At 36.6% G+C, this 126,309-nt stretch overlaps 6 protein-coding genes across 30 annotated transcripts; 3 read left to right on the top strand and 3 right to left on the bottom strand.

Annotated features, from left to right (window-relative positions):
• Positions 1 to 2,589: 2,589 nt before the first annotated feature.
• Positions 2,590 to 18,089, top strand: LOC137243107 (transmembrane protein 164). 17 transcript variants are annotated; one of them, XM_067770340.1, is made up of 8 exons: positions 6,863 to 7,002; positions 8,668 to 8,911; positions 8,964 to 9,618; positions 11,711 to 11,831; positions 11,926 to 12,368; positions 12,435 to 12,627; positions 16,454 to 16,554; positions 16,668 to 18,089. In XM_067770340.1, the coding sequence occupies exons 5-8, from the start codon at positions 12,039 to 12,041 to the stop codon at positions 17,184 to 17,186; spliced, it is 1,143 nt and encodes a 380-aa protein (XP_067626441.1). In that variant the 5' UTR covers positions 6,863 to 7,002; positions 8,668 to 8,911; positions 8,964 to 9,618; positions 11,711 to 11,831; positions 11,926 to 12,038; the 3' UTR covers positions 17,187 to 18,089. The 17 variants fall into 17 exon arrangements, with proteins under 17 accessions (XP_067626450.1, XP_067626451.1, XP_067626441.1 ...); XM_067770339.1 differs by lacking the exon at positions 6,863 to 7,002 and adding an exon at positions 7,108 to 7,253; XM_067770337.1 differs by lacking the exon at positions 6,863 to 7,002 and having other exon boundaries at positions 8,972 to 9,618.
• A 5,987-nt stretch (positions 18,090 to 24,076) lies between these two features.
• Positions 24,077 to 82,470, top strand: SCAP (SREBP cleavage activating protein). Its single transcript, XM_067770328.1, is given in 12 exon segments — positions 24,077 to 24,096; positions 29,236 to 29,617; positions 29,620 to 29,854; positions 52,534 to 52,863; positions 57,543 to 57,872; positions 59,766 to 59,943; positions 72,196 to 73,645; positions 75,648 to 76,471; positions 76,628 to 76,796; positions 79,805 to 80,037; positions 80,887 to 81,241; positions 81,493 to 82,470. Coding segments are annotated over 11 exon segments (4,305 nt in total). The 5' UTR covers positions 24,077 to 24,096; positions 29,236 to 29,595; the 3' UTR covers positions 81,672 to 82,470.
• On the bottom strand, positions 35,983 to 36,903 carry LOC137246169 (uncharacterized). The gene is made up of 3 exons (XM_067777252.1): positions 36,661 to 36,903; positions 36,252 to 36,587; positions 35,983 to 36,126 (listed from the first exon to the last, which is right to left on the bottom strand). Exons 1-3 carry the CDS (start codon positions 36,667 to 36,669, stop codon positions 35,983 to 35,985), a joined length of 489 nt encoding a protein of 162 aa, XP_067633353.1. The 5' UTR covers positions 36,670 to 36,903.
• Positions 82,471 to 100,985: 18,515 nt separating the features above from the next.
• On the bottom strand, positions 100,986 to 101,970 carry LOC137243101 (UPF0587 protein CG4646). Its single transcript, XM_067770327.1, has 2 exons — positions 101,501 to 101,970; positions 100,986 to 101,383 (listed from the first exon to the last, which is right to left on the bottom strand). Exons 1-2 carry the CDS (start codon positions 101,757 to 101,759, stop codon positions 101,145 to 101,147), a joined length of 498 nt encoding a protein of 165 aa, XP_067626428.1. The 5' UTR covers positions 101,760 to 101,970; the 3' UTR covers positions 100,986 to 101,144.
• An 8,579-nt stretch (positions 101,971 to 110,549) lies between these two features.
• Positions 110,550 to 112,881, top strand: LOC137243100 (COP9 signalosome complex subunit 9 homolog). 8 transcript variants are annotated; one of them, XM_067770326.1, is made up of 3 exons: positions 110,550 to 110,668; positions 111,953 to 112,047; positions 112,107 to 112,881. In XM_067770326.1, the coding sequence occupies exons 2-3, from the start codon at positions 111,997 to 111,999 to the stop codon at positions 112,233 to 112,235; spliced, it is 180 nt and encodes a 59-aa protein (XP_067626427.1). In that variant the 5' UTR covers positions 110,550 to 110,668; positions 111,953 to 111,996; the 3' UTR covers positions 112,236 to 112,881. The 8 variants fall into 8 exon arrangements, with proteins under 8 accessions (XP_067626427.1, XP_067626424.1, XP_067626425.1 ...); XM_067770323.1 differs by having other exon boundaries at positions 110,561 to 110,605; positions 111,903 to 112,047; XM_067770324.1 differs by having other exon boundaries at positions 110,612 to 111,060.
• Fsn (F-box synaptic protein) lies at positions 112,545 to 125,069 on the bottom strand. Of its 2 annotated transcripts, none has more exons than XM_067770317.1 (5): positions 124,960 to 125,069; positions 124,198 to 124,604; positions 123,861 to 124,134; positions 122,473 to 122,563; positions 112,545 to 122,407 (listed from the first exon to the last, which is right to left on the bottom strand). In XM_067770317.1, the coding sequence occupies exons 2-5, from the start codon at positions 124,500 to 124,502 to the stop codon at positions 122,313 to 122,315; spliced, it is 765 nt and encodes a 254-aa protein (XP_067626418.1). In that variant the 5' UTR covers positions 124,503 to 124,604; positions 124,960 to 125,069; the 3' UTR covers positions 112,545 to 122,312. The 2 variants fall into 2 exon arrangements, with proteins under 2 accessions (XP_067626418.1, XP_067626417.1); XM_067770316.1 differs by lacking the exon at positions 124,960 to 125,069 and adding an exon at positions 124,737 to 124,938.
• Between the last annotated feature and the right edge of the window lie 1,240 nt (positions 125,070 to 126,309).

Raw genomic sequence — 126,309 nt, 5'->3', positions numbered from 1 at the left:
CCACAATTCATACAAACAATATGGTCCAATTAACGGTAATTCTATACGACAACATGACACTGCTAATACGCGTCCAAAGATATCGAAAGAGGTGTCAAACGACATGTCTTGACACCAGTATTAATAATCCGAAACCGGAAAAAAATTTAACTCGTTCAAAAGATATTAACGAAAAACCGAAAAATGACCCGCGGATCCCTCCGAAGCCGGGGGTGGTATCTATAGTATTTTTGCGCAGAACACCTTTCTGCGTTGGCGGCCTTCGGCCGCGCTTATAATAAATTACCCAGGGTGGGTCCAACACCGGTTTGGAGACCAAAACTATATCCGCGCAAAATACTTATGTTCACAATTTGTTTGTGGGTAGGACAACATTACAGCAACCACATGAAAATCGCCAACTTCAAATGCAAATATCTCGGGATATAGATAATTGTTGTCGAGATTAATACGCGTCTTTTGACACCTCTCTCGATATTTTTGGACGCGTATTAGCAGTGTCGTGCTGTCGTATAGAATTACCCAATTAACATTGCGATGTCCTAAGACTAGACCATATACTTCAGCTCCGCATTACATCAAAGTAATCCAGAGAGTACCCACAGTCCAATAAACATAGTGTACCCTGCAAAAATCGTTGGATCATGTGGTCCACTGGAGTACTTACCATTATACTCCACTGTAATGCAGCAATGGACCAACTGATGTTTCTACACGAACATATTGTAAGCCGATCATTGCTCGTTTTTAACGATTGTAATCACTACACGATGTTTATTGGACTGTGGGTACTCCATGGATTACTCTGATCTAATGCGGAGCTGGAGTATATGGTCCGGTCCTAGGACATCGCAATGTTAATTGGACCATATTTTTTGTATGACTGTGGTTGATTTTGGAGCACTCGCGAGTACTCCATAGCGAGTACTCCATACATGCATGCATGGGGTACTCGCGATGTTTGCAGGGTAGTGATTACAATCGTTAAAACGAGCAATGATCGGCGTACAACATGATCGTGTAGAAACATGAGTTGGTCCATTGCTGCATTACAGTGGAGTATAATGGTAAGTACTCCAGTGGACCACATGATCCAACGATTTTTGCAGGGAACTGTCCTCCATAGCAAATAGGCAGTTAAGTGTAAAAAGTGAGATCAGAGAAATATGTTGTACAAATTTTATGTCTGTTTTAACTAAAAAATTTGTTTTATTTGGTACACAACAAAAATTTATGAATATTGAACTAATGAATGACTTCATAGAGAGCCATCATGACGTGATTCTGGTACATCAATCCTTTCGGAGCATGAAATAAGACGTTATGCCTTGTGAATCTAAATACTGCTTTTATGGGATTTACTGCTTTTTTTCATAGAATAGCTTTTGCTTTGAAATTTTATTACAACGGTTTTTTAATGTTAAAATATAAAATTTCGATGTACAACCAAATTTCAGATGGTAAAAGCAGTAATATTTATTTTTTACTGCTTTCTAGCCTTGGAAAATTCATTTGCTGCCTTTTTGGTAGGAAGATTTTAAATATTCGGGGTATAAAACAAATTCTTAATCATGGTTTATTATTAAATTTGAATTTTTAACTATTAATTTTTAAGCTAATGAGAAAATTGAAGTCGCGGAAATGTATTGGCATCAAAATTCCTAAAAAGCAGAAAGTGAATTTTACTGCTGTAAAGACCGAACACCTTTAACTTTTGTGTCGTTTTTGTGCTAATGGTCGAGCCACAACGACCATATTAATATATAGATGCGTTCAACGCAATCTTATAGCTCCATCACATAAGCAGTTTTCATATAGATGAGTTTAACACAAGAAAAAAACGCTTATCCTTAATTAGATAATGTTTAGGGGACCCATCTAGCGGCAACTAGCTACAGAACATGTTGTACCGAAAAGCGGAGACACACACCTCTGGTGGTAATAGTGTATAACCTATATTTTAATCGGTTGGGGTGAATAGTAGACACACACCATTTGTAGAGGTAATACATAGTGGTGAAACATAGACACATATTTCAGTTGCATCTGGGTATAATACGTATTGAAATTTAGGAGTACTAATTTTCTGCGGAGCAATTTCAGAAGAGTAGATAAAGTTTAACGCTTAGCACTCCATATAAAGTTTAAGCGTAAACGTATATAGATGTAAAAAAAAACACAGGTATTCTCACTGTGCACGAAAAATACTTGCTAACATAGTTTTCCCCCTATTCATTTGTTGTTTTAGGTTTTCAATTGTGAAAAGTGTTAGAAAAGTACCAACGGGTGGAAAATTAGTTTCACTTGTGTTTAATGTGCTTTCCGACAGTTCTTTACAATACAAAATGTTGGTAATGAATACGATTTTTTTCTTTTCCTTAAAATTTGACGATAGTTATTTCTTTTGGTACTTTGCTTAACTCTCCGTTCAGAGAACAAAGTTTCTATTACTCAACTGCGCCCATCGCGTAGGTTGGGCAGGCTTTGATGGGTATTAATCCGTTGGGTTTGTTATTATTACACTACTTATTTATTCCAGTATGCAGTGAACATGAGGCAACGGGCAATCAACCATAAATATATGAAGTCGATGGTAATGGGAAGGTTGATGCCGTCGCTCAGCAGAAATAAAAAAGGCAATAACGAAGTAGGCATACAGTTAGTAGCAGTGAACGAAAGCATTCGAAACTTCTACTTAACCAGGGAGCAAAGTAAGTGAAAAACACTACTGCATTTACAAAGTGGAGGGAAACCTGGCCATAATATAAAGAAAATATAACTAGGGCCCATAATGGAAACTGTCGACATAACAACCAGTGAGATTAGGCATGCTAGTTCACTTGTGGAAAGTTTGGTGGGTTTATGGAAAAAATAGCAAGTGAATTTCTTTAAAATTATTAACAACTGTGACTGGTTGTATGCTTCAAGATTTATTTGCTCAATAAATACATTTCTCTGAAGCTAAGATATCAAAATCCAGACTTTTCTAAATGCCTACTTGTCTTATAACGAATGTAAAGAAGCCCTTCCCAAATATCTAGCGTGCAAAAATTCTGTAAAATTAAAAAAAAGTTTCACAACTTTTGTGAGGCAATGTTTCCGAAAAAGGTTTGTCTTTAATACTTCCAGAGTTCCCCTACAGAGGTCACATATACGGTCATCAAAAAGCGACTCGGAATCAAATAGCGCACTCGATAAAAATAGAACAGAAGAAATATAGTTTCAGTAATGTCTTGGGAATTAGTTTTACCAAATTTTACTCATACGCCATGGCGCCTGTGAAGAACAGTGAGGTATAAAGGTGCACTCGCTTAATGCATGTGCCAATAAGTAACACTCTTTGTTACGGATAATTACAGAGAAAATTTCACTTTACATATGTACGTAGAATATATTTTCAAAAGCAAAATATGAATGTACATAGATCAGTCTTTCATAATTATAACCCAATTATAAAAAAAAAAGAAATTCTTCGCGGCGGCCGAATGTTGCAATATACATATGTATACACGATTTTGATTTAACATACGTTACGTACATTTGTATGCATATACCTGTATGTACACACTTTGACAAATAAAACAAAACACAAGTAAGGAAGGTTAAGTTCGGGTGTAACCGAACATTACATACTCAGTTGAGAGCTATGGTGACAACATAAGGGAAAATAACCATGTAGAAAAATGAACCGAGGGAAACCCTGGAATGTGTTTGTATGACATGCGTATCAAATGAAAGGCATTAAAGAGTATTTTATGAGGGAGTGGGCCATAGTTCTATAGGTGGACGCCATTTAGGGATATAGCCATAAAGGTGGAGCAGGGTTGACTCTAGAATGCGTTTGTACGATATGGGTATCAAATGAAAGGTATTAATGAGTATTTTAAAAGGGCGTGGACCTAAGTTCTATAGATGGACGCCTTTTCGAGATATCGCCGTAAAGATGGACCAGGGGTGACTCTAGAATGCGTTTGTACGATATGGGTATCAAATGAAAGGTGTTAATGAGCATTTTAAAAGGGAGTAATCCTTAGTTCCATAGGTGGACGCCGTTTCGAGATATCGCCATAAAGGTGGACCAGGGGTGACCCTAGAATTTGTTTGCACAATATGGGCATCAAACGAAAGGTGTTAATGAGTATTTTAAAAGGGAGTGGGCCATAGTTCTATAGGTGGACGCCGTTTCGAGATATCGCCATAAAGGTGGGCCAGGGGTGACTCTAGAATTCGTTTGTGCAATATGGGTATCAAACTAAAGGAGTTAATGAGTATTTTAAGAGGGAGTGGGCCTTAGTTCTATAGGTGGACGCATTTTCGAGGTATCGCAATAAAGGTGGACCAGGGGTGACTCTAGACTTTGTTTGTACGATATGGGTATCAAATGAAAGGTGTTAATGAGTATTTTTAAAAGGGAGTGGGCCTTCGTTTTATAGGTGTTCGCCTTTTCGAGATATCGCCATAAAGGTGGACCAGGGGTGACTTTAGAATTTGTTTGTATGATATGGGTATCAAATGAAAGGTGTTAATGATTATTTTAAAAGGGCGTGGGGCTTAGTTCTATAGGTGGACCCCTTTTCGAGATATCGCCATAAAGGTGGACCAGGGGTGACTCTAGAATTCGTTTGTGCAATATGGGTATCAAACGAAAGGAGTTAATGAGTATTTTAAGAGGGAGTGGGCCTTAGTTCTATAGGTAAACTATAACATAAAGATGGGCCAGGTGTGACTCTAGAATGTGTTTGTACGATATGGGTATCAAATGAAAGGTGTTAATGAGTATTTTAAGAGGGAGTGGGCCTTTCTGGACCAGGGGTGACTCTAGACTTTGTTTGTACGATATGTGTATCAAATGAAAGGTGTTAATGAGTATTTTTAAAAGGGAGTGAGCCTTCGTTCTATAGGTGTTCGCCTTTTCGAAATATCGCCATAAAGGTGGACCAGGGGTGACTCTAGAATGAGTTTGTACGATATGGGTATCAAATTAAAGGTATTAATGAGAGTTTTAAAAGGGAGTGGTGGTAGTTGTATATGTGAAGGCGTTTTCCAGATATCGCCCAAAATGTGGACCAGGGTGACCCAGAACATCATCTGTTGGATACCGCTAATTTATTTATATATGTAATACCTGCCAAGATTTTAAGGATTTTTTATTTCGCCCTGCAGAACTTTTTCATTTTCTTCTACTTAATATGGTAGGTGTCACAACCATTTTATAAAGTTTTTTCTAAAGTTATATTTCGCGTCAATAAAACAATCCAATTACCTTACCATGTTTCATCCCTTTTCCGTATTTGGTATAGAATTATGACATTTTTTCATTTTTCGTAATTTTCGATATCGAAAAAGTGGGCGTGGTCATAGTCGGATTTCGTTCATTTTTCATGCCAAGATAAAGTGAGTTCAGATAAGTACGTGAACTGAGTTTAGTAAAGATACATCGATTTTTTCTCAAGTTATCGTGTTAACGGCCATGCGGAAGGACAGACGGACGACTGTGTATAAACACTGGGCGTGGCATCAACCGATTTCGCCCATTTTCACAGAAAACAGTTAGCGCCATAAAATCTATGCCCCTACCAAATTTCAAAAGGATTGGTTAATTTTTGTTCGATTTATGGCGTTAAAAGTATCCTAGACAAATTAAATGAAAAAGGGCGGAGCCACGCCCATTTTTAAATTTTCTTTTATTTTTGTATTTTGTTGCACTATATCATTACTGGAGTTGAATCTTGACATAATTTACTTATATACTGTAAAGATATCAAATTTTTTGTTAAAATTTTACTTTAAAAAAAAAATTTATTTAAAAGTGGGCGTGGTCCTTCTCCGATTTTGCTAATTTTTATTAAGCGTACATATAGTAATAAGAGTAACGTTCCTGCCAAATTTCATCATGATATCTTCAACGACTGCCAAATTACAGCTTGCAAAACTTTTAAATTACCTTCTTTTAAAAGTGGGCGGTGCCACGCCCATTGTCCAAAATTTTACTAATTTTCTATTGGGCGTCATAAGTTCAACTCATATACCAAGTTTCGTCGCTTTATCGGTCTTTTGTAATGAATTATCGCACTTTTTCGGTTTTTCGAAATTTTCGATATCGAAAAAGTGGGCGTGGTTATAGTCCGATATCGTTCATTTTAAATAGCGATCTGAGATGAGTGCTCAGGAACCTACATACCAAATTTCATCAAGATACCTCAAAATTTACTCAAGTTATCGTGTTAACGGACGGACGGACGGACGGACGGACGGACATGGCTCAATCAAATTTTTTTTCGATCCTGATTATTTTGATATATGGAAGTCTATATCTATCTCGATTCCTTTATATATGTACAACCAACCGTTATCCAATCAAACTTAATATACTCTGTGAGCTCTGCTCAACTGAGTATAAAAAAACTATTTAAGTTAAACAAAATAGTATTGGTAATAATGTAGCCTGTGGTGTTCATTGCATTTATCGTATTTTGTGTGTGTGTACACAACGATAATCGTCTACGTTGGGAGTCCAACAGATGTTTTTCGTATTTACACACAAGTTACCCTTTCTCCTCTTTTTTTAAGAGAGAATTCAAAACTTGTAAAAAATTATTTCAACAAAAACACGCAAAAACAGACAATTCACCAACTGTCAAGGAGGATGTGTTTGTATTCAGCTGGTGGGTGGGTGGGTATAACGGTGTTCTGCTTAACATGAATGACATCCAAGAACTAACAATGAGCAAATGTGCCGCTATTTTCATATTTTGTTTTCTATTTTAATCATACTACATTAGTATTTGGGTTGTTTTTTGTTTCATGGCCGTCGACCTAATTGAAAGATAGCGATTTTCATTGCATTCAGTCGGTGAGTGGCTTCGTTCGCGTTTATTTTACAAAATTTAGACGTTGGCCCCTGGCAGTGCGTTTAATTGCCGTAAACGGGACATACCGTTTATTTTGAATATGCCCAGAATGACTAGACTGGGCTGTGTGCTGTTTTTTTGTTTAAAATTGGTGCTAAATCCAGGATTTCAATGAGTATTGTAAACTTATTTGTGATATGTGTGCAATAAAACATTCACTAAAAAATTTACATACATTTGTATGTATGTATGTCTATGTATATATGTATGTATGGATGAAAAGAGTGGATTTAGAAGTGCATGAAAAATTGGCTGTGAGCTGTGAGACAAAAATGTTTTTAAAAAAATTATAAGCAAGCTATTCCTACGGAGAAACCAATAATCTAGTCCACATCTGGCTTGGTAATTCGTTTGTTTAAATAAGTTTTCTTTTTATTGTCGAATATCAAGTTATTAAAACAAAATGCAAGAAAAAATCTACCAGCATCAACCTAAAGAACTAGTGATCGAGGTTGTGAATCAGGCTGTTCCCGTCAATTTAATTAAATTAATACTCAAAAATTATCAAATTTCAAATAGCTTTCACAAGAATTTATATGACACTATCAGACCCAGCAAACGTGGTTCTTTCCTAACTTTGGTCGAGCTGCATAACTTTAAGATGTGTTTACCTCTTACTCTCCCTCCCCTTTTCTTTATTCTTTCATTCACTCCTCTCTCAGCGTTTCTTCCTCCCTCTCCGTCTTTTCTCTCTAGCTCCCTCTCCTCCTCCACTGCCCCATCTATCCCTATCTCTCTATCTTCCTCTAATACTATCTCCTTCTCCTTCACTCGTTTTTCTTCTTTCTAGTTCTTTTTATTCTTCTCCATCTCTTATTCCCAGTCCCAGTCTCAAGGGTATGAAAAATAGATGTTGGCCGATTTTCTGACCTACTTAATACGCTCACAAGAGAATCGATCGAGTCGTTTCGAAGGAGTACAACCACAAACACTGTGATACGAGAATTGTATATATAACATATGCGATATACATATACATATGTATGTATGTATATAAAAAATATTCAATATAATTTGCATGAAGACCTTAAAGTGCCATTTCGGCTTTGCACATTCAATGTGACTTATGATAAGAGCTTTAGATCGTAGTATTCCTGTATATACACACATATGCATTCCCATTTAACTTAAAATTTTTCTAATACTACGTGGCAAAGTTGCCAGCTCTTGATTAAGTTAGATCCCAGAAATCTTTTAATATCCGGCAAGGGAACGGAGTTATTTTATAAGATAAGTCATGGTACCTAGTTGGGGGTTTTCCGTTTGGTACCACATTCAGTCTATGTGAGGTCTTTACTGACCGGCCAGTTCAACCTAACCTAACGTTTCAACTAAACCCAAACTCCGTGGTTGCCTGTTTCGTATGACTGCTAAAGTATTTCTAAACAACGAAGTGATTTTTTAGCCACTTTCTTTCTCACGGCGACCGCCGTGGTGTGATGGTAGTGTGCTCCGCCTACTACATCGAAGATCCTGCATTCACGCCACGGGCAAAGCAACATCAAACTTTTAGAAATGAATTTTTTTAATTAAAAGAAAACTTTTCTAAGCGGGGTCGCCCCTTTGACAAGCACTCCGAGTGTATTTGTGCCATGAAAAGATCTCGTTCGGAGTCGTCAGAAAACAAGTAGGTCCGTCCCACCCATCTGTAGGGAAAATTAAAATGAGCACGGCACATACTGGAAGAGAAGCTCGGCCTAAAATCTCTTCGGGGGTTTTCGCGCCTTACATTTATTTTTTTATTCTTCTCTCTCAGTGCTGTCTAGAGTCCGGCACCTTCAATCTGGCATAACATACGTTTTTTGCTAAGGAAACACAAAAAATAAACTAAATTTATTATTGAATGGAGACAGGCATGGCCGCCTTGATGTGCGCACTTAACGAACCCGCAAGTATGTACCCGCCCAACGGGACTAAAAGAACAATGATAAGACGAAGAATGCAGCGGAAGATAGAAAACGTACGGCGCTACCTGAGGGGCAAGCTGCGCGAACACGGAGGTGAGGTGCTGGTTACTATTAGTCTGCTTAATCAATACAATCAACCTTCTAGATAATTAGAGAGAAGGACCAATAAACGAAGATGCGCCCAAACAAATCAATAGCCTTAAATTAAGCTGGGGATGGCAAGTATTCATGAGCGGTTGTTGTTTTATAAGCCCAGCTTTGCACAGTGGAAAGCAGAATGAGCCCAACGGCATTGGCCATGAAAGCACAAAAAATCGAAATTACAAATAACGGAAATAATACAAAAAGAAAAAAAAAACAAAACACTGACTCAACCTTCGTTGGCGTTTATTTTAAATAAGTATGGCGACTTCAACATAAATTCCTATTTTGTTTTGTCAGCCCCATGTTACAAGTATAGCACAAAAAAAAAAATATTTCGTACAATATTGGGCGACTTGTGGTTGAATGCAAAACAAGTATAGCACAAAAAAAAAAATATTTCGTACAATCTTGGGCGACTTGGGGTTGAATGCGAAACAATGGAGCTGAGTTGACAGGTCAAAAGAGATAAACCGGATCAAATATTTATAGCATACATTTAGGCAACATGTATGAACTTCGAGTTGTGATTTCTTCTTGTACTAAACGCAAGTATTACGTGTGAAAAAAATTAATAAATAAGAAAACTAAATAAGCAAATATCGATTATACACAAGAGCATGAATTTTCTGCAACGATTTGTGTTTGTGTAAAGGCCGGTAACAAAAATAAAAGCAAACGCAATACATAAGGTTTCAGTGTACATGAGACCCACTTGAAAAAATCGAAGTTATCACAAGCAATCATACATACATATCTATGTATATATACATATCGTTATGAATGATTAGTGGTGTGGTGTTTAGTTTCTAAAAATAAGAAATGAGGATGATTAAATTGTGAAAAAAAAAAAACAAATAATAAATTTTAATCCTTAAGAAAAAATGCATCAAAAACATTTTCAGTCATCTGCAAACAAAATAGACCGTGGCACCCATGGTTCAACTAAATGGTTGGTTCATCTCTACAGCATAAAAATACCTTTGTTCAGATTGTCAAAATCCGCGTGTTGGTCTTAGGCGAATGAAATGGAGAGAACACATTAAACTTTGCAATTGTGTTGTTGTGTTGTGTAAAAATTAGGCGCTAAGTTAGATGGATTTACTTGGAAAATAACTTAAAGTGACGTGAAACTATTTTTTAATAAAAAATTTACCACCCATCACGGCAGTAAATAATTGTCAATGTGTTGGTTCATTTGCATTTGCCATCTCCTTTTGACAATCCCTATGCCAGTGAAATGAAAAAAATTAAATCAGCTGATGAGATGAGCCAACCATATAATGAGCCATGGTGGCGCCATAGTGTTAAATAAAAATAAGACATACAATTTTTAAGTACTTCCTTTATATAAATGTACCAATTACTTGTTTCCTTCCAAGTGAACTCTCTAAATATATCGATCCTTTTCCCATCGAGAAAACTTTTTATCCTAAAAATTACAACGAAAAAAGCCCGAAGCTATGTTCAAAGATTCAGGTTTTGGGTTATCGGGAAGTTCCTCAAAACTCGAAAGCAAATCTCCATGTTCGGACATTTTTCAGAATTTTCACGATCCTTTTTTGTTTTTGTATCTTTTGTTCAATTGTTTTGTCAAAGTTAAATTAGGTGTGCGATTTCTTGCCTGAGTGTTTTTAAAATAAGGGGAAAAGCGTCAAAGCTAATATCGTAGCGAAACAAATAGTTTGGACACATGTATTTTAATTTCCGAATCAACAATTTCGTATAGGATTTCAACCCATTCGTCCCAACACGCAAAGTCGCTTTAACTTTTTTTTTAGTTTGGCATAAAATGCCAATTTATACGTAAATAACATTTTACATAAAAGCTTTGGCAGAGGTCTTGAGATGCTTACATAAATTACGAATGTCTGCCGAAGTACTCGGAATTCGGGATGTAGTTTTTATGGACTTCTATATAACGACGTTACCGAGCACGAGGAATACGTTTATCACTCGCAGCGTATAGTCTCTGATGACATTCAAAAGATTCCAGTGAACATGTGGTACGATGAAACCATCTATTTGTCAGCATACTTCCTGTCGTCTAAGATAGGAACATGTCATTCGCATCTTGGCAGCTGCGTCATTGTTGACAAAAGTAAATCCGAAACTTCGTCTTCTTGGGAGACAACGGTAACACCGGAATCAATGTCAGCCCTATACCCCCATTTACTGAGAAGGAAGCTTGGAAGTAAACTCCTCTTCCGACGAACAAAAATCAAAATCTATAAGCCATCACGGGGCAGATATTGCTCGGAATCATTAGCGGTGTCGAAAGGCCCTTGGTGCTTTCGAGAAAAAAGTTACCGGAAAGTTCTATTGTTCTTCCCTGGATACCAAAGGTGTGACTCGCTGACAAAATTCAATGGTGAGCTGTGCAAACGTGAGGCAGATATGGACATAAAACAGAAGAAGAGAAAATGGAAAGATCGACAGAAAAAAGGAGAGAAAAGCCCCGCCGGGTTTTTTAGTGTGACTTTCAACTACAGTTAAAGTTGACAGGAGTTTACCATTTTAACTTTTGTCCGTTTGCATACAATTTTACTGCTAAAAGTGGCAGGGTTAAACTGTACTCAACTTCAACTATAGTTTAAACTCACACTAAAAAACCGGGGCTCGTATCGCGTTATACGATCCCGTATCGAAAAGAAATTTCACTCAAATGATATATGTATATAAATCTGCCAAGCTTTTCATAAAAACAATAACATATTATGAATCTTATAAGCACCTACATCCTACCCGTAGATAAGCCACGGAGGTTGACGATTTTCTCGAATATACTCTTTCCACATAAAAAATTGGATACAATTGATGTATAATCACAAAAGCGACAGCAATACACATCATTTATCCGTAATGTAAACTGGTAATTTGAGTAGTTCTCATTCAAAGTTAATTTTTAATTTTCATGGAAAATGCATTATTCTAATATGTCCACAAATTTGTACATACATTTTCAGAAAATAGCTATAAATTAAATCTGAAATTCAACAACTACAACCTGAGAAGAAGAGCTCGTTTTCCAACATTAATTTCATCATTGTACTGCAGATCTCGTTTGAAATCAGTTAACATGGATTGGAGTTGGGCCATTGCAGGTGTTAACGATGGATTGCCTCGTACAACGGGTCCTGACTGCGTTAACTATATGACAAATCGTCGCCGGTGGATCGAATCAATATTATTAAGCTTAATATTCATCTATTTGATATACTGGGCAGCGAAACGTCTGGATCCGGTCATAGTTCCACCCCCCAAAGAAATCAATAAGCCACATTCTGCAATCAGACTTATATTAATGTTATCAATGACATTTATATTCGGTATTGAAATGGGTTTTAAATTTGCTAATCAAAATATGATATACGTCCTTAATCCATGTCATATTCAAACTTTAGTGCAGGTATGTACATTAACTTAGCTATATTTCTGAGGAAACTTTCTAAGAAAGCGCATTACTTGTTTACAGATTTATCTGTTGGCAGCGAAGCCTAGTAAATTTACTATAGCATTATTTAGAATACAAATGAACAATTTAAACGGACCCTTTTTGGCATTCCTCTTTCCGGAAGTAGAATGCCGTACACTTCATTTTGAGCAAGCAGCGTATTGGATTCAACATGCGCTATTATATATAATTCCGGTATATATACTGAATACTGGTTAGTATAAGACTACGTTATAAATATGTTTGCTCTTAAAAAGTAAGTTTAAAAATTAGAAATGCCTCATAATAGGAACTGTTTCCAGTTACTTTAAGGCCCTAACCTAACCAATTTAGAGGCTGAACTGATTGGGTCATACGACCTCTCACATAGACTGAAAGTGCCCATATTGTTCGTTTGACGACGATAATCCCATTTAAGTATGAAGACATTAGAAATAAAACGAAAAGTAACTCTTGCCAATAAGTGCTATTTTCGACTGAATAGGCAATTGAACGAACAAAATTGATGCTCTACAAGTCGCTCATAATACCTGTCCTCATGCATGCCTCGAAGTCAAGGATAGTGACGAGAGAAAATGAGATGGCTCTTATAGCTTTTAAGAGAAAGGTTCACCGGAAGATGTATGGTCCTGCCCGTGATGCCGACGGTGAGTTTCGGTGGAGGTCAGTTATGGGATGAAACTGCTCTTGAAGTTTTCAAGAGAAAGGCTCTTCGGAAGACTTGCGGTTCTATCCGTGATGACGACGATCAGTATCAAGGAAGATATAATGATGAGTTGCATGAGCTCTACGCATACATGAAGACATTCCAGCCAATAAAAGGTCAAAGGTTTCATTCATGTTATGTCAATGGACGAAGACGCTCCGGCCAAGAAAGTATTTCAAATGACACCGCAGTTTGGAAGCAGAGGAGGGGGTCAGTAGAAAGAAAAGCTCTTGGGTGCTTTTTATAATAATCAATCAAATTTTACGACTAATAACCTTTAAATAATTTAATAGGGATAAAGTGATCCTATCGAATGTGACCTTATCCAACACTCCCTGTCGACATTTACAATGGGAGGAAGCAAGCGAAACAACTTGACAAAACGTTCTATGCACACCTAGCTTTATGCATTACCTACTTAAATATTTTGAAAAATATATTTCCCCAACTAAAGCTCCTTGGTCACTTTTTTTTATTCGTTGGAAGTTTTGCAAATTCATCCTGTCTTTTAAGTGCTGCTGCATCGTGATTGACTAACCTTTGCCGATTCTTAAAATCGAAATTTTTACCGTAGTTATCAAGTAATTCGCTAACTTCGTTTTAACATCACTTGTTAAGTATCGCTTCATTTTGAGAAAAATTAGTGGTAGCGGCGGCCACCGTGGTGTGATGGTAGCGTGCTCCGCCTACCCCACCGAATGCCCTGGGTTCAAACCCCGGGCAAAGCAACATCAAACATTTTAGAAATAAGGTTTTTCAATTAGAAGAAAATTTTTCTAAGCGGGGTCGCCCCTCGGCAGTGTTTGGCAAGCGCTCCGGGTGTATTTCTGCCATGAAAAGCTCTCAGTGAAAACTCATCTGCCTTGCAGATGCCGTTCGGAGTCGGCATAAAATCATGTGGGTCCCGTCCGGCCAATTTGTAGGGAAAATCAAGAGGAGCACGACGCAAATTGGAAGAGAAGCTCGGCCTTAGATCTCTTCGGAGGTTATCGAGCCTTACATTTATTTTTTTTTTAGTGGTAATGAAATGTCAAAATTAAGGAAAACGTCAAAGAGGGTTTGAAAAAAAGAAGTAATCATTTTTTCGCGCCCAAAACTATATGTGCAGTATTTTTATATTATTTGAAAATTTATACTGCCTTTTTTATATATTATTACTATGGCGTCCACCATCAATGCAGCACTCCCGTAGTAGAACAGAAACACGTAACTCTTACCTTCGCGCTTTTGTCATGCTATAGATTTTCGGAGCCCCGAGGAAAAATCTATTAGGGGCTTTAACCCGTTTTTTTCTATCTCATTTCCAAGTACATTAAACTCAAACCAAAATAAAACAACATTGCATTATTTGCAGTTGTGTTCCGCGACAAATTCTATGCCACAAACTCAAATGCCATTTAAAAAAAAAAATCCAAATTAAACTTCAAAATAATAATAATAGTAAGTTTGCTTAAACTTTAGTCAAATTTAAACTCCAGTTAAACTACAGGGCAGTTTTTCAGTCCCAGTTTAAGAACGCCTTTGGGGTAAGCTTTTTTATATGGCAACAGTGTTTTTTAAACGTTTGACTTGGCAGGCTGGCTGGTTGGTTGGTTGGCTGGTTGGCTGGCTGGCACGAATTTTGTAATTGAAATTTAAGTAACTTCCCGATAAGCTACAAGCTTGAAACTTGGAATATAGTTCAGAACCCGATGATAATGCAATAAGAAGAAAAAAATAGCCGCTAAGTGGGTCAGGGATCGAGATATTCAAAAAAATCTTATTTGTGGTCCTATTTGGCTCATATTTGGAACACATAATACATATAAGAATGGAAAGCGACCTATGATGTCCGATTTGGCTCATATTTGGAAAAAATATTACATACAGTCCGGTAGAAGTGATATCAAAATATTTTGGAGTTGGAGGAGGGACAAGCATACGTGGCGCAAAGTCGAGTAAAGTCTTTGGAAGGATTATGTATTGAGGACTTAGATTGTAACAAATTGTCAGGCAAGAGTCCTTGTAATAATGAGTCACTAAATTTTAGTAGTTAGAATGAGAAATAATCGGCAATTAAATAAAGACTAAAAACTTGAAAATAAAATAATTGAAAAAATTTTTTAGTTAAACGGTTTTATTGAAAACAATACTTACATGAAGTAATAATAATAATAAAAGCTAAAAATAATTAGGTAGGTCCTAGGTACTAGTCATCACACTCCTCATCAATCTAGGGCGTTGATCAGACAATTAAATAAGAAATAAAAGCATTGGACGCGTAAAATTTCTATTGATAGTCATATATAAGACCAACTGAACCTTAATAAGGTTATGCTACTCCTCATATTTTAAGAAATTTGACGCGCCCAACGCTTTTATTTAATTGTCTGATCAACGCCCTAGATTGATGAGGAGTGTGATGACTAGTACCTAGGATCTACCTAATTATTTTCAGCTTTTATTATTATTATTACTTCATGTAAGTATTGTTTTCAATAAAACCGTTTAACTAAACAAATTTTTTAGTTATTTTTTTATTATATAGATAATTAGTAGATACGGCAACAGCTGGATTTTGTTTTCCCAGCTAACATGGAAAAAATATATATATGCCTAGACCTTGAGTTAATATCCAACATCATTATCTTATTATTAAACCTCCTGATAGTTCTCAAGTTTATCTCCAACATCATTCTCGAATCACTATCCAACCTATGAGAAGTTTTGCTCTAATGGTACTTAAGCCCAAATGCTTGTTGGGTATTTTCGACGTCATTGCGAAGGAATGCAAATAACTGATGGGTTAACTAGAGTTTAATCTGCCAGATCGGCGGATTAAGCTCAGCTTAAGCTTCGGTTTAAGTAGCCTGGAAAACTGCAGAATGAGTTTAAGCGTAGTTTAACTGACAAACTGTTTTTCTCGCCTTACCTATTCATATACAAAATTTCGCGAAAGAAATGTCTCACGGTTAAAAAAGTTAGTGAATCGCGATACTGGTAATGATCAAACCGAGCTTTATGTTGTTATTAAAGTCGTACCACACGAACTATTCCTTGTGCCTTCTAACTTGTTGCTGGATTTTATATTATGAAAGTTTTATTTTTAATTTAATATAATAATATATATATAATAAAATAAAATAAATAAAATTAAACAAAACGACATCAGCCGACATCCCGGGGGTGATATAGCAGTTTATACCATTTTTCTTAGATAGTCCTACCGTTATCTCAGTTTTCATTAGTACTGTGCGTGGGCCTGACAACTTGATACATGTTTCTTAAAACAATCTTGACATATACAGACATTAATGCAAGAGTTTCTTTAATTGTATTCTTCACTCCTTTACAGGGGCTTATCAAATCGAGGATATATCCGACTACAATTGGGTTACAATAGGCGTAGCAATAATGTTACTCTATCATTTTGCATTTTTGAGCCCTATATCTATGGTAAGTGCAAGGCAAAAGGTCGTCCCTAGTTTCAACAAAACTTCGTATTAATATAAATAAAAGCTAATCTCTACTTGTTTCCACTCACTCCTACAACAACAATTTGTTTTCAGTACGCTGGCGTTAATCTCAGTCATATGTTATGCGCTGCGGTTGCCGACCCATTTCAAGGACAAAATTATCGAATAGCAGCTACGATACATGAAACAATTTTGTGTCCCATACTCAACAAAGGGACGGCATTTTTATTTAGTCAAGCTTCAGCGAAAAACCGTAAATCAAACTTACAATTACCAATCAACAGTCGCAACAGTAGCGATAGGCGTGCCTCGGTGAACGATAATGCATTGTCTGCTCAACTTCAGTATGCCCGCGAACATTTAAGCAAATCAGTTCCAACGACACCCCCCAGCCTATCGCCAATATCTAAAAATTCACCGATAAGTGAAATTTCATCAGCTGCCGAAATGGCAGCAGCAGTGGCGGCTGGTAGTGGTCCCGTAACTGTAATGAGACAGTTAAAACGTAATTCCATTAGCATAATAACTTACGATAATACTAAAAATAAAATAATCGATAATTCAACTAGCAAAAATGCTGAATACAAAATGCCAGCAACAAAAATTGACTAGTATAGAAGAAAAATGTGTGATAATAACGGTTATTATTGTGGAGTCTTTTATTAGTTTCCGTTTAGATTTTTTCGTAATTCTCTGTTTACACAGAAATAGTTTTGTTGCTTATTATCAGCATTTTTTCTCTTTTGGAGTTGCATATTCTATTTTCCGTTTGGAAGAAATCAAAAGGAGACGGGAGTTGCATATGATCCATCAAGCAGGAAAGACGTGGACATAAGCGTCGAGCCTGCAAAGATCACCAAAAGAAATTCAAAAACAGGAATGCTCATTACACATGAAAAAGAGAATTACTTTAATTTTCACCATTTCCTACCAACTTTAGGGTAGAATTTGAAACTATTTTCAAGAGAGTGCAGTTTATGTTGTCTATTCTGATACATCTTTATAGTAAAACATAATTCCAATGGAATTTGAATTTGCATTTACTTCGAAGCATAATAATAATGACAATCTAAAACACTTAATGAAATATAAAGCGTTTAATGTTTCTAGAGGCTTTGAAGTAAAAATAAAAGGTTGTAACTTTCATTGCTTATATATTTTTGTCTATGAATATGTCTCCGCAAAAAGCTAGAAATATCAAGACGGTAGATACCTTCTTCAAGTACCGAGTATACACTCGGATACAATTTATATAGATAACTTTCAAATATATCTAGTTGTGTTAAGGCATGAGGACTTAAAAATTTTACCTTTTCAGCGATTATTACATTTTTGAAAAATTAAGAATAATTGTACATTGAAAGAAAAAAGTACCTACTTAAATTCAATTACAAACCATAAACTACTTGTACCAAATATACTCTATTCTGTCTCCAATTTTCTGTACATACAAAATGTTACTTGTTTACCTATTCGTATGAATAAAAATTGTAAAAATTTTACTTTAAAGAAGTATCGGTTTTGTTGTTATTTAAATATTACTTTCTTAATTACGTTGCTTTTATCCTATTTGGCGCAGGGCCGTTCTACACGATATAAACGGAAAGCACAAACTTTAAAATTAAAACAATGTAAGTGAAAGTACTTACATGCTTACATACATATATCAAAAAAAAATTATCTTGCGGCTTGAGATGTGTTAAGTTTACTGTATGATTTTTTAACAACATGCCAAATCCTTCAATTTACTGGAACCGCCGGGATTCCCCGGCCCCGGGGTTTCTCAGGGGGCCCGCGATTTAGAGGTACTAAGACATTTTTTTTTTTAATTCAGGAGAGTCTTTAGTTGTTCCATGTGCAAATTTTAAGCCGAATTTCAAAAGCAACGAATATTGATAATGATTTTTTGCCTGGGCCGGAGGAGACAATAAAAACATCAAACAAAAATGTGCTTCTCAGGGGGCCCGCGATTTAGAAGTACTAAGACATTTTTTTTAATTCAGGAGAGTATTTAGGTGTTCCATGTGCAAATTTTAAGCCGAAGTCAACGAAATAATTCGTCGAGGTCATCAAAATTGTCCTCATCCTCCGAAAGCAACAAATTTTACAATTCAAGAACGGTTTTTGGTTTTCGTGAATTATAGTCAAAAAACTGGTCAGAAATCGCTGATCTAATTTGCCATACTTGATTGAAGATTGTCGTGCCCAAGGGTACGATAACGGCGTCAATATGAAAGGAGCTTACAACGGAGCACTACGTCACATTCTCGACAAAAACTCGAATGCTGATTACTCGCCTTGTGCAACCCAGTCTCAATTTATGTGGTGTTGATGCTGCAGAATGTTGTACGGCTGCAATTACTTTCTTCGGAGTTGTACAAAAATGTTTTACTATTTTCAGCAGCACTCCACAACGATGGTACATCCCCAAAAAAATGTACCGAGCTCTCTTCATAGTCTTTCAGCCAAAAGCTAAATTTGACTGCGCAAGCATACGGCGATGTTACCGGCATTCTCAAGTACATCAATAAGTTCGAATGTATCTTGCTGTCCTCAATTTGATTCAAAATACTGACTACCATTAATGAAAAAAAGCGGTCCTCCAAGCTAGAGACGCGACCATAGATGTTGAGGTCCGACATCTAGATGCCTTATTACCTTATTTGAAGTTGATCAGGAACCAATGGGAAACAATTTTAAACGAATGCAAAACAGTTGCTATTCAATTGAACATCTCGCCAAAGTTTCCAGACATTCGAAAGAGAAAACCCAAAAGACGTTCTAAACATAATTTAAATAAGATGATTACGGATGATTCAGAGTCTGATTTTAAAAACAATACATTCCTGGTGATCGCGGATTCGGTAATCACTGGCATTACTGAACGATTTGCAGCTATGAGAAATTTGAGCGAGGCGTTTTCCTTTTTGTGGCAATTTGAAGGCATGGATGAAACTACGGTTCGGGCGAGCGCAGCAAAATTTGTCCAAAAAACAAATCGGACATTTCTCAAAGCTTAGAATGCGAATAATTCACTTGAAACACATTTACGAAGCAAATTTTGATAAAGGCCTGTCACCATTGGAATTGCTAAATGCCATCTACACATGTTCAAAATCTGTACACAACTCTCCCAAACATTTGTGTTGCTTTACGTATCTTTTACACTATACCCGTCACTGTAGTCCTTTTTACCAACTATATTTATTCAGTGTTGCGCCATCTGGTGCAAATCACTGATAATGTTGGATTTGGTAAAAAGGAATAGAAGTAGCAAATTTGCCAGTCAAACAAATCACCGCTGTATAGCTAAATGGTTAGCGCAGCATGCCTAAAGCGTACTGATGATGAAGGCTTAGCACCCTTCGAAATGGATCTATCTGCGCAGCTATGGCAGGTTGTCTGAAAATTTTCTACTTACTATTCCAAAAACAAAATACAATTTTTAAATTTAGAAAAATTAAAAAATAACAATGATTATCATTAGAAAAAAATTATTGTTCTGGCCTTGAGCTCGATTCGAACCTTGAATGATTTATCAATAGGCCGATAAAAACAGAAACAATTGTTAATAAACCATGAGCACTTGGGAATGTCAAACAAAGTAATTGACAATAAACAAAAATCCAGCATTATCAGTGATTTGCACCAGATGGCGCAACACTGAATAAATATAGTTGGTAAAAGGGAATAGAAGTAGCAAATTTTCCAGTCAAACAAACCACCGCTGTATAGCTAAATGGTTAGCGCAGTATGCCTAAAGCGTACTGATGATGAAGGCTTAGCACCCTTCGAAATGGATATATCTGCGCAGCTATGGCAGGTTGTCTGAAAAATTTTCTACTTACTATTCCAAAAACAAAATACAATTTTTCAAATTTAGAAAAATTAAAAAATTACAATAATAATCATTAGAAAAAAATTATTGTTCTGGCCTTGAGCTCGATTCGAACCTTGAATGGTTTATCAATAGGCCGATAAAAACAAAAACAATTGTTAATAAACCATGAGCACTTGGGAATGTCAAACAAAGTAATTGACAATAAACAAAAATCCAGCATTATTAGTGATTTGCACCAGATGGCGCAACACTGAATAAATATAGTTGGTAAAAGGGAATAGAAGTAGCAAATTTGCCAGTCAAACAAACCATCGCTGTATAGGTAAATGGTTAGCGCAGCATGCCTAAAGCGTACTGATGATGAAGGCTTAGCACCCTTCGAAATGGATCTATCTGCGCAGCTATGGCAGGTTGTTTGAAAAAGAGTCTACTTACTATTCCAAAAACAAAATACAATTTTTCAAATTTAGAAAAATTAAAAAATAACAATAATTATCATTAGAAAAAAATTATTGTTCTGGCCTTGAGCGCGATTCGAACCTTGAATAAATTAATATTTATTATCTTACATTAGGGCCCGGTTTTTCAGTACAAGTTCAACCCAGTTTGTCGATTAAACTACGCTTTAACTTATTCTGCAGTTTTTCAGTCTACTTTAAACGAAGTTTAGGCTAAGCTTAAACGGTCGATCTGGCAGGGGTAAGGGCTAATTAAACTTCCTTAACCCTAACGCCATAGTCGTAACCATACCCATATCCATAACCATCTCCAATGTGATCGATTAATGGTGCCTTAACCTAAAAATCGTGTAAATTTCATAAAAATGAAGAAAACGCAAAACAATACAAACATATTCCACAAAAAATAAATCTCTTAGTCACAACGTATCCAAAAAAATTAATAAAATCTACAAAAAGTTATTAAATTCACCAACTCAAATATTTTTAGGTTATGGATATGGCGAGAAACCAAAAACCAATTGGTTGGATATGGTATAGTTATGGCGTTAGCGTTATGGTATGGCACCATTAATCGATTACATTGATTTCCATAAGGTAGGTTCGATTATCTGTTTTATCTGGTTATGGTTTTATGCTTATAAGTCACCATTAATTGGCCCTTTAAGCCCTATATATTATACCCAACAAGCATTTGGGCTTGAGTACCATTAGAACTCATGTTGATAACTAGCATGCTTCTAAAATCTCAAAACTTCTTTCGAAACAGTGGCACAGTTTGAGAATCATAGTGTTTTCAGAAAAAAAGGGAATTTTCATAAAGCAAAAAATGAGGTTACTTAAGTTCAAAAAGATAGTTCCCAACTTGTAATTGTTGTTTTTGTTGTGGCGATAAAGAAACTCCCGGGAGTTTCTGGGGAGTGTCATCGATGTCAATGGTTTCTAGTTGATAAGGCTTCATTATTTCTACCATTATCAAATTGAAACTTCAGTTATCAGTGGCTTAGCATGCAGCGTTCCATGTATTTTTAGTATAACATAAACCAGTGTGCTCAAAATCTAGCTGCACAGCAATTATGTACTTAAGTTTTGGGCTTTAACGTTAAATCGTTCAAGTTTAATAATACAAACTTTGATCTTAAAACAGAAGATTTTAGTTTAATATTCAATCGTTTGTTCAGTTCATTTCAATATTGCAGGTATGGCAGCCAACAATTCATGTCTCATGTAATTTTTTTTTTTTTAGAGAATATTTCAAGGTAGGAGCAGTTTCCAAATTCATGCATGACTTTAAAAAAAGTTTCAAGTTAAGATTTTTACTGACAAACGTGAGTAAAAAAACGCGGAGACACAAACCTCTGTTGTGTCTGTGTATAAACTACAGCTGAATCGGTTACTGTGAATAGTGGATACACACCATTTGTAGAGGTAATACATAGAATTAGTGTATAGGTGAAACATAGGAACATATTTCAGTTGCATCTGAGTATAATGCGTATTAAAATTTAGGAGTACTAATTTTAAGCGCAGCAATAACAGAAGAGTAGATAAAGTTTAACGCTTAGCAGTCCATATAAAGTTTAAGCGTAAACGTATATAGATGAAAAAGAAAAAATTAAAAAGCTTTAATAAAACTTAATTTTCTATGAGCTATGTGTCAAAAAAGCTGCAACTAAATTTAAAACCTATTTTATTTTCACTATGACTATCCCTCAAGATCTTTATCTAGGTGGAGATACGTTAATGATTTCGGAAACTGCTTATGTGACAGGGCCTTAAGTCTCATAAAAAAAAAAAACATAAAGTGGCAACCCGAAACAAAACCATGTTTAACATTTGCCAGCCATGTTCCACATGCACGCACAAATCACTAACAAGATTGCGCATTGCGCATGTAAACAAAAGATCAGCTGTTTTTATGGGCAATTTGACGTCGTTTTCCTTTAGCTCTTTTTTTCTCTCTTTCTTTCATTCTCCCAAGCAGTCAAGTTTGACGTAATTGCGCAGAACGAAGCAATTTTTAACTCGTGAATGCGCAATCTTCTGTTGTGATTTGTGGTCCACATGGTACTATATTTGCAAAGCCAAGCACAGCTGATTATAACACTTTACTCTTTAATAGGGCTGCCACATTTGACCACTCAAAACAATTCTTGTAGCAAATTAATAATCAAATTATTAACCAAGTATTTTCTATCAAATAGATGTATAAAGTACCTTGACTAGCATTTAGCAACTATATTTGAACGTCAATCATATAAAACATGTATTTTGCGATTTGATTATACTGGCGCTTTCACAGTTCCCAACTACATCTGGCAGCACAACATATTAAGTTCTTTCCAATAATGTTGGCCGATTCCGTGATTTTTGAGGATTGTGTTTGTGACCTCTCAGTCACAGCGGCTTTTAACTGTGTCTGTGACTGAAAAAAAAAAAAACGCCAACAGGAATCAGTTTTGGTGATTCTATACGACAGCATGACACTGCTAATACGCGTCCAAAAATATCGACCGTTTTAGAAATAAGGGTTTTCAATTAGAAGAAAATTATTCTCAGCGGGGTCGCTACTCGGCAGTTTGGCAAGCGCTCCGGGTGTATTTCTGCCATGAAAAGCTCTCGGTGAAAACTCATCTGCGTTGCAGATGCCGTTCGGAGTCGGCATAAAATATGTAGGTCCCGTCCGGCCAATTTGTAGGGAAATTCAAGAGGAGCACGACGCAAATTGGAAGAGAAGCTCGGCCTTAGATCTCTTCGGAGGTGATCGCGCCTTACATTTATTTATTTTTATTAGCAGTGTCATGCTCTCATATAGAATTACCTCACTTTTATATTTTTCCCTGCGGATTGCCTTGCGAATAATAAAATCTGCGTAAGTTTTTGGGACATCTACTGTTATTTGGTCGCAGCTTAAGTAACTTGCTCATTGTATTGGTTCATAGCATAGAAGCGATTTGTTCCTGTTATGAGAGCTATGTTTGAGTCTGTGATTGGTAAAGGGAAATAAATGCTGTCACATGCAATCAGTCACGAATATTCTTTGTAAGCTGTCACTGAAGTGTACTGTGATATTTCAGTAGCTGTGACAAAATCACAGGTACACGGATATTTGCCAACTCTACTTTCCAATTGTCGGTGTTCTTTGCAAATATATATTTATGTTAGCGCATAAGAATTTGACAAATTTCGTGTAATTAAATCCCCTTTAATTCAATTTTTAATAGTGAGTTCTGTGGATAAATAATGGAAGAATATTTAAAGTGTAATATTAACCTAAAAAGTGATTCACACGTTCAAAAAATATAAATAATAGTGCACAGTACCAAAATTAGTTGATTAATCGCCGTAAAGTTATAACGCAAATGTTTTGTTGAAAAGGACGCTTGTGCTAACAGTTAGCTGAATGCCTTCATTGTTAATGTAAAAAATGGAGAAATTTGCAAACTAACAATTAAACAATTGTCATTAAACACACGTTACGCTGTATTCGTCTTTCATCGTATCTTCATTATCGCTACGCAACGATTTTGTTATATTTGCACTCATTATTTTTCTTCAGGACAGTACATGAACACTTCATCTATGCTCCCAACACCCTTCACACAATATTGCAAATGAAAATTGACATGTGCGCGATGCCGACGTGACGACATATGGAGCAAATCACATAAACTAGACAAATTATGTGCTGGTGGGAATGGCGGTAAGATGCAATGAATCTAAAATCAGATACCAGAACAACAAGGACGCATACGAATACTTCGAAAAGTACCAACTGATTGCAGAAGATTTTTAGCTTACGACGAAGGGGGTCGGTGAACTGTTAACTTTAAAATACATATCAAAGCGGATTGATTTTTGCGACAACGTGCTGTGGCTGTGATAATTTGATAACAATACCTAAATTGTAAATGTTGTTTAAGCTTTAAATGTAATACAATGAAGGGGTCGGCTATACATTAAGGGACCAATTGGTTTTATTCGTAAATCAAAGGGGTCTGACCTTTGAAATTTTGCACATAGGTTCTCAGGGAGTTCCCCAACAAGAATCAATTAGTTGTTGTTGTTGTTGTGGCAGTGCTTCGCCCCACCTAACAGCTGCGGCCGATCACAAATTGTCATCAATATCCTTTAACGGGAGTCCAAGGAAACTTGCTGTTGCAACAGGGGTGGACCATAATGAAAGGGGTGTTAGAGGCGTTGGTTCCACATTACAATTGAAGAGATGGTTAGTGTCATGTGGGACACATTGCAGGCGGGGCATACATTTTGTATATCGGGGTTGATACTGGATAGGTAAGAGTTTAACCTGTTACAGTATCCAGAACGAAGTTGAGCTAGAGTGACTCGCGTTTCCCTGGGGAGTGTGCGTTCCTCTTCCGTAAGTTTTGGGTACTGTTCCTTGAGTACTGGATTCACAGGGAAATTCCTGGCATAAAGGTCCGACGCCTGTTTGTGGAGTTCACCAAGGACCTGCTTGTGTTTTTTTGCTTCATACGGCTGAGTTCTCAGGTGCCGTATTTCCTCAAAATGCTTACGAAGATGACTCCTTAAGCCCTTGGCGGTGTTGGCTCATAAATGAGATGAATGTTGGGATGTCCAGGTTTCTGGGTATTTAACTGTTTGGTTAGCATCTCATTTCTCTCCCCGATGGGGAGTATTTTCGCATCATTATGTAGATGGTGTACTGGGGACATAAGAAGACAGCCCGTGGCTTTTTCCAGTGGGTAATTTTTAGGCGTGGCGACCATATAGGGGACGCGTAGCACGCAATCGGCTTGGCAATTGCTTTGTATGTGGTAATGAGCGTTTCTTTGTCTTTTCCCCAAGTACTGCCTGCAAGGGACTTGAGGATTTTTTTACGGCTCTGGATTTTCAGAACAATTGCAGCTGCATGCCCACCAAAATCTAGATCCTGATCAAACGTCACACCCAAGATTTTGGGGTGTAGGACAGTTGGTAGCATAGTGCCATGGACGTGGATGTTCAAAATGGTCGACATTAGGGACGTCCATGTTATAAATAAGGTCGCGGAGGATTTAGTCGGTGATAATGCCAGATTTCGCGAGGCGTAAAAACTGGAGAGATCAGGGAGGTAGCCGTTTATTCTGTTGCAAAGTTCATCGATCTGTGGGCCTGTGCCTGTGGCCATTATTGTGCAGTCTTCGGCGTAGGAAACGATAGTAACTGCTTCTGGTGGCGGAGGTAGCTTAGATATGTAGAAATTAAACAAAATTGGGGATAGGACACCACCCTGTGGCACCCCTTGCTTAATTCTTCTTGGTTTTGATGTTTCATTTCTAAATTGCACCGATGCCTGCCGACCACCCAGATAATTTGCGGTCCACCTTTTAAGACATGGGGGAAGGGTAGATTCTTCCAGGTCTTGCAGTAACGTGCCATGGTTGACCGTATCAAAAGCTTTTGATAGCTATAGCGCAACGAGCACTGTTATATGGTGGGGGTTTTGATTTAAACCGCAATTTATCTGGGTGCTGATGGCATTTAGCGCGGTGGTGGTGCTATGGAGTTTTCTGAAGCCATGCTGATGACAGGCTAGCTGCAAATTTGCTTGGAAGTAGGGGAGCAAAATGGCTTCAAGCGTCTTTGCTACTGGCGATAGGAGAGATATCGGACGATACGACTCTCCTATGTTAGCTGGTTTCCCAGGCTTTAGTAGCGGGACCACCTTGGTCATTTTCCATTTTTCGGGTATGACAAAGGTGGAAAGAGACAGGTTGAAGACATGTGCTAAGTATTTGAAACCCTCTTTCCCTAGGCTTTTAAGCATCGACATGGCTACGCCGTCTGGGCCCACTGCTTTGGATGGTTTAGCATGACCGATGGCATCCTCAACCTCTTTGGCGGTGATGTTAATTGGTGACGCGCTGAATTTATGTTTGTGTGCTTGTCTGTTGGCCCTCCGTCTATCTTTGTCGACCGTAGAATGCATTATATATTGTCGGCAGAAAGCGTTCGCGCATTTTTTCGCATCCGACAGCACTTTATCGCCAAAGGCGATGGAAACTTTGTCATTGTGCCTAAAGGGATTCGATAGGGACTTTACGGTGGACCAAAGTTTACCTACACCGTCAGAGAGGTTACAACCGCTTAGGTGCTACTCCCATTTCGCCCGCTTGTGTTCATCCACATGCAATCTGATGCGTTGGTTTATATCCCTTATTTGGGGTCGCCGGGATCTAGCTGTCTTGTAAGGTCACGTTCTCTCGCTAAACTTGAGTAATTTTTAATCGTTATTAACAATTTACTAGTATTTAGTTGTTAAAGCTACCATGGTATAACTATCACTTTTTATCTATATACGAACACTTTCGCAAGAATTTTATACATAAGTGCACTCTATAATGTTTATAGAACCACAAACAACTATTTGCTTTCGTTTAAATTTACGTTTTATTGTAAAATTTAATAATTTTTTGTTTACTTTCCGCGACACGAGCATACAGCAATTTTATCTAATTCACTACTTGCTTGGTGCTACCAGATGCTTTAAATTGTACCAACGAATGAAAAATGTTTTAAATAGTACCAACGAGGAAAACGGACCTCTTTCATTCAACTCCGTATATTTATTTCACGAAAAAATAGAAAATTTGTAATAAAAAATCGCGAAAATCCAAATTTTCGCCTGCGACGCTTTTTATTTTTTTTAAATAATTTACATATGTATATTTTATAAAAAATCAAAAATCGGGGGTCTTTTATTTCAAATTTTCCCCTGCGGCGCTTTTAATTTTTTTTAATAATTTACTTATATTTTATAAAATATTGAAAATTTGGAATCAAAAATCGCGCGATTTTTTATTCCAAATTTTCGCCGGCCTTTTTTTTTAATTAAATTAGTTTATTTCATAAAAAAGTAGAAAATTTGTAATTAAAATTCACGATTTTTTAAACTAAATTACGTTTACTTCGTAAAAAAAAAATAGAAAATGTGGAATAAAAAATGGCGCGATTAAAATAGATTTAGTCGTTTTTTATTTATACATATTTTGAAGTCTGGTATCACCATATTTGCTCAATTCACTGCGTTTTCTTGCATTTTTTTTGCTAACTTTAATATTAAATTGTGATTAAACTATAACCCTCCTGTGGGTGGTGTTTTTAGAAAGGGGAGCTACCCCCCACCCCCTCCCTCCCCCGCCTTGCAAAGCTACAATGTCTTTTTTTTTAAGTCTTGTTATACGCACACCAGTGTCGCTGTCGAAAATTAAAATTTGAAAGTTCGTAGTTGGTTCTATATTATTAAAATTTCTTTATTTTTAGTAAATAGGGTTATGCCTACTAATAGCATAGACATACCGCTGAATCATCATTAACCAAGCACTCAATGTGATACACATTGAAACTTGAAACACCACAGTATTTAGGATTGAACAGTACGACGGCTGATTGCCAATAACCAAGTAAAATAGAGAAAAATCTCAACCACTTTGTTCATATATTATATGAACCATTAATACACGCACAATTCTTACCGAAATTCCACCATCTTGAATATTGTATTCACAACAGTTCAAAAACGGTTACTTCATTAATGCTCCATATATTCCAAGTTTATTGCTCCAAGTTGCCCAAACTCTCATCATTTATTCATATCCTGGAGTTCTTTTCGAAAAAAGGTAATACATTTTGTAAATACGGACTAATTTTTTAAGACAATAACGAAAAATCAAAGAATCCTAAATTACAACATGCATATGTCATGCGTGCATACAACTTTCCACTCGTTGACCAATGAATTATTCATACTTATTCACTAATACAGCACTCATACTTTTTGTATGAATAAATATGTTCTCAATTTAAAAAATATGAATCTTACATACTTTTTCAAGCATTAAGCATACATACATCCTGTATTCATACAATTTATTTCAACTGGGAATAAACCTAACTTATTTTTTATGAACAAGGAGTAGATATATGTATATTAGGGTGGGTCGATTTGTATGGACGAAAGTTACCGATACCACATTCATATGTATACCCTGTCCGACCCAAAAATGTCCGTTAAAAACGTTGGCGATAACAGTTTTTCGAACAAAAAAAAATTAATATTTTAAAAAATCGACAACGTTTTTAGCGGACATTTTTGGGTCGGACAGGGTATACATGAAGATTTTACAATCAAACTAAATTTTTTAGTAGGTCATGAAAAACCCTTAAAAATCAAAGTCGAAAAAAAGTCAAAAAAATTAAATTTCACAGGCTCGAAAATTATTTTTTGGGTATGCGTAGTGGAGCTTTTTTCCTGAGCCCAAATCCTATCGAAAAATCGATGGCGCGATATCGGTTAATAAATCGACCCAGTCTAATGTATGTATATTCCAATAAGAAGGTTGAAATTAATGCTACAGTTAAAAACGTTCCCTCCGGTCGAATAGCAACAGCTAAATAAAAAAAGAAAAGTTCGGTGCGAAAACTATAGTATACCGAAAGCAAACTACCAAATATAATGAAAAGACCCGTTATAAAATAATAAGTACATACTTTATGCGAAAACCGAAAGCAAATTACAAAAGTCAACCACATGTCAACAAATGCATACATCTTTATATACAACAATCAAACAATAAGAAAGTACATACTATCATACATACATTCTACTACGCTGCCACGCCAACGTGTAGGTTCATGATGACGCATTGCCGGCTATCAAGCAAAAAGGTAAACAAATAAACAAAAAAAACGCGATAACATGCCAGCTGTTGATTCTTCAAAATATTTGGCGATTCGAGCTCATACGAATACAGAACAACAACAACAGCAATGACCTTGACATCTGGTAGTGGTAGTGGCAGTAGCATTGGCAGTGGTTCTATAAAAAAACGATCTTCAACAGACTCATCCGGTCTTCCTGATGCGGTGTCGCATTTCTATTATAAACACGGACTCTTCTTATCCAGCTATCCAACATGTGCCACTAGCATTGCTATAACGGCAATACTGCTGGCTTGGTGAGTAAATAATTAGATATGTAGTCAAGCGTCACTTTGTAAACAAACTTTTTCATGTTATTGAAGACGCATTTAAGGTGTCCTCCTGTTTTAATGTATGTTTTTTGGTAATAATTAACAACAGGGGTCGACTGCTAATACGCGTTCAAAAATGTCGGCATAGGTGTCAAACGATGCATCTCGATCTCAGTATTAATTTTCCAAATTTATTTAAAAAAAACCGAAAAATTACCCCGGAGCCCTCCGAAACCGGGGGTGTGATCCATCAAATTTGTGCTCAGAACACCTTTCTGCATTGTCGGCCTTCGGTCGCACTTATAAAAAATTACCCTGGCCCGTCCAACAATGGCGGGTGTTCAAAATTAAATCCATGCAAAATACCTTTGCTCACAAATTGTTTCCTGTGTACAACAAAATTACGAGAACTCTTCGATATCCGGAGCGAAATAAAATTTTTCTTTTCCGCCTTCGGATTATTAATACTGGAGTCAGACGCGTCGTTTCACACTTCTCGCGATATTTCTGGACGCGCATATTAGCAGCCGTCTCCTTTTCTAGACTTTTGCGGGTTTTATTTATCATCAAGTACAATATTTACCTTGATATAGGATTTATCGATAACTCTTAATGTACTTCCAAAGAAAATCGGAAGTCGTGCCAAAAGACTCGTTTACACACAAAAATTTTTCGTTTGTGTTGATTTTCCGACAGGGTGGTTAATTCACGTATATTGGAAAGATTTACGTTACGTACTTGTTCCGTAACTTGAACGTTGAACTAAAAATGTATCTTCGATGATAGTTTACCAATCTATATTTAAATGATGTTTTTAAATAGGTGATTATAAAGATGAGTCAACGCATTTAAAGTCAGATGGTGTCTTATAATAAGTCCCTTGCAATCCTGATTTAGTTTGTGCGATTAAACGTATAATTAGATTAAAATATGGCATACTAGTCCTTATCCTACTTGGTTCATAAACCTTATAATCAAGTTATTGTACTCGATGTAATATTTTATTACAACGCCTTATATAAGCCTGATATAAAAGGTCCTAATTCAGCATTAAGTATCTTATAATGAGGCTTTATGTAATCCTTATTTTGTTTTGTCCCTAAGCCTTATGATAAGTTTGCTATGCTCTACATAATGGCTTATAATAATTCCTTATGCAAACCTTATTCAGTATGGGCTATAAGCCGTATGCGTAACGTTATCCTTCAGCTAAATTTTAGACCTGATGACATAAGTACAGGAAAATAAAGAGTATTGTAACGAATTTACTTGCAAATCCTCTTATTTGCAATCCTCTGCTAAGTTCGAATCACTAAACTGTTGAATAAATAACTCCAATATTGAATAATGGAAAAATGGCCTTTATTAAAGTACTTCACAATAACACTTATACTTTGCTACTCGCTGACTTAATAACCAAACTGATTGATAACTCAAATTAAACTCTACTATTGGCCGCCAGATCGCGTGCTTAATCAATAACTGATTTATTGCTCAACTCAAACTGAATTACAGCGCTTCTACATCTGTCGCCTTTTATACTCTTTGGTTTCCTCGTTCGCATTTTTCTATAATCTACTAGCATTGTCCATGAGCTCTGAAACTTCTCAGCTATAACTAAAATTGCACAATTTTATACATCTTTTAGGCGCTTCCAGAATCTAATAGGCCAGTAGCTCTCAAACTTCTCAGATATATGCATGTGTTAGTGCATTGACTCTCCGCTGCTCGTATACGTACATGGTACATATATGTAGACGCAGTTATTGTTTCGTTTATGTAGATACTTAATGATTGAATTATTGATGTGAATGTTTGTAGTTTACAGTCTCTCGCGCACACATAGGCGTATAAGTAAATGCATATGTGTGTGACATCTCTCGGCTGCCTTATATATGTGTATACATGATTTGATTATTGACGTAAATATAGCTTAGCATGGCCTTAGTGATGGTATAGCTTAGTGATGCTAATATCCGTGACAGTATTATATACGCCATACAACTAATATTCCTTAGAGAACTATGGCCTGACGCCATAAGCCTTTGTCCAAATGAAATAAGCCTTATATAAACTTTTTTTGGGTGTTAACGAGTAGCGGTTTGACGTCTCTTATTTTAATCTATCCTCTTCGACTATTAGAGACATTTTAGGGTAAAAATGAGTTTTTAGACGTCTTGCTATTCTGTAAGCAGCCTTGCTTCTCCGGTCTCATAAAACCTGTTACCATTGTAAATTTTACCAAGTAGCGCAACTAACAGCTGATCGGTGAAAATTCGCACATTCACACGCACAGTTCTCGACTCACTTTCAAAAACAAACTTTAGATTATTTAACTCAAATTTTAACGTAAGACGATCCTTACGAATTTATGTATATAGAATATATAAGGCGTTTTTGTTGTTATTAAAACGATAGTTTTATTTTTATTAAAGCTTTTTATGATTTTTTTTTTAACTTTGAAAAGACTCCGAACACCATTATTTCATTATATGACATTCGACTGCCTAGTCCACTGCCTTCCACTCTATTCGCAACAAAACGTCTATTTAAGTTGCCAAACTATATAGTAAACAATGCCTGTTACGAGATCACAAATACATATAAACAAAAATTGAAGCACAGTATCATGGCTCAACTATATGGTTGGCTCATCTCTACAGCAACAACATACCTTTGTTCAGATTGTCAAAATCTGCGTGTTGGTGTTAGGCGCATGAAATGAAATGAAAACATAAAACTTAGCAGTGTTTGTGTGTTGTCAATGTGTTGGTTTCACTTTGAGTTTGCTATCTTCTTTTAACAATCCCTACTCCACTGAAATGAAAAAAATAAAATCAGTTCATGAGATGAGCCAACTCTATATGTGTATTTAGTTGAGCCATGCAAAGTATGAGAATTATTTGCCAAAGACGTTTTATAGATAACTATTTCATTCCTAAAATTTAAAATCAAGAAAGAAAAAATTTACAAAAGGATGCATTTTTTAATTAACACAGTCCATTAAAACAAACAAAAATACCTCATGAAAGAAGTAATTTAAAAAAAATTGGCGCTTAACCGTCTAAACGGTTATGGCCGTCCAACAAGGCGCGCCAGTCGCTCCTTCGCTCCGCCAACCAGCGCCAACTGGTTACACCAAGGGAGTTTAAATCGTTTTCCACCTGGTCCTTCCAACGGAATGGGGGCCGCCCTCCACCTCTGCTTCCATAGGCGGGTTCCGATAGAAACACTTTCTTGGCTGGAGCACTATCTTTCATTCGCATAACATGGCCTAGCCAGCGCAGCCGCTGCGTTTTAATTCGCTGGACTATGTGGATGTCTGCGTATAGCTCGTACAGCTCATCATTTAATCTTCTTCGGTACTCACCATCGCCAATGCGTAGAGGTCAATAAATCTTTCGAAGAACTTTTCTCTCGAACACTCCCAAAGCCGCTTCATCTGCGGTTGTCATGGTCCATGCTTCTGCCCCATATAGCAGGACGGGTACGATAAGTGACTTGTAGAGTATGATTTTCGTTCGCCGAGAGAGGACTTTTCTTTTCAATTGCCTACCTAGTCCAGTTTTGGCGGCCACCGTGGTGTGATGGTAGCGTGCTCCGCCTACCGCACCGTATGCCCTGGGTTCACACCCCGGGCAAAGCAACATCAAAATTTTAGAAATAAGGTTTTTCAATTAGAAGAAAATTTTTCTAAGCAGGGTCGCCCCTCGGCAGTGTTTGGCAAGCGCTCCGGGTGTATTTCTGCCATGAAAAGCTCTCAGTGAAAACTCATCTGCCTTGCAGATGCCGTTCGGAGTCGGCATAAAACATGTAGGTCCCGTCCGGCCAATTTGTAGGGAAAAGCAAGAGGAGCACGACGCAAATTGGAAGAGAAGCTCGGCCTTAGATCTCTTCGGAGGTTATTGCGCCTTACATTTATTTTATTTTTATTTACCTAGTCCAAAGTAGCATTTATTGGCAAGATTGATTCTGGATTTCAGTGCTGATGTTGTTGCTAGTGTTGATGCTGGTTCCCAAATAAACGAAGTCTTTTACTATTTCGAAATTATGGCTACCAACAGTAGCGTGGTTGCCAAGGCGCGTATGCGCGACTCTTTGCTCGATGACAGCAGGTACTTCGTTTTGTCCTCATTTACCATCAAACCCATCTTTACCGTTCTTTTTCCAGTTTGGAGTAAGCTACAGCTGACGTCTCTTATTTCTATCCTCTTTGCCACAACAACGCACAATAGCTACGGCGGGACCATGGCGGAACCATACAGCATGGTGACATACCTACAAACATAAATAAAAGTTCCATGTAACTCCTTTGTTTTTGTTTATTAGATGGGCTAGTGTAAAAATCGTACTGCGCCGGAAGTTGATGTATCAAATCAAATTAAAAAAAGTACAAATCAGATGTCCCATGCTGCCACCTTGTATAGTTCCACCATAGGGGGGTCACACCCAGTCCACGGACTTTACCACTTTATTGGTAGATCTACCAACTTTTTAGCCCATTTTCATTTTATACTACTTCTACCACCAAAGCTCAAAAATCTACCAACATTTGCCTTTGTAAGGAAATTAGGAAACGATTCAATTTCGAAGACGAAAAATTACACCTTTTGGAATATTTTGATGCAAAAAATATTCAATCTAGTCAAATGAGAACGATTTTTCCCTTACTTAAAGCTTTTCCATTTCACAAGACTTCCATGGAAATTCTTAACAACGAATGGCGATCATTGATGTTATATGATAAGGAAAAATAGAAAAGATATTTTCCGACGATATTCTTAAAGGATGGATAAAATTGGCAACTGAAAAGAGTCTTCTAAAAGAAAATTTGTTTGAAAATTTTAGTGAATAAATGTGCTCCTTAGCAATATTACCTCACAGTTATGCAGCCGCAGAAAGTTTGGTCTCTATATTGAACGACAAGAAAACCGCCAAGCGTAATGGATTAAAAATTTCAATCATTTCCAATCAAATATTAATAAGTATAAGAGTATTGTATCGGACAGACTTTATTTCAGCCTCCAATTGAATTAATAAGATTTTATAAAAAATTTTAATTTGTAGGTGATTTTGGTCCTTGTATTTAATAAGACCCATCTGGCACTAGATTTTTCTTTTGTTTTTTTTGACAATTTTTTTTTTTTTTTGTTGAAAATTTGGTTTTTATTTTGAAAAATTTGTGCACAAATTCAATACAAGAAATAAATTTGTTTATGAAAGAAAGTAGTAGTCATCTACTCGCAAATATTTTCCTGCGCTATTTCCATCAGTTATTAATGAATAATTTTGAACGAAAATAAAAACGTTTTGAAGTAAACGATAACATGCCAGTGTGGCAGAAAAATACTGATATTTCAAGCTCAAAATACAGAAAAAAAAGCAAGTATCATATAGGCATAAGCTATATATATACAAATTTACATTAATTTTTTTGTTTTATTTACATGTTTTTTTTAAGTGTTATTTCCGTGAAATGTGCTTTATTTGTTTTACAATAAAGTATGAATTGTTTAGTACAAATATAAAGTGTAGCTATTGTTTTCTTGGAAAAAAAATATACCAACTTCTACCACTATTTTAATTTTTCGTGCACTGAACACACCAGCATTAGCTGGCCAGCAGTTTATACATGTGTGCGTGTCGGGTAGCACACGTACTTGCTTCGTGTCCACGTACTTGTTGTCGAGTTTTGCATGATGTAAAATTTAGCACGCCTATAGTGAAGTACGAGAGTATTGTAATTGTGAAGTATACTAAAGTAGAGTTGTAAATAAAGAAGATATTGCTATACTGAATATTTCAGTTATTTATTCGACAGTTCGCCGATTCAAACGATAGCAGACGGTGCAAAATAATCACAATTTCCCAAAATTCGTTACAATATAGCCGAAAGGCTTATGGCATCAGTAGCGCGATTCACTAACTTTTTTTAACTATATTTGGAGATGTTAAATTAGCTGAACATAAATTTTAACACTTTTTCGATTCACTAACTTTTTGTCAACTCCAAATCCGATAATTTAACGTAGTCGATTTGGCATGTGGTAGTTTAATGCAGATTTTGTGTAAGCTGTTAAAACATTGTTTACTTTCGTTTGGTTTGTGCAAAATTACATTTTACTTAAAAAAATATTTAGTAACATTTTATTTAATAAAAAAGCTTCGGCACACACTTCCAACCCTTTTCCCATTATTTCAATTGCTTTGGCCATTGCAAACGTTGCCTCCGTCTGCTTTTCTTGATTTTCAGCCAACTTTATTTGGTTTAGAGGATGAGAAAATTTATATTTTAAATTTGTAAGGACACTGTTGGCATTTTTTAATTTAACTAAGGATTTTATATATTGTAAAATATATTGAACTTTCAATTATTTCTTACCCTCATAGTATCTGCCTGTTTTTCAGCAATCGCCAAAAACCTGTTTTGGCGCTCGGCCTCCCCGTCGTTGAATTTCGTTCTCGAGGACCTGCGAGGAGTTTGTGCAGAAGTTATTTGGGTGGTTGTGGGAGTTCTAGGGCGAATTGCAGGAGTTGTAGGGCGAATTGCAGGAGTTGTAGGGGTGGTTGCAGCACATCTTTTCGTTACTGCAATGGCAGCAAAAGATGTGGTTGGCTGCTCTTCACCCTCGCCTTGGGATTGCACCTCGCTACTGGCATCTAGCTCCTCGAGGTACTCCACTTCTCCTTCATCCTCATCCATCGCCAAATGCATTTCCTAAAAATTTAAAATAGAATGAATCAATAAGTTAATAATGATAATAGGTATAGCTGTATAACTATACACTAACCTCATCCATAGGCACACTGTCCCTACATATGCCTGCGCCTTCAACATATCGGTCCCCAATTAGGGTGAACCTTATTTTTTTTTTATTTGAACTCTGGGCATCACATTCACTAAAACATATAGTATATCCCACAGGAAATATATATTATAGGAAAACAAATTTTTTAGATGTCTCGGTTCCTGCATCACCTAACTCAATTTTGTTTTCTACAAGTTGTAGTATAACTACGCCCCAAACTATGTGGTGATTTTGGAGTCCCTAAGTCACCGGGAAGTAAGTTAAAAACGGATTTTCAGATCCCTAAAATTTACCCCCTTTTTTCCTCAGTACTTACCGTAAGCCATTGCTCTGCACTCTTTGAAGCTCCTCCAACGGCTTGTTCCACTGCTTGTGCTGCTCCAACTTGCCGTGCATCCGTTGGAATCTGCCGGACGATAACCCAGGGTCCTCTTCAAACAGGTCCACCATCATTCTTATCTGCTCTGCTGTTGCTCGGCTTCGTTTTGTGGATGATGCAGTTTTTGGTGCCATTCTGAAATATAAAATGAGAAATGAAAGCAGTAAATGATCTAAATATAAAATATATATTAAAAATACTTCCCTTTGCTAAAATAGCTGCATAAAATTAGTGGCGCGTACAAAAATTGATTGTTTTTTTTTGATTCCTCTTTGAACTTTTCGTAAATTTTGACATTTCACTACCAGCACTGCCACATCGAAATGATAGTTAACAAGTGTTGTTAAAACTAAGTTAGTGAATCGCATGTGTGATATTACAAACGAATGTGCTTATGTTAAAAATCTCGTAGATACGTTAAAAGTTAGTGAATAGCGCTACAGGTCTCAATATTAGTTGTGTGGCGTATTTATTTATTTATAAGTCTCCAAATTTAATAATTAATCACACTATATATAATTACGGATTTACTGTACAGAAGCATACAAAACAAAACAAAATTTATGTTATAGAATATGTACGTATATAATTAAATCAGTTGTCGGGATGGACTGTGTAGCCGAGCAACGGGAATTGATTATTAGTGCTATCGGAATGGACATCAATTCGAGCACTGAAATATATTTATCACCCACTAGTTAGGGCTGCGTTGTCTGAGAGGCTGGAAAGGGCGTGATTCCAAGCCACCCACCCGAGCAAACAGGAATTCCTTTCAACAAGCTTTTATTAACTTCAATTGTATGTTAGCATGTTTGTAACTCGCAAAGGAGAGTTAGACCCATCTAGCGGCAATCGTTGAAGACTCGCGGCAGTGGTTCAATAACTCGCTACAAAACGAGTTGTGTTTAATAGCGGAGACACGAACCTCTGTGCTACGGTGCTATCAACAACAAATATCTAAGTGGATTGTAGATACTAAAGCGGCACCATATTTGCGTGTTTTTTTAGTTTTTTTTTACTATAGCTGTATTTCGTTGCAAACTATTACAATTAAAACACTAGCTAGCTTAGCGAATTGCATGGAAAGCAACAATAAAAAGTAATCGAGTTGAGTTGATTCAACTGAAACCGCGTAGGTAATTGTCGACTTTATTGATAGTGTTGTATAGTGTTGCATATTCAAAAATAGGGCACTATTGTGAACGAGCGAATGAAATGAACATACGAATGTGCAGATAAACAAAAATAACAAAAGAACGGCGTGGCGGCAGGGTGACATACATACAAACAAACACACGAATTTCATGTATTTTGTTTTTGTAATTCTCTGGTTGAGTGTCAAAAACATACTGCGCTAGAAGTAGAAATGTCAAAGCAGCTAAAAAAGTAACCATCTGTATGGTTTTGCCATAATGAAACAGTTTAGCTAGTTGAAGCGTTTTCTTCAAGCTCGCTTGCAAAAAAACACCTTATATTTATTATATTCCTTATTTTTCTGTACTTATGTCATTACGCATAAGGTTTATCTAAGTATAACGTTATGCAAAAGGCCTATAGCCCATAATAAATAAGGCTTGCATAAAGAATTAGTATAATACACCATTAGAACTTTCCACCGTGGTGTGATTGTAGCGTGCTCCGCCTAGCACACCGATGATCCTGGGTTCAAATCCCGAGCAAAAGCAACATCAAAAATGTCTCTAAGCGGGGTCTCCCCTCGGCAGTGTTTGGCAAGCACTCCGAGTGTATTTCTGATATGAAAAGATCTCAGTGAAAACTCATCTGCTTTTCAGATGCCGTTCGAAGTCGTCATAAAACAAGTAGTCCAATCCCGCCAATTTGTAGAAAAAATAAGAGGAACACGCCGCAAATTGGAATAGAAGCTCGGCCTAAAATCTCTTCCGGAGTTAGCGCGCCTTACATTTGTTTATTTTTATTAAATATTTCTCAATTAAGTTTGTTTGTTTAGTTAATCGATGGACTCCTCTTTCCCTATTACTCTAAGATTTTCATTCCAAAACTCAATAATTTGTATCCCATTTTATTGTTCATACTTACACATATTTTCCGATTGTACTTACCTCTAAAAGCAGCCTACCCATTTATTTTAATTATATATTTTGCAAATTAACATTCAATGTCTCAGTAATAGTAGCAAAAAAAAGTGCGATAAGCTTGTGCAATCAATGATTACATTTTCACTTTATTGTTGATAGTCCAGTCAAATTAGACCAAAAAATAAGATAAGTACATAATGCAAAAAATTACAACAAGCTGAAAATCAGAAAAATTGTTTAAAATAGAATCATAAATAATATTTAGAAACTCCTAACTATTCCAGTGTTTGGAAAAGAATTATTATCTACAATTTTTGTATATATATGTTCATGATGAAGCATACCGTTTTGCTGAAAATCGCGAAAAACTCAATTTTTTGACCTACGACCTTGAATCAAATTTTTTCCACACACTGTAATGGCTAGGAGTTTCTAAACTTTATTTATAAGCACATTTTAAGCAATTTTACTGATTTTTAGCTTGTGACTTTTTGCACCACCGAATGTCTAGATTGACCTACCGGACTATGAACTTTATGCTTAATTACATAAGTTCACATCACGAGTTAATGATGAAGCACACGAATGCCTAATCAGGCAAAATATAGAAATATCTGTGTACAGTAGTAATTTTTAAACATATACTTACATCTAGCATTTCAAAACATGCTTCAATATTAACTTAGTAGACTAGCTGGTGCCAGCTTTAAGCCAAACATTCGCTTTGCTAATTATATTTACATATTTGAATACAGTTATGGGCACGTTTATACAACTGTGTTCGAAATAATAGCAGTGGCAAGCAAGCAGGATTTCAAACGAAGAAAAAAACGGTGTAGGTCCTTTTCATGTAGGTATAGTCTTCATTTAGTTTAATTTGCTCATTTTCAAGCTTGCAATGAGTGGTTATGCTTGTAAATTTAATTAATATTTTCTTAATATTAATAAAAATGTGTCGAATTAAGAGTTAAAAATGCCTTGGCAAAGTTGACTAACCATTCAATTGTAACTCCTGAATACGATCTTTTAAAGCATCTATCTCGGCCTCCATTTGATCTTGTCGACCACTGAACCCTTCCTGAAACTGCGTTAGTTTCTCTTCCATACGCGCTTCCAGTTGTGCGGAGATCTGCGATGATACCTGTGCTAAAATTTGTGTCGACACTTCTGATATACGTGCCTCTTTTGCTTCAATTTTAGATGTTATTTCTGACGACATTTCTGAGATACGTGTCTCATGTGATTCCAGTTGGGATGCCATATATGTCTTTTGCTCTTCCAATTGTGATGACATATTTGTGGATATTTGTGACGACATTTCTGAAATGCGTGTCTCTTGTGCTTCAATCTTTGACGTTATACGGTTCTCCTGGGATTCTAGTTGTGTTTCCATCTTGGATGTTATACGTGTCTCCTGTGATTCCAGTTGAGATGCCATTGTCGATGTTTGAGCAGATATTGCAGCCAATATCATGTTCAAGTCTGTGTTGGTAACTGTCTGCGATGTTTCGTTTTTCTCTTAAATTTTTGTTGTTGAATCTCCCACATCAGGATAAAAGACATACTCGTCAACATTAATTCCTTTCAACTCCAATACCTCTCGTAGCCGTGCTTGAAGTTCGATCTTATTGCCGGTTGTATTCAATCCACGGCTCTCCAACTCCTTCTTCAGTTGCTGGATCCCCAATTCACTCAACTTTGCCATGTCCAAGTAGTATTCGCAATCTTCGGAATTTATTCAACAATTCCTCTTCTGACACCAATTGTAACGAATTTAGTTCAATTCCTCTTATTTGCAACCTTCTGCTGACGTTCGAATCACTAAACTGTTGAATAAATAACTCCACTATTCAATAATGCAAAGGGGCTTTTTTTAGACTACTTTCAAAATAACACTTCTATTGCTCGCCAGATAGCGTGTTAAATCAAACTGATTGTCGTGCCTCTACTGTTGCTGCCTTTTATACTGTCTGGTTTCCTCGTTGCATATTTCAAGGCTTTTCTATTCTAGAATTTACTAGTTAGTTATCAGCTATAAAATTACCAGCTATAACTACGTTTATAGCTTCTCATATGCGCGTGTATATGTGAGTGATACTTGCACAAATTATTGCCTTCTTTTGTGAGCATCTCAGATAAGATATATGCATGTGTTTGTGTCTCTTCTCCGCTGCTCGTATGGACATATGGGTAGACATAATGATTGATTTAATGATGTGCATACAAGTCTCTGCTTAGCATCGGTTTAGAGATGATAGTACCCCTTAGTGTTGATAGTATTCGTCACAATATATAGCACAGATCGAAATGATTTTTACAGGAAATCTTCTTTGATATATTAGAATATATATCACCAAGTTTCACGTTTTTATATTGGAAACTAAGGGAGAAATGGCCAAAAATCTTTCTATCTGAACGATCGGTTGTATGGGATAGGTATATACTATATACATATAGCTCCGATCAAAGTGATTTGTTCAGGAAATCTTCTATGATATATTAGAATAAATATCACCAAGTTTAACGTTTTATATTGGAAATTAAGGGAGAAATGGCTAAAAATCTTTCTATCTGAACGATCGGTTGTATGGGATATATGTTATATATAGCTCCGATCGAAATAATTTTTTCATGAAATCTTCTATGATATATTAGAATAAATATCTCCAAGTTTAACGTTTTTATATTGGAAATTAAGGGAGAAATTGCAAAAAAACTTTCTATCTGAACGATCGGTTGTATGGGATATATAATATATATAGCTCCGTGATTTTTTTCAGAAAATCTTCTATGATATATTAAAATATATATCACCGAGTTTCACGATTATACTTTCTAAATTAAGGGAGAAATGGCCAAAAATCTTTCTATCTGAAGGATCGGTTGTATGGGATATAACTATATATATGTAGCTCCGATCAAAGTGATTTTTTCAGGATATCTTCTATGATATATTAGAATATATATGTTTCACGCTTATACTTTCTAAATTGCGGCAGGAATGACCAAAATCGTCTTATCTGAACGAGCGGTTGTATGGGAGATATATGTTATAGTGGTCCGATCCCACCGGATCCGACAAATGTCTTATATAATACAAAAATACATCCTTGTGCCAAATTTCATTGAGATATCTCAATATTTAAGGGACTAGTTTGCGTTCAAACAGACAGACGGACGGACGCACATGGCTATGTCAACTCAGTTCGTCGCCCTGATCAATTCGGTATACTTAATGGTGAGTCTATTTCTCAACGTTACAGACATCGGACCAAAGTTAATATACCATTTCATGTTCATAAAAGGTATAAATAGTATTTAAAAACAGAATACATACATACTTTCGAAAATGCTTTGAAATCGAAAGCTTACATTTTGGTATCTATTATTAAGCGCTGTACGCAGATCAAAAGAAAAATTTTGCTTTTTTCTTGGGCATGAAAATAGCAGTAGGCACAAAATTTTGGCATTTCACGATGCATGGCAACTTATACATGAATACCGCTTTTATAAAAATAAAACAAAATTTATGAAACTTTTTGAAACAATTTTTTTCAAAAAACTGTTATCGCCAAAGTTTTTAGCGAACAATTTTGAGTCGGACAGAGTATTCATGAAAATTTTAAAATCAAATGAAAATTTTTTAAGTAGGTCATGAAAAAAAACCTTAAAAATCAAAGAAAAAAAAGTAAAAAACTCAAATTTTGCAGGATATGCTTAGTGGAACTTTTTTTCCTGAGCCCAAGACCTATCGAAAAATCGATGGCGCGATATAGGTTAATAAATAGACCCAGCTTAATGCATATACTTATGCAAAATCGTTTACTTCAAGGGAAATACTTGGATTATTTCAATTAAATTGTGTTATTATTCATTTATTTCAATTAAATTTAAAAGCTTTATTTAAAACTTTAATTATGTTTGTTATAAAACGAAATTTAGTATTCGCTCCTAAACACTCAATCTCTTAATCTTTTTTTGCTAAAATCACGTGCAATTTTGATTTAAAATATTTGAAGATTGTTGAAGTGATTATATGGTTGCACTATAGGTTAAATGGCAGCTTTTGCTGTGCAAAAGTGATAAAATTACAGTGCCGTTATAAATAATTTTTTGTTGTTTTTTAGTTGGAATTACTTCAACAAAAAACCACGTGAATTTTGTTTATGCTAAATATAAAGAACCGTTACACAGCTGTGTGTGCACAGCTGTGCGTCAAAGTCAACCAGTACAATTTGCTTGCAAGTTCAGTAGTGTTCGGTAAAATTTAAGTTCGTGTTTCTTGAATTAAGTTAACAATAATTGATTTATTTAAAATGGAAAATAAATACACAAGTAAGTAGAAATAATTTTAATTAAAAGGTTTTTTATATATGTTGCTATACTTGTAAATAACTTAATAGTCTGCATAACCTTAAAACGGTGCAATTTATCTCTAACTTTGACTTTCTGTAAGCTCTATAAAATTTTGACCCCTTTTGACCTCTTTCAAATTTCATAAGTAGATTAATTAATAGATAATGTGTCATTTGCAATTTATTTTAAATTGCGATTTCTTGCGATTTACGTTTAATACCTCTTCTTTAGTTAACCTCGGTATAAAAAAATTAGAATTGTTTGAAATATGGCGAAAAGAATACACATTGTTGGCAAACTGAAAGACAATACAATTTCGGATGAAGTAGAAAAAAAAATTAAACAAACATTACATTTTTTTTGCGTAAAATTAGCTCAAAAGAGGAACGAATGTCACAGGAGGCTAGATATCTTCAAGAACGATGCGTGACTAAATTCAGAATTGAAGATTGTGATAGATGCGACTTCAAAAAAAGCAACTCCAATTATTGGTCGCCCACGTCTACCATTCAGCGAAAAATCAGAATTTGGAAAAAGAAAAGAAGCCGCAGACCTTTCAACTGAGAAAGCTGATACTAATCTTCTCGTTCGTGCAGCAGCAACATCAGCTCGGAAACAAGGTGATTCCGATTTAGCTGCAGTCCTTAAAGAGAGTATGAAAAGCCCAACAAGGCCAGCAAAAATGCGTAAAATGTGTACACAAAATTCCCAAAAGCCTATTCCACTTTCTGCGGATGACGCTTTAGCTTTTCTTCTCGAAAATAATTTTAATACATCCCAGAGCACGGGGAAAAAAGTGTCAATAAAATATGACACTATGGCAGCATTGCCAACAAACAAGTCCAATTTTCACAGCCATTCTGCAACAGATGTCGTAGTGTTGTGAATATCAATTGGCACGAAACAGAATAGAAGTAGGATTAATGAAGACAAACAAAAAACCGCTGTGATGGCTGAATGGTTATAGCAGCGGCGCCTAAACGTTGCCGATGAAGGAATTTAGCAGTTCCCGAAATGGATCTATACAACGAGCTTTGGCAGTTGTCTAAAATTTTTTCTTTCTTCTATTCTAATTTAAAAATTTTTTCAATTAAGAAAAAATTTATCATAACAATAATAATGATAAAAAATTATTGTTAGGCCTTGAGCTCGATTCGAACCCGCGATCTTAAAATCAGTAGGCCGATATAACAACAAAAATTGTTAATACATCCCAGACCACGGGGAAAAAAGTGTCAATAAAATATGACACTATGGCAGCATTGCCAACAAACAAGTCCAATTTTCACAGCCATTCTGCAACAGATGTCGCAGTGTTGTGAATATCAATTGGCACGAAACAGAATAGAAGTAGGATTAATGAAGACAAACAAAAAACCGCTGTGATGGCTGAATGGTTATAGCAGCGGCGCCTAAACGTTGCCGATGAAGGAATTTAGCAGTTCCCGAAATGGATCTATACAACGAGCTTTGGCAGTTGTCTAAAATTTTTTCTTTCTTCTATTCTAATTTAAAAATTTTTTCAATTAAGAAAAAATTTATCATAACAATAATAATGATAAAAAATTATTGTTAGGCCTTGAGCTCGATTCGAACCCGCGATCTTAAAATCAGTAGGCCGATATAACAACAAAAATTGTTAATACATCCCAGAGCACGGGGAAAAAAGTGTCAATAAAATATGACACTATGGCAGCATTGCCAACAAACAAGTCCAATTTTCACAGCCATTCTGCAACAGATGTCGCAGTGTTGTGAATATCAATTGGCACGAAACAGAATAGAAGTAGGATTAATGAAGACAAACAAAAAACCGCTGTGATGGCTGAATGATTATAGCAGCGGCGCCTAAACGTTGCCGATGAAGGAATTTAGCAGTTCCCGAAATGGATCTATACAACGAGCTTTGGCAGTTGTCTAAAATTTTTTATTTCTTCTATTCTAATTTAAAAAAAAAGAAAACAAATATTTTAAGCTCTGAATTAATATTGAGCTATGGATTTGATAGCAGCACTGTACAAGCTCAATTCAAGCAAAAATTTAATGACCCCAGTTCTTCAAATAGCTCCGATGCTTGTCTTTTAGCTACAACAGTTATTCCTTTAAGATTACTACTTTTATCGGGAACGCCAATTTGGGACAACCGTACACCACAATCTGTAAGATTTTGTAGGCCAATTAAGCTGGAATATACAAAGGAGACAAAATAAATTGTTTTAAAGGAAGACTCGGATTTAAAAAATGAGATCCAAGCTTTGAAAAACACAAATTTCAATTGCTGATGGAAAATCTGTTAAAGTGTCATTCAAATTATTTTTAACACTAATTGATGGAAAAGTTTGAAATATAACTGGAACTAAATCTAACCAAGCTTGTCCCATATGTGCTGCTACACCTAAGGATTTTATGAATACTTTTGATTATAAAAGTGAAAAGAAGAAAACTTAAAGCTTGGACTTAGTCCCCTTCATTGCTGGATACGATTTTTTGAATTTACATTACATTTAGGCTATAAATGCAAATTGAAAAAGTGGCAGATACGAGATGATAAGTCAATTATCTTAAAAAGAAAAACAGAAATACAAAACGATTTTTGGACAAAGCTAGGACTTCGCGTGGACATGCCCAGAGTAAGTGGCTGCGGTTCTACAAATGACGGAAACACTGCTCGTCGAGCATTTAGTGATCATGAGATTTTTTCTGAAATAACTGGTTTTGACAAAGAGCTTATTTTTAGATTTAAAATCATTTTGATTTGCTTATCCAGCCAGTTCGAAATAAACTCAAGCAAATTTGAAATATATTGCTTTGAGACAACAAAACATTTCCAGGAGCTATATTGCTGGTTGCCAATGACTTCTACGGTACATAAAGTCCTCATGCATTCAAAACAAATAATAGAAAATACGGTGCTCCCACTAGGTTTTATTGCAGAACAAGCTGCTGAATCGCGACATAAAATATACAAATCCGATAGACTGCATCACGCCCGCAGGAACAACCGCATCAATAACCTGTTAGACGTATTTAATAGAGCTATGGATACATCAGATCCATTAATTTCTACAACATTTTTAAAGAGACGCTTACAAAAGCGGAAGCGTTCTACACTTCCACCTGAAGTAATTGATCTATTACGTAGCTGCGAAAAGATAGATGAATTTCAACTTGGCAACGAACACGATGAAATTAATGAATGTGAAGAGTCTCGTTATGATTTAAATTTACAAAATGAATTAGAGGAATTTCAACTTGGCAACGAACACGATGAAATGAATGAATGTGAAGAGTCTCGTTATGATTTAAATTTACAAAATGAATTAGATTTAATCAAGTACTAAATGTTTTACTATAATTAAAATAAACGAATGAATTTCATGTTTGCATTAATGGTTGCAAAAGGGTTAATATTGATTTTTGGTCTTTAAAGGGTTAATTTCCATTTTTTTAACAGAATTACTTTTACTCTTGAAATGCTAACAAGTTTTGATTTGAGTACCATGATTTTGTTGGATTAATTAGTTTCGCACAGAAAAATTGGTCATTTGACCTATAGTTGGTTCCATGGAAGACTACATCAGATGAAATTGCGTCGAAGACTATCTCAGTTCGTTTTCTTTTTTAAAAAACTAACACCTTTCGCTTGTTTGCTAATTTTGTATTATTTAGTTTAATTTTATAAATAAAATAAGATAAACTAAACAAAAATAAAATAAAGTAAAATAATACAAAAATAAGTAAAATTAAACAAAAATAAAAAGATGATAAAAAAATTTTAAGGACTACCTTTATATAAATGGACCAAAAAATAGAAGGCAATTTTTCCTTTAATACAGACATAGTCTTGTTGAATTTTGACTAAAAAACAATAGCTCTTGTAAAAGAATTTTGTGATTTAAAATTATAAAGGAGGAGCGCAATCTTTCAATTTAAGGCAAACCATGTACTTGGGATTAACTAATTGATTATTTAAAATTTAAACCCGCACTCTACCTGAAATTCGCATACGCCTGAAAGTCTAAAAGAATTGTGGTGAAGGTCGCGTACGCCTAAAAGTATGCAAGAACGTGCATTGAGTTGGGCCTTCAACGAGGTGGAATTCTACAACGCCTGCAACACTTAGGAGGCTAGCCATGAAGGTAGGGCCTAATCTTCTAAATAGTTCGACTTGTGCGTTACGTAGCTCAAATTTTTTTGATCAAACATTGCACTGTCACCTAGTTTGAAACAATTTTTCAGGTTTCAAGTCTCTAGATATCCAGGAAGTTAGTTAAAAATCGATTGCAAGATTCCCAATTTAAAATTAGTTTTCTCAATATCTCCATCCATGCGCTACCTAGCGGAATTTTTTTGATAAAATATTGCATCGTCACCGGGTTCTGACTTACGGCCCAAGTTTCATGTCTCTAGCTCATCGGGAAGTTACTCGAAAATTGATCGCATGATTCCCCCCGTTTTTAAAGGATTTGCAGTTATCTTGACTAGCGCACCACCTAGCGGAACTTTGTTTTCTATAAGTTGTATTGCCACCAGGCCTCTAACTAAGTGCCAAGTTTCAAGTCTCTAGGTAACCGGGAAGTTAGTTAAAAATAGATTGAAAGATTCCCAAATTAAAATTTGTTTTCTTACTATCTCGATCCGCGTGCCACCTAGCGAATTTTTTTGGATCAAATGTTGCATTGTCACCGGGTTCTGACCCACCGCCCAAGTTTCAAGTCTCTAGCTCACCGGCAATTTACTCAAAAATCGATCGCAAGATTCCCCTCGTTTTTCGGGATTTGTAGTTATCTCAATTAGCACGCCACCTAGCGGAACTTTTTTTCTATAAATTTTATTGTCACCGGGTCTCGAACTATGTGCTAAGTTACAAGTATCCAGGTAACCGGGATGTTAGTTAAAAATGGATTGAAAGAATCCCAAATTAAAATTAATTTTCCTAATATCTCGATCCATGCGCCACCTAGCGGAATTTTTTTGATAAAATATTGCATTGTCACCGGATTGTGACTTACGGCTCAAATTTCATATATCCAGCTCACCGGCAATTTACTCAAAAATCGATCGCAAGATTCCCCTCGTTTTTCGGGATTTGTAGTTATCTCACTTAGCGCGCCACCTGGCGGAATTTTGTTATCTGCAAATTGTATTGTCACCGGGTCTCGAACTATGTGCTAAGTTACAAGTCTCTAGGTAACCGGGAAGTTAGTTAAAAATGGACTGAAAATTCCCAAATTAAAATTAATTTTCCTGATATCTCGATCCGTGCGCCACCTAGCGGATTTTTTTCACTTGCATTGTAATGTCTCTCAGATCTGAACTATGTTCTAGCTCAACGGGAAGTTACCGAAAAAGACTTCCGTGGGTCAAAAATTCGTATGGAAATGAGGGGACAAACATGAAAGCGACTTAATATAAAGGTAAAAAAGTACAAAATTAGCAAACAAGCCAAAGGTGTCAGTTTTCATAAATCAAAACGAACTGAGATATTCTTCGACGCAAATAACGAACTGAGATAGTCTTCGTTGGGACCGACGATATGGAATTTCATGAGTACTGTATACTCCATGACAAAATTAAAGATTAATATTACCTTCCCACGTACGTACTTATATAGAAATTTTTATTTTCTCTTGTATTTTCTTGCTAAATCAGAAGGAAAATTGGTAATTTTAATATAAATTACGAAGTAAAATAAGAAGTTGAGCGACGAAGGGTGGGAGGGGGTTATCCCCCAATCTCAACAGTTTCGCAAATCGCCCTCTATACTTCTACCTTAGAGACTCACATTAGAATACGATTAGCTTTCTAAATATTTGAGATGGGTCACAACACTTTTCCCATAAACTCTAACCTGCCTTATAACCCTCAGATATAACTGTCTTCTCATAAGTGGGTCTATATAACGCCAAACGGAGCGTCAAAAAATGAGTTGAAATATTTGACTGTGGCTTATTTATATGTACATACATATATACATAGTTATATATATACATAGGTAGATAAATACATTGGTAGAGATATTATTTTGGGTGCACCTTCCCTTTTGCAATGTTTACTAGTTTTCGTTTAAAGGTCGATAATATCAGTATAGGCATCGATATCAAATTACAGTGATATAAATGAAAATGTGTGAAACGTAAATTGGATTTTTATAGGATGTGCCAATCCCCCCTTTTTCCTAATACTACAATTTTTGTTAAACACTTGGCATTAAAAATATTGGCAGCTACGCCAGGTTCGAGTAATAATAGAAACTAGGATAAATATACAAATCAGCTCTTAGGAATAATTCAGAAGTGGAATAAGGCGTGTTGTTAAATTAATAACCTATAAGCAGCCCGTGAAAGAAAGATTTGGTTCACATTTACCATACCTCTGAGCAAAATTTTAATTTTAGCGATGCTAACTTTATTATTGGTTAGGTTTTTGGGGACACCATATTTAGTTCTGAACCTGAATATGCGGTAAGAAAGAAACAAGGAACCAAATAACTATATTCTTTCTATCTTTTCTATACGCTAGGTTCCATGTCTTTTTGTGTAGTATTATACGAAAGCAATATACATATGTATGAGTCATCAGTTTCCCAAATTTTGGCTACAAAACAACTCGACTTTCTTCCCAATAAAAACGGAACGAAAGCTCACAAATTTTATAGAAAATCTCTTAAAACTAGAGAAAATATTAATTCTCTATGTGATTTTAGGTTTTGTTCATCCTTTCTCAAACTTTATTTCAACTTCTTTACTATTTGAAAAACATTTACGTTGGTCTATTCCAAAATACACTCGCATTGATTGCCAAATCACTTTCGAAGGGCTACCCCGAAATTGTTTCTAATTGAGAAAACGTGTTCCTAAATTTTTGATGTTGGTATGCCTGGAAATCGAACGCAGGACCTTCGGTGTGGTAGCCGGAGCACGCTGCCACCACACCACAGCGGCCTCCATTAGCGTTGAAATATCAACGTACTGCGACAAATTGAACCTATGGAAGAGGAGAAAAACACATCTATCTAAGCTTAATGTAATGACATAACGATGCGAGATTGTAAATCTGAGATTTTATTTCATACATATATTACATATGTAGGTAGGTAAGTTTATACATGTACATGTGTACAAATTAAGCGAAGATCAAATGCGTCATCACATTAATTGCAATCAATAAATTGTACGGTAATGTGGTAGCAGTAAAATCGGAAAAAATTATGATTTAATTGTTTCTTTATAATGTTCTAGCGTATCCGGCAGACTTTGTCCTGCCTGAAAATTGGTTTGCCCCTTCACTTTCGATCCCATTCTCTTCTACTTTATCTTCAATGTTTCCCCTTATTCCATTCATCTATCTCCCCTCCTCATAAATAGAATCTCTAAGACAAGTATTTTGCACCGAACGCGCTGACCTTAGAAGCCATAAATAAATATTAACTAGGAACAAATACAAACTAGCATCGTCCACATAATTTGATTTATAGTAGTAAGTACTATTTGATTATATATAAATACTAGCAGACCCGGCAGACGTTGTTCTGCCCTAAATTTGGTCTATCTGCATACATTTTAATAAGCTTTTTCCGTCTAACTCTGCCCTCGCCCCTCTAATCTTTGTATTCACTCCCCCTCCGTATTTTTGCTTCATCTATCTCCATCTTCGTCTCATTCTATCTTTTTCTCAGTCTCCTACTTCTCTCTTTTCTCTTCTCTCAAGTTCTTTTTATGGTGCACCGCCAACTTCACGTGAAGTTGGCGTGCCACCCTATATTTTCTAAAATATGGCCACGGCAAATTTTTTGGTTTCACGGATAAATTACGGCAAATTCACGGCAATTTTCCCAATAGGTAATTTTTGTCCACGTAAAAGTTGTCTTGCCAACTTCAGCTTTCATTTGATATCCATATTGTATAAACACATTCTAGGGGTACCCGGGTCCACGTTTTGGGCTATATCTCGAGACCCTAGCCTCCCAGTTGTATGAAAATTATCCTGTACTATAGCACTCATCAACAGCTTTCATTTGATATCCATATTGTATAAACACATTCTAGTGATACCCGGGTCCACGTTTTGGGCTATATCTCGAGACCCTAGCCTCCCAGCGGTATTAAAAATAGATGTTGGCCGATTCTCAGCCCTACTCAATATACTCATAAAATTTCATGAGCCGTTTCGGAGGAGTACGGGAGCGAACATTGTGACACGAGAATTTTATATATAAGATGTAAATACCTAGACGAATTTGTAGACTTCTCGCAAGCAATATTTAATGGGGGTCGACTTTGCCGGCGACACGTCGTTGCTTTTGTATTTTCATTAGCTGGACTGTCGTATGCATAGCTAGAAACGTTCACTGTAATTTTTCTCAACAAGAACTTATGCTGGATTTCTTTCATAAGGTTAAAAAAACATAAGGTTACATAAAAAAATAAAAATAAAATAAACACTTTGCGCGATTTACCTCCGAGGAGGTTTAGGCCCAGCTTCTCTTCCAATTTGCGTTCTGCTCCTTTAAATTTTTCCTGCAAATTGGCGGAACTTGTAGGGCCCATGTTTTACGCCGGAAAATTCATATGCCACGATTTGGAAGATAAGCTCAGGCCTAAATCTCCTCGGAGGTACGTTGCGCCTTGTACTTATTTTAAATTTTTTGTTGACATAGTTGGAGTCTTTCGAATTGAAAAGCAACAAAATTCTGCCTTGAACAAATCGTCTCCGTCTATTTTATAAAATAGGCCCTGATAGTAGGTTTTTCATAAAATCTCCGGTGATACCGTTGATAAACTGGCAGCCAACGTGCCAAATAAAGCGAACTCACTTATGTATATGAGGCATAGAATATATAACTAATTCTCATTTATACATGTGTTTAAATTTTGACAGCGCGCTTACGCCTTCCATCAATACCTGTACGTGTTCGTTGCATTTTAAGAAAACTCCGAAAAGATCTGCCTGGAATTCATCACAGAAAAATTCCGAATTTTTCATTGTTTTAACTTAAAAAGTTTTTAATTTCAATCAATTATAAAACTTGCACCCATTTTTATTATCCGATTTATTTCACAGCTATCCCCTCATCAATATACCGTTACCCGGTACAATACCCACCAAGATAATGGTTCCATTTGATGGTCGATATTCACTCTACGCTAACTCACAACAAAATATGTCAGTGGTTAGGAATTTCTTTAATCCCCCAACAAATAACAACTTCAGCTACGAGCCACCATTTCCATGGGCAAAAAGTTCGCCTACATTCTATGTACAACAAATAATGTTACGCACTGGGGTGCTACCTTGGACTGAAGACTTGCAATTAATGGACGCATTCCGTGCGCCCCTGTACGAAGTTTTTAAGCTATTGGAAATTGTGCGTAATCACGAAAGCACGGAAAGGTGAGTAAGTAGGAGTAATTTTACCGTCGAAATACAATGAACGCGTATGCTCGTTATAATAGCAATAGCAGAAGACGTGCGCTGTCAAAAATTAAAACACATGCAAGCATATGGAAACGAGATGTGAGGATCTTACGTATATAAATAAAGAATGTATGATATAGTTTCCAAAAAGTATTGACAACTGTGATACTTTACTGAAATGAGCTTGCTGCTTTCATTGTATTAAGACTGGATATGAGCAAAGCATTACACGCGTGTTAAAGCTGTATCGAGCTTTCTCACATACAACCTCGAACAGGCATTATAAAATATCGTTTATACGAAAATAAATTTCATTACCGCGCACGTACTGTTTTATTTAATTAATTAATTAATACTACTTATCGTATATCTATAACTTGTAAAATACTTGTTTGAATGCTATTGTGTTCCCCCAAAGCTAAATATGGTATTAAGGATTCTAAAGTCCTTGGGTGAAGCGAGCCTTTTGGCACATTCGCGTTTTTAAATGTGTATGAGTGCTTATCACTGATTTAGACGGTTATTTGAAAATCAAAATATATAAATACATTGATATATACAAGCTAGTTTTCAGCGTGTATCCGCAGAAATCTAAATTCTGAAATCAGTATTTATTTGAAAATATAATTTTATTGATTAATATTCCCCTTCTCTTTTCCTTACTGTGTTCGTATCCATCTTTTCTTAGGCCCTCTTCTCTGCCCCGTACTTTCAAAGTCAACTTCCATCTGCCTTTCGCTGTCCCTCTTCCCGTCCCTAACACTGTCCTACTTCAGTCCATGTACATCTTCCTTTCCATTTTCCTCTCCATTTCTACTTATCCCGTCCCTCACCTCTCATATATTTGTCCCCGTCAAGGTCCCTTTAATTCTCCCCTCCCTCGCTCTCTTCCTATCCGTATCGCACCCGTGTTAACCTTTTCAAAAGGCTAGCTGAGCACAAAATTTCAAGCCAACTTCAAAGAATATGTTTGCCAATTTTAATTGCATTCCCATGAATAGTTTAAAAGTTTTTTAAATATACACTGGGTATTCGCTTAGTGAAAATCCATTTCAATGTACATCTTCGCCAACTTCTACCTCCGAAAGTTGAATGCATACAGGACTTCGCCATATTCGACCTTTGACTGAGTTCTTATCTCGTATGATTTATGGTCCTTCCAGTGATGCCAACTGTGTGTATGGATTTAAGTTTAATGATGACCTGTTTGAGATCAACCCAGGTATCAATATGTAAAAAAAATAAAAAATAAATGTAAGGCGCGATAACCTCCGAAGAGATCTAAGGCCGAGCTTCTCTTCCAATTTGCGTCGTGCTCCTCTTGATTTTCCCTACAAATTGGCTGGACGGGACCTACATGTTGTATGCCGACTCCGAACGGCATCTGCAAGGCAGATGAGTTTTCACTGAGAGCTTTCCATGGCAGAAATACACCCGGAGCGCTTGCCAAACACTGCCGAGGGGCGACCCCGCTTAGAAAAATTTTCTTCTAATTTAAAAACTTTATTTCTAAAATTTTGATGTTGCTTTGCCCGAGGTGCGAACCCATGGCATACGGTGTGGTAGGCGGAGCACGCTACCATCACACCACGGTGGCCGCCAGGTATCAATATAGTGTAGCGAATAAAATCACAAATGCTGTTCTACGAATGTGTGAAGTCGCTCCGGCCTAGAAAGTATTCCTGTAGACAAACGTATTTGGTAGCAGAAAATGAAAATGTGTGAAACGTAAATTGGATTTTTATAGGATGTGCCAATCCCCCCTTTTTCCTAATACTACAATTTTTGTTAAACACTTGGCATTAAAAATATTGGCAGCTACGCCAGGTTCGAGTAATAATAGAAACTAGGATAAATATACAAATCAGCTCTTAGGAATAATTCAGAAGTGGAATAAGGCGTGTTGTTAAATTAATAACCTATAAGCAGCCCGTGAAAGAAAGATTTGGTTCACATTTACCATACCTCTGAGCAAAATTTTAATTTTAGCGATGCTAACTTTATTATTGGTTAGGTTTTTGGGGACACCATATTTAGTTCTGAACCTGAATATGCGGTAAGAAAGAAACAAGGAACCAAATAACTATATTCTTTCTATCTTTTCTATACGCTAGGTTCCATGTCTTTTTGTGTAGTATTATACGAAAGCAATATACATATGTATGAGTCATCAGTTTCCCAAATTTTGGCTACAAAACAACTCGACTTTCTTCCCAATAAAAACGGAACGAAAGCTCACAAATTTTATAGAAAATCTCTTAAAACTAGAGAAAATATTAATTCTCTATGTGATTTTAGGTTTTGTTCATCCTTTCTCAAACTTTATTTCAACTTCTTTACTATTTGAAAAACATTTACGTTGGTCTATTCCAAAATACACTCGCATTGATTGCCAAATCACTTTCGAAGGGCTACCCCGAAATTGTTTCTAATTGAGAAAACGTGTTCCTAAATTTTTGATGTTGGTATGCCTGGAAATCGAACGCAGGACCTTCGGTGTGGTAGCCGGAGCACGCTGCCACCACACCACAGCGGCCTCCATTAGCGTTGAAATATCAACGTACTGCGACAAATTGAACCTATGGAAGAGGAGAAAAACACATCTATCTAAGCTTAATGTAATGACATAACGATGCGAGATTGTAAATCTGAGATTTTATTTCATACATATATTACATATGTAGGTAGGTAAGTTTATACATGTACATGTGTACAAATTAAGCGAAGATCAAATGCGTCATCACATTAATTGCAATCAATAAATTGTACGGTAATGTGGTAGCAGTAAAATCGGAAAAAATTATGATTTAATTGTTTCTTTATAATGTTCTAGCGTATCCGGCAGACTTTGTCCTGCCTGAAAATTGGTTTGCCCCTTCACTTTCGATCCCATTCTCTTCTACTTTATCTTCAATGTTTCCCCTTATTCCATTCATCTATCTCCCCTCCTCATAAATAGAATCTCTAAGACAAGTATTTTGCACCGAACGCGCTGACCTTAGAAGCCATAAATAAATATTAACTAGGAACAAATACAAACTAGCATCGTCCACATAATTTGATTTATAGTAGTAAGTACTATTTGATTATATATAAATACTAGCAGACCCGGCAGACGTTGTTCTGCCCTAAATTTGGTCTATCTGCATACATTTTAATAAGCTTTTTCCGTCTAACTCTGCCCTCGCCCCTCTAATCTTTGTATTCACTCCCCCTCCGTATTTTTGCTTCATCTATCTCCATCTTCGTCTCATTCTATCTTTTTCTCAGTCTCCTACTTCTCTCTTTTCTCTTCTCTCAAGTTCTTTTTATGGTGCACCGCCAACTTCACGTGAAGTTGGCGTGCCACCCTATATTTTCTAAAATATGGCCACGGCAAATTTTTTGGTTTCACGGATAAATTACGGCAAATTCACGGCAATTTTCCCAATAGGTAATTTTTGTCCACGTAAAAGTTGTCTTGCCAACTTCAGCTTTCATTTGATATCCATATTGTATAAACACATTCTAGGGGTACCCGGGTCCACGTTTTGGGCTATATCTCGAGACCCTAGCCTCCCAGTTGTATGAAAATTATCCTGTACTATAGCACTCATCAACAGCTTTCATTTGATATCCATATTGTATAAACACATTCTAGTGATACCCGGGTCCACGTTTTGGGCTATATCTCGAGACCCTAGCCTCCCAGCGGTATTAAAAATAGATGTTGGCCGATTCTCAGCCCTACTCAATATACTCATAAAATTTCATGAGCCGTTTCGGAGGAGTACGGGAGCGAACATTGTGACACGAGAATTTTATATATAAGATGTAAATACCTAGACGAATTTGTAGACTTCTCGCAAGCAATATTTAATGGGGGTCGACTTTGCCGGCGACACGTCGTTGCTTTTGTATTTTCATTAGCTGGACTGTCGTATGCATAGCTAGAAACGTTCACTGTAATTTTTCTCAACAAGAACTTATGCTGGATTTCTTTCATAAGGTTAAAAAAACATAAGGTTACATAAAAAAATAAAAATAAAATAAACACTTTGCGCGATTTACCTCCGAGGAGGTTTAGGCCCAGCTTCTCTTCCAATTTGCGTTCTGCTCCTTTAAATTTTTCCTGCAAATTGGCGGAACTTGTAGGGCCCATGTTTTACGCCGGAAAATTCATATGCCACGATTTGGAAGATAAGCTCAGGCCTAAATCTCCTCGGAGGTACGTTGCGCCTTGTACTTATTTTAAATTTTTTGTTGACATAGTTGGAGTCTTTCGAATTGAAAAGCAACAAAATTCTGCCTTGAACAAATCGTCTCCGTCTATTTTATAAAATAGGCCCTGATAGTAGGTTTTTCATAAAATCTCCGGTGATACCGTTGATAAACTGGCAGCCAACGTGCCAAATAAAGCGAACTCACTTATGTATATGAGGCATAGAATATATAACTAATTCTCATTTATACATGTGTTTAAATTTTGACAGCGCGCTTACGCCTTCCATCAATACCTGTACGTGTTCGTTGCATTTTAAGAAAACTCCGAAAAGATCTGCCTGGAATTCATCACAGAAAAATTCCGAATTTTTCATTGTTTTAACTTAAAAAGTTTTTAATTTCAATCAATTATAAAACTTGCACCCATTTTTATTATCCGATTTATTTCACAGCTATCCCCTCATCAATATACCGTTACCCGGTACAATACCCACCAAGATAATGGTTCCATTTGATGGTCGATATTCACTCTACGCTAACTCACAACAAAATATGTCAGTGGTTAGGAATTTCTTTAATCCCCCAACAAATAACAACTTCAGCTACGAGCCACCATTTCCATGGGCAAAAAGTTCGCCTACATTCTATGTACAACAAATAATGTTACGCACTGGGGTGCTACCTTGGACTGAAGACTTGCAATTAATGGACGCATTCCGTGCGCCCCTGTACGAAGTTTTTAAGCTATTGGAAATTGTGCGTAATCACGAAAGCACGGAAAGGTGAGTAAGTAGGAGTAATTTTACCGTCGAAATACAATGAACGCGTATGCTCGTTATAATAGCAATAGCAGAAGACGTGCGCTGTCAAAAATTAAAACACATGCAAGCATATGGAAACGAGATGTGAGGATCTTACGTATATAAATAAAGAATGTATGATATAGTTTCCAAAAAGTATTGACAACTGTGATACTTTACTGAAATGAGCTTGCTGCTTTCATTGTATTAAGACTGGATATGAGCAAAGCATTACACGCGTGTTAAAGCTGTATCGAGCTTTCTCACATACAACCTCGAACAGGCATTATAAAATATCGTTTATACGAAAATAAATTTCATTACCGCGCACGTACTGTTTTATTTAATTAATTAATTAATACTACTTATCGTATATCTATAACTTGTAAAATACTTGTTTGAATGCTATTGTGTTCCCCCAAAGCTAAATATGGTATTAAGGATTCTAAAGTCCTTGGGTGAAGCGAGCCTTTTGGCACATTCGCGTTTTTAAATGTGTATGAGTGCTTATCACTGATTTAGACGGTTATTTGAAAATCAAAATATATAAATACATTGATATATACAAGCTAGTTTTCAGCGTGTATCCGCAGAAATCTAAATTCTGAAATCAGTATTTATTTGAAAATATAATTTTATTGATTAATATTCCCCTTCTCTTTTCCTTACTGTGTTCGTATCCATCTTTTCTTAGGCCCTCTTCTCTGCCCCGTACTTTCAAAGTCAACTTCCATCTGCCTTTCGCTGTCCCTCTTCCCGTCCCTAACACTGTCCTACTTCAGTCCATGTACATCTTCCTTTCCATTTTCCTCTCCATTTCTACTTATCCCGTCCCTCACCTCTCATATATTTGTCCCCGTCAAGGTCCCTTTAATTCTCCCCTCCCTCGCTCTCTTCCTATCCGTATCGCACCCGTGTTAACCTTTTCAAAAGGCTAGCTGAGCACAAAATTTCAAGCCAACTTCAAAGAATATGTTTGCCAATTTTAATTGCATTCCCATGAATAGTTTAAAAGTTTTTTAAATATACACTGGGTATTCGCTTAGTGAAAATCCATTTCAATGTACATCTTCGCCAACTTCTACCTCCGAAAGTTGAATGCATACAGGACTTCGCCATATTCGACCTTTGACTGAGTTCTTATCTCGTATGATTTATGGTCCTTCCAGTGATGCCAACTGTGTGTATGGATTTAAGTTTAATGATGACCTGTTTGAGATCAACCCAGGTATCAATATGTAAAAAAAATAAAAAATAAATGTAAGGCGCGATAACCTCCGAAGAGATCTAAGGCCGAGCTTCTCTTCCAATTTGCGTCGTGCTCCTCTTGATTTTCCCTACAAATTGGCTGGACGGGACCTACATGTTGTATGCCGACTCCGAACGGCATCTGCAAGGCAGATGAGTTTTCACTGAGAGCTTTCCATGGCAGAAATACACCCGGAGCGCTTGCCAAACACTGCCGAGGGGCGACCCCGCTTAGAAAAATTTTCTTCTAATTTAAAAACTTTATTTCTAAAATTTTGATGTTGCTTTGCCCGAGGTGCGAACCCATGGCATACGGTGTGGTAGGCGGAGCACGCTACCATCACACCACGGTGGCCGCCAGGTATCAATATAGTGTAGCGAATAAAATCACAAATGCTGTTCTACGAATGTGTGAAGTCGCTCCGGCCTAGAAAGTATTCCTGTAGACAAACGTATTTGGTAGCAGAAAATGGCGAGGACCTCTATTGAGTTGGTAGGGACAGGTGAATAGTTAATTTTGTATTATGTTGTAATCTTGCTAGACTTGGCGAATCCCTATAATGCGAAGCAATTTAGATAGACAACTAAGTGTAAATTATTTTTATTTATTTGCAAATAATATTTCAGTAGACGCACATTGGATCATTCTTGTTGGCATGTGGATAATGTTAAACGCACACGCGATGAAAAAGTATTGTTTCCGGAGTACAATTGTTTGGTATTGTCGCCGGCTAATTTGTGGTCACAAGATATCCTAAATTTTACCAAAGATTCTAATTTATTAAGTACCATATTTCAGTATCATGTAAGTACGTTTTAAAAACTATACCAATTTTTAAAATTTTATTTTTCAGTTTAATCATGTTTCAAAACCTTTTTTTTTTAATAATAGCTAGACTACTCGGTGATTTTTGGCTCTGTATTCGCAAATGGTTTAAAAAGAGAATAATTTGTTTATTAAACAAGTAAGGAAGGTTAAGTTCGGGTGTAACCGAACATTACATACTCAGTTGAGAGCTATGGTGACAACATAAGGGAAAATAACCATGTAGGAAAATGAACCGATGGAAACCCTGGAATGTGTTTGTATGACATGCGTATCAAATGAAAAGCATTAAAGAGTATTTTATGAGGGAGTGGGCCATAGTTCTATAGGTGGACGCCATTTAGGGATATAGCCATAAAGGTGGATCAAGGTTGACTCTAGAATGCGTTTGTACGATATGGGTATCAAAAGAAAGGTGTTAATGAGTATTTTAAAAGGGAGTTAGTTCCATAGGTGGACGCCGTTTCGAGATATCGCCATAAAGGTGGACCAGAGGTGACCCTAGAATTTGTTTGTACAATATGGGTATCAAAAGAAAGGTGTTAATGAGTATTTTAAAAGGGAGTAATCCTTAGTTCCATAGGTGGACGCCGTTTCGAGATATCGCCATAAAGGTGGACCAGGGGTGACCCTAGGATGTGTTTGTACGATATGGGTATCAAATTAAAGGTATTAATGAGGGTTTTAAAAGGGAGTGGTGGTTGTTGTATAGGTGGTCGCCTTTTCGAGATATCGCCATAAAGGTGGACCAAGGGTGACTCTAGAGTGTGTTTGTACGATATGGGTATCAAATGAAAGGTGTTAATGAGTATTTTAAAAGGGAGTAATCCTTAGTTCCATAGGTGGACGCCGTTTCGAGATATCGCCATAAAGGTGGACCAGGGGTTACCCTAGAATTTGTTTGTACAATATGGGTATCAAAAGAAAGGTGTTAATGAGTATTTTAAAAGGGAGTAATCCTTAGTTCCATAGGTGGTCGCCTTTTCGAGATATCGCCATAAAGGTGGACCAGGGGTGACTCTAGAGTGCGTTTGTACGATATGGGTATCAAATGAAAGGTGTTAATGAGTATTTTAAAAGGGAGTAATCCATAGTTCCATAGGTGGACGCCGTTTCGAGATATCGCCATAAAGGTGGACCAGGGGTGACCCTAGAATTTGTTTGTACAATATGGGCATCAAACGCAAGGTGTTAATGAGTATTTTAAAAGGGAGTTAGTTCCATAGGTGGACGCCGTTTCGAGATATCGCCATAAAGGTGGACCAGGGGTGACCCTAGAATTTGTTTGTACAATATGGGTATCAAAAGAAAGGTGTTAATGAGTATTTTAAAAGGGAGTAATCCTTAGTTCCATAGGTGGACGCCGTTTCGAGATATCGCCATAAAGGTGGACCAGGATGTGTTTGTACGATATGGGTATCAAATTAAAGGTATTAATGAGGGTTTTAAAAGGGAGTGGTGGTTGTTGTATAGGTGGTCGCCTTTTCGAGATATCGCCATAAAGGTGGACCAAGGGTGACTCTAGAGTGTGTTTGTACGATATGGGTATCAAATGAAAGGTGTTAATGAGTATTTTAAAAGGGAGTAATCCTTAGTTCCATAGGTGGACGCCGTTTCGATATATCGCCATAAAGGTGGACCAGGGGTTACCCTAGAATTTGTTTGTACAATATGGGTATCAAAAGAAAGGTGTTAATGAGTATTTTAAAAGGGAGTAATCCTTAGTTCCATAGGTGGTCGCCTTTTCGAGATATCGCCATAAAGGTGGACCAGGGGTGACTCTAGAGTGCATTTGTACGATATGGGTATCAAATGAAAGGTGTTAATGAGTATTTTAAAAGGGAGTAATCCTTAGTTCCATAGGTGGACGCCGTTTCGAGATATCGCCATAAAGGTGGACCAGGGGTTACCCTAGAATTTGTTTGTACAATATGGGTACCAAAAGAAAGGTGTTAATGAGTATTTTAAAAGGGAGTAATCCTTAGTTCCATAGGTGGACGCCGTTTCGAGATATAGCTATTAATGAGGGTTTTAAAAGGGAGTGGTGGTTGTTGTATAGGTGGTCGCCTTTTCGAGATATCGCCATAAAGGTGGACCAAGGGTGACTCTAGAGTGTGTTTGTACGATATGGGTATCAAATGAAAGGTGTTAATGAGTATTTTAAAAGGGAGTAATCCTTAGTTCCATAGGTGGACGCCGTTTCGAGATATCGCCATAAAGGTGGACCAGGGGTTACCCTAGAATTTGTTTGTACAATATGGGTATCAAAAGAAAGGTGTTAATGAGTATTTTAAAAGGGAGTAATCCTTAGTTCCATAGGTGGTCGCCTTTTCGAGATATCGCCATAAAGGTGGACCAGGGGTGACTCTAGAGTGCGTTTGTACGATATGGGTATCAAATGAAAGGTGTTAATGAGTATTTTAAAAGGGAGTAATCCATAGTTCCATAGGTGGACGCCGTTTCGAGATATCGCCATAAAGGTGGACCAGGGGTGACCCTAGAATTTGTTTGTACAATATGGGCATCAAACGCAAGGTGTTAATGAGTATTTTAAAAGGGAGTTAGTTCCATAGGTGGACGCCGTTTCGAGATATCGCCATAAAGGTGGACCAGGGGTGACCCTAGAATTTGTTTGTACAATATGGGTATCAAAAGAAAGGTGTTAATGAGTATTTTAAAAGGGAGTAATCCTTAGTTCCATAGGTGGACGCCGTTTCGAGATATCGCCATAAAGGTGGACCAGGATGTGTTTGTACGATATGGGTATCAAATTAAAGGTATTAATGAGGGTTTTAAAAGGGAGTGGTGGTTGTTGTATAGGTGGTCGCCTTTTCGAGATATCGCCATAAAGGTGGACCAAGGGTGACTCTAGAGTGTGTTTGTACGATATGGGTATCAAATGAAAGGTGTTAATGAGTATTTTAAAAGGGAGTAATCCTTAGTTCCATAGGTGGACGCCGTTTCGATATATCGCCATAAAGGTGGACCAGGGGTTACCCTAGAATTTGTTTGTACAATATGGGTATCAAAAGAAAGGTGTTAATGAGTATTTTAAAAGGGAGTAATCCTTAGTTCCATAGGTGGTCGCCTTTTCGAGATATCGCCATAAAGGTGGACCAGGGGTGACTCTAGAGTGCATTTGTACGATATGGGTATCAAATGAAAGGTGTTAATGAGTATTTTAAAAGGGAGTAATCCTTAGTTCCATAGGTGGACGCCGTTTCGAGATATCGCCATAAAGGTGGACCAGGGGTTACCCTAGAATTTGTTTGTACAATATGGGTACCAAAAGAAAGGTGTTAATGAGTATTTTAAAAGGGAGTAATCCTTAGTTCCATAGGTGGACGCCGTTTCGAGATATCGCCATAAAGGTGGACCAGGGGTGACCCTAGAATTTGTTTGTACAATATGGGCATCAAACGCAAGGTGTTAATGAGTATTTTAAAAGGGAGTGGGCCTTAGTTCTATAGGTAGACGCCGTTTCGAAATATCGCCACAAAGGTGGACCAGGGGTGACTCTAGAATGTGTTTGTACGATATGGGTATCAAATTAAAGGTATTAATGAGGGTTTTAAAAGGGAGTGGTTGTTGTTGTATAGGTGGTCGCATTTTCGAGATATCGCCATAAAGGTGGACCAGGGGTGACTCTAGAGTGCGTTTGTACGATATAGGTATCAAATGAAAGGTGTTAATGAGTATTTTAAAAGGGAGTAATCCTTAGTTCCATAGGTGGACGCGGTTTCGAGATATCGCCATAAAGGTGGACCAGGGGTTACCCTAGAATTTGTTTGTACAATATGGTTATCAAAAGAAAGGTGTTAATGAGTATTTTAAAAGGGAGTAATCCTTAGTTCCATAGGTGGTCGCCTTTTCGAGATATCGCCATAAAGGTGGACCAGGGGTGACTCTAGAGTGCGTTTGTACGATATTGGTATCAAATGAAAGGTGTTAATGAGTATTTTTAAAAGGGAGTGGGCCTTCGTTCTATAGGTGTTCGCCTTTTCGAGATATCGCCATAAAGGTGGACCAGGGGTGACTTTAGAGTGCGTTTGTACGATATGGGTATCAAATGAAAGGTGTTAATGAGTATTTTTAAAAGGGAGTGGGCCTTCGTTCTATAGGTGTTCGCCTTTTCGAGATATCGCCATAAAGGTGGACCAGGGGTGACTCTAGAGTGCGTTTGTACGATATGGGTATCAAATGAAAGGTGTTAATGAGTATTTTAAAAGGGCGTGGGGCTTAGTTCTATAGGTGGACGCCTTTTCGAGATATCGCCATAAAGGTGGACAGGGGTGACTCTAGAATGAGTTTGTACGATATGGGTATCAAATTAAAGGCATTAATGAGAGTTTTAAAAGGGAGTGGTGGTAGTTGTATATGTGAAGGCGTTTTCCAGATATCGACCATGTGGACCAGGGTGACCCAGAACATTATCTGTTGGATACCGCTAATTTATTTATATATGTAATACCTGCCAAGGTTTTAAGGGTTTTTTATTTCGCCCTGCAGAACTTTTTCATTTTCTTCTACATAATATGATAGGTGTCACAACCACTTTATAAAGTTTTTTCTAAAGTTATATTTCGCGTCAATAAAACAATCCAATTACCTTACCATGTTTCATCCCTTTTTTCGTATTTGGTATAGAATTATGGCATTTTTTTCATTTTTCGTAATTTTCGATATCGAAAAAGTGGGCGTGGTCATAGTCGGATTTCGTTCATTTTTCATACCAAGATAAAGTGAGTTCAAGTAAGCACGTGAACTGAGTTCATTAAAGATATATCGATTTTTGCTCAAGTTATCGTGTTAACGGCCATGCGGAAGGACAGACGGACGACTGTGTATAAAAACTGGGCTAGACATCAACCGTTTCCGCCCATTTTCACAGAAAACATTTAACGTCATAAAATCTATGCCCGTACCAAATTTCAAAAGGATTGGTTAATTTTTGTTCGACTTATGGCGTTAAAAGTATCCTAGACAAATTAAATAAAAAAGGGCGGAGCCACGCCCATTTTGATATTTTCTTATATTTTTGTATTTTGTTGCACCACATCATTACTGGAGTTGAATGTTGACATAATTGACTTATATACTGTAAAGATATTAAATTTTTTGTTAAAATTTTACTTTAAAAAAAATTTTTTTTAAAAGTGGGCGTGGTCCTTCTCCGATTTTGCTAATTTTTATTAAGCGTACATATAGTAATAGGAGTAACGTTCCTGCCAAATTTCATCATGATATCTTCAACGACTGTCAAATTACAGCTTGCAAAACTTCTAAATTACCTTCTTTTAAAAGTGGGCGGTGCCACGCCCATTGTCCAAAATTTTACTAATTTTCTATTCTGCGTTATAAGTTCAACTCATATACCAAGTTTCGTCGCTTTATCTGTCTTTTGTAATGAATTATCCGACTTTCGGTTTTTCGAAATTTTCGATATCGAAAAAGTGGGCGTTGTTATAGTCCGATATAGTTCATTTTAAATAGCGATCTGAGATGAGTGCTCAGGAACCTACATACCAAATTTCATCAAGATACCTCAAAATTTACTCAAGTTATCGTGTTAACGGACGGACGGACGGACGGACGGACATGGCTCAATCAAATTTTTTTTCGATCCTGATTATTTTGATATATGGAAGTCTATATCTATCTCGATTCCTTTATATATGTACAACCAACCGTTATCCAATCAAACTTAATATACTCTGTGAGCTCTGCTCAACTGAGTATAAAAATGCGTAGCCCAGAAATCCCGTAGTTTTATCCGACTTATGTAGTTGATTTATTTTTTCTTTAAAAAGTTTAAAGAAATTTCCACCCGAATGGTGCTGAAGTTCAGTTACTATTAAATAATTCTACCCATCAGGACAGATATTCGAACGGAAGGAAAATCATCTAAAAAAATCTGCAGATAGCCCACCTACAGTTGCTCTACGCTTTTCAGTCCTGACATATCGAAATATAAAAAAATTTTCTCATTGTATCAGGGGTAAAATATTCCAAGTGTACCCGATTTCCGCTCCTCCGTTCCATAATCTCGAGAAAAATAAAAAACAAAATTATATAAATTTTTTTAAATTTTGTTTTATTTTATTTTTTCAATAGGGGAATTGGAATATACCCATAAGGTATGCCTGCCGTAAAATGCGACTAAATACCCAAATGATTCGCCTTCAAGGGGTTGTCAGCGCAATTTATAGCTTCTCCAACCCAATTGTCAACCTCATCTACCCGTGGCGAATCCTATTTCTTTAGCAGACTAACTTTTCTTTAGCTCTAACGACCTCAAGTTCCATGGAACTAGGGGTAGGGGCGGTAGGTTCAATGTGGTCATATGGAATGGAGATGATCGGGCTAGTACCTTAATGGTGCTTATTACCGGAACCTACCGGATCTATATCCGGCAAAGGAGCATTAACATCGATAACACTCCCCAAAACCTTCGGAAAGTGTCTATCGCTACAACAACAACATATTCAATGAAAAACATTTTTTTTCGACCATTGCTAACGTAAATTGAAAACTACGGAAAAATGCTACGGAAAGCTCTTAATAAGTATATTTATAAATACGATGAATATAACATAAATACCATATAGTTTAAAAAAACTAAAAAACACGCAAATATAGTGCAGTTTTAGTATCTACAATCCACTTAGACTTCCAAAGTTCCCCTACTACTATAAAAACTTCAGAATTATATATATACTGTATCGTCCGATATTATTTAGATATGAGAAGGAGCCTTTGTAGCTCATCAAAGCTACAGTGAATGATGTTAAAAATCAAATTACCAATTAGAGCAAACTATAATAGAAATCGAAGACAAGAATGTCGTTACATAAAGCATGATTTTCTTCTAAGGGTGGTCGATGGAAAGGGGTTGAACTTAATAACAAATACGTTATCTACATTGAAATGTTCAATTTGCAAGACGAGACAAAATAACTTTCACAATCTTGATGATTCAATAAGTGAGGAACTAAATCATGAGTATGGAATATCTCCTTTGCATGCGAGGATAAGGTGCAAGGAATTTGTTTTAAAGCTGGTTTATACACTACCATAACTAGGAGAAATTTTCGATGACAATGCAACATCTAAGGAAAAACAAAACATTAGAATAAAATAATTCAGGATGTATTCCATAAAGAGCTTGGCCTGAGAGTTCACTGTCCAAAGTATGGATACGAAAATTCAAATGATGGAAACTCCTGAAGAAGATTTTTTTTTAAACGATGAAGTGATAGTTTGCGTTTGATTGATAGTTTGGAATTGATAGAGATATTGTGAGAAGATTGTTTAAAATTCTAATGAAAAGGTTAATGGGCCCACACTGGCAAATATGCATCTGCACCTACAAGGCTTCTGCTTCAAAAGTATTCCGAAAAGAAAGTTACGCCAGCGGTACATAAAATGAATACCATTGCTTACCATTAGGGTAATTGTCTGAAGAAGCTCAAAACAAGGACTACATAAGCTATAGATGAAACGAAGACCTTTTCAGCATGTTAGCTGTCTCTTCTGATTCAGTCATATCATCCATGCAGGGCCGGTTCTACACTACGGCGACCGCCTAGGGCACCAAGTTCTAGGGGGCACCAAATTCGATAAACACTTTTGTACTAAAAATCCTTTTTGCAAAAAAAAAATTTATTTTCACCTTAGTTATATTTTACAACACAACTTGTCTGGTCTCATGCCCAATTTAGTATTTTGTTGACGATACCAATGTCGGTTGCGAGTGGCGAGCGTAGCTTTTCGAAACTGCTCAAGAAAGGCTTGTCGGTTTAGCAGGAAATTGCGCAAAAATTAGATTTAAGTAAAATTATATCATTTTTCTCTGAGTTGAAGGCGCGGAAAATGAAGTTTTAAGATAATTAAAAATACTTTTGTGTGTTATATTTTCTTTCTTTTGTTGAAAAAAAATATATTTAATATGCAAAAGAAATAATTTTTTGTTTTATTGACACTAAGTTTGAATTTAATATTTCTGATCTCTAATTTTCTGATCTCCAATTTCTTTCTATAAATACGGGAGAAAGGGGCCGCAAATAATAACTCGCCTAGGGCCCCAAATTCTCTTGAGCCGGCCCTGCATCCATGAGATACATATGTAAGATCACAAAAAGATCTTACAGACGCGTATAGCCCAGAAATGGTTTCTTTGTTAAGCATATTTTCAAGTGACGATGACTATGTTAAGACAAACTAAATTAGCCACATTTTTTATCACAATAGTAAATTTTGTTGCTTTATTTAAAAATGAAAAAAATTAAAGCTAATTTTTGTTTAAAATAAATAACATATTTTTCGGTTTTGCATTTTTCTAAAATATATCAAATTTTAAGATGAATTTCGAAGCACTTTGTATATTTATTTTAAAGCTTAGGCCATGGCGGAACTGTACAAGGTGGATATATTACTCTGTACTAAAGCACTCATCAACAGCTTTCATTTAATATCCATATTCTATAAACACACTGTAGGGGTACCCGGGTCCACGTTTTGGCCTATATCTCGAGACCCAAGTCACCCAGGGGTATGAAAATTACCCTCTGCTAAAGCACTCATCCACAGCTTTCATTTGATATCCATGTTCTATAAACACATTCTTGGGGTACCCGGGTCCACGTTTTGGCCTATATCTGGAGACCCTAGTCACCCAGAGGTATGAAAATTACCCTCTGCTAAATCACTCATCCACAGCTTTCATTTTATATCCATGTTCTATACACACATTCTAGGGGTACCCAGGTCCATGTTTTGGCCTATATCTCGAGACCCAAGTCACCCAGGGGTATGAAAATAACCCTCTACTAAAGCACTCATCGACAGCTTTCATTTGATATCCATATTCTATAAACACACTCTAGGGGTACTCGGGTCCACGTTTTGGCCTATATCTCGAGACCCTCTACTAAAGCACCCATCAACAGCTTTCATTTGATATCAATATTCTATAAACACATCCTAGGGGTACCCAGGTCCACGTTTTGGCCTATAGCTCGACACCCTACTCACCCAGGGGTATGAAAATTACCCTCTACTAAAGCACTCATCAACAGCTTTCATTTGATGTCCATATTCTATAAACACATTCTAGGGGTACCCGGGTCCACGTTTTTGCCTATATCTCGAGACCCTACTCACCCAGGGGTATGAAAATTACCCTCTACTAAAGCACTCATCAACAGCTTTCATTTGATATCCATATTCTATAAACACACTCTAGGGGTACCCGGGTCCACGTTTTGGCCTATATCTCGAGACCCAAGTCACCCAGGGGTATGAAAATTACCCTCTGCTAAAGCACTCATCCACAGCTTTCATTTGATATCCATGTTCTATAAACACATTCTTGGGGTACCCGGGTCCACGTTTTGGCCTATATCTGGAGACCCTAGTCACCCAGAGGTATGAAAATTACCCTCTACTAAAGCACTCATCAACAGCTTTCATTTGATATTCATATTCTATACACACATTCTAGGGGTACCCAGGTCCATGTTTTGGCCTATATCTCGAGACCCAAGTCACCCAGGGGTATGAAAATAACCCTCTACTAAAGCACTCATCGACAGCTTTCATTTGATATCCATATTCTATAAACACACTATAGGGGTACTCGGGTCCACGTTTTGGCCTATATCTCGAGACCCTAGTCACCCAGTCACATATCCTATATTTCAAGTTAGATCAAAATACACACGGGGTGCAAAACAAATTCAAAATCGGTTCAGTAGTTTAGGAGTCCATTGGCCTGAATTGTGTGACACGTGTTTTTTATATATTAAGATTAATAAAATATTTTGTTTTTAAATTTTTCAAAAATATGTTAATTTTACGATGAATTTTTAAGCACCCTGTATATACATATATTCATTCTGAAGCATGGACATTTGACTTTTATCAGAGATTTATATGTGACCCGGGCTATGAAAAGGTGGCTTATGACACAAAAAAAAAAATAAAACTACTAAGAAACTGAAGAAATGCATTGTTTATCTTTAACAGCTGTTTCTCGCAATTTCTTTTATGAGTCATAAGCCACCTTTTCATAGGCCGGTCACATATTTTAAAAGAAGCGATACGGCAATCGAGTTCGGTGGAGATTGTTAACGTAGCTACTGAGATACTATTTGTATCATGGGTGGGCCGTGCCACGCCCCTCCGTAAAAACCATAAGTTTAACTATGTTTATGATCCAAATTTCATTTGTTTCCTTCAGTTTTTATTAAAAAAAATTTGTTTTTTGCATTTTACTAAAATTTAACGACTTATTTTAAAGCACCCTGTTATTGTGACACCCTGTATTTTAAACAAGTAAGGAAGGCTAAGTTAGGGTGTAACCGAACATTACATACACAGCTGAGAGCTTTGGAGACAAAATAAGGGAAAATCACCATTTAGCAAAATTAACCTAGGGTAACCCTGGAATGTGTTTATACGATATGGGTATCAAATGAAAGGTGTTAATGATTATTTAAAACGTAGTGGGCCTTAGTTCTATAGGTGGACGGCTTTTTGAGACATCGCCATAAGGGTGGAGCAGGGGTGACTCTAGAATGTGTTTGTACGATATGGGTATCAAATTAAAGGTATTAATTAGGGTTTTAAAAGGGAGTGGCCCTTAGTTGTATATGTGAAGGCGTTTTTGAGATATCGACCAAAATGTGGATCATGGTGACCCAGAACATCATCTGTCGGTTACCGCTAATTTGGGCAAATTTTTCGAACTTTCTATGTACCATGGGGGCTCATTTCGCGGTCTTAAGGTCCTTTTGATTATGTATGGATAGAAAGAGAAAAAAAACGTTGCTTATCTAACCAAAAAATCTGCAGTGAGAGGGCATCATTACTGGACATTTTCCTTCACGAGGAAACTTCGCCGCAAGCATAAACAAATTATATCGAAAAAGTGTCCGACTATGACGGATTTCGGCCATATTTTATACCAAGATAAAGTGCCTTCAGATAAGTAAGTGAACTAAGTTTAGTTAAGATATATCGATTTTTTCTCAAGTTATCGTGTTAACGGCCGAGCGGAAGGACAGACGGTTGACTGTGTATAAAAACTGGGCGTGGCTTCAACCGATTTTCGCCCTTTTTCACAGAAAACAGTTATCGTCCTAGAATCTAAGCCTGTACCAAATTTCACAAGGATTGGTAAATATTTGTTCGACTTATGGCATTAAAAGTATTCTAGACGAATTAAATAAAAAAGGGCGGAGCCACGCCCATTTTGAAATTTTCTTTTAGTTTTGTATTTTGTTGCACCATATCATTACTGGAGTTGAATGTTGACATAATTTACTTATATACTGTAAAGATATTAAATTTTTTGTTAAATTTTGACTTAAAAAAATTTTTTTTAAAAGTGGGCGTGTTCATAATCCGATTTTGCAAATATTTCCTTAGCACACATATAGTAATAGGAGTAACGTTCCTGCCAAATTTCATCATGATATCTTCAACGGCTGCCAAATTACAGCTTGCAAAACTTTGAAATTACCTTCTTTTAAAAGTGGGCGGTGCCACGCCTATTGTCCAAAATTTTAATAATTTTCTATTCTGTGTCATAAGATCAACCCACCTACCAAGTTTCATCGCTTTAGCCGTCTGTGGTAGTGAATTATTGCACTTTTTCGGTTTTTCGAAATTTTTGATATCGAAAAAGTGGGCGTGGTTATGGTCCGGTTTCGTTCATTTTAAATAGCGGTCTGATATTGGTGCCCAGGAAGCTACATACCAAATTTTATCAAGATATCTCAAAATTTACTCAAGTTATCGTGTTTACGGACGGACGGACGGACATGGCTATTGAATTTCTTTTTTCGCCCAGATCATTTTGATATATAGAAGTCTATATCTATCTCGATTAGTTACGGATTACCGTTATACGAACAAAGTTAATATACTCTGAGAGCTTTGCTCATCTGAGTATAAAAACTCAAAGATCCAACAATTTGCTTTCAGGGTCAGTTTAAATCTTTAAACCTCCTATGTCTGGGAGTAGTGCGCGGTGGTTCACTGTTCAAACGTTTTTGACAAGTCTTTAAAAATATAGTGAAATTCTAATTGATTGCTCTGAAAACAGCGTTTACTAGCAGTTTTATGCATACGGCCCGGCTGACCGGCTTTAGAAAACTACTTAACATTTTTGATTCCAGTACCATGTGCTACTAAACAAACAATAATAATAAATTTTGTACTTTGCAGAACATTCAAAAGACCAAAGTCTCCATAGTCGAAATGTTATTTGGCGTACCAATGCACGATACTGGATTTAAACGTTATCCACTCCGTTCACGTTCACGTATCATACAATATGCCATCACACTGATACTCAAGCATAACGACCAAGAGTATTTAAGCACGCTAAAACATAAACTATTTCAATATTATCCACCGTTAGAACTGAAGCCATCAACCGTCACACAATCTTCCACAAACTCGCAAATGCCTCTGAGTAATGAAAAATCGGTTATTACTTACATTTTCTATCCGGATGAATTTAAATTATGGGAATTTCTACCATTGGCCACTGCTTTTATGTTACTCTTTATATATATGTATTTTTCAGTGCGTAAAATTGAAATAATACGTTCACGTTTGCTCTTGGCAATTTGTTCTGTTTTAACTGTATTGGGAAGTCTCACAATGTCACTTGGCGTTTGCTCATTTTTTGGCCTAACCATAAGTTTACAATCAAAAGATGTTTTTCCCTATTTGGTTATATTAGTTGGATTAGAAAATTGTTTAGTTATAACAAAGAGTGTTGTATTTACACAAGAAACATTTGATGTAAAGATACGCGTTGCCAAAGCACTCAGCAATGAAGGTTGGCATATAACTAAAACTTTATTAACAGAGATAACCATACTCACAATTGGTTGCATAACAATGGTACCGGTTATACAAAAATTTAGTATATTTGCCATTATCGGTTTATTGTCGGATTTTATGTTACAAATGTTATTCTTCTCCACAATACTTGCGATGAATATTAAGCTACCCGATCACACCATCGAAGCAAAACACTTGCCCAAAATGATGCTGAAATATACAGTGGCAAATACCAACCGAACATTGCATCCAGGTGATGTGCGTAGTGATTATCTTTTCATTGATAAAAATATTCCCTATAAATCCTTGATTGGTGTTAGTGGTGGCGGTACTGCTGGTGGTTTCGGCATGTTTCATCGCTCTCAATCACATCCGAAGTTAACATTTGCCGATCTCAATGCACACCCAGTAGATAGCGTACAAGCTAATAAAGATGGTCAAATCCCGAAGCGTTTGCGCGTTGTAAATTTATGGGCACGTACACGTTTCTTTCAACGTGCCTTCATGATTTGGATGAGTGTTTGGATTTGTTCGATCGTTTATAATTCGGGATATTTTGAAAATTTATTTGCCGTAGATGGCAATCGAACAACATTAACGGGTGACGACACACCAAATTTCGTTAAAACACATGAACAAAGCGCAGTATCGAATTTTTTCTCGAATATGCAAAATGCTTTAAACGGCGCAGCTACAACTGGCAAAGATATAGCTGGACTAAAGGGTAATCGTAATGGAATCGCGGCAGCGTCAATGGCAGCGGGAGTACATTCAACTCGCAAACCAAAAGGCGAAACCGCAGCCAGTCAAGCAAGTGTAGTAGGTAAGTAACGAATCACGGAGTTGATTATATAAATATGACGTTATGAACAAAAACGAAATATTCTCCATATTGCAATTTTAAATTCGTGTCCATTTGGGTTTAGAACAGGGACGGAAACTTTTATTCCTTTTATAATATAATTCCTTGCAAAACTATTAATTTTGGAATTTTAATATATTGGCGGCCACCGTGGTGTGATGGTAGCGTGCTCCGCCTACCACACCTTATGCCCTAGCTTTACACCCCGGACAACATCAAAATTTTAGAAATAAGGTTTTTCAATTAGAAGAAGATTTTTCTAAGCGGGGTTGCCCCTCGGCAGCGTTTGGCAAGCGCTCCGGGTGTTTTTCTGCATTGAAAAGCTCTCAATGAAAACTCATCTGCCTTGCAGATGCCGTTCGGAGTCGGCATAAAACATGTAGGTCCTTAACTAGTTCTCAAAAAATAAAAATACAGATTTCACTTTTATATGTGGACTTTTATAGAAAAATTTCGAAAAATAAAAAGGATGCATGATTCGACATGATATTGCTATAGGGATACCTGAGAACTCAAACATTTTCACCCTGGACAATTTTTTGACCCGGACTTTTTCGACTCCGAAAAAAAATAATTATTATTTTCCGTCCCTGGTTTAGAATTATCCTTTTTCTCAACTTGAGAAACTGCATTTTTTTCAGGGCTAAAAATCCCTTTTTTGTTGCTAATGCTTCTATTCGCAAATTGTGCAACTGTTCGATGTATTAGGCGAGTACGCCACCACGGTGCAGTGAAATAACTCCCAAATGAAATAAATGAAATAACTCCCAAAGAAAGAAATGAAATAACTCCCAATATTTTCCAGTTATTTCATAATGAAACCACAAGTCCCAAAAAAAAAAATGAAATAACTCCCAAATGAAATAAGTCCCAAAAAAATTAAATAAATCCCAAATCAAAATTGGTATCTTTATACTATATAATCAGTTACAGTGAGATTTGAATGGGAAACTCCCTGAGAACCTATGTGCAAAATTTCAAAGTTCAAACCCCTTTGGTTTACGAATAAAACCAATTGGACCCTTAATGTATAGCCGACCCATAGAAACTGTTAGAAGAACGTCAAAGTTTGATAAAATGGTATTTTTAGGAAAATGAAATAACTCCCAACAAAAGTGATATAACTCCCAATGCCTGAATTACAAACAATGAAGTAAGTCCCAATAAAAATGAAATAACTCCCAATCTCAAAAAATTATGAAATAACTCCCAAAGAAATTTTATTGGGGATTATTTCATTTGGGAGTTATTTAATTATGAAATAATTACCAGCAAAAATTATGAAATAAGTCCCAATGAATTGGGAGCTATTTCATTTTTTTGTTGGCAGTTATGGCATTTGGGAGTTATTTCACTGCACCAGCCACCACACCACTATGGACGCCCAATTAATGGCCATAACCAACAGATTTTTAGAATCTGTGTGCAAGGATAGTCATGCATTTTATTCATCCTTTTCTTAACATGTAACATTCGACTTAAAATTAACATCATTTAGATTGATATGTAAGAAAAAAAAGGTAAAGCATTCTTTAAAATATAATAGTGTGGAATGCTATACCTACATAGAATACAAAACTAGTGTGTGGGGTGAAAATAGCACTTAGATATGCGATTATAATATAAACAATATATGGGACGTTTAAATGCACAAGTAAACACTTATAATTCGAGCTGGTTAAGGGACCCAAAAGGTGCTAGTATCCGGAGCGCGTGCGATTCAATCCGGCAAAGGACTGGCACATCCGTAATTCTCTCAAAGCCTTTAGGGAGTGTTTTACGGATTTTATCAGTAAGTAAGGATATTCGACCCTCTAGACTATCCATACTAGAATATCCATACTATTCCAATATACATATATACAAAACGCGAATTTTCTTAAAAAATGTTACGCGGTCTATTTCGGTATATTCAATGCATAATAAACAGATGTGCTTAAACATTTTTTCTTTGTAATTTAAGGAAAATCTGATGAAGGAACTATCAATAATACAGAAGCCGAACTACGCCGCTTACTCTATCCCGACTTTGAGTTGAATTATTTTCTATCGAATTTTCACTGGAGTGCCATCATGAAACAATATAATATATCGCTTAGCGGGCGCTATGTTACTCTATTACCCACCATTAAGTTATCTCACGCCATAAGTCCCGAAACAGCAGTAATATTACGCAATCCTCGAGAGAAAATTACGCAAAACTTTCAGTGGAAAGCTTTAGCTGCTGCACTCGATCCCATCGATTTTAATGACGGTGAACGACGTGAATCGCCAATGGTATTTCCTGGTGGTACACCACTCTATCCAAAAAGTCCGATGGAATTCTTTTTCGTCATCTCTATGTGCTTAATTAGCATTTTTGTTCTTAGCTATACAATGGTGGTATTCTATCGTTGTATATGTACACGTAATTATGCCGAATGGCGTTCCAGTTGGTATGAAGAATCAGAAATACAACGAAAAACTGAGCATATACTCGAAGGAGTGCCAACAAAAATTGCCGGCCATCGGCATATGATAGAATGTCTTATATCAGACGGTTCACATATAATCACTTGTTGTCTAAGTGGCCAAATTAAGGTTTGGGATGCAAGAAATGGTGAGAATTTAACAACAATCAATCGTCAACATATGCAATTGCCAGTGAAGCGTGATAGTGGTCAGGTGGTATTCGAACGTTTGCTTTATTCGCCCATATGGTGCATGAATGCGTTTGATAATATTTTGGCAGTAGGTTGTGCGAACGGACGTATTGAATTGTGGGAAACGCCCGAAGGTGTATTGAAGGTGAGATTATGTTTATAAAGCCGTTATAAAAAAGGTGTAACAACGAAAGAAACTATGACTGTACATTGTGAAACTCTTAAGAATTTGCAATACACATTGTCGCCAGTTACGAATAGGCATCTAATCACTATTCCCTCTCTTTCTTCATCCACGCAGTGTATTTTTCCTGGAACTTCGAAACTTAATTTGGGCATAACTCACATTCATATAAATGGTGATCGCGTCATTATCGCACGACTATGCGGGCGGTTAGAATTCTATCGACTGGAAACCTATTGCAAAGGACAACAAATCGATTGGAATTTCACGTCAGCTTATCGAAGAAGTAAGTTTCAGACAGCGTAAATACATATAAAGACTGTTCCGAAAACAAAAGGTGTACTTTATATTGTGTGTATTGCTTGTAATTCGACGAGTTTGAAATTTTTTTCTTCAAATTTCTTCTAATGGAAACAAGCAAGTCGCTGATTTTTTATGAACAGAAGGAAACCAAAAATGTATCACTTAATTTTCGCAGACTTTTGTGAAGAATAACTTTGATTTTCTTATATTTTTTTGTTTAAGTTTTTCGATGGCCAAAATAAAACAGTTTTCCATAAAATTAGATTTTTACCAAACTTTGCTAGATAAACTGGTGATGCTTACAGGTGTATAGTCGGTTTAATGCAAGACTGAAACTAGATAACGTTTTTTATCCATTTAAGGTAGATTACCCGTTCTTATTCACTAACATTTTCTACCACCAAACTTTCGTAGATTTTTAATGCTCCTTTTTTTCTAATATCAACCGCCTTTCTCTTTGTTAAGATACTTCCTGCTTTCTAAGGGATTTCAATTGATGGTGTTGACTAGCAAATTGTGTAATAGTGCCAGTGGCTATCGACTTTTTCGCTTAACTTCTCTCTGGTATGCTTTTATCCTGGAAACACAATTTTTTTCTTCAAAAAAAACGTTCAGGTTCGGCCTCGAACTCAAGGACAGAACAAAAATTTGTATGATAATTATATTTTTTTTTAATTTTTCTATAATTGAAAATTTTGAATCCGAAATACTTTATCAATAGGCCGACAAAACAAATACAATTGTTAACAAACAAATTTATTAAAAATGTGCACTTTCTTTTCGAAATATTTCTTAGTTTCGGAATGAATGTGATTGATTTCTTTTGGATTCACACTGTGTAGGTCGTTATTGAAGCGAATTCTGAAATACGCAACTCTTCATAGTCTAAGATAGGATTTTATTTAATAAAATTCTGAGAAAGCATATATGAGCTGCTCAGTGCACACATCGATTAACTCCATAAAACGAAATAATATCAATGCAAATATATAATGCAGAATGCATAATTGCAGATATATCTTTCATCTAACGGTATATAAAACAAGTAAAGGTGTCTAAGTTCGGGTGTAACCGAACATTATATACTCAGCGTGAGCTTCAATTATACATTTCATTTCAGATAAATTACTTTTCTGCATAACACGTGGCACCGCCCGTTTAAAAGAAAAATGTCTCCCCATTTCATCTTACAGTAAAACTTGATAAGTGAAATATCATTGATTCAAAACTATCTTTTGCTAAGTTATAGCTTATTATTCTAGTCTACGACCCTTTTAAACTTGTTTTATATCTAAGTTGCCGTGGTCTTTAACCGAACCCGTCCATTTTCACTAAAAATATTTTCTGCTATAAGGAAAATATGTGTACACAATTTCATTACGATATGTTAATTTTTCTGCGAGTTATGGCTCCCGAAGCATAGAAAATTGCTTAGTCATAAAAGGGGCGGTGTCACACCCATTTTCAAAAATTTTAGTGTTTTCCAATTTAACTTAGAAAGTAAAATTCTATTGATACAAAGCCCTTTTTTGCTAAGATATAGCTTATTTTATTCGTCCAAGACCCTTTAAAAATCTTTTATATAAAAGTGGGCGTTGTCCTTAACCGATTTCGTTAATTTTTCTTCAAAGCATTCCTTATAGTAAAGGAAAATTTATATTAAATTTTGTTACGATAGGTTTAACGATTTTTAATTTATGATTAATAATATTTGTAAAATTGATTTTATCACAAGTGGGCGGTGCCACGCCCATTTTAAAAAAATTTTTCAAATTTTTATCAAGTCTCAATATCAGTCCACTCGTCAAATTTCAACATTCTAGGTGTATTATTTACTAAATAATCAGGTTTTTTGTGTTTTCCAAAATGTTATATATAAAAAGTTGGCGTGGTTATCATCCGACTTCGCTCATTTTCAATACCAACATATTCTGGGTCTAGATAAGCTCATGTACCAAATTTGGTGAAGATATCTCAATATTTACTCAAGTTATCGTGTTAACGGACAGACGGAGGGACGGACATAGCTCAATCAAATTTTTTTTCGACACTGATGATTTTGATATATGGAAGTCTATATCTATCTCGATTCCTTTATACCTGTATAGCGTGCAAAGCACGCTGAGTATAAAAATATAGTGTATTTAAATAAAGTAGATAACCCTATAACTGCTATACTATCTACCGTTTGCATTGTGCTTATTTTTATCTGTTTAGCGATGCGATTTTGTTACGAATATTATTGAGAGGGAGAGAGCATCGTCGGCTGTTTAAAAACAAATAAGCGTCGATGCACGGCCAGAACAGATACAGCGTTACTGAAATGATTTACATTAGAGCAAGGAGTTAACCGAAATGGCTTCTGAAATAAATTACCTATTATTCAATGGCCAAAAAAATTTGCCATTTAACAGTACTAATCTTTATTATTCAGGAAAGTTATTATAAATATAAAAAGTTATGACTATACCAAGGGCTTTGACACTTAAATTAAAGATTTTTCAAAAAGCGGAGTTCATCGATGTGTGCACTGAGCGGCTCATATGTATGTAATACTCCTATATTGCTACAAAAGACTAGGTACATTCCCAAACATCAGAGTGCCGATATATTGATGTTTAAACGTTTTTGTTTTTGTATTCAATAATCGAATGTGCCTAAATTTTAATTTTTTCTTGTCACATTTATGCTGCTACAATGCAAAAATTTTATAGGCTGTCTTGTTTTGATTTCGGATTCAAAAAACATTGCTAGCATTTTCTATTAGCAATATAGGAGTATTACATATATGTGAGAAACACTGTTTTTAAAATGATAACCGGGGTAGGGTGATCTTCCACAAAACCATTGAAATATCCAGCGCTCTTTATACAAATTCTTATGTAGAGCACTTTTCAAAAGTTTGTTGAGACATGGCGTTTTCGAAGCAGTACAAAAAAACAAACACGAGTCCTTGCTTATAATTTACTACATTTTTCTCATATCTTGCAGCACACACGCGTGCTAGTTCAGCTGGGAGTATTGGCCTAGCGCATCATTCGCAGCAATCGTTATATCAACAACAACAAAAACATAACGGGCGACCGCCCCCATATCCCAACAATAATAAGGAGGAAATGAAAATCACTTTAATAGCAGTGCGTAATGGGCATCAACAGCCTGTCACTTGCATGGAGGTCTCGAATGGTATGGTGTTTACCGGCAGTAAGGATCATACGCTCAAGGTAAGTCATTTAAATGAGTTTTTTTTTTTTTTCATTTAATAATTTATTTAAGGTTCGATTCGAGCTCAAGGCCAGAACAATAATTTTTTTTTAATGATAATTATTGTTATTTTTAAATTTTTCTAAATTTGAAAAATTGTAGTTTGTTTTTAGAATAGTAAGTATCAAATTTAGAAAAATTTAAAAATAACAATAATTATCATTAGAAGAAAATTATTGTTCTGGCCTTGAGCTCGAATCGAACCTTGAATCATTTATCAATAGGCCGATAAAAACAAAAACAATTCTTAATAAACCATGAGCACTTGGGAATGTCAAACAAAGTAATTGACAATAAACAAAAATCCAGCATTATCAGTGATATGAACCAGATGGCGCAACACTGAATAAATATAGTTGGTAAAAAGGAATAGAAGTAGCAAATTTGCCAGTCAAACAAACCACCGCTGCATAGCTAAATGGTTAGCGCAGCATGCCTAAAGCAAGGCTTAGGACCCTTCGAAATGGATCTATCTGCGCAGCTATGGCGGGGTTGTCTGAAAATTTTTCTACTTACTATTCCAAAAACAAAATACAATTTTTCAAATTTAGAAAAATTAAAAAATAACAATAATTATCATTAGAAAAAAAATTATTGTTCTGGCCTTGAGCTCGAATCGAACCTTGAATCATTTATCAATAGGCCGATAAAAACAAAAACAATTTAATAATTTATTTAAAAATCATAATAAAAAATCATAATAAAAAGTCATTTAAATTAGTTTTTCTTTTTCATTTAATAATTTATTTAAAAGTAACTCTAAATAAAATACTTAACATCTTAAAATGTTTGCTCTCTTCCTCTTCTAGGTATATAGCCTGTCAAATGCCAATATCGAATATACATTACACGGCCATTGTGGGCCGATAACGTGCCTTTTCGTAGACCGTTGGCAACCGGGCACAGGTGGCTCTGGTTCTCAGGATGGTATGTTATGTGTGTGGGATTTATTTACTGGCGCTTGCATGTATAATATACAAGCTCATGATGGTGCTGTTACATCTTTAGTATGTGCTCCAACATATGTTATATCGTTGGGCGTTGATGAGCGTATATGTGTATGGGAACGTTTCCAGGGTAATCTCTTAACCACTATTAATATATTGAATGCATATTCAAGTCTGTTGATGTTAACACCATCGTTGTTGGTCACATGCAAACAGGGTGAGTATTTTTGTTGCTGTGGGAGCCTATATCTCTGAGAGGGGGTGAAGAAATGCTTTACAAGCTTTGAAGAAATATTTTTGAAAAGCTCTTTATTATCTATTAGTTTATATTGGGTTTGATCGGTATCAAATACTATGCGATTGGCCTGTCAAACGTCTAAAATTTATTAAAGCTGTTTATTTAATAAAAAAAACTTTATTTTATACTTCTATACTTAAAGTTATAATCCATCTCTTCTCACATTCAAGGCTCCCTAATTGTTTGGGATGTACGCACTGGTGAACCTGCGCGTGAAGTTAAACTTGATCACGCCAATACATTAATCTGCCCAAAGATATTAATGCTCGCTGGCGATGCTGTTATCTGTGATTATGGCAATGAGCTGCGTGTTGTTCGTTTTCCAATAGTATCGGATAAATATAGTTGAGCACTGCTGTACAATTATCAAACAACTAAGTAAACAAAGAAATCAAAAAATATGTGCACATGCATATTAATGAAGATGGTAATGATAGGGAATGGCACACATCCTTTGAATACCTTTTGCTCTGTCTCTATAAATGAATTTTACGTCCATAATACAACACAAGAACATAACATATCAAACCTGCCTAAGTCCCTCATAATACTAGTTTGAAAAAATCAGGTTATTTATTTTCCGCCGTTCATTTGCTGAAGTTTGTGAAACTGTTAACAAAACAGATTTTTGGAGCAATATTTAATAGCCATTACCTTGATTTTGTCTATATTAACTTGGTCAGTTAAGATGCATTTTGTCCATTTTTTTTTTCTGATCGAATTTTTCATTTACATTGATTTTATGCTAATGCATCATCATCGATTGATTTAGGCAGTTTTGATATGCACCGACTAAATTCATCAGTTCGCCTGAAACTTTGAGGCTGTGCCTGTTAGATAGAAAGCTTTGTAAAAATCGTCTTAGACCATGAAAATTAAACACAATTTGTTAGGTGTATGAAAAATAATACAAGTTAGGTTAATATTTAAGAATTTAAATCGCTTCTACATGAGTTCTGGTAAAAGAACTTATACCCACATATGGCATTATTCTTTTATATAAATCATATATCTAAAAGTGAATTGCAAAGCAGTTTCCTATAAGAATAAGTATATATAAAATATACCTACATTTGTTTACAATAAAACGTGCGATATGTACATTCTTTATCACAAATTTCATTAAAAAAAAACCAAATATTTATAAAGTTCTTAGACCACGTTTTACACATGATTAATCTGCAATAAATTACAAGGAAAAGTTAATATAAAAGTGCAAATATGCCGCATCCCTAGAAGCTAGATTACTAGCCGCTAAGTAATTTGGTCGGCCAACTTGTTTACGCTTTTTTTGACGTTTCTCTTTTATTTCGTGTTTCCAACTAGAGATGGTGGCCGCCGTGGTGTGTTGGTAGCGTGCTCTGCTTACCACACCGAAGATCCTTGGTTTTTTTTTTAATTATGTATAGTACTTGAACGAACGAGCTTTGCTCGGCCTCTTCCGAGATTGCCGCATAATTGCCTCTGTACTAGATATTGATCATTATATCGTTGATGCCTTTGAAAAACCATCTATCGAAAAATTGCAAAACCACCCAAATACCACCATGTGGTACACTTGGGATCTATTAGCCCTGAGCTCAGTGCGTCCAGTTGCATCCAAAAAATCATAACTTTCATATTTCAATATCAATTTTGTAAAATAACGGTTAATTTGAATTTGGGTTCCAAAAGTGCTCTAAGCTCTTTAATTTATATACAGCTCCTAACATCCTTAGAGTATATACAAACTTAATGTCTAACATATTTGGAAAAAAAGATAACTTTATCATGGAGAAAATTTCTAGAGGAACAACTGAGTAAAATAAGTTTCTGATCTCCTGTAAAATTCAAATGCCGTCAGATAGACGGTTTTGCAGTTGGTCGATAAATGGTTTTGCAAAGACATCGACGATATATAATTAGTATAGTATTGTAACGAATTTTGGGAAATTTCGCTTATTTGAAACCTTCTACTAACGTTTGAATCGCTAAACTGTTGAATAAATCACTCCACTATTTAGAATTGCAAACTGGCCTTTATTTAGATTACTTCAAGAGTAGTACTTCACAATTATACTTCACAACCAATAGCGTGTTTAAATCAAAACTGATTACTGATTACTCAGCTTGCGCTGCTTTTATACTCTCCGTTGGTTCCTTCGCAAATTTCTCCTAAAGTCTAGACGTTTCGCCATCTAGAACTGCTGTATCTCCTGCTTGGTAATTCAACTACATATGTGCGTGTGTATGTGTGAGTAACACTTCGGCTGATGACTACATCTGTGTCTGAGTAATCTCTTCGTTGCCTTGTATGCATGTGTGTAAATGATGATTGATTTGATGTACACAAGAGTGACAGCTTGCTTTATGGTTGTTGTGCCTTTATTTAATAACCTTAGTGATGTGAGTATCACTTAGTGATGCTAATATTCGTCACAATACAGATGCGTTCAACGCAATCTTATGCATCGCCACAATCAACCAAGATGTTACGTTTGTAAATATAAAGAAACATCAGTTTTGTATATGTATATTTCCTCAGTTTATTTAATATGAGTGAATATGAACATTTCAATATAAAAAGTGTTGAGTTAATACTAAAGAATAAAAAAGAAGAAAAAAGAATAAGCAAAACAGAGTTGCCAAAATGATAGTAAATTAATTCAGTGTGTGGCGTTACCACTTCGTTTCATATATAACATTTTTCCTTCCTCTGCAGGAGTTAAGGTGAGAATGGAACTCTCGGTTTCCTTTGTCTGGTCGACCGCCGAGGGGCTGCCGGCGTCTCGCTTTGTTCCGGATGTCTTTCCGGTGTCGCCTGCCGTGCTGGTATTGAATGCGATGGCGGTGTATCGTCCTGTATTATTGTAGTGTTGGGAGTAGAGAACCCTTCCAAATCTTCTTCTGATCCCATTGATATATTTTGTGGTGATTCTATGGGTGCTTCGACTTCTTCGTGGTTTTCTACTATACCCGATGCAGCTGTGCCGTTCTCTTTAGCTGCAACCCTCGTTTCATGATGATTCACTTCCGGTGTTGCTTTATCGGGCCCCGCGTGTGACTTCCTTATTTTGTCAACATGTCTTTTTATCATTTTCCCATTGAATTGTATTTGATAGTGAAGATCCCCTAGACGGGCGTGTATTGTTCCTTTGAGCCACTTAGAAATTCGCGGGTTACCCGACAGGAAGTATACGTTTTGATTTACCTTGAACTCTCTTCCCTTTTTCTTGAGATGCATGTATTGTTTTTCCTCTACTTTCCTCGAGATTTCCTCTGGTCGAATCAAGTCCAATCGTGTTCGTAGCTGCCGCCCCATAAACAATAGTGCTGGCGAGTCCCCATTTGTTTGCCTGTTGTCGAATGCGGTGCATTTTTGTACTGTCTCAAAAATTCGTTTATGTTTTCCTGCAAAGAACTATTCGTGGTACCCATTGCTTTCAATGCGTTCTTTACCGTCTGTACGCTTCGCTCTGCTTGTCCATTAGTTGCCGGGTGATACGGTGCTGAGTATTTGTGATATTTAACAGCGACTGTAGTCAGGAAGTTGTTAAATTCCGCGGACGTGAAATTTGTTCCATTATCAGATACAACCGTTTGAGGAACGCCATAAGCCGCAAATACGTCGTCCAGCAAAGTAATTGTCGCGGCCGCCGTAATTGATTTAGTGATTTTCACCTCTAACCACTTGCTATACGCATCCGAGATTATCAGTAGCATTGCTCCTTCGAACGGCCCCGCATAGTCAATATGAATGCGTTCCCACGGTCCCTTGGGATACTCCCAATGATGATCGCCACTTTTCCCGGGTTTGTTTGCCTGTTTTGCACATGATTCGCATTTGTTCGCCATGTTCTCGATATCATTGTCAATGCCCGGCCAGTATATGAATGAGCGGGAGATTCCTTTCATCTTGACAATCCCTAGGTGTGATGTGTGTAAATTGTCAAGCAGTTTGGCTCTGTACTTTGGTGGAATGACGACGCGATGCTCGAACATCAAACATCCTGACGATAGCTTGTAACTCACTTCTGGGGACTTGTATCCTGTCCTCTTCAAGCATTGACCTGTTTCCAGCAGTTTAATTATTTTACCCAGTCGCTCGTCTTTTCTGGATTCGTTTGCAATTTTGTCGGATCTTAATGGTAATTGGTTGATTTGGCGAATCACAAAGTTGTCGAACTCGTCGTATTCGTCTGGATTATCCGTATATGCCTGCCGCACATGTCCCACCTTTAATGGTTGCTGTCGTAGAGGGTGGGCCCGTGAAAGATAGTCGGCGTTAGCGTTTGCCTTTGAATTTTTATACACCACTTCGAAATCAAATCTACTCAGAAAGCCTGCGTAATTAGCCATTCTGCTAATGCAAAGTACTGGTAGAGACTTGTCTGGTTGTAAAATTTGTGACAACGGTTTATGATCTGTGATTAGCGTGAAATGACGCGCGTACAAATAATTGAAAAATTTCTGAACTGCCATACTATTGCCAGTGCCTCTTTGTCCATCTGTGGGTATAGCTGTTCTGCAGTATTCAGTGTTCGACTTGCTTATGCCATGGGTCGTTCAGTTCCGTTCTCTAAGCGATGTGATAGCACCGCTCCCAACCCTGTTTGACTCGCGTCCGTCGCTAGTAGAACCGGTAGTGCCGGGTTGTAGGGTATCAAGACTTGTGGAGAAACCAGCGCCTGTTTTAGATACTCAAAGGCTGAATTTGCCTCTTTGGACCAGTGAAATTTTTCGCTTTTCAGCATATCGCGCAATGGTCGCGCTCTCGTCGCCAGGTCTGGGATAAATGCACTATAGTAAGTAGCTTTTCCTAAAAATAGCTGTAGCTCCTCCACATTCGTTGGTTTGGGGCTATTCAGTATAGCTTCAATGTGTTTGTCAGATTTATGCACCCCCTGTGCGTCGATGCGATGGCCTAAAAACTCCACCGATGGAGTAGCAAAAACACACTTTGACTTATTTAAGCGTAGACCATTGCATTTGATGCGATTTAGCGTTGTCGCCAAAACCCTCAGCAGCTCTTCAAAATTTTCCGCGAACACCAAGATGTCATCAAAGAAATTTAAAACGTTTGGCACCCCTTGCAGGAGCGTCTCCATTTTTCTTTGCCAAATAGCTGGAATATTTGCTGCCCCATATACCGCACGAGTCGGTCGTACTAGTCCGTGTGTAGCTGTGTTTAATGTCAAAACATGTGCGAAATCATCGTCGATCATAAGGTGTGTATATGCGTCGGTTATATCCAAGTGACAAAATATCGCCGCTTTTTTCATTTTATTGAACAAGTCTTCCGCTTTAGGAATCGGATGTTCGTCAATAATCATTCTTGGATTAACCGTTGGCTTGTAATTGCCAGTGATGCGAATATCTCCATTTTTTTTCGCGACTACATGTGTTGCTGAAGCCCATTCCGAATGCTCTACTCTCACGTAAAAGCCAGACTGGAATTTGCGATCTATTTCCTTGGCATACGCCTCTCTCAATGCCATTGGTATTTCGCGTGCTCGTGCGAACGCTGGTGTGGCTCCCGCCTTCAGCTTCACTTTTGCAGACGGCCCTCTCAACTTACCCGCTGTCGTGTCAAAGACTTCTTCGTAACTTGCAAGGAGATGTTGCAGCCGTTCTCGCTGGTTTTCTGAAAGTTTTGGCGCGGTTGAACTTGTAGAGTTGATTTGCCTGGCTGACGAAAATAGCTCCGAAAAGTTAATTTCACGTGCGAATTGTGAGATCCATTCTCTGCCGCAAAGTGTATCGAAATCTTCTTGGACAACATACATATTCAGGCGCCGCTTAGTCCTCCCCATTGATGCGGTTACTACAACCCTACCCATGCAGTTCACTATATGCCCCGTGTAGCTTGTAAATCGTCTATCTGTTTTTAATAATCTAAAATTCGGTTTTATAGTGCGAAGAGTTTTATAATTAATAATGGCGCATGGGGCACCCGTATCAAGCTCCATCCGTATTTGCTTTCCATCGATATTTACGTGAAGCATTTTTCTGTCTACTGCTTTACATACATTAATGCTGTTCAGCTGCTGAACTGGTTCGAGCTCATCCTCTGAAATCTGATCTAGTTTTGCCTTGCACACTTTTGCAATGTGGCCCAATTTTCCACACGAAAAACATTTGGAGCTACTGAATTTGCAGGCTTTTCTGCTGTGTTGGCCCCCACATCCGTAACAATTTGCGGATTTTTCTTTTGGCTTCTTGGTCAACTTTTCAGCATTTTCATTTCTTTTTGTTTTCACTGGTTCGTATCCCAGTTTATACGTTGGTTCACTTGGTTGTTCCCACTCTGTACACTTCAGATCTGTTGTTGCACTTTGTGTTAGTTCGATTGTGTGCGCAATTTCGTATGCCTCAGTAAAATTGTTTGGTTTTTTACTTATAACCTCATTGCAAATATAGCGTGACTCCACGCCATCAGTAACTGCTCTGTTAACATCCTATCCAAAAAGTCGCCATATTCACAATATGCAGCGCCCTTTTTTAAACGAAGAGCGTACTCGGCAATCGATTCGCCTTTTTCTTGCTTACTTTGTCTAAATTTGATACTTTCAGCATACTTGTTCCGTGAGCCATCAAAATGGCGAATTAACACGGTTTTTATTTCATTGTATTTCAGCGAGTCAGGTGTCTTTGGGCTAACAAGTATTTTTAGTGCGGCGTTCAGCTCTGCCCCCATATGCACGAGTACGAATTTATGTTGTTCCTCTTCTGGAACTTTGCTCAGCTGTAAGGCCCGATCTACGCGTGTGAAAAAATCCTGCACTGAGGATTTGTCTTCTGACTTGTATTCTGCAATACTAAACGGTGGCGGTTTGGTTGCTGCCCGCTGATTTGCATTTGCCCCAGCACTGTGGGACGCCCCCTCTACAGCCTCGCGAATCGCCCCTGCCAATGCATCCATCACCCTTTTCAAATCTTCCGGTGTGAGGCTCATCTTTTTAATCCCACTTCTGACACCACTTTTGTATATGTATATTTCCTCAGTTGATTTAATATGAGTGAATATGAACATTTCAATATAAAATGTGTTGAGTTAATACTAAAGAATAAAAAAGAACAAAAAAGAATAAGCAAAACAGAGTTGCCAAAATGATAGTAAATTAATTCAGTGTGTGGCGTTACCACTTCGTTTCGTACATAACAATCAGACTTGGCAATTGAAGTTTAATTCGCCTCGCCATTCATATACAAAATTTCGCGATGCACTGTTAAAAACATTCTCACTATTCAAAAGAGTTTAGTGATCCTTACGTTACAAAAACCCTATTTACAGCATTGGTGAGGCCGATATGAGAATATGGATCGATAATTTGGAATCCGCGTTATCAAGTTCATGTAGATAGGTTAGAATCAATTCAAAAACAGTTTTTACTTTTCGCCTTGAGAAATCTTCAATGGGACTCTTGGTATAATCTTCCTCCCTGCGCTAATCGGTTAGAGAAATGCTTGGAATAATATTTATGGCTAAACTATTAAATGGATCGATTTCAAGCCCATTTCTTTTGAACGAAGTAAACTTGAATGTTCCATGCCGAGTTTCAAGGCATTATAAACCTATAATTCTTAAACAATGCAGAACCAATTTCCAACTAAACGAACCTTCTCTGTATTTGTGTGAAGATTATAACTCTCAATCGAGAATAATTGATGTTTCTTTCGGGCTCGCTCTTTATCATGAAAAAAAACGGCATCTTCTCTTAATAATTAAAAATAAAAAATAATTTTTTAAAAATCATACGTATGTATACTCTTAATCTATTGTATTTTGTGTATCAATATTTCTCTGCTGATCAGTTTCTCTGTAGCTAAGCAATTTTAGATCTCAACGCTTAAGAAGCCACTGCCTCTCAAAGACTCGGTAACAATAAAAAATAAAAATTATGTATTAATGAAAAAAAATTAACAAGATTAGCCTGGTTTCATCGGGCCACGTATAAATACAATCGTTTTTATATTTGGTATAATATTCATATACTTATATGGAACCTTCGAACCTCGGGACGTAGTATCAAACGAACTTGTTCTGAGTATTCTAAATTAACGGTTTATACGGAATGATTACATAAACGGAGATGAACTTCTCGAAGTTACAGAATAAGTAGGTAAATAATTATAAATAACTAGCGTTGTTCTGCCCTAAATTTGTATATCTGCATACATTTTAATAAGCTTTTTCCGTCTAACTCTCCCTCGCCCCTCTACACTTTTTCCTAATCTTTGTATTCACTCCACCCTCCGTATTTTTCGCTTCATCTATCTCCATCTTCGTCTCATTCTATCTCTTTCTCAGTCTCCTTCTCTCTTTTCTCTTCTCTCAAGTTTTTCTCATTATTCTTCATATCTTATTGCCAGTCCCAGAGGGTGGTATGTATTTTGTTCCAGTCCCACTCCGAGTCTCAGTCTCAGTCCCAGTCCTAATCCCAGTCCCAGTCCGTCTCTGGTCTACTTCCCGGAAAAAAAGCATCGGAAATACTAATATAGGCAAATTTATATACCAAATTTAGGCAAATCGAATAGGACGTATGTAAATAGGTATGTAGGTATTATTAATTCATGTCTTTATTTCGGCTTCGCATGCATATTGTATCAGTTTTGCCAGGATGATGCGACTAAATCGAATATCACAATGAAAATTACTTAAAAGCTCTCAGCAACAGCTTTCATTTGATATCCAAAATACACACAAATTCTAGGGGTGCCCGGGTCCACATTTTGGCCTATATCTCGAGACCCTAGTCACCAATAGGTATGAAAACTACCCTGTACTAAAGCACTCATCAACAGCTTTCATTTGATATCCAAAATACACACACATTTTAGGGGTGCCCGGGTCCACGTTTTGGCCTATATCTCGAGACCCCAGTCACCAATAGGTATGAAAACTACCGTGAACTAAAGCACTCATCAACAGCTTTCATTTGATATCCATATTGTAAAAACACATTCTAGGGGTGCCCGGGTCCACGTTCTGGCCTATATCTCGAGACCCTAGTCACCGATAGGTATGCAAACTACCCTGTACTAAAGCACTCATCAACAGCTTTCATTTGATATCCATATTGTATAAACACATTCTAGGGGTTCCCGGGTCCACGTTTTGGCCTATATCTCGGAACCCTAGTCACCAATAGGTACGAAAACTACCCTGTACTAAAGCACTCATCAGCAGCTTTCATTTGATATCCATATTGTATAAACACATTCTAGGGGCGCCCGGGTCCACTTTTTGTCCTATTTCTCGAGACCCTAGTCACCAATATGTATCCTGGTCCACTACCCGGAAGAAAACTTATCCGACATTTTATTCTAGATATAACGCTACCTACATACCAAATTTCAGGCTAAACGAGCCATATATACGACAGTTTAGAATAAATCGGTCACTGCTCCACTTCCCGAAAAAAAAAACTTTTCACAAACACTCTCCGGGTTCCTATTAAGTTATCCTAAAAATTTCATGGCAATCTTTCTATCCGTTCTCGGGTTATGGAGTGACAATCAAAATGTAAACTTCTTTTTATATATATAGATTACTGTGTAGCAATACAGCATATAAGTTAAGGCCACAATGTAAAGTTCTAAGACAGTCAGCACCCTTTTTTTTTTTTTGTGAGTTCATTGCTTGCGAATGCTGAGTGAAGTATCCTATGTCGGCTGTCGGTTGGAAATCGCTCTATCTCAAAATATATATATTTTTTTAACATTTCCCACTTCAGGATTTGTTTCAAAAGCGCCCTATATCATATTGTGACGAATATTAGCATCACTAAGCTGATACTAAATAAATAAAGGCACAACAACAATAAAGCAAGCTGCCACTCTTGTGTACGTAAACTCAACATTTACACACATACATACAAGGCAATGAAGTGATACTCAAACACATGTAATCATCAGCCGAAGTAGTACTCACGCATACATCCGTATATGGCTATCAGATAGCATGAACTACAAATATGCATGTATATAGAAATTACCAAGCAGGATATACAGCAGTTCTAGAAGGCGAAGCGTCTAGTCTTTAGTAGAAATATGCGAATGAAGCAACGGAGAGTATAAAAGCAGCGCAAGCTGAGTAATCAGTAATCTGTTTGATTTAAACACGCTTTTAGTTGCGAAGTATAATTGTGAAGTATAATTGTACTACTCCCAAAGTTGTCTAATAAAGACCATTTGCAATACAGAATATTGGAGTGATTTATTCAACAGTTTAGCGATTCGAACGTTAGCAGAAGGCTTCAAATAAGCGGAATTTCCCTAAATTCATTACAATATTTTAATAAGTATTCGAAAGATACATATTTCAACTTCATATGGGTTTAGTCCATTCGCATGGTTTAGCTTCTCTTAATAAGTGATCCGCCGATTTCTATATAATGCATCACCAGGGAAAATTTTAACGAAATATTAAAAACGTCTGGTTAGTGGAATGTGATTTAGAGTTTCTCCACATAAACACCGTATAGGACAGAGTAGTAGAAACTATGCGAAACAAATACAGAGTAATTTGTACATCACATGTCTAGACATCTCCCATATCTAAAAAAATTGGATTGGTCGAATTTTCGACCACGGGTGATACTAGTATAATACAAAAAATCATGTTGGTCAGCATATTTTGCTTTGGCTTTCTTGAAAAACTATACTATTCATTAACTAAATTTAATTAACAAACTTTTTTTATATATACAATTTTTTTTAAATATGTACTTAAGTATCAATTATCTTCTATTATGAATATGCCGCCTTCGCTAGAACTTGGAAAAAATTTGCTTTTTCTTTACTTTTAAAGCACTTTAAAATCAATTATATATGAATAAATATGTAGTATACATATGTATCGTACTGTACCTCGATGATCTTTTGTAGATATAAACAAATGTTTACATACATACGTATGTGCGTTGCCACGTGTTATGTAGAAAAGTAATTTATCTGAAGTGAAATGTAAAATTGAAGCTCACGCTGAGTATATAAAGTTCGGTTACACCCGAACTTAGACACCATTACTTGTTATTTTTGAAATTATGTATGGTACCTGAACGAACGAGCTTTGCTCCGCCTCTTCCGAGATTGCCGGATAATTGACTTTGTACTAGATATTGATCATTATATCGTTGATCCCTGTGCAAAACCATCTATCGCCAAATTGCAAAACTACCCAAATACCACCATGTGGTACACTTGAGATCTCTTAGCCCTGAGCTCAGTGCGCCCAGTTGCATCCAAAAAAATCATAACTTTCATATTTCAATATCAATTTGTAAAATAACGGTTAATTTGAATTAGGGCTCCAAAAGTGCTCTGTACTATCTCTTCATTGCCTTGTAAGTATGTGTGTAAATGGTGTTTGATTTGATGTACACAAGAGTGGCAGCTTACTTTATTGTTGTTGTGCCTTTATTTACTTAGTATCAGCTTAGTGATGCTAATATTCGTCACAGTATAATTAGTATACATATCTTTTTACTTACAAACGGAGGTCTTCAAAAATGGATTTAAAAAAATATCGTGCCTAGCCTCAAAAAGAGATTGGAAATATTTTTTTAAAGAGTAATTGCAATCTAGTGGTTAGAGGTTTGTTATGCTAAAATAAAATCGACTCGATAAAATGGAATAAATCGTTCAGATCTATTTCCTTGAATTAAACCATTATTTTCTACACCTTCTATACTCATGCCTATGGACACCAAACTTCACAACACAAACATTGAGATATAAATATTTATTCACAATTTAAAAAAAAAAAGCTGATTGAATTCACTTGTATATAATTTCACCATGAAGGCTACCAAGGTCAAATGACGAGCTGCCTTTACGAAACAAGTGTTGAATAATTCAATCCCCTTCAGTGAAAATTGTAGTAGAAAAGTACCTTAAGTAGTATATTAGTAACGATAGCAGTTTTATAAATGCCATGAATTTATCTTAGAATTTGTTTCAAAACCGCACTATCTGAGCATAAATTCAATACATATTGACATGAGATAGGAGGTTAATGAAAACAAATCTGAGATGGATGCTCTTCAAAGTTATTCGGAGATAAGACGTTTTTGACACAAACCCTGAGATGGGGAATTTTTGAAAAATACTTTGAGAAGGGGCGAGTTCGAACTGGCAGCCGAAACAAAATAGAAAAATAGCTGACTTCCTTAGAACTTTTAATTAAGGCTTTGACATTTTACTATTTGCTATACAGGGAGTGTATTTACCTAGTTAGGGAGTCGTTCCGTACCGTTGATTTGGAATATTCGGAGCAAGTTCGTTTGATACTACACGCGTTCCTAGTTTTCGAATGTTTCGAGCATCGAAATGATTAAGTTTTCACCTATTTCTACTACTAGTATTTTTCATAAATGTGCAAAGAAACAACACAGCTAGCTAATGTCAATTCGATTTTTGAGCAAGATGGCTGCAATTTTCAAAAACCTGAGCAAACCTCCTGGGATTGAATCATGGACAGCAGGAACTTTGTTTTATCCTCATTCACTATCAAACTCATCTTTTCCGCTTTTTTTCACTTTAGATTAAGCAGAACTTACGGCGCTGGTATTCAGGTGGATGATATCAATGTCATCAGCACACGCCAGCAATTGCAGGCTATTATAGTTTCGTTCCATAGCAGTTAAGTTCTGCAGCTAGTATAATTATCTCCAGCATAGAATTAAAGAAATTGCACGATAGGGGGTCAGCCCTGTCTGAAACCTCGTTTAGTTTCGAACGGCTCGAAGAGGTCCAACCCAATTCTGACTGAGCTAGGGTGTTGCTCAACATCGTTTTGCACAGCCTTATAAGTTTTGCGGGGAAACCAAATTCAGTCATGCTGTCGAAGGCCGCTTAAAAATCGACTAAGGGTGATGTGTATTAATTCCTTCTTGGCGGTTTTTTTTTTCAAGATTTGGGGCGTTGTGAAAATCCGGTCGATGGTAGATTTACCAGGTCTGAAGCCGCACTGATAAGGTACAATCAGCCGAGTCACGATGGCTTAAATTTTTTGCACAATACAACAACCACATGAAATTTTGCAGCGATTATTTGGGTATATATTTTGAAAAAAATGAAATTTTTAATTTTCGCTATCGGATTCTAAAGTCGGAGTTCGAAACGCGTATTTTGGTACCTCTAATCGAAAACTAGAGAACTAGGTTAAAATTCGATTAAGGAGCGATTTGAGAAACACTGCGATGTTGTCACAGTTATCGGTTATTTGTACGATATGATCACTTAAGGCCTGGTTTTTCAGTAGTTGGTTAAGCTAAGCTTAAACTAAGTTTGCTTAAACTCTATTCAAATTTAAACTCCAGTTAAACTACTCAGCAGTTTTTCAGTCACAGTTTAAGACCGCCTTTGGGGTATGCTTTTTTGTGCTGCAACATTGGTTTTTTCATTATCTAGTTTGTAGATGTGGCAACAGCTGGATTTCGTTTCTCCAGCGAAATATATATCTAGTTCCGGAAGTGATATCCAACATCAGTATTTAATTATTCTTAAACCAAATAGTTCTCGAGTTGATATCCAACTTCATTCTCCAATCACTATTCAACCTTTGAGAAATTTTGTAAAATTAAAAGTTTTCGATTTGACCTCCAACGTCATTAATATTTTCCAATTATTATCCTAATTTCGAGAGATTTTGAGAAATGTACAGTTCTCAAATGAATATTCAACACATTTCTCCAGTTGATATCCAACATTGCATATCGAGTTGAGATGGAGTTGAAAAAAAACTCCAAGGTGGTACCACCAAAACCAACAGCTGTTTATTGTGAGAAATATACACGAGGTTGATAGCAGTAATGAAGCGTAATTTAACAAAAATAAATTTCCACCGTGGTGTGATGGTAGCGTGCTCTGCCTACTACACCGAATATCCTGGGTTTTTCAATTAATAGAAAATTTGTTTAAGTTAGATCGCCCCTCGGCAGTGTTTGACAAGCACTCCGAGTGTATATCTGCCATGAAAAGCTATCAGTGAAAACTCATCTGCCTTGCAGATGCCGTTCGGAGTCGGAATAAAGCAAGTAGGTCCCGTCCCGCCAAATTGTAGGAAAAATTAAAAGGAGCACGACGCAATTTGGAAGAGAAGCTCGGCCTAAAATCTCTTCGGAGGTTATCGGGCCTAACATTTATTTATTTTTTAAATTATAGAAATTGATTTTATTTTCGTGAAAATACTGTAGTATGGAATCTTACATTTGAGTCCAGTTAGAGAACCACAAGTTGTTAATTAAATTTTTTCAACTTTAGTAATAGCATTTTTTACTTTACAAAAATTCCCCTAGTATGCTGTGATTCTCGAGTTGAGCCACTGCTTCGAAACAACTCTTATGATTTTAAAAGTATGCCTAGTTTTGAACATGAGCTTTAATGGTACTCAATCCCAAATGCTTGTTGGGTATATTCGACGCCATTTCGCACGAACGCAAATAAATGCTAGGTTAACTAGAGTTTAACCCTGCTAGATCGGCCGCTTAAGCTCAGCTTAAACTTCAGTTAAAGTACTCTAAAAAACTGCAGAATAAGTTTACGCGTAGTTTAACTGACAAACTGAGTTGAACTTGTACTGAAAAACCGGGCCTTAGTTTTATAAAAAAATTGTAATTGGGAAATGTTGTGCGAAAATATTGGTAGTTGCAAAATCGGTTTATCATTTGTTATAATTAAAATTAGTAAGCGAAAATTAATATATAAAGAAGAGCGAAAGTGAGCAAGCTTTTACCATGCTATTTGACTGGCAATTGAAGAAAATGTGTCCTTTCGTGTTTAAGTTAGGTTTTGGAATGTTATGAGAAGCCTTTGAATTATGTACATATATTGATATTAAGTATGTAAGCTTACAGGCCATTAAAAATATCTTTAATAATAAAACAATGAAAACTTAATTGACTCTAAATAATTGAATTTAATTGCTCTTATATTTAAGATTCACATTAGAAACCGATTAGAACTCGACTTTTGAATTCATTAGAATTCTAAAAATTTTCTCGATACCGAGAGCAAAGCTCCCTTTTTGTCGAGAATGCTATAATTCTCGGCAGTTTCGCAAATCGTCCTCTACCTTACAGAATCGCAGAAGTATGTACGTGAATGTAAGCTTTATTATTAAATGTAACTTTTTGTATTTTAAGCACTAGAATTCTGGAAACTTCAAAATTTTAGGTTATTTATAGTTAACACAGAATTAATTTACTTTGTTACATTCATTAAGGAAATGGCAAAAAAATATGTATGTACATTAATTTTGATTAAAAGCTCAATGTGTTTTTTTACTTTTGTAGCTTATTTAAATTCAAATTGAATAGTTAAATAATGATTACTATTATAATGTATTATTTTTCTAAGAATCCATTTAATGATTGATTAGATTAAATTTTTTATTATTAATGATAAGTAAAAGACTTAGTTTGTCTAGGAACCAGCATTAACACAAACAACATCAGTTCTGAAATACAACGAAGAATCATTCTTGCCAATAAATACTTCTTTGGACTAGGTAGGCAATTGAAAAGTCAAGTCCTCCCGGCAAACGAAAATACTTGCTCTACAAGTCACTTATCGTATGCGTACTGCTATATAGTGCAGAAGCATGGACCATAACAAAATCAATTTAGGCGGCTCAGGGAGTGTTCGAGAGAAAAGTTCTTCGAAAGATTTATAGACATCTACGCATTGGCGATGCCGAGTACCAAAAAGATTAAATAATGAGCTGTACGAGCTTTACGCAGAAAACAACATAGTCCTGCGAAATAAAACGCAGCAGTATTTTTATCGGAACCCGTTTTTGGAAGCAGAGGAAGAGGGCGGTCCCACTCCGCTAGAAGGACCAGGTGAAAAACGATTTAACCAGTTGGCGCCAGTTAACCCAGAGAAGAAGACTGGCACGCCTTGTTAGACGGGCATAGCCGTTTAAACGGTTAAGCGCATTAAGTAAGTAAGATTAGGTTGAACTGGCCGTCAATAAAGGCCTCACTTAAACTGAATGTGTTCATAGCGTGATTATTAACTTATTTATAAAAATCACCAAAAATTCTGATATGCACATTTTATTGTAAACTGATGTTAATCAAAATTTTCTTTTTTCGAGATTTTATGATATCCTAAAACGGACGCTGGTGAGATTATGTTCACATACATAAAATACTCCTAGGGGCGAAAATGGCGGGAACAAGAGTCTTTGAATTTCATTTTTATAAAATAAAACTTTGCGTTTTCCCAACAAATTTAAATTTTGAATTACATCTGCTTACAATAAAACGTCCCATGATTCAATTACTAGAGGTTTGTTCTCCAATGATGACAGATCTTTGACACTCCCAAATTGAAAAATCTGGACGTGTTGCTTTTACGAAGTAAGGAAAACGGGGAATAATTCAATCCCCTTCAGTGAAAATTGTAGTAGAAAAGCATCTTTGGTAGTATATTAGTAGTGATAATAAATTTGTAAATGCCAAAAGTTTTTGGGGAAATAATTAATTTTCTACTAAATATTTCGAGAATTGATAAAGTTATGTTGGTTTGGTCATTCTTTCAGAAATTGTTTTAAGAATGCCCTACGTTAGGATTTTATTCAAAAATGCACTATCTCAAAATTTGTTTCAAAAACTCCATATATGAGCATAAGTTCAATGCATTTTGTCATAAGAGGGAGTTAATGAAAATCATTCTGAGATGAAACGTTCTTCAATCTAACTCTAATATAGGGCGGTTTTATGACAAATCCTGAATTGGGAAATTTTTGAAAAATATTTTGAGATAGCACGATTTTGAACAGGCAGCCGACATGGGGTGATACTCTACTCAGAAGCCGCAATGAACTGACAACAAAATTAAAAGAAAATGGCTTATTGTCTTAGAACTTTATATTCCTACCTTGACTTTGACAGAAGAGTTAAGCTTTTGGGCGGCCCTGCTACACAGGTCGTATTCACCTTTTTATTCTGAAATTTCGGAAAGCTCTTTTCCGTTAAGTATTAAGTGGAAGTGTTTCAGATAAACCGTTAATTTAGAATATTCGGAATACGTTCATTTGCCACTACCTCACGAGATCCGAATATTCCAAATAAATATATACATAATATTCCAAATAAGTAAATACTTAATATTCCAAATGTAAAACGTTCCACAAATTCTTAAATGGAGACGTATGTTCCGAGGGGGTCATTACCCCCGGGCCCGGGCTTTGGAGGGGTCCGGGAATCTCAAAATGCTATCCAAGCTTTTTGCTTACAGAAAATAAAAAAAACCACACCTTTAATCACCTTTCGTAGATTGCAATCGGTTTAAACTTCAAAAATGTTTATAAATCTGTGAAATTATCTATTAATGTGTATATTAATAATTTATGAAGAATGTATATTTCTATGTAAACATATTTACTCATATCGCACCCCCGCTTCAGAAGTGACCCAACTCAAAAAAATCAATTTTTGGTATTAAGGCATTTTTGAATGGTATAAGTGTAGTCCCATACGTTAGAAAACCGACACAACCTAAATGTTCAAAGCTTTCCGCTAGATGGCCCCAAGTTACATTTTTGAACTTTGGTATTTAGCTCCAACAAAACGTCCTAAAGCGACACATTTATTATTGTGTCATTTTTAAAATTTTTTTAAGCCAATTAATTCGAGTTGGGTCATTTCTGATAAAATTATTTAGTGGAATAATTTTGGATCACTTTCGAAAAAGCCTTAAACCACAGCCAAAGGTAAGTTTCATTTTCTGTTTCCACTATTGATTAAAATATATATGATAATAGTCTTTTTACAGTTTAACTTCGTGCTAATAACTGGCAACATTTATATCGTTTAATCAATTGTGAAAAATACTATACTATTATTATACTTAATTTGTTTACTTTGTAACAATGTCTGCAAGTCACGCAAAAAAGGTGCTGGATATTTTGTCCAAGCAATGTAAGGAGATTGAGCAGAACAGTAAACAAATTGTGAAGGTTCTTTTAGCGGAGAAAACTACTAATGGTGTAGATGTATCTGCTATACTAGATTTTCTGGAAATAAGTAAGTAAAGTTAATTATTTATTTTTTTATAGCTCATCCTAATTCAGTAAGTTTTGTAGATGCAGTGCCTTCATCCGAAGCAAGTACTTTGCCTAGTTTTGCTGCACCTCTAAGTCTTCATCTTAAAAATAGCAAAAAAGAAGATCTTCTATCACTCCTACATGCTAATCGCATTAACAAGTTTTATGCTGACTTTTATGAATACCTATAGTGGCTCTAATATATAAAATATTATTTATTAAATATCACAGCTAATAATCTAAAATAAGATACCAGTTTGTTCTTAGTATTATACTTGTATTATACCAGTTTGTTCTTAGTATTATACATGTTTAAAACCTATGTATTTATTCAATGTATATTCAATGCACTAAAATGTATACCATACACTATGAGTTATGTACTTCTAGAACAATGGTCACCATTTAGTTGAATAATTATTGGCGCCACTTCACACGTATTATTATTCTCTTTCGTTTTTAGTTGTCGCGAAAAGATACTTCGCAAACAAACGCTCATGCGCAGAATGTTTTCATTGTTTAATATTAACAATTTATTATAGGAGCACAATGGAAGAAGCGCGCAAATTGGAAGAGAAGCTCGGCCTAAAATCTGTTTGGAGGTTGTCGCGCCTTATATTAATTTTTTTTTTTTACTAAAAAAATTTTCATTTGATTGTAAAATTTTCATGTATACCCAAAATGTCCGCTAAAAACGTTGTCGATAACAGTTTTTGAAAACAAAAAAAAAATACTTTTTTTAAACATAAAAATATACAGCAAGCTACTTGTATGTGCCCTGAGCGAAATATGCTCAATCAGATAGACGTTGCAAGGAACGGCAGTGTTGGGCGTTGATCAATTTGTTTATCAATTAATTGATCGAAAAATTAATTGCAATCAATAAATTGCTGTTAAGTACATTTAAAATTGCTTGTTGCAATAAATTTTTTTAGAACTAAATAATTTAAAATTTAAAAAATTTCAACTAATTTTTCAATCGTTCTATGAAAATAACAGTTAATTTATTTACAAAAATCGGCGAAAGACAAAAGGTTTTAAGCTCAAGCAAACACTTGTTGGCACGAAAACGGCGACCTGGGAATTGATGTCCAGAGAGTATTTAAATACTACTCTGCCCTCTTAAATGAATATATTATATCCCAGTCCGATATCGATGTTGATGAAATTAATATTCCCTCACCCGACTACGACGATGTCAGTATAAAAATAATCAGATTAATAAACAAGGACGTAGGCAGTGATTTATTGCCTGCGTAGCTTTTTAAATGCGTTGTGCGGCACATTGATTAACTACTTGGCAAAATATGATCGGACGAGAGACCTGGGAAAAAATTAAAACACATCACCTCTTCGCCGATTTGAAGTCGCCTTTGAGATGCTTATATGCTGAAATGTCTGAATTTAGTTTCAACGTTAATGAAGTTGAGCAATATCACAAGCTCAGTCAGAATTGTGAAGAATCTCTCCCAGCCATTGGAAATAAAACGAGCTTTCAGTCAGGTTGATAGTAAAAAGATGACTGCCCCACTCCACTGGTGTTTCTGTTACCGATTGGCGCTATTTAACCCAGCAAAGAAGCGGCTGGACAGAAAAAACCTTTCAAAGTGTTAAAAGCCATTTCAGTAAGTTTTAAAATTTTTTAATTACAGGATAAGCTTTTTAAACATTAAATAAATATAATATATATGTCAAAGTAAAAGTTTAGATCTATTATCGATACAGTTTACAATAAAGTAACAAAATTCTTGGTAGCTGTAAATGCTCTTGCTAAGTTGAATCTGATTACTTCTTCAACTTTACAAACTGTGATGCAAATTCATATACGCCCACGGAATTTTTATTCTTCTGGTCGTATTCCACCCAGTCATCTTCTGATAGATCAACATCTTCGAATTTTTGGCCATTTTCAGCCGAGTGGACAATCCATCCAGCGCGCGGTGAAAACTCAACCGGCTCCACACCTCGGCAATCGAAAACAACAATAGCTTTGAATTTTCCAGCATCGTCTTGAGTGTAGGGTTCTATGAGAAATTAGATAAACCATATAAAATATTCTTTATACACACCTAAATATGAAGTGAATCTGTATTCTGAATATATTCAAAAATACCGATTTCTCAACGAGTTACTACTCTTACCATTTGTCTTCTCTACAATGTCAATGCTATTTTCGCGACTACACATTTTACATTTCATATAAAAATTAAAACCATCAGGATTACGGCTATCACTCGCACCTTGCAAGCGCTCTGACTCGGTTATGTCGTGCCATTTCTCGGAAGTCTCTCCGCAATTTGTACATTTTACTTTTACGAAAAATGAGTAATTTGGATGACAGGTTTCAATTCTTTCGATATTTTCGAGCGTAGCCGAAATTTGTAAACCAACGCGTACCATTCTGAAGTTATTCCTTTTTGCCGGTAGAAGAGAGTCAAGGCGAGAAATAAGTATTTCAAAGGATTTTCGACCAATGATGGGAATTCGTCACAGTTTACCAGCTGTGAATTTGTCCGGTGTTGCTAAACTAAACATCATTGTTAATAGAAAGCCGGGGCCATTGGCATTGTGAATGATAACTAAGTGTGATATCTTATCTATCAAATGCCTGACAGGAGGTTTAATATGGCTGCTTTTTAGCGTTTTGACAGCGTGTTCAATATGGGGCGTCTATCTTCAGCGGGTGATAGAAAGAGATACAGAATGAGACAGCGATAGTCAAATGCAAATCAGGTGATCCAATCACTTTGGAATTTTGACGTCTATGCAGAAGACATCACACTTAGTTATCATTCACAATGCCGTTGGCGTATCGCTGTAGTATCCCTAACGTAATCAGCTGTACATTGTTACGGCGGAAAACCAAAAACCAATTGAGCTGCAGACATTGGTGCTTTATCGGTAACCGTATCGTTAACCTTATAACAGCTGATTCGACCAACCTTATGACGCTTCCTAGGGCCGTCGGTTCTATGTACCGGAGCGACTCGGGATTTTTCCCGACCAAGGACTGCCATTTCAGTGTAACCCCATTTAATTTGTTGCGTCCCTCCCAGCAGCTCCTTGCAGCGGGGCTGCTCCATATTCTCTTGCTCCTGGAAGGTATCGAACCCAATCCGGGTCCGTCTCCTGACCCCGGTCCGAGAAATGGTTTTGCGGCATCTGCCGGAAAAGAATATTTTTAGGACGGTCATACTATTGTCAGTGTGTCTCGTTTAAGGGATGGTTGCATCGGACAGGTTGTTCTGGGCTAGACCACAAAACCAGACGTCCACGTAGCTTCTATAAATCTTTTGTGGCTCCTTGCTGTTCACGTCCTAGGACGTCCCGTAGTCTGCGTCTTAGCGCACCCCGCTACCTTCAGCAGCCCCGCTGCTCTGCAAGCCACAACAAGTACCTGCTATTGCTCGCGCCCCACGGCGCCACCAACTCACACGGCTCCTCCCACTCATACCTACAATCTCCGTAGTAGAGTCGGGAGCAATGCCGAGCATCAGCCCCTGTCCCGTCTTCTTCCCCCCTCTTTCGCGGCAGCAATTGTGTTGGTCAGGGAAACAGACTCTTAGTCCCTACCTCCCTTTGCACCGTTTGCCAGCACAGAATATATACGTTTGCGACATCCGCCCAATGCAGCTCCTACCATGGGCGGTGCCACTTTCCTAGATGTTCTGGTCTCCGCGACGGCAACCCCCCGACGGGTTTCATTGCGCCATGTTGCCAGGCCGCATACCCAAATACATCGGGTACCCCGATGCCTACCCAAGGACGTCTAGTCCCAGGGCCTCAACAGCAATCGCGTTCTGGCCTTCCACAACCCAGGCGTAGTCACCCGTCACTTACTCCCAGAGTGACGACGTCCCCCCCTATGCACTTCAGAATTCTGCAGTTAAACTGTAATGGATTAACTGGGAAGATCACGGAGATAGTCGACTTCATGAAGCGGCACAACATCCGCATTGCTGGGATTCAAGAGACTAAACTCACAGCAAGATCTGCATTGCAGACCTGCTCTGGGTACAATGTCCACAGAAAATATCGCGAGAGAGGGAAATGGAGGCGGCCTCTCGTTTATCATACACCACATTGTGCAATATCATATATTTGATCCGGACATCGACCGCAGGGACAATGTCTTAGAACGTCAATGATTATCTGTCCGGTCGGGCGATGAAAATCTAGAAATCATCAACATCTACATCCCTCCCGTCACCTGTTGCCCCAGTGGATACCACCCTGATATCAGCGGCGTACTCACTGGAAACAATCGCATTATCTTAGGCGATTTCAATGCCCATCACTATATATGTCATTCAAACTTGCGGGTGGACAGTAGGGGTGAGATGTTAGCGGATAAAATAGAAGAAACGACGTTCTGCACTATAAACGGAGACGCCCCCACACGTATGGTAGGAAGCTGTCACAGTTCGCCGGATATCTCAATCATGAGCGCAGAACTCGTAAGAAACTCGCAGAAAAATGCACTTTCATTAACTTTAAAAAAGGAAAGTGGGACGAATACAAATCCTATACAAGCAACCGCTTTGCTGCCCTCCCTATCCCAACTGATGCCCGCCAAGAGGAGCGTGCTTTCCGCAAGGTCATTGAATCCGCCTCGGCTCGTTTCATTTCCGCCGTTGGAATTCCCGAAATTCGGCCCCACTTCCCGGCAGAGGCCGCAAGTTTAGCGAGAGAACGTGACCTTATAAGACAGCTCTATCCCGGCGACCCCCAAATAAGGGACATAAACCAACGCATCAGATTGCTTGTGGATGAACACAAGCGGGCGAAATCGGAGGAGCACCTAAGCGGTTGTAACCTCTCTGCCGGTGTAGGTAAACTTTGGTCCACTGTAAAGTCCCTATCGAATCCAATACATAATGCATTCTACGGTCGACAAAAATAGACGAAGGGCCAACAGACGCTCACGTAAACATAAGCTCAACGCGTCACCAATTACCAACACCGCCAAGGAGGTTGAGGATGCCATCGGTCATGCTAAACCATCCAAAGCAGTGGGCCCAGACGGAATAGCCATGCCGATGCTTAAAAGCCTAGGGAAAGAGGGTTTCAAATATTTAGCACATGCCTTCAACCTGTCTCTTTCCACCTTTGTCATACCCGAAAAATGGAAAATGGCCAAGGTGGTCCCGCTACTAAAGCCTGGGAAACCAGCTACCATAGGAGAGTCATATCACCCGATATCTCTCCTATCGCCAGTAGCCAAGACGCTTGAAGCCATTTTGCTCCCCCACTTCAAAGCAAATTTGCAACTAGCCTGTCATCAGCATGGCTTTAGAAAACTCCATAGCACCACCACCGATTGACGAGCACGCAGCCGCAATTGTTCCGAAAATCCATAGCCGTAATAAAATCCTCAAATCCCTTGCTGGCAGTATTGGGGAAAAGACAAAAAACGCACTGGAAGAAGCTACAGGCCTGCCAAAATACTGCGCTCAGAACCGCCACGGGCTGTCTTCTTATGTCCCCAGAACACCATCTACATAATGAGGCGAGAATGCTCCCCATCAGGGAGAGAAATGAGATGTTAACCAAACAGTTCCTGTTGAATACCCAGAAACCCTGGCATCCCAACAGACATCTGATTGGTGAGCCAGCACCGCCTAGGGACTTAAGGAGTAATCTCCGTAAGCATTTTGAGGAAATACGGCACCTGAGAACTCAGCCGTATGAAGCAAAAAAACACAAGCAAGTCCTTGGTAAACTCCACAAACAAGCGTCGAACCTTTATGCCGGGAATTGCCCGGTGAATCCAGTACTCGGGGAACAGTACCCAAAAATTGCGGAAGAGGAACGCATACTCCCCAGGGAAAGGCGAGTCACTCTGGCTCAACTTCGTTCTGGATACTGTAACAGGTTAAACTCTTACACATCCAGAATCAACCCCGACATACAAAATGTATGCCCCGCTTGCAATGTGTCCCCACATGACACCAACCATCTCTTTAATTGTAATGTGGAACCTACGCCTCTAACACCATTGTAAATTTTACCAAGTAGCGCAACTAACAGCTGATCGGTGAAAATTCGCACATTCACACGCACAGTTCTCGACTCAGTTTCAAAACAAAACTTTAGATTATTTAATTCAAATTTTAAAGTGAGATAATCCTAACAAATTTATGTATACAGAATATATATGGCGTTTTTGTTGTTATTAAAACAATAGTTTTATTTATATTAAAGCTTTTATCATTTTTTTTTTTAACTTTGAAAAATCTCCGAACACCATTCCTTCATTATATGACATTCGACTGCCTAGTCCACTGCCTTCCACTCCATTCGCAACATAACCTCTACTTAAGCTGCCAAACTATATAGTAAACAATGTCTAACACCCCTTTCTTATGGTCCACCCCTGTAGAAACAGCAAGTTTCCTTGGACTCCCGTTAGAGGATATTGATGACAATTTGTGATCGGTCGCAGCTATTAGGTGGGGCGAAACATTGCTACAACAACAACAACCAACCTTAAGCGCCAATTACACGACACGAACATTTCCGCGAACATTCCCGTTATGTCATGTTTCTGCGAGCTTTTCTGTCGTGTATGGTGGTGTTTGCCAGTTCGCGCAAATGTTCGCCAAAAATCAAAATATTTGAATTTTTAGCGAACATTTGCGCGAACTGTTCGTGCGTGTATGGCGAAATAGCTCATAATCGTAGTAATTTCTGAACGGAACAGACGTGCGCGGAAAAGTAAAATGGACAATAAAAAATATATGAGTGAATTTATTGAAATGTATAAATCTTTGCCATCATTGTGGCAAGTAAAAAGCAAAGATTATTGTAATAGAATTAAAAAGAATAATGATTATGCGACTTTAATCGAAAAATTAAAAGAAGTAGATCCTGATGCCACAAAGGATACAGTTATAAAAAAAATAAATAGTTTGCGGGCGCAATACCTCTCTTTTTTTTACGCTTAATTGCCACAGCGAGCAATATTGCTGCAGCACAATTGTTGTCCGTATTCATGGCTGTCTGAAAGAGAACTAATGTTCGGCCAAAAGTTCGTATGGTGTATGGCCAAAGCTGCGAACAAGATTGCGGAATGTTCGTGGAAATGTTCGTGTCGTGTATTTAGCGCTTTAGAGGCACCAATAATCGATTCCATTGATTCCCATACGGTTGGTCGAATCAGCTGTTATAAATTTACCGATAAAGCACCAATGTCTGTATCTGAAGACCTCTTCAGTAATTAGGGCTGTCAGGCATGACTTCCGAGTGTTTCAGGGTGTTGTACATTGCGGATAAAACAAGTGTGATATCTTATCCGTCCACCGCCTGATATAAATTTTGTTTTTTTTTCGCCTTCGGATTATTGTTGTCGACGTAAATACGCGTCTTTTGACACCTCTCGATATTTTTGGTAGCGTATTAGCAGTCGACCCCTCAACTAGACTTTTACCAAATTTAAACATGGGACAGTTTTCGCCGTCCAGTTGAGTTAGATATACATATATGTTTTAGTAAAATTCAGCGAAAAATATTTCAGCTAAGCTATGGCAATTCTTTTATGTTTTAAAGTGTTGGTTATAAATATAATGGTCCCTCTTAATATTATGGCGAAGTGTAAAAAATAATTTAAGAAGTTCCTTTCCTTAAAATTAAAGGTCCATCACCCCGTATCACGATCAATTCTCACGGAATGCTCTCGATCATTGGGATGCTTGAGAAGCAGAGGTCTTGATAGTTTTGTACACAGTTGTGATAGGGAGATGTCGCCGTTGTGTTTCAATTACCATTTGTTCTTGAATTTACACACAAAATTATTTATCTGGCTCAGAATCTTTGCAACGGGATGATGGCTTTTGTGTCCTATTCATTTGTTAAGCTGCAGCTTTAACTTGTGAAAAATGTTAGAACAGTACCAACGAGTGGGAAAAAAAATTTCACTTGCAAATTTTGAAAGCACCCTTAGCCAAAGCAAATATCGCTCTCTTCTTCTTATTCTTTGCCTGCAACAAAAGTTGGAAGTTCGCTACTTTTCCATGTCAGACGCACAGTGTCGCTCGATCTGCCGTTCTTCATGAAAAATACGTGCGGTATACTTATCATTAATAAGAATGCGTCAAATGCATCTATATGAAAAACTGCTCAAGGCCCGAACACATAAGAATAACCTTTTTTACGATCCCTATACAAACACATGCAGTCAACTTATCTTTCCGCGCAAGATGCTGCAGTTGACTGCATGTGTTTGTATGGTGATCGTCAAATAGGTTATTCTTTTGTGTTCGGGCGCTTATGTGAAGGTGCTTTTAAAGTAAAGGTTCATACACATTATATGACGCGACATGTAGCGACAGGTCTACCACGTTATCCCCAAAGTCAAAATCCCCAAAACAAAATCCCCAAAATCAAAACCCCCAAAATCAAAATCCCCAAACCCATAATCCCCAACACAAAATCCCCATTTTATGCGTGAAATAAATTCAAATTAGGTTTAAAACTGCCGCGACCAAAAAAGGCTAATTATCCATACCAACTTCCTGCATAGGCGGCCTTCGGCAGCTCTTAAAAAATAACCCTGTGCTACGCCATGCCAAGTCCGGGTGTGTGGTATAACCGGTGATGTCCTTCTGCGTAGTACACGCTTCTGTTAGCTTGTTCGAAGTAGAGCGACCAGTAGTCCTATATATATGGATAAGTAAAAATATGTATTGCCAAAACGTGAATATATTGTTATACATAAGTAAATATGAATGAAAGAGATATTGATATTTTTTACACGATCATGATGTTTATCATAACACTGGGATTTTGTGTTTGGGGATTTTGATTTTGGGGATTATGTGTTTGGATATATTTTTTCTTTGGGGATTTTGTGTTTGAGTATTTTCTTTTGGGGATTTCGTGCACTCCCGCAGCGACACGTTCCGACAAAATATTCACAGCATTTGTGCCTACCCTGCATAAATTGTTGGATTACGTGTTCCATTTTTTTCATGTTGGAGTACTCTAACAATACTCCTTTGCATTAGCTGTGTTTTTCTATTCTTCTATATACGTTTACACTTAAACTTTATATGGACTGCTAAGCGACAAACTTAAATACACCTCTGAAATTGCTGCGCATAAAATTTGTCCTACTAAATTTCAATACGCATTATACTCAGATGTAACTGAAATATGTGTCTTTGTTTCACCCCCTAATTCGATGTATCCTATGTGTGTCCACAATTCATCGCAACTGATTCAGCTATATGTTTTACCCTATGGCCATCAGAGGGTTATGTCTCCGCTTTTCGGTACACCCTGTGCTGTAGCTGTAGTTATTTAACCACTGCCGATAGATGGGTCTCCTTAGCATTATACAAGCGCGGATAAGCGTTTTTTACGCACAAACGTAAACGTATACGTGTGTAAAAAAAAAAACACGGCTAATAAGTGATGATAAAATTTTACGTATGTTTGGTTATTGGTGTGTTCAGTTTATACTTATATTTTCTAAGAATTCATGAGCTTAACACCGGCTTATAATAATTGAATTTCAATTATTATGTTTTTTCTAAGAGAAACTGAAAAGAAAGAAACATTTACTGGCATATTGCGATGGACCATTTCGAAAACCGCCAACGTAATCATTATCAGGCAATTTTGTAATGTTATCAAAGGTTTCACCGGGATTCGAAACGTGAATCACATGGTGAAACTGCAGTAGCCTTTAACCACTAGGCCATCCTGCTGGTATTTGTTTTCATGCTTAATTAAGGTTTTCTCATTTCTACACTAACAACACAATTGAGACATTCTGTGTCTATATTGATTTGTGTGCCATGTAGATTTGTTTTTGTAAAGTTCTTCTTCGTTGCGAATGAGAAGCTTTGTCAACTCGGGCTCAGTTGTACATATTTGTGTATGTTTGTTTATTGGTGTGTTCAGTTTATACTTATATTTTCTAAGAATTCATGAGCTTAACACCGGCTTATAATAATTGAATTTAAATTATTATGTTTTTTCTAAGAGAAACTGAAAAGAAAGAAACATTTACTGGCATATTGCGATGGACCATTTCGAAAACGGCCAACGTAATCATCATCAGGCAATTTTGTAATGTTATCAAAGGTTTCACCGGGATTCGAACTGTGAATCACATGGTGAAACTGCAGTAGCCTTTAACCACTAGGCCATCCTGCTGGTATTTGTTTTCATGCTTAATTCAGGTTTTCTCATTTCTACACTAACAACACAATTGAGACAATCTGTCTCTATATTGATTTGTGTGCCATGTAGATTTGTTTTTGTAAAGTTCTTCTTCGTTGCGAATAAGAAGCTTTGTCAACTCGGGCTCAGTTGTACATATTTATGTATGTTTGTTTATTGGTGTGTTCAGTTTATACTTATATTTTCTAAGAATTCATGACCTTAACACCGGCTTATAATAATTGAATTTCAATTATTATGTTTTTTTAAGAGAAACTGAAAATAAAGAATCCCGGTGAAACCTTTGATAACATTACAAAATTGCCTGATGATGATTACGTTGGCGGTTTTCGAAATGGTCCATCGCAATATGCCAGTAAATGTTTCTTTCTTTTCAGTTTCTCTTAGAAAAAACATAATAATTCAAATTCAATTATTATAAGCCGGTGTTAAGCTGGAGACATTGGTGCTTTATCGGTAACCGTATCGGTAACCTTTTAACAGCTGATTCGTCCAACCTTATGAGAATCAAAGCAATCGATTATTGGTGCCGCTAAGGTCGTAACCGTATCGTAGCCAACCAATTGGGTTTTGGTTAACCGTCGTAACGATAAACAGCTGATTACGTTAGGGATACGGATACAGCGATACGACATACGGCACCAATGACTCCGGCTTTAAGCTGGAGACATTGGTGCTTTATCGGTAACCGTATCGGTAACCTTTTAACAGCTGATTCGACCAAACTTATGTAAATCAATGCAATCGATTATTGGTGCCGCGAAGGTCGTAACCGTATCGTAGCCAACCAATTGGGTTTTGGTTTACCGTCGTAACGATAAACAGCTGATTACGTTAGGGATACGGATACAGCGATACGACATACGGCACCAATGACTCCGGCTTTAAGCTCATGTATTCTTAGAAAATATAAGTATAAAATTTTACTATGGCAACTCTGATAAAATGCAACAGTGCACTGGTTTTATGTATACATACTATAGTATAGAGAAATATTAGTTTCTTTATTCACGCAAATGCTAAATAACATAAGAATATTCGTAGTATAAAATATAAAAGTAAAGTTGGGATTAAGTCAAATTCGTACTGCGCCGGACGAAGTGTCAAAGCATATTAAAAATGTACCAATCAGATGATTTCTGGCGGTCAACGTGTCTTGGTTCCGCCATTCCTTTCACGTTATTCGTATCCATTGTTTACTATATAGTTTGGCAGCTTAAATAGAAGTTATGTTGCGAATAGAGTGGAAGGCAGTGGACTAGGCAGTCGAATGTCATATAATGAAGGAATGGTGTTCGAAGTTTTTTCAAAGTTAAAAACAAAAAATGATAAAAGCTTTAATATAAATAAAACTATTGTTGTAATAACAACAAAAACGCCTTCTAAATTCTATATACATAAATTCGTAAGGATTATCTCACTTTAAAATTTGAGTTAGATAATCTAAAGTTTTTTTTTTTGAAACTGAGTCGAGAACTGTGCGTGTGAATGTGCGAATTTTCACCGATCAGCTGTTAGTTGCGCTACTTGGTAAAATTTACAATAGGGGGACTCATGTAACCGTATAAATGCCTTATAAAGTGTGTAAACGTATAAATTTATCTAGTGCGTAAACGAGCTGTCAAATTTTGTATGAAAAATCATTTACACAATTTGTATAAATTTACGCCCACATTTCATTGTGTAAACGTGGTAAACTCAAAGGAATGCAACCTTGCAGACATTACAACAGGCATTTTCATCAGAAATCTCCAACATCAGCAAGTAAAGGCGTTTTAGTTTATATTATTAACTTAATCTTGTCATTTTTTAATTTGTATAACAATCAAAAAAATTTTGTTTGGCAATAATACAGCTGTAAACAATCAAGTTTATCAAGAGTATTACTAGGTGCGTTCATATAACCGCGTGTGTAAATGGATATAATTTTACACCTTATAAGTTTATATGCTTTCATGAGTCCCCCTAATGTTCGTATCATTGTGATTGATAACTAAGTGTGATATCTTCTGCATGGATCAAAATTTCAAAGTGATTGGATCACCTTTTGTATTTAACTTTCACTGTCTCATTCTGTATCTCTTTCTATCACCCGCTGAAAATAGGCGCCGCCATATTGAACACCCTGTCAAAACGCTAAAAATTAGCCATGTTGAACATCCTGTCAGGCATTTGACAGATAAGATATCACACTTAGTTATAATTCACAATGATTCGTATGATTTAACTTTATTTTCAAAAGTTGAAATCGTCCAAAAAGTTGTATCTGACACTGACTTTATGGAACGCACCGTACTGACATCATATTGAACATACTCCATAATCAAAACACATTTGACATTTGCTATCTTTTAGAAGATATATTAAATATATCTTTAGAAGATATATTAAAATTTTGCTTACAGCGAGATAATTATTTACCTCTACAACGGATCCCATATTGCGTGAGATGAAGCCAACACCGGCTGCTGATGAAATGTTTAGCACAGATATGGAGGAGGTATGTTACCGTGGAGTACGAGCATAATAGCACCATTGATCTTATTCTATGCATTACAGTCTGGCAGCTCCTCTGGATTACTAATCGATTTGCCATCCACTGAAAAGCAAGTACACGCCGACTTCTACAATGATTTTGATGACTTATTTGATGATGATGAGGATTTGCCAGTAATAAGTAGTGAATAACTCATTTATATTTAGATTAATAAAAGTCTAGAACAGCAGTCGACTGTTAATACGCGACCCAATATGTTGCGAGAGGTGTCAGTGGACGCGTTTTGTACTAAGTGTTAATAATTTGCTGGCGGCAAAAAATGGTACTTCTGCCAGGAGATGTTTGCATAGAAATCAAGAATTTGAATGTGGTTGGTATAATTTCCGTGATTTTTTTTGTACACACATACTTATGCTGAAAGCTGTTCTGTGCGGATATAATTTTGATTCCAATGCAAAAATACACCGGTCACACAATTGACTTCGGAACGGTCCGAGGTCGTTTTTCGATTTTTGTTAATAGCTTTGATAAAAGAAAAAAAATTTACCCCTCGGAATTCTGATCCCCTTCAGACTTTTTAAGCGCATATCAGCAAATTGCTTTTCTAGACTATTACCTTTAGTTTAAACACGTCCGCGAAACAAAAGGGAAACACATTTTATATTGAAATTACAATTTTTTATATATTACTTTCTCTTATATAATATTTACATGTAGTACTCACAATTTGCTTTAGAACCGTATTCTCAAGTTAACATTAAAAACATTTAAGGGAACCAAAATTTGTTTTCATATAACAAATAAATTTTAAATTTCACACGAAAAAACGATACTAAATTTGTAACACCATTTATCTTAGTCTTTTATTATTAATATGGAAAGGACGATTTTTTACTACATAAAATATAATATTTTTCTTAAATTTGGAGAACTTACTCAAATAAAATTAAACAAATTATATAGATATGCACTACTTAACCAAATATATAAGTCGAACACATGGACTAGCATTACTTACAAAATTAATTAACAGATTTATTCGACCTTTTTCGATCGAGTATTTTATATTTATTTTTGTTATTGGGTAAATAAATCCCCAAACTGTTAGACCTATGTAAATCGTCAACTCAATCAAAATCAGTTTCTACACTTTTTTTTCAAATTATTAAACTTTTCAATTATAAAAATAGTCGATTATTGCTCAGCGGTCGACTATCAACTGATGTCGGAGCTCGCAATAAGAGAGTATGAATTACAAGTTGAATAACACATTATTTGCTACATAAAAAATAGTATAATTATTTAAAAGCAACAACGCTGCTTTAGAAATACTAAAAATTCGAGAGCAAGACAGTAGAATGTGAACTCTAAATTACTGTCCATATGTATGTATGTATTCATCTGTTGTTCGGAATAGGCACAAAACATGCTGGTCCCGTCCCGCCAATTAGTAAGAAAAATTAAAAAAGAGCACGAAGCAAATTGGAAAAGAACCTCGGCATAAATCTCCTAGGTGGTAAATCGCGTAAAGTATTTTTTTGTTTAGGTACATATCGTCACTATTCACCTAGTTAATTAGCCTTTCAATTCTTACTTTTTAATAATCAAAGGAATATTATTTATCACTAAATTTTTTAATTAATATACAAACAAATGATATGAATATACCCTTCTTTGATAAATTATTTATCATATTGTGTCTTCAAAACTTTACATTTTCACAGTCAGCTGTCACTGCACCATTTTACATGCTTTCCCCTTGGAATGTTTATTTGAACTTTTTTATATTAGTTTGTTAATCTATCAAGTTGAACTTTAGCAAATCGCATCTCAGGAAGTATTACTAAATTACTAGTTATTTCTTAAAAGCCGTTACTTTTGCAACAACAAAGCAACCAATCCTTGGCTTCTCGTAATTACGATTTTTGGAAAGATAATTATTTAGTTAATTAAATGCAATCATTAAAGTAAACACAAATACGCCACGAAAACGCATAGATGGCATTTTTATAAATATATCTAACAAAAAAAAACCAGCGACTACCTTGAGAAAACATTGCCAAAATATCGAGTGACGGATCTTAACAAATAAAAACTCTTTAACAAAATCGCGTAGCTCACGAAAATATCATACGAAATTTGCTTAAAACGGTACCATAAGCATTTACTAATGTAATCGCAATAAATCTATAAGCTGAATTGGAAGAATACACCATTAAACATATAATATTTCCAGGTCAAATGAAACTCTTTCAAATCGAATGAACTATTTTCAAGTCAAATGCAACTTTTTTCCAAACCAAATAAGCCCTTTCATTTAAAAGGAAACAATTTTTGTCTTTTAAGATCTAAAGGTTTTGGGCCTTCCTTTTTGTACTCTATATACAAATATGTATATCTTAATACATATATTTCTTCTGTACGTTGTTTGTGACTGAACTCAACTGATTTTGGTAGAGTTGTGTGTGTGTTTTCAAGGAGATGCTTTAGATTCACAATTTAGCTCTTTTTCTTTCCGGGAAGTGGACCAGGGATCGACCTACTCTAAAAATCGTATTTATGGCGCCATTTAGCTTGTTTATTATTTTATAAACTTTTTTTCCGGAAAGTGCACCAAAGACCGATGTATTGTAAAAAATTGAATTTATGGTGCGGTTTGCTTGAAATTAGATACATAGGTACCTCTTTGACCAAGTTAATATTTCCGGAAAGAGGACCAGGGACGGACCTATTCCAAAAAATGTAAAACGTGGTGCGATTTGCTTGAGATTTCGTACCTTTTTATGAAGCTTTAATATTTGGGAAACTTTTCTATCCGGGAAGTGAACCAATGGCCGACTTATTGGAAAAAATCCTGCTAATGGAGCGAAAATTAGTAAAGGGGTCCTTTTTTAACAAGTTTAATATTTAGTAACATTTTCTCCGGAAAGTGGACCTTGATCGTGGCTTTTAGATGGTAAAATTATCTCTAACTCACCTTTTATATATGAAATTAATGCCATATTTGAAACTTAGCTCAAATGGTATTAATTCACATTTTGAAAATTTCTCTATCAGGAATGAACGTGTTTCTTCAAAAGAAAATCCCTCTATCAGCATACATTTTTACACCCAGCTATACTAATTCATAGCGACCCCAAGTTCCTCATGTACCTAAGGGGTGGGGAGGGCGGGATGGCCTAGAAGGTTTAATGTGGTCATATAAATCGTTCGCAAGATGGTCGGACTAGCACCTTAATGGTGCTTTGTTACCGGAACGTACCGGATCTATATCCGGCAAAGGACCATCAACATCGGTAACATTCCGCAAAGCCTTCGGGGAGCGTCTTTATCGTTAATACAACAACAACAACGGTTATGGCCATCCAACAAGGCGCGTCAGTCGCTTCTTCGCTCTGTCTACTGGCGCCAATTGGTCACACCAAGGGAGTTTAAATCGTATTCCACCTGGTCCTTTCAGCGGCCGCCCTCTTCCTCTGCTTCCATAGGCGGGTTCCGAAAAAATACTTTCGTAGCCGGAGCATCATCTTTCATTCGCATAACAAGGCCTAGCCAGCGTAGCCGCTACATTTTAATTCGCAGGACTTTGCTGATGTCTGCGTAAAGCTTGTACAGCTCATCATTAAATCTTCTTCGGTACTAGCCATCGCCAACGCGTAGGGGTCGGTAAATCTCTCGAAGATCTCTTCTCATGGCCTTCGATATGGAACTCTAGCACTTTACCCACTATTACAAGGCGTTAACACTGTTAACACAACAACAATAAGGCGTTATGTTCAAAACATTTTTCAACATATACTCTACACCCAAAAAACTGTTATTTTTTTGTTCTGCAAAAAACTATCAACATTATGTTTTATAAAAACCATTTTCACTTTTTATCACTCTTTGAGGTACATCTTATTATTAGCAATTTGCAATTTATAGGGTATAAGCCGACGTTGTATAACGAACGGCTTAGTGTGGGTACAGTGGGTGTGGGAGTGAGTTGGATTGGGAGTGGAGTGGAAGTGAGAATTGGAGTTGGTATGGGAGTCGGAGTGAGGGTAGGAGCGAGAGTTTGAAAGTTAGTGGAAGAGATGAAGTGGGAGTGGGACTTGGTGTGGGTGTGGGAGGAAGATAAATGGAATAAGGGATGGACGAGAATGGTATAGAGAGAAAAAGGTGGAGCGAGGCTCACTTTTTGTAGGTAGGCAAACCAATTTTTGGGCAGTACAAAGTATGCCGGATACACTAGTATGTTTATACAGATTTTGTCCCGCCGAATAAACTAGTGTACCCGGCAGACTTTGTCCAACTTAACCGCAGTTTAAACTAACACTGTACAACTGGGCATTAGGTAACGACCCGACTTCAGTAGGGTAAATTTAAATAAGTGGTCGCTTTAAGGACAAAAGTCGATATGCATATATTGGCAATTACTTTTGTGAAACTCTTCGCGAAGCCAAAAATGGTTTTATTTGATTCGAAAAAATTTTTTTGGCTTGAAAAACTTTGCTAGCTAAATACCGGTGTAGTGCCCTTAAGACATGCTGCAAAAACTTGATATAAGGCTTAACACTTTCACACGAATATTTTATAAACAATTTGGCATAAAAAAGTATCCATGTTGCAAAACAAAAAAAATTTGAGGGGCGTACGAATCGGATGGTACCAAAACAGTTGCGAATTTGAGTATAAAAATTAGAATATGTACGGATGTGTGTTTCGAATGTGCCTGGTAGATATTTGTTTAAATGAGTTCTATAAGTTTTTTTGATTGAGTCCCAAAAAATTATGTTTGCCCTCGACCTCAAAGATATTATATTCGTTAACTACGTATTACTACATAGTGCAAATGTCAAAGGTCAATTGTTACTAAATTTTGCTTCTATAATTTCTTCGATTCGTTATCAGAATTAAATAGCAAATATTAATATGATAGGAAGGTGCATTTTGCTTTTTTTTTTTATTAATTAATAACGATAATTCGGCTATGCTAATGAGTATTTCAGACATTTCATTTTGAAAAAGGGGTAAAGTGTAAAACTTAATGTTACTGTCCTTAAATAAAAGGTGAATATCCTGTTGTATCCTCATGTAAAACTCTTACATAGAAATACTTATCCCCGATTAACACACTGAATAAACATTACAAAAATTACACGGAAAAAATGCGTCCTCTTAATCATTAGAGCTCATAATGTTCGATATTTCGAATATTCGAATACTCTAATATTCGATTCAAGGAGTGAAACCGAAACCGTAACCTTTAAAAACCATTTCACTTTGTATAACCAAACCGAAACCGGTTTTTTAAATCGTAAAGTAGCGAAACCGAAACCGTTTCTGAACCGGTTTTGCCTAAAATTTTGGCAGTCATAACTTCGACGCTGTTAATGGACCTAAAAACTTAGATGTCATTCGATCACTTTTAGTAGAATTTTCGAGTTAAAATTGGAAAGAGCAATGTGTTGTAGTTCTCGAATATTGGGACAAAGAGTTCTTGCGAAAACCTCAAATAACTGAACTTGCTAATGCAGTTTTAGATGTCCTGCAACACAGGTTTGTTATAAGAACAAACCAATTTTATGGACTTCACATTTTCAAATAGGTTTCTAAAGTTTCATGAGCGTATATAGTACATATGTGAGACTCCGCAAGAAAAGACCCCTAACTCGAAAAAAATTTATTTTTTTTTTACCAATAATTTCAAGTTCGTTCTAGAAATTGTTAAAGCCCGGAGATCGACATTTGTATTACTTTTTGAGTAATGAGCAGTCAGGGTCGACACTAATTGTGCCTTATACGAGCCATCATGTTAAAAGTAGCGCACACGACCCCACTATGCCTGCTCGCCGTGTAAAATGAACGTCATTCAAGTTAAGGGAATTTTCGCTTCACATTTGTGTATATTATCTACCAAATCACGATTTTACTACAAACTATTGAGTCTGAATAGATTGGGCCAAACTAGTTAATATAATTTTCAATTTATTATTACAGCACATATGAGTAGGACATGTTTTAATGGTTTATATCATTAAGTCTAGTTCCAAAGACTGCTTACATACACTGTTGCGCATATTCAGCAAACGTACTAAAGGGCTCAAAGTCATCCATCTCAATGCGCAAAGCCTATATAAAACACTGGATGAATTGAGATTCATATCTGAAGGTTCTGATATAGATGTTATATGTATTTCCGAAACCTAGTTTTCTTCATATCACAAAAATGATTTGGTGCAACTAAATGGATATCAACTTTTCAGGGCTGATAGACGTGGTCATGGTGGTGGTGTTTCTATATATGTTAAAAGTAGTTTATCCTGTAAACTTTGCTGTAGTTCTAGTCCAAGTGATTCTGTCGAATATGTGTTCGTAGACGTGTTCTCTGTAAATAACGAGGGGCTTCTTATCGCCTGTGCATACAGACCTAATCGTGGAGTTGACTTCCCTGGCTTTATTGAATTTCTCGAACCTCTACTTATAAGCTATGATAATATAATCATCGCTGGGGATTTCAACTCCAACCTTCTCGTCGACTCAACTCTAAAGCTAAGTATGGAGTCTCTTGGACTTTTTCCCACCAATTTAACTTCACCTACACACTTTACTGACTCAAATTCTTCTTTGTTGGATTCATTTTTTGTGAATAATCCCCTGAAATTGCTCCACTACGACCAATTGTTCTGCTTTGAGTTCGAAGGAAACTTGGAAGTCGATTAAAGATATTGGTATAGGAAAATCCAAATGTGATATTTCTGTCCTCCCTGATGTAGACATTAATGAGATAAATATAAATTTTGTAAATCTGCCAATCTCAACTGACAATATATGTGCTGACAATTATTGTATTCGTGCTAATGTCGATTTTGGTCCTCTTTGCCAATGATTGTGATGTTGTTCAAGCCATTCTTTCAGTAAAGTCTAATGCTATGGGGTTTGATGGTATATGTCCGAAATGTTTAAAAATAATTCTTCCTAAAATCCTTCCTCACGTAACCTACTTGGTTAACTCTGTGCTGACGTCCTGTGTATTTCCCAAATGTTAGAAAGTTGCTAAGGTAATCCCAATCCCCAAGCAAAACAAGGAGTATAGACCTATAGCTATTCTGCCTTTGTTGTTGTTGTTATAGCAGTGCTTCGCCCCACCTAACAGCCGCGACCGATCACAAATTGTCATCAATATCCTCGAACGGGAGTCCAAGGAAAATTGCTGTTTCAACAGGGGTGGACCATAATGAAAGGGATGTTAGAGGCGTTGGTTCCACATTACAATTAAAGAGATGGTTGGTGTCCTGCCTTTCCTTTCCAAGGTCGTCGAACGAATTTTGCACTACCAGATAAATACTTATGTGCAGGATAATAAACTTCTCACAGATTCCCAGTCTGGATTCAGGTCAAATCGTAGCTGTAAAACGGCGCTCCTATCGGTGATAGAGATTATGCGAGAACAAGTTGACAAAAATTTTACTGCTTTCCTAACTCTTCAAAAGCGTTTGACTCAGTCGACCACACCGTTCTCTGCAAGAAGCTGGACAACCTATTTAATTTCTCGAACTGTGCAACAGCCCTCATCAGATCGTATTTGGCCGACCAAACTCAGGCAGTAAGGGTTGGTAGCAGAAAGTCTGACTTCGTCAGTGTTTTAAGAGGCGTTCCACAAGTGTCAATCCTTGGTCCCTTGCTATTTGTTTAGTACATACACGAAATGCCTGGTGTTCTCAAGTATTGTAATATTCACATTTATGCTGACGACGTACAATTGTATATGTGCTGTCCTAGTGATCGTACCAGTTCGTGTATTAATAAATTAAATTACGATTTATGTCTTAACCCTAAGAAGTCGAAATGTATAGTCATTCATAGAGTCACTAGATAAAGGTGGAATGGAAAATTTAATTTTAGACAACACTATTATAGAATACATTGACACGGCTAAAAATCTAGGTGTAGTTTTTAACAAAACCTTGACATGGAAATACACATCTTCCGCACAGTGCGAAAAGTGTATGGGATGCTTCGTACACTCTGGCTTACACAACATTTTACTCCGTTACATATTCGTATAGTAATAGCAAAAGCGTACCTACGCTTCTTTATGCTTGTGAGATTTACTCTAATTGTGATTATGTATTCAATAGGAAACTTAATGTTGTTTATAACAACATTGCTAGATACGTCTATGGGTTGAAAAGACTTGACCACGTCTCTCATCATGCTGACAGGTTGCTAAACATTTCTCTCGATAACCTTATTAAACTTAAAACGCTCACTATGCTACATAAATTAATATATATGAAGGAACCTGACTATCTGTATCGGAGGTTAAATTTTCTCCAGGCGTCTAGATCTGTTCTCCTTACCCACTTCAGACATCGTATGCTAATATCTGATCGCCAGTTCTTCATTACTTCCATACGTATTTCGAACTCGCTCCCTTCTAGACTTAGGCTTATAAGCAATGCTCTGCTCTTCAATAAAGAATTAACAAGTTTCTATAATAACCTATACAATTAAAATACTGATTTCTGACCAAGAAACTGTACTCTATCATTCGTTTATTTATTTATTATTTATTAAATATATTATTTTTTGTAACCTTTTCTTAGTCATAGTCATTAGCTTTAAGTTTCAAGTTTGAATTGTTCCTATTTTATGCCTTTTGCCGACTAGCACTATAAAATAATTTTTGCCAAATTGTTGTGCTGGGATGAATTGCCTAATAAATACAAATACAAATACAAGTTCATTAAGAAAACCTAAACTTAACGTCGTATAAATCTACATTCTAAACTTGGTGTAAAGTTCAAACACGTTTTAAACTAAAAAAAATAGTCTAACAAAGTTCAAGATTAATGCAAGTCAACTTGTTGAATTGGAATAGGTACATCAGTTGAAAATTTAATATTATTATTTTTAAATCGTAGTAAGATGCGAAATTGCCAAATTGAAAATTTAGTTAACTAGTTCAGTCTGAGCCAAGTTCTGCCTAATATAACCTGATCAACGATACAGACATGTACATATGTACATACATATGTACATTATTAAATATATATTATTTTGTCTACAAACTTCAGTTCATGTTTTAATTCTGAAACCGGAACGAAACCGAAATACATGTTGAAGAACGAAACCAGAACCGAAACCGAAAAAACCGGTACCGAAACCTGAACGTTATTTTAACCGGTTTCATACCCTTGATTCGATTTTCAAAACTCGTTTAGTAGAACTTGAAAAAATCCTCATCGTCGATTATTCGAATTATTGCTCAACTATTCGAATAATTGCAGCTCAACGATTATTCAAATTTTCAAATATATGTTGATAAACTAAATGTATAAGCAATTTTAATATATTTTATTTTAAATATGATTCTAAAAAAAAGTTACATTATATAAAAATTAATTTATAAAGCTCCAATCATAACTGTAATGTATGTTAAAGCTCTTTCATTTTGAGGTGATAAGAAAATACTACGTGGGCTGATATTTCCAGCTAATGAGAGAGTTCGCTTGGATTCTGCCGATGTAGCTAGTATACACAAATACTTCGTCATAAAAGTCCTTTGCTCAGGATTAACCGTACTGTGGTTTTTCCAACATGTCAAAGGAGGCGGCCTCTGTGATCCGGAGGTCGCGTGCTTGCCTACCATAACAAAGGTCCTGGCAAGAGCAAAAGCAACTTTTTTCTAATCGGAATCGCGGTTGCGAATACTCAGAGTGTATTTCTGCCATGAATATATTCTCCTCAAAAATGCATCTGCCGTTCGGAGTCGGCTGTAGAATAATGGAAAAGAATTTGGGCTATATCTCCTCGGAAGTATATCGGGCAAGGTTATCCTCAAGGGATGTATACTATTCCCGATTCGACCATAAATTAATCTTCATAACTAAGGATCTAATACCGAGTCTGAAAATGATGCAATTAATGAACCCACATTTTGCCCGTAGCACAGCCCATATGTCATCGTATCTTGGGGATGTTGTCCTTACAATTATTCCCAATACTTAAAACTATATTTCCAATGCAAACTAGATGGCGGTGAAAGGGTTAAGTGGTTCATATATGGCGTAGAAGTAATGCATTTTTTGTATGAATAACGCTTCATACAATAATAAACGTTTGATTTCAACAAGTTATCCGAATAATGGTTGAGGAGCGTATTTTAGAATAATCGAAAAAATCAACTATTCGAATAGTGAAATTCGATTAATAAACGTACAAAAATCTAAAAAAAATAATCGAATACTCGAATGATTCGAATAGTTTTAAGAGCCCTCTTAACCATCTAAAGGTGGACCTAAATATACCATCGAAACCTCCGTATTGCCATACACTGCGGACACAGTTGGATAAAGCTTTTTATCGGGTAGGCCTGAAAGGTAAATATGTTTTCAGCAGATTGTTATTGAAGTAAACAAATTATATGTGAATACTTACCTCTAAATGCTATGCCTAAAAATTCACTGTTCTTTTCGAAGGATAACGTGTTATCATCACAATCCAATATGACACGTATCCGTTCCCCAACCTTGATTGATAAAAAAAAAACGAATCATGCGTATATATTTACTACGTTTACCGATGAAAGTGCAATGCTATGTTTTCAGTATATTCGACACGTTGAACAGTGGAGAGTTTAGTTTCATTGATTGACAAGAAAAATTCAAAAAAAAAAATGTCTATCCCTGACCACATGCAATTATACCAAATTCTAGTTAGCACGAAGTTGATTTAGATCTATCTATAATCCTACACGTCAATATTGATTTGGTCACTGGCTATGTCACGTTGATAATACATTAGAATAGGCATATTCATACAATACATATTAAAACAAGCACTAACACGAAAAAGGAGAATAACCCCGACCTGCTATTTACTTCAAGCCAAAGGTAATAGTCTAGTTGAGGGGTCGACTGCTAATACGCTACCAAAAATATCGAGAGAGGTGTCAAAAGACGCGTATTAACCTCGAGAACAATAATCTGAAGGCGGAAAAGAAAAATTTTATCTCTGTCCGGAGATATTTGCAGTTGAAGTTGGCGATTTCCATATGGTTGTTGTTGTGTTTGTACCCATCAAAAAAATTGTGCATCACCGTGGCGGTAGCCACGGTTAAACCACACACCCGGACGTGGCATGGCGTAGCCCAGGGTTATTTTTTATAAGCGCGGCCGAAGGCCGCCAACGCCGAAAGGTGTTCTGCGCAAAAATACTATGGATCCGACCCCCGGTTTCGGAGGTACCCGCGGGTCTTTTTTCGGTTTTATGTTAATATCTTTTGAACGCGTTAATATTTTTATTTTCCGCCTTCGGATTATTAATACTGATGTCAAGACGCGTCTTTTGACACCTCTCTCGATATTTTTGGTAGCGTATTAGCAGTCGACCCCTCAACTAGACTATTACCAAGCCAAAAAAAAAAATAATAATAATCAAAATTTTCATGACCATTAGAAAAAATTAAGCATTTTTGGACAAAAAACAAAGCACCGAATTCCAGCTTATAGTCAATAAACTTAACTTAAAATTTCAATAACAACAGTAATTGAAACATGTTTGTAAGGTTAACGGATTAACTCGGATAAATCGAAAGAGATTACGAACCTTTCGTATTATATATGCAAGGACCTTGATGACACTGTTAAATATTGGCTTATCTCAACAATCCTTGTTTTTATATTTATGGCAAGTGAATATAAACCGTCCATCAGATACTACTTGGTTAGGGATCAACCATAAGTAAACATGGTTATGTAACCTCTTTTTGGTGAAACCTTTTGATAAGCAATTCCGCACTCTCATCGGTCAATATACAAACGTACCTGATATTTTGGAGGATTATTTAGTAGCGGATAACTTCCTTGCGCATCACCATTATGCAACAACATATTCTCCACTAAATTCCAACCCCAACTTTGATCGTCTGAGCCCAACAACGCCACATAGCCATGACACTGCAGCGCTGCCTCCTTTGTTGATATACCAATAACGGCGACCGTTCCAAGGGGCCCTTCCCATATCACCTCCCATGAATGTCGACCTTGTCGAAACCCGATTTTACCTCGCGCCGCATCTGTACTTTGTGCAACTGGATTGCTAAGAATTAAAAAAAGTTGAGTCAAAGCAGTTGTCTATGTATATATTTAATTCATTTGTTACCGATGTAATGTAAATGCATTTGGTTTTATATAAACATTACGTGAACAATCATTTGGATTCCAAGCATGATAATATGCACGTAGTCTTTTCTTATAAGTTGTTACTGATGTTAACAGATCTGACTTAATTGCTTCTTGTGGTAGTTTTTTCAGGCAATGCATACGCCAGACTTCCGAGCTTTCATCGTTTAAGAAATGATACCAGTTCCAGCAAACTAAAGAGCAATTGCGTAAGTCGCGTAAATCCAAATATGAGAAAATCACTTCTAATACATTATAGTTCATTGCTAGAAAAGGATCAACCATCGTGACTAGTCTTTTTATATGTATATATATGACGCCGGATTATATGAATTGTTCAACGACAGATATCCAATATTATGTATTTATAAATGCGTTAAAATTTCACTGCAGGTAAATAATAATTTGTTAAGGTTCTTATAAAAATGCGAAGAAGGATTATGCTGAGTGACGATTGTATTGGTGTTATTGGATCAATTTTTTCAATTGTCGCAGTTCTATACTCTCGGACATACATACATAGCGAAGTCGAATATTTTGTAAGAGCTTATCTTAGGTTTAATTGACTCATTTTGCCTATTTTTTATTGGATGTACAAGCTAGAGTAGTACATAAATTTTAAAGTGGCCGTCTATTTTTTTTAATAATATTCCTACAAAATCTTGATAGAAAACTGAAAAATTACAGATAACTCTGTTCTAGTGGCTGAAATGCGTTCTTCGGAATTTGCAAACTCATTTACCAGACTTCGTTCCTTCACATAAAACTTTTTATAATAGATTGGATTAAAAGTATTCCAATTCTAACGTTTAACGCTAATTTAAGCCGGAGTCATTGGTGCCGTATGTCGTATCGCTGTATCCGTATCCCTAACGTAATCGGCTGTTTATCGTTACGACGGTCATAGTGTACCTATACCAAGTGTGTTCACTAAGCGATAAACGTCAAAACTACAAACAGCCTCGCTCACCTGATGGAAATCTCAGGTCTAGAGTCGCATTTTTGGTCTCAACGACAACATTTTTGACTACCAATCGTATCGAATTTTTCAATTTTTCAATCATTCGGCGCACTCGGTAATGGTATCCATTTTGAATTCGCTGTCATTCCGAATCCAGCGAGTGCCTGTCAGAATGCTTGACAGATAAGTCAACACACTTGTACTTGTACACTATGACGACGGTAACCAAAACCCAATTGGTTGGCTACGATACGGTTACGACCTTAGCGGCACCAATAATCGATTGCATTGTTTCTCATAAGGTTGGTCGAATCAGCTGTTATAAGGTTACCGATAAAGCACCACTGTCTGCAGCTTTATGCGGCAGTTACTCACGAACGTACGTACCAAAAACGTGTCAGCTGACACGACCTATCTTATGAGTCTGCAATGTAAACGAAAACTCACCGACGTGCAACGCCCGTACGTACGTAGCCCGGAACGTAGAAATCAAAACAATTTTGATTTTTTCCGTAAGAACGTGTCAGCTGATCGCTCTCTCACTAGACAGAGTTGCCTAGTAAACTTTTGTACGCTAATTTTTGACCGTTTGCAATTTTATGCAAAAACGCCTAATTAAAGTTTGAAAAATTGTGAAAATAATTCGAAATAATTATGTAAAAGTGCTGATTATAAACATTTTATCTATTTATACTTATTTAATATGTATTCCGGCCTTTTACAATATCAAAAATTAAATTGGAAAAAGTTGATGTTTCCATAAGCATACATGCAAAATGGTCAATGGCAACAGTGCTTATCTGTAAACAATACACACACAAATATGTTATGTACATGTACACAGACGCACACATTGATTCCTACGGACTTGGGAGTTCGGTCAAACGTGCTTCGTACGACAAACGTCCTTACGTACGGCACACGTCGGTGGGTAACTGCCGCATTATGCGGCAGTTACGAACGTACGTAAAAACGTGTCAGCTGACACGACCTATCTTATGAGTGTGCAATGTAAACGAAAACTCACCGTCGTGCAACGCCCGTACGTACGTAGTCCGGAACATAGAAATCAAAACAATTTTGATTTTTTCGTAAGAACGTGTCAGCTGATCGCTCCCTTACTGGACAACT

Source organism: Eurosta solidaginis, chromosome 3, assembly GCF_040869045.1.
Source record: "Eurosta solidaginis isolate ZX-2024a chromosome 3, ASM4086904v1, whole genome shotgun sequence".
In the NCBI taxonomy this organism is placed as follows: Eukaryota; Metazoa; Arthropoda; class Insecta; order Diptera; family Tephritidae; genus Eurosta; species Eurosta solidaginis.
Note: the sequence above shows the minus strand (reverse complement) of the source record. Positions and strands in the feature narration are given on the sequence as shown.

Coding starts and splice junctions, on each gene's coding strand:
- LOC137243107 (XM_067770335.1), top strand. Junction 12,369..12,434: donor ATATTCAAACTTTAGTGCAG/GTATGTACATTA, acceptor ACTTGTTTACAG/ATTTATCTGTTGGCAGCGAA. Junction 16,555..16,667: donor TTTTGAGCCCTATATCTATG/GTAAGTGCAAGG, acceptor ATTTGTTTTCAG/TACGCTGGCGTTAATCTCAG.
- LOC137246169 (XM_067777252.1), bottom strand. Junction 36,127..36,251: donor AACAGGCAGATACTATGAGG/GTAAGAAATAAT, acceptor AACCAAATAAAG/TTGGCTGAAAATCAAGAAAA.
- LOC137243101 (XM_067770327.1), bottom strand. CDS start 101,759: ATGGTACGCGTTGGTTTACAAATTTCGGCTACGCTCGAAAATATCGAA. Junction 101,384..101,500: donor CATTGTAGAGAAGACAAATG/GTAAGAGTAGTA, acceptor AATTTCTCATAG/AACCCTACACTCAAGACGAT.
- LOC137243100 (XM_067770326.1), top strand. CDS start 111,997: ATGAAGCCAACACCGGCTGCTGATGAAATGTTTAGCACAGATATGGAG. Junction 112,048..112,106: donor TTAGCACAGATATGGAGGAG/GTATGTTACCGT, acceptor TATGCATTACAG/TCTGGCAGCTCCTCTGGATT.
- Fsn (XM_067770317.1), bottom strand. CDS start 124,502: ATGGTTGATCCTTTTCTAGCAATGAACTATAATGTATTAGAAGTGATT. Junction 122,564..123,860: donor ATAATCCTCCAAAATATCAG/GTACGTTTGTAT, acceptor TTATCAATCAAG/GTTGGGGAACGGATACGTGT. Junction 122,408..122,472: donor TTTAGGCATAGCATTTAGAG/GTAAGTATTCAC, acceptor TTTACCTTTCAG/GCCTACCCGATAAAAAGCTT.